We start from the raw sequence: 144,179 nt of genomic DNA, 5'->3' as shown, positions 1-144,179 counted from the left end.
TTGCCGATGTGCTTGTCTCACTTGCTTAAGAGTTTCTCTCTTTACTTGGCGGTTTTACATTTGCAACAGAGTCGCTTTCTTCTTCCGACTTGTTAACTTGGGGCCGCCGTGCCGGCTCTCTGAGCTTCATGCTGTAGTAGCCTCGCACTTCTGGGTCGGACAGACAGACAGACAGACACACTTCCACATGTAGATGTTTTGTTTTCTGTTTCCTCAGAGGTGGAGCCTCTACCTCTGACTGGGCCGGACAGACAGACGCACTTCCATGCATAGACGTTTATATATGAGATGACTTGGGTTACCATGCCATTCATTTTCTGAATCAATGCAGGAAAATGTCCAGGAATACAGGGTCAATGAGATGTGATTTTAACTAAAATAGTTTTAAACCCAAAGACAATTAAATCAAATCCAATGTATATTTATTTAGAAGAAGTATTTATATCCTTATATTATTACACTTTTGTCCGTCCGTGCTCAATATAAACAACAGCTGCCACAACTACTGTATCACTCGACACAACAATAGCGAGGATCACGGCAGAGTTTTGGTATTAGGCTTATCTTCAAGTCTTCAATTCTTCAATGTGGCCAATATTGACTGTGGTATTTGACTGTTTATTTGGTGCATACTTTGTTACTGACTGAAAGTGCATTGCGACACTACTATTTTACACCTCCTCTTTCCTTCACTTCAAGGTAGGCCTCCTGATAAAATGAAAAGGCACATACAGCTTAGCTGTGACCAATAGAAACGATTTCACTAACCAACATACTCACACCAACACACAGAAGCAGAAACATCAACATCACGCCAGACCAACCAGCACAGGCAAGATGCCTTAGAACAACAAAGACACCATATGACAAACCACAGAGCGACATTATCCAAAAATCAGTGGCAGCAAGTCTTGTACCTAGACAGTGAATGAAAAACGAATTACTGTACACACACAACACTTCTGAAGAGCAGCGGCAAACTGCCAGGCAACAAGAAACATTATGACAGAAAAACTACACTGACAACTCAAAACAAGATATTCCCTTTATATTACAGCATAGGCAATTCCACGTTCATTTAGCATATTGTATGACTATCATCAAGTCACAATGACAAACGTTTAATAACATCGGAGTTTATTTGACAGGCCCTGTTTTTACTCACGGCCATTTTCCAGAGTTACATTGAAAACCAGGGTAAATGTGCAAGTACTTGCAGGTTACACAGAGGTGAATATTTTCGCTGAAAATAACATTTATGCAACAAATTGCGTTGTCTGACAATTATTATAAACATTGGTATACATCATTAAATGACGGCCACACTTCACACATACTGACTTATACGTGCCCTGCATTTCCCTTCTTATCCAATATGTTCTGTTAACCTGTCCATGTTACACTTCGTATTGTAAATATTCATGCTGTTGTAAGTGACTATAATAATATCCCATACTAATCATGTGACTATTCTAATATTGAGTCCTCTCACAAGTCACTACGTATTAAAATAATCTCCTTTCTTACTGTAACGTGTGATGTTCTTCTCTTCCTCATCATCATTTCATTAATGTTTTTATTTTTTCAAAATTTTCACAAGCACGGTTTGCTAGTAAATAACTAAGTCCATAGTACAATTCTTTAAATCCATCAATCTATTTAGTTAGCTTGCTTTCCAAATGCTGTGCAGCACGGAGCTGGAGCCTAGCCCAACAGAACTGAGGTTTAAGGTAGCAGTGAGCTCTGAAGGGAGTGCCAGTCCTTTGTTCCATCATTTGCTCACACCAACTTCTATTTAAAATGCCTGTGCACTTTTGAATATATAAGTACCATCTATCCATCTTCAATAACTTGCTAATTCTTGTACAGGGTGGTAGTGAGAAGGCAAAACCTGGCATTGAAGCATGAGCTGAGGTGCAGAAGCGAACACTGGACCAAATGCCGGTTTATGTAAGGACGCAAAGAAATTGAGTCAGTTTAGATTTATCATTGCACCCATGACTTTGCACTCTTTAGTCTCATTTTATCTGTCATGTTTTTCTCTCAGTTTCATATTGCACGCCGATTTATCATCAGCAATTAGCCAACTTGCATTTTGCAAGACCTCTTGTATATAATTATTTTTGACTTTTTTAAAAAAAAAAGTCTTCTTGTGATGCATCATGTGCCTGCAGCCTTGGCACTGCCCGTTTCCTATGGCGAATGAGAATACCGAAACAAAATGTAAAGTGTAGTATAAGTCACAGAGTGTGCAGTCCAATTTAGTGATGTTGTATCCATTCGTCTAAAAGCATCCAAGAAGAAGCTGTTCCTCAACCTGGTAGTGCTAGCCTGTAAGCTGCGCAATCTCCTGCCTGATGGGAGGAAGGCAAACAGACAAGGTGCAGGGTGAGTGACATCTTCCATAAAGAAGGACACTTTACTTTTGCACTTGTTGGTATAAATGTCTTCCATGGTGGGGAGGCTGCTGCCGATGATCTGCTGAGCAGGCTTAACCACCCACTGCAGTGCTCTCCTACTCAACGTGCAGCAAAGCAACTGCTGTACTACACTGTAATAAAGGAGGCAAGGATGCACTCTACCATACACCTGTTAAAGGAGGTCAGAATAGAGGGGCTCCGCTTCGGCCACCTCAAGAAGGAGGGGCATTGGTGGGCTTTCTTTGTCAGACAGGCCATATTGTAGCTCCAAAAGAGGTCATTTGTAATATTCACCCCAAGGTATTTGAAGCAGGTGACAATTTCGACCGCTTCTCAATTGTAAAGGGGGAGAAGAGGGAGAGTACCAGTCCACATTTGAATTTTAAACACCCTGGAACATTAAAACGAATACATTGTTTCAGGGTGTTTAAAATACAAAACCCATTAAATATGTTAAAATCTATGTAAATGGAAAGGTAAAAATTCCAAATGTTCATTCTTATTCTCTCAGTCATCCTCTGGACCCATGGGTGTCCCGTGAGCGCAGTCCGCTACCTAGGCCGGTACCTGCAGAGCGAGAGTTGCTACCTCCATCAGTCACTGCAGCTTCCAGGGCACTATGCCCTCTCCCAGTTGCCACCACATCGGCACCCAACTCCTTCTTCCAGCTCCTGTGGCCTTTGTCTCTCCCTCTTGCTAGATGTGCCTTTCAGCTCATTAGCTGATTAGATCTCTCAGATGGGTTTTCAATTGCTTCTTAAATACATTGAGAGAGTCAGCAGTACATATGGAAGTGAGTAGCTCATTCCACCAACTAGGAACCACACAGGAAAGAGTTTGGATTAAGACTTGATACCACACAGAGGCAGCATCACCGGACACTTCCCTGGCAGACCTGAGTGGGTGAAAAGCAGTGCATACACTCCATATACTCGGCCACTGACCCAATGACTACTCTGTAGGCAAGCATCAGAGATTTGAACTTAATGCATGCTGCTACAGGGAACCAGTATAGCGACCTGATGAGAGGAGTGACATGTACCCTTCTTGGATGGTTAAGTACAAAGTGGACCTCAGCATTCTGGACCATCTGCAGCGGCTTGATAGCACAGAGGTGAGCTGCAGTAGTCCAGGTGCGACAAGATGAAAGTCTGGACCAGATGTTGTGCTGCATACTCTGTCAGATAAGGTCCGACCTTGCAGATGTTGTACAGCGTGAACGATGAAGCAATTGTCTTCTGTTTCGGTTTCCTTTTTCTTCTTGCAGGGACCCTGATCCCTTTTATTCTAACCGAGCCCTCAACAGGTGCCTTCTGATCGCAGAACAGTTTTTGTCAGACAATCATTAATCGGCATTAGCATACACCAGCACATGTGTGACCCGCACCAACACATATACTATATTTATTTACACAGTCTCTTACTCACTTCACAACACTTTTGTTCAGATATGGAACCAGGGAAGCTTGGTGTTTTAATGTTGTAACCTCTTACCTCCAGGGTCTTGAGTTCAAACCCCAGGCTGACCACTGGCTGTATGGTGTTTGCATGTTCTCCCTGAGTTTGTCTGCGTTTCCTCCAGGGACTCTGACTTCCTCCCACATTCTGAACACGTGCAAATTCATGGCGATGCAGATACCTGGAGAGTGTGTGTGTGAGAAAAAGTTTGTCCTCTGTCATGCTCCACCACTCCATTTAGAATTGTTGCCTACCTTGATTTGGGATGCAGTCCAGCTTCTCACAACTGGAAATTAGAGTGGATTATGGATGAACAAACATGAAAGCAGCTTCAGAGTGCTGTGATTGAAAGTATCAGATTGGGTCCTTTCAGATTTCAGTTACAAGACAGCAGTAGTTCCAAAGTATTACAGGCACCTACATACAAATTGATGAGCCATTTTGGGCTCAGTTCTTTTAAACCCTAGAAAACTTGAACTGCTCAAACTGACCTTCCAAACAGACTAGTAGGAGTTTAGCATTTCTATTTGAAGGCCCCTGCTTCGAGTGAAAAGAAAAAAAGCTGAAAAACAATGGTATCTCCATAGCAGTCATCCAATTAACATAGCCCAATTGTGAATCCCCAGACCTACAGCCCATAACTTTAAAACCAAAATACAGTCAGAGTTTATTAAAGTGAAGAACCGAAACTACCAAAAATTATGCAAAACAGTGCATTTTTAAAAATCTGTCAAAAAATAATTTAAATAAAACAATCCATAAAAATCAGTATCTCTGGAGTGTTCAGTAAATAGAAAATTCAAATAAGTGAGCTAACAACAGAAATGTGGAAAAGTAAAACCCTTTGTGTGCTTTCTTTGCTCACTCAATCCACGTCAGGACTCTGTGAGACTTCTCTGTCGCAGTCCTGATCCGTCACCAGCCAATGCGTCTGGCTCCTTCCAAGTCGCAGTCCACCACATCCCCCATGTATATCCAAACCGTAGCTCTTGCAGTTGCTGCAGTTCCCAAGGTGGATTGCCCTTCTATGGATGCCAGTGCACTTCTCCTTACTCTAGTGGTTCCTCTCTAACTCACCTGCTCCATTGTGACTCCAGTGGCTCGTCAGCCACTCCATGGAACCTCTACTCTGCTCTCTGGTGAGTCATCAGTTCAACTGACCCTGTCCTTTTCCATCATCTCCCTGGCTCTCCAACTAGCAATCACTTTCTCCACAGTTACCCTCTCAAAACAAAGCCTTTATCCTGCACTAACTGGTTCATTTTTATATTACTTGATTGTCTCAAGTTATGTCTGCCAATTAGTGTGCCTCAGCTCAACAGCAACCAACTGATTAAACCAACACATGCTTTCATGTGCGCACTACACATCAGAACAAGCCAAAAATGAGCTAGATTGTGTTACAATCATTAAATGTATTAAGCCATTAAACGCCCCCTATTCTTGTCCATATCCTCTGCCTATAGTGTCATTATTTAACCTGAGATAACCTCTTACTGCTTATTTATTTATGAATTTATAATATTGTCTGCTTATCATCAATTGCTATGACCAATGCTGCTGGGATAAATCTACACAAAGCCACACTGGAAAACCAGGTTTAGAAAATGGAAGGATGAATCCATAAATGAGCAAATTGCTTAGAAACAGAAAAATACAGATGTGAGAAACATACAACGACACGAGCACACGACGTACACGAACACACTCGATTCATTTTTTTTTTTTTTAACCACACTCGATTCAAACACTTGGATTCAGTTGGCAATTCGAAATTTTATTCATAAATGGTGATACGCAAGGCTGTCTACAAAAATTTAGCAAGCCACTGTAATTAGATATTCAATATATAAATTGAATTAAGATTTTTTTTCTGCATACAGTTTTTGTTCAATCGGGATTTTCAGAGTCAATGCAGGACTCTGATTTGTCTGTTGAACTCGGGACGTCTGACAACCCTGTTTCAGATTATTCAGGCTTCTGTATCACTCCTGATTAACACTCTTTCATTCATTTACTTTCTTACTGGTATCACATGAACCATTGGCTAACACTCCTTTAGTTCAGACAGGAGAGCCACGTGTCAACAAAGGAGGTCTGAGCATTCAACCATTCAACTGTTGAGAATGGACAGGAGATGTGTTATTGCAACATTTTCAATGGGCTTCTTGGAAACTGAGCTTATTTCATTCAAAGGATATACTTTAATGGTTTACAATTAAAACAAGAGAACCTTCTTATGTTTCGGTTAATAACTTGTTTGATGTATGGCCGGTTGTTCATCCCGGCCAATACCTCCAAGCCGCCAGATTGAGCCCTCCCTGCAGTATGGAGATGCCCCGAAGACCAGCAAGGCATCCTGGACATTGGAGTTTTTATACACGGCCCTGCTGGATACCATGGGGACCACTAGGAGATGCTGCAGGGAGGAACAATGGTTATTTGCCTCATGCCCCGGAAGTACGTCCAAGTCACATGGACAAGGGGAGTGATGTGCTTCCGGGGTGAAGAAAAGGACTTTTTATCTGACCTGGAAGTGATAAAGAATCGCATGGACTGGGAATTAGGAACACTTCCGGGTCAGGGAATATAAAAGGATTGTGGGAGCTCCCAGACGGCGAGCTGAGCTGGGTGGTAGGAGGGCAACGCGTCTGGGAGTGGAGGATTGTTTATTGTGATTATTATTGTGTATTGGATGAGTATAGTGGAGGAGAGTGTGCTTTGTGCACGGTGCTGTGAAAATAAAGTCAACTTTTGGACTTTTATCTGGTGTCAGGTGTATTGGACAGGGGTTCAAGGGAGTGAACTGCCCCCTATCTCTCACACTTGCCATATTTATTGGTCATCTGTGCACTCTGAATGTTTATTTTCTTCCTGTTTCAGAACACATCAGCTTCCTAACAGCTACAGATTTGGTTCTGTGAGGTTCCGCCCCTTTTCACTGATACAGGAAAGAACAAGTCCAGTTGTATGGATACAAAAGGGTCAAGATCATTACTTACTGGTCCATTTTTGCTCACAATACTATCCACAAAAGTCGTTCCTGTTGTGATGAATTGCTAAATCAACAGTTTGTCAATGGTAAGGCATAGAGCACTGGAAGTAGCTGGCTAAGTATCACAGTGGTTGCCTGTGAAAGCTGACTGAAGAAAGTGGCATTAATTATGTATCATGCATTAACATTTAGATTAAAGCTATTGGATTAAGGATGGTGTGATGGTGCCCTGGACAGCACTGTCACCTCATAGATAATACCTTCTTGGGCTTAACTCCAGAGCCCAGCTATTACCTGTGTGGAGTCTGCCTGTTCTCCTCTGGTGTTTTTGCATTTCCCTCTTAGTACTCTGGATTTTCTCACACATCCCCAAAGACTAAATTGGGCTGTGTGTAAGTGTGTGTGTGTTTGTCTCTGCATGAGTGGGCTTGCCCAGGTCTAATGGCTGCCTTGTAACCAGTGCTGTCAGGGTAGATAATGGTGATACTGAACTGGACTAAGCAGGTTTGAGAATGAGAAGATGTGATGATGGAGGTTTACTGATATAAACAAAAAAACATAAAAACTAGCAGGTCGGGTTATTTCAGACTGGCTTACACTCCTACAAATGATCTATGGGACACATGCAATACAATGGCTGCCCTGACCAGGAGTGACACAGCAGATGTTATTTCTAGACAGAACCAAGAGAATGATGAAAAAACAAAAAAAAAAACAAAAAAAACTAAAGCTTTGTGTTTACTTGAATTTAGGGTGAAGTTGCTTGTGTGAGCAGATTAGCTATCTGATTTTACTTTTTGAATGGCTACTAAAGGTTAAACTGTTTAAATACAGTTTTGCCTTATTGCATTCGCATTAGGATATCCACCTTAAAAGCTGTTCATGAGGTTCACTGCTTACTTTGTGTCACACTAAACAAATAAGAAAAGGGAACGCCTGGGTCCTAGCTATAAGTCAGGAGTGGAGCAGAGTTTATTAAAGAGGTAGGTATACTGTAGAAACGAGAAGCAAGGAATTCCAAGAATCATTTAGCGATAACCGTATAAGATTTATCATCCTAATACTGAATGGAAAAATATGCAACAAACACACATAAACATGTCTCAGGGCTGCGGCTGGGAATGCACTGTAAGAATGTGACGTGCGTTCAAAAAGAATAATTCTAAAAAATAAAAAAAAAATCTGGGTAATCCAAGATAATGTTGGCATTGGGCCATAAAATCTTATTGCAGAGCATTAAGGCCACTTAAGAAGTGACAAAAATAAAAAGAAAGACATATGCAAAATAAGTATGAAGGCAAATGCCTGGGTGTCTGTCCATACTCTGTGGTGTACTTATTGTGGAAATCTATGGAAGGTGTTGATGCCTGTGAGGCAGGTTATGGCCCTCCAGCAAGACACGCCGAGGGTATAACAGCCAAAACATAACCGCCCATGTCAGCCTTCATTTAGAAACAAAGAAAAATATTCTAAAGAGCACAGAAGACTTCCACCAACTAAATTTAGCTGAGAAGTGACCTTAGTTTTCTGAACCCTCCTTAAAACCGTCTCTTAATGTCCAGATAACATTTCTCGCGATATTCAGTGCATTGCTTTGTTTGCTATGGTGCTTTAACAGTGCATTGTATAAGTAGAGACTGACTGATGTTGATGATGGTGACACGTGTAGACATACACATACTTGCCATACTGCATACCAGAAGTTGTCCTTAGAAGTAACAAACAGTAGAAACAGCTTTTAAATGGAAGTTAGTTTATTGTCATTGTGCAGTTTTACCTGCCTGTCTTCCACAGACAGGCAGGCGTGGATCTTCTATGAAACTAATGAAGCTGAAATGTCAGGGCCTCAAATCCCAGGGGGGCTGCAGAAACAACTTTAGTGCACATTTTTTAAAGATTTTGGGTTCCTACTGTATGAGAAGGGGTTTGTAAGAAATAATGTTAATAACATAGTTTAATTCAATACAAAATAATAGTTACAATGAAAATTAAAAGGTTATTAAAGTATCATGTAGACTAGCTGTAAACAAAAAAAAATTCAAATTAAGAATATTTCATTCAAAATATGTTTTAATACAAAATAATTATGAAAAATGTAAAACACTATTAACATTTATGACAATTTTTTTTTACTATTTATCTTAGGCTAGCCATAATCAAAAAAATGAAAGCGTATTTTATTGCTTGCGATCACTGTGGTTACATTTGTTTATAAATCTGTGGTGATCTGTCATGGAACAACCCACTTAAAGAAGATAACCGTGGTTACCCAGAATTCATTGCTAGTTTTGAAGGGCCCCAAAAACTGTTCAAGCTTCAGTGCCCCAAATATGCAGATCTGCCACTGGGTAGTAGTACTATACTAACAAAAGACCATGAATGCAACAACTTACACTCTTAAAAATAAAAGTGCCAGAGTGGTTCTTCAGCGTGATGCGCGTGAAGGTTCCAGAAAGAACCTTTTATTTAGAGATGTAGCAGACTCCATACAGTGAATAACCATGAATAGCTGGTAACAGATTTGTGAAACACCAATGAGTTCCTTGATTTCAAAAGGACTCTCTCTGCTTGCAATGCCAAATGTAAAGACCGGGTCTTCTTTCTCTGTTACTGTCCTGCTAGGTAACCTACCATACGTTAAAGATTTCATTTTTTTTTTTTTTTTTTGTGTATTAGGAAGTTTTTTTAAAGCACAAAGACCCAACTTCTTATGGAAAGAACCCTTCCTAGAATGAGGTGCTTTGTCAAGGAATAGTACGACAAGGAGCCATAAAACCCAGTACAGAACCATAAAATGTTTTTTTGTTTTTTTTTGTTTATTTTTAAGAGTGCAAATTAAATACACCATCAGATGATGGATAAATAGTAGCACACATCTGCTGCTTTATCATTGTGAATGGCTGTTGAATATGACCTCAGGTTAAAACAAGTTTGAATCTACTGGTGCAAGGGCTAATGGTCCTGTATGTTTTAACAGAGATGGGAGAAAACTACCAGAGGTCTTTAATGATAAGGTTTACCTTTTGAAGAGACTGTGGTTTACGAGTATACATTATTAGACAGAAAGGAAATGTTTGCCGGTGGTATTCAGTGCTACATTTGCCACTTTTGAGGTCCCTAGTTGATCAAATGCTAAAACAACAACATTTATTTATACAGTATAGGACATTTTCATACAAAGAATGTAGTTCAAAGTGCTTTCCAAGATGTCAAAGAGTATACTGGGATGTAATGCAGCCAGTGAGAATGAAGTCTACTTTGTGCCTGCAGAAATGGATTTGTATTGATTGAGACATCCTGGCTTCTCCCACACGTCTGAGAAAGTAATGGCACTGGTAAGATTTCTTGACATTGACTCATGGTGACTCGAAGAAATGTAAAAATGCTGATCCTGCCCACTGCGTCACTCTCAATGAAGTGTGACCTGCCACCTTCCTGAAGTCTATGACCACCTCTTTCATTGTGCTTGCATTATGGTAAAGATTGCTGTCCTTGCATTGTGTCAGCAGTCCTGCTACTTCTCTTATCATTGTTAGTGATCAGAAGGCCAGATCAGCAAATTTAATTATTATGTTTGTGTTCTGTTTGGGCACAAAGTCATAGTTGGACAAGAAGTACAGCAGCAAGCTAAGCACACTTACCCTGGATTGGAGCCTTTGTTGACGTCAGCATGCAGGAAATGACTCTGTCAATTAGGAAATCCAAAATCTAGTTTCAGAGAGTGACACTAAAACCAAAATCTATGAGCCTTGCGATCAGCTATGATGCTAATAAATGCAGAGGTGCAGTCTATATTGTGAAAGTATAAGCTTTGGACATTAGGCAGCTGGACCTTATGATGCCTGTATACAGGGACGCCTGATGCCTGAAATGTGGCCTCTGTAGCGAGTACTAAGGCATGCCACTAAGTTCATTTTCAAGACTTTAAACATCATTTTTTTCCCCCATAGTTCATATATTTTCTTCAGGCACGTGAGTCAGCGTTCCATACTGTTAGAAATTTGTTTACATTAGAAGTCATGTCTCTTCTCAGCAACACGCCCTTTTGTCCCGATGTTATAAAGAAGGACCACCAACCCACACTCTTAAAAATAAAGGTGGCAGAGTGGTTCTTCAGAGCGATGCCATTGGGGTACCATTTTGGGTTCCCAAAACACTTGTCGACATGAAGATTCCACAAAGGACCTTTATTTATTTAGATCTGGAACAGGCTCCATACACTACGTAACCAGAAATTGATGTTAACAGATTTATGAAATACCAATGGCTCGTGGTTTTTAAAGGACTCTTGCTACATACAATAAAGCAGGCAAAGTCCAGTTTTTCTTACTCAGTAGGCAGCCTACTATACAATAAAGATTTTTTAATATATTAGAAGTTTTTCAGAACACCTTCCCACAATGAAGTAAAGAGAAACCACAAAATCCTAAAAAGAACCATAAAATGCCATTAAAGAACCAGTGTTTTTAAGAGTGCAGCTAATTTGCTTTGAATTTTAGATGTGTGGAAGGATCAGCATATAGTTCATTTAATGCACTTACAATATATTTTAAACTTGTTAATATTAGCATCCATTCTGCCAAAATTAAGTGTGTTATAATTAGATGAGAAATTAAAACACAAGTTATCCCATTTATTTTATTTTTTTGAGTGAGATATATTAATATATTTGTCAACACATGCATATAGAGGATGGAAGCACAAGGCAGGAAGCAATCATGGGAAGGGTGCCAACCCAGGACACACACAAACACACCCACACACCAGGGCCAATTTAGAATCGCCAATCCACCTAACCTGCATGTCTTTGGACTGTGGGAGGAAACCCATGCAGACACGGGGAGAACATGCAAACTCCACGCAGGGAGGACCCAGGAAGCGAACCCAGGTCTCCTAACTGCGAGGCAGCAGCGCTACCACTGCGCCACCGTGCCGCCCCTTTTCTAACCTTTGACTGTGTATTCTTTATCTTACCATTATTACTTTCGGGCGTCATTAAACGTCTAATACAACATCACCGAATATTGTAAACGGTGAAACAATGCTCCAGAACGATATCAAGAAAGTTTTCACGGTTGGGCGACCGAGCTAGACGCAGAATTCCTTACTGAACATGTTTGAAGGAAGCCTCCTCGGGCCACTAACATCACGTGTATAGATAAACGTAGGACCGCGAAGCTGGGGAGGGGCTGCCATGTGTGTCCGCCGATAAGTCTTACGTCACCCGCACTGACACAGCACTTCAGGCCAATGTGACCGTGCATTGCGCCAGATGACTCCTGAAAACGGGACAGTCATTGCATAGATTTTCATGCGCCTCGTCCGAATTGCTCAAATGACGGAATTTTACTGAGTTGTCGATTTGCACGGGACTAGTTTACTAGTTTTTACGGACTTCTATTAGAAAGCCTTATACAGACGGGATTATTTTTTTTACCAAAGGAAGATATATGTGCCCATGGTGTTCGCACATCTTTGTATGTCTTAGCCCAGTGCGACTCGCTCATGTCAGTAACTTTTCACGGACTGCACAATAAGGTCTCAGTAGAAATTACGGAGACGTTTACCTTCTTTAGAAAAAGTTTGTTAAAGTAACCTCAGGTTAAACTATACCGTGCGAATTAACCTGTCGGTAAAATTTCGTCATATAAGCGATTCGAATGGGACGAAAGTTGCAGACGTCCTCTGGTAAAAATTATTTTACTCAGTGCCTGAAGTGGGGGAAGAAAACAATTGTTGGTGTATATATTGTGTACACTGAATAACGGTTGTTGTTGCATCTGTTATATCGCCTTGGGGGTCCGTCGGCGCGCTGATATACACAATTTATACAGAAAACTGAGCGGGTACGGGGTCTGCTCTCGTTGAGGTGCGAACTGACACATTGTTCTTATAAATGATAGTTGCTAATGTGGTTCAAACTTAAGGTACGCAGACATTAGCTAATGGGAATGGGGACATCCTGGTACAGAGTAAAGCACTGCCGGTAAATCACAGACTTAACACCAACGCACTGTAAAAACAAATCCCGTCCGAATAGAGCTGAAGAATACACAACACGTCATTTTCTTAACCCTCTTTATTCAGACCAGGGTCACAGGAGCCTATCCCAGTTGGCAAAGGGCGCCAGTTCACCTACCCTGCATGTCTTTAGGCAGTGAGAGGAAAACGGTGCACCCGGAGGGACCCTATACGCAGACAAGGGGGATACATGCAAACGTCACCCAGGGAGCTGGAACGCGAACGCAGGTTTCCTACTGCTAGGCAGCAGCACTACCACTGTGCCACACACAAAACAAAAAGTGGACTTAGAAATGGACAGACCATATGATGCAGTGGTTACGGCTTTGGACAATCAAACCCTGAGATTGTGGGTTCAGATCTTTACACTGTGTGACCCTGAGCAAGTCACTTCACCCGTCTGTACTCCAGCTGGAAAAAGAAAAGAAATATAACCAATTGTATCTCGGATATTGTCAATCGCATTGTATAAACACGTTGACCAAATACATAGATGTAAATAGGCGACTATTCGAATACTTTTCATAATGTTGGTTATACTGTATACGCACTCTACGAAAGAAAGCAAACGTTAACATGATTTTATTTCAGTTTGGTGCGTTTTTATATAATGCCTTTCCTATATATGTCGTGGTGGCACAGTGTTAAGCTGTGCTCTCCCCCAGAATGCCCTTAACCCCCACACATCCTATCTCCACGTGAGTGCTGGTCGAAGTGCATTTGGAGTCCTACACTCTTAAAAATGATTCTGTAATGGCACTATATGATTCTTTACAGGTTTATGTGGTTCCCTGTTGAATTTTTGCTTGACAGAGCATTATTTTATCAGCAGATGTTAGAGCACGGATCACGCGCGTACGGGCCACTGCTGTTTGCGGGTATAGGCTGCTCAGGCAAGGGCCAGGGGCGCTCTGTAGACGCGAAGACACATTACTGCAGCCCACTGTTGAGATTCCTGTCTTTATTTTGTTTAGACAAATTTGTCCGGAGCTCAATGTTAATGTTGCGCGCCTTGGCAGCGCCTGCGCTGTTTGCACAATGCGCAGCACAATCTTTGTGTTTTTCATACATTAGTACAGACAGCGTGCCAGGCATCACGTGTGACATGCGGCCTCCTCGCTAACTGTGCACCGTGCGCGCCACAGTAAGCCGCTTGAATCTGCAGTTAGCACCAAGAGTCAGATCTCACCCCCTGGTTTTCCCATGTGACGCGCAGCCTTCCAGACGAGCACACAGCTGGGTACCAGTGCCACCCCCTGTCCCCTTCTCCGGTGCCGCAGTGTGAGTGACGGCCGACCCTGGTGCAGTCCAGGCAGCTTCCTCCTGTCATCGTCGGAGCCCGCTTGGCATGTTCCTCATGATGGGAGATGCTAAAGTGAGAGAGTGAGCATGAGGAGAGGTGGTCTTGGAGGCATGAGCGCTGGCACTGCAGCAGGGACACTGTGGCCACTACACCACCGGGGATGTTTAAACAATACATGCATTCCCGGGGGACATTAGGCAGGGACACATTTAGCACTATAAGCTATTTACACGAAAAGTGGTTCTTTTTTGTTATTTTATGGTTCTGTGCAAGTTTTGTATGTTTTGGTACATACACAATTTACATGCAAAAGAGTTCTATTATCATTATTTTATTACTACGTTTACCTTTATTTATTTTTAACAAAATAAGTGATTAACCTCTGGTAGTAGCATATTGTGCGTGTCTGGGTGGTGTGAAGGGTGGTGCACCAAATAGGTTGGAAACAGCATATGAAGTTGGTTCTTTGTGCTTTGAAATCGTTCTTGACATGTGGACAAGTCAGATATCTTTATTGTATGCTGTAGCAGGATACTATTAGATTCATTCATTACACACAGACTGATATATTTCAAAAGTTTATTTCTTTTAATTTTGATGATTATAACTGACAACTAATAAAAGTCCCAAATTCGGTATCTCGGAAAATTAGAATATTGTAAAAAGGTTCAATGTTGAAAACACCTGTGTGCCACACTCTAATCAGCTAATTAACTCAAAATACCTGCAAAAGCCTTTAAGTGGTCTCTCAGTCTAGTTCTGTAGGCTACACAATCATGGGGAAGACTGCTGACTTGACAGTTGTCCAAAAGACGACCATTGACACCTTGCACAAGGAGGGCAAGACACAAAAGGTCATTGCTAAAGAGGCTGGCTGTTCACAGAGCTCTGTGTCCAAGCACATTAATAGAGAGGCGAAGGGAAGGACAAGATGTGGTAGAAAAAAGTGTACAAGCAATAGGGATAACCGCACCCTGGAGAGGATTGTGAAACAAAACCCATTCAAAACTGTGGGGGAGATTCACAAAGAGTGGACTGCAGCTGGAGTCAGTGCTTCAAGAACCACCACACACAGACGTATGCAAGACATGGTTTCAGCTGTCGCATTCCTTGTGTCAAGCCACTCTTGAACAAGCGACAGCATCAGAAGCATCTCGACTGGACTGCTGCTGAGTGGTCCAAAGTTATGTTCTCTGATGAAAGTAAATTTTGCATTTCCTTTGGAAATCAAGGTCCCAGAGTCTGGAGGAAGAGAGGAGAGGCACAGAATCCACGTTGCTTGAGGTCCAGTGTAAAGTTTCCACAGTCAGTGATGGTTTGGGGTGCCATGTCATCTGCTGGTGTTGGTCCATTGTGTTTTCTGAGGTCCAAGGTCAACGCAGCCATCTACCAGGAAGTTTTAGAGCACTTCATGCTTCCTGCTGCTGACAAACTTTATGGAGATGCAGATTTCATTTTCCAACAGGACCTGGCACCTGCGCACAGTGCCAAAGCTACCAGTACCTGGTTTAAGGACCATGGTATCCCTGTTCTTGATTGGCCAGCAAACTCGCCTGAAAATCTATGGGGTATTGTGAAGAGGAAGATGCAATACACCAACAATTCAGAAGAGCTGAAGGCCACTATCAGAGCAACATGGGTTCTCATAACACCTGAGCAGTGCCACAGACTGATCGACTCCATGCCACGCCGCATTGCTGCGGTAATCCAGGCCAAAGGAGCCCCAACTAAATATTGAGTGCTGTACATGCTCATACTTTTCATGTTCATACCTTTCAGTTGGCCAACATTTCTAAAAATGCTTTTTTTGCATTGGTCTTAATTTATATTCTAATTTTCCGAGATACTGAATTTGGGACTTTCATTAGTTGTCAGTTATAATCATCAAAATTAAAAGAAATAAACATTTGAAATACATCAGTCTGTGTGTAATGAATGAATCTAATATACAAGTTTCACTTTTTGAATGGAATTACTGAAATAAATCAACTTTGTCATGATATTCTAATTTTATGACCGGCACCTGTAATGTAATGTAACACATTTGCCTCTGGGATCACCAATGTCTACCTTACCTAATGAAAAACCAAGATGACATAACACAACAAATTAATGTAAGATACCATAACATACTTCTATCTATCTATCTATCTATCTATCTATCTATCTATCTATCTATCTATCTATCTATCTATCTATCTATCTATCTATCTATCTATCTATCTATCTATCTATCTATCTATTTATCATAATGTAACACAAGATAGTCATGAGTCATAACATCACCCATCAAATTTCTACTTCCCCATGATTTCATAACAGCAAAATCTAACTCCTGCCAAATGTAGTTCATCGCTGCATGTTAAAGTCTAATATATCTTTGTAATGTGAGAAGGCGACCGGGCACTTGGGGCTTATGTGAGCTTGGAAACTCAGGTAGACTGTAGAAGTGCCATGAGGATGGGACCTGGCTGGCATTTGAGCTCAACACCTAGAAGGCAGCAGTGATGACCACTTCACTATTGTGGTACTCCCACCTAACACAAATAAAAAAAATGACACCTTCATGTGTTCAAGGCACTGGGAAAAGAGCTTTGCTGCAATTAAAAAGTGAGTCTGAGATACTGGACAGTGCAAAACACAATGCATGAATTTCATAAACTACAAGTCAAACCTAATGTGCTTTTGTAAAACCCAAACTGCTAAACCATATCAGACAGTAGTGACAGGGATGACTGTCTTCATCTAGGTTTTCATGTACAATTTGTTGCTCCAGTAGACTGTTCTTTTTTGATTTCCATTTTTTGTTGATAGGGTAGGAAAAAAGCATTAGAACTTACAGGGATGAAATTATTTTGTCAGGATAGAAGACAAAGGAGAGACGAGAGGTTAGGAACACATGCTGATACAGCGCATTGCAGCACCCACCACATGCCAAACCAACTCATGATCTCCAGATTAGGACCTGAGTGCAGCCATGCAACGGGTGACACCTCAGCACTAAACTAGTTCAGATGGAATGGAACAGTGTGAGTTTTTTTTTTTATGGTTCAGGGGTGCCAATTCTGCCACCAACTCCCAGGTTTTCCCTGCAGAGTGCAGTCAAATGGATAAGCTAGTGCCTCGTGACCCCATACTGGTCCATAGTCTGCAATGTGGACAAAGCAATCTCAGTTTGATTTTTGTTCATGTCTGTTGTGTATGGGGAAACTTGTCAAATGTGATGTTTGTCTTGTGTGAGAACACCTGCGCCAACAATGGCAACGATGGCTGACAATGTAGGATAATAATTATTGTGAAAAAAGTTAAGAGGTATTTTTTAAGATGACATGAAACGCCATGTGTACAACACAAGTGTAGCCTGAAAAATGAGCAGAACAGACATTCCAATAGTCACCCTGTCATTTTAGATGTCGATTTTTTTAAATATTGGAAAATGTGATCCATTCATCTGGGAACTGCCTTAGTACCAAGATGAACAATATGAATTTAGAAAACAAACGTATTGAAAATGAGCTGGTTTTATTAAACGCAAATGCATACCTGCCTGATCACTCATCTACTTCCTGCGCGCCCTACTTTAAGGGCGGCCCTGTGATTTGCGCGGCCCCGACACCAGTTTATTCGCCGTTCAAGCTCACGTGCTCAACGCCGCCTCGGTAAGCGCGCGCGCCTTTAAACGCATGGAAAATGCGTGTGCACGCGCGAACTTCGCAATAGCTGAGAGTGGATCAGATCATAGGCGCGAATCTTTAACGGCATGGACACAATGTTCATGAGAAACGTCTGAGCTCAGGTGCGTTGTTAAACGTCATTGATATCTGAATCTCATCGAAATCCTCACTAGCTGGGAACGGAAAGTCGAATTGATTTATCGTGCATTCCGCCAGCCTGTAATAGGTGAAAACACACGGTTAACGGTTTAGTAGCTGAACTAGAAATGTCACTTTTACAAATTACAGAAACATTCTTACTTGCATATGGTTAAAACAAGTAACTGTGTAAGGATGGTACTACAGATACATGCTCATGACTGCATGAAACAAATGGTGGTAATACCAAAATACTTCATAATATTTCCTGTAGTGCTTAATGAAATAAGTGACATTCTAGAGGAGAGACTGCTTAAGTAAGCTTTCATTCTGTACTTCCTTTAGACTTACAGTATTTATGCACTTCTGACTAAAAAATGATGCAATAGCACCGAAATGTAACATATGATGTCTTAACCAACAACTAGTCAGAAATGCTGACTTACAAATTTCATTCAGTATTCTAAAGGTTTACCCCAGTCCATTCAGACATTCAAGCATTTTCACACCCTCTTAAATGTAGGTCAGGTTTACAGGAAGTCAAAGCCTTTCCAACAACATTGGTTGCCAGACAAGAACCCTGCAGTGCCAGTCTATCCCAGGGAACACACAAATACACATATATAACCTATGCAGGGCCAATTTACCCTGATCTGGATTAATTACATTTGAATGAATGAACGGCAGTTCGTATTGTAATCGTTGTGCCGAGTGACTACCAGAAGCAGCAGACAAACTTGTGCACAGCAGGGGTTGTCAGATTGGATAGAGTGGCACAGATTCTGAGCACTTACCTGTCAGCATTTTGGAGGCACTAAAATTCATTTTCCTCCGTGCACAGCCACCTGCAAGTCTTGTGAAACACCCTGGCATGGTTTGGTTCACAGGTTTAAGGAAGTGAGATAGATAGTTTTGTTTTTAACCTCAAGTGAGTGGTTTGAAACAAAACCACTGGTGTGAATGAGTGGGCAGTAGCAAGGCAGAAGAGAGTGTGTGGATTTACTTGGAAGAAGCTGTGGGAGATATGGACAGCCGCAGTGGAATCAGAAGGCAGCCAGGGAAGGAGACGTAGGTTTAAGCACTATGCGAGTTCTGAATCTATTCCCTCATTTCCCACCACCCCAGATAATTACAGTGCATATAGGAACTGAGCTTCAGGCCAGTGTCTACACTTTAGCAGGCATTCAAAAGTGTTATGTGTTACACAGTTCAAACATTATAGCCTTAAAGCCAATAGCAGCCTTTGTTTAAAAATTATCAGTGTAAAGTATGTCTTGAGGATGTTCTCCATTTACTTCTTGAGGTCATTATGTTCAGCTACTCAGAGTCTATGCAGAATCACAAGGAATGTTTCCTATCCCCCCTCCGATAAGAACTGTATGAGCCAAAAGATCCCAAACTGTCTAATCTGTTGTGGCCCAGTTTTGTTCATCACCATTCCTGGCTGATTTCACTGTGTGCTCCATGCTAAGTAAGACTGGTCATAGGTACTCTTTGTCGAGCACAGTGAACAGATCTTCACCATGACTTTCCACAAACCTTTTCACAGTGTTCTCATGAAGTGCTGGCACAGATTAATTTCTTCAATGATTTTTTCTGGAAAGGACTTGGCAAGAGTCTTCCTCTTTAGCTCCACAATGATTGTTATCCCCATACCCAATGTTTTATTAGCCAGGCAGATGTAACTCTTACACATAATGCATTGTTGACTTTTGTGCCATCAGGATTGGAGGTCCCTCACCTCTACAGTCTGTTACTGTTTTGTGGACACAATTTCTACTGTAGCATTCTGCACCCCTCAGATATTCTCTACATACAAAGGTCACACTCGCCACCTGCACACCCACCTTTACATTTATTATGCATCCAATTCCTACAATCCATACATTGGACCGAGTTTCTCCCACCACCTTTACCAGAATTTCCACATAGCTATGCACCCATCTGTTACACCCCTCTTGTCCCTTCGCTTTCATCAAATTTATCTTTCCTGTTTTTAGCTAGAAGCCTTTCATTTTCAAATTAGCTTTTCATTTTAGTATCTTCTTCAATTCTTCTTCACCTTTTTACCATCAATATGATTTCACTGGTAAACAAGAGCTGCCATGGCAGTCCTTCACACAGTTCTTTCATTATTACGAAAGGCAGTGGACTCAGAATGCACCCCTAGTGTAGCCAACCTTCATTTGAACACTCTCACTGTCCCAATCTGCTGTCCTGGTCAAAGTTCTTGATTCCTCATATATTGATATCAGAGGAGAAACTAACTTTTCATCCACCCAGAGTATTCTCAATCCCCCGACTCATCACCTCCTGGGGCATCTACAATGCCTTCTGCATATCTATAAATGCGGCCTCTTTCTTTTCACATGATGCTTTTTCTACATTTGCCAAAGAAATATCACATCTATTGTTCCCTTCCTAAGCATGAAACCAAATCGTATTTTCACCAAGTGTTACCCATGTCTCTTATCCATGTCCATTCATCCACTTTTTTCTGTTATAGTGCTCTTAGGCGTCTATGACAATTCAAGCTGTGCTACGAATTTGGCAGGAAGAATTGCTGGGTGGCAGTCTAGCCCAAGTCAAGTCAAATTTATTTATACAGCACTTCTACAACAATTAAAAGTTGACAAAAGTGCTTTACAACAATAAAAGTAACAACAGATAAGGGGAAAAAAGCGAGTAAAAACATAATACATTCAAATAAAATGTTAAAAACAACATACCAGCTAAGAGCAATGCCTGACAGTTACCAACCTTAAAAATACATGTATATTCAGAGAATAAAATAAGAGCTAAACTACAAAATTAAACTAAACTGTCAGTGCCACCTAAAATCAAGTTTTTAATTGTGACCTTAAATAATCAGTCTTGGGAGCTGGTCTTATTTCAGGGGACACGCCGTTCTACAGCCAATGACCCACTACAGCGAAAGGCCGCTCATCCCTCAGCTTGAAGCGAGTGTGTGGACAGACAGTAGTAACTGATTAAAGGATCTGAGAGGCCTGCTGGATGAGATGGGGAAGAGGAGATCAGCAGGGTAGGTGGGAACAGACCCATGTAAGGCATTGGACACAAACAATAAAATTTTAAAATCCATCCTGTATTTCACAGGGAGCCAATGAAGAGAAGCTAACGTGGGTCAAGGGTCATACTTTATCTTTCTTTAGTAATGTGTAAGACTCTGGCAGTAGAATTTTAAATTTGTTTTCGTTGGGTGAGTGGCAAGGAACAATGTAAAGGAAATTGTAGTATTACCGAATTACAGTAATTTAAATGGGATGAAACAAAAGAATAAATATGTTTTTGCAGATCATTAAGACAGAAATGGTTTAACTTTAGTGAAGGCCCTAAGCTGGAAAAAAACTGCTTTTGACCACAACATTTATGTTTAAATCAAATTTGAAATCTAAGCCAAAGATGGTGCCAAGGTTTCCATCACAAGGTCTACAACCCCACATACACATGTACTTTGCATTCATCCAGAATGATTGTGTCTGTCTTTTGTAAACTTCAGACAGACATGGAGCAACCATATAAAACCCCACATCTACAGTAATGAACCTGGAAACCCCTGGATCTGTGAAGTAGTGACACGAACTAAGCACTGCACCTCCTTGTCAACAGTCAAGCTACAAAAATCGACAAAAACCTGCAAACCATAAAAGCTGTTTGCAACGCAAGTGTTACTATACTTCTTTTATTTTAATCCATTTATACATTTGAGGCGAGTGGTTGTTGTTGTAGTTGTTTGTTATTTTTTTGGCTTCTGTAAAAATCTAAATTACTACAGTTATCATATGTAGTGAGAAGTCAAGCAAAATGACTCCTTTTATTGGCTAACAAAAAAGATTACAATATGCAAGCTTTCGAGGCAACTCAGGCCCCTTCTTCAGGCAAGATGTAATCATTAATTGATTACAATTACAATTGATTACCTCTTGCCTGAAGAAGGGGCCTGAGTTGCCTTGAAAGCTTGCATATTGTAATCTTTTTAGTTAAAGGGGTCATTTTGCTTGACTTCTCACTACATTCATAATGGCTAACACGGTACAACACCCTAGTACAGTCAGTCATTTTCCAACCTGCTATATCTACAGTTACCATCTAATCATCTATCTGTCTAGCTATCTGTCTATCTCTCTCTAATGTCTGGCTTTACATTATATAGTGCCTTACATTATTTGTCTGTCTGTCTAATGGCAGTCTCTACTTTATATAGTGCCTTAATCTGTCAATCTGTCTGTCTATCAATCTGTCTACCTCTGCACTATGTTGTGACTTGGTTAAAAAGCTTAACTAAGGAGTTCTTGATGTGTTGCAGTACTGTATATTAATTAAAACCAAAATAGCAATATTTTGTATATTACTATTACTTTATTGGAGTGCTAGACATGAGAGAAGTATTTCACTCCATTGAAAACTGCTGTTGACATTATTAATTGCCATTCAGACAATGTGGCTGTTAGTGCTGCCTTAAATTTCCAAAGTCTTTTAGTACAAATTCCCTTTGGCCACTGTGTTTGTGAAGTCAGCATTTTCTCCCTGTTTCCCCTCATATGTTTCCTTTGTGTACTCTGGTTTCCTCCCCACTAAATTGTCTTTATGTGAGTGTGTCCTATGATGCACTGGGGTCTTATCTAAACCTGGGTGTACCCAATGCTGTCAACCTAATGTCTGTCACCACCCTTGTGTTAGCAGGATAGGAGTTCAGAAAGTGAATGGGGTTACTGGCGTTAGTTAAGTAGTTTCTGTCAATGCTGATAACCTCCGGTAATTAATCTGATAATCACCCCCCCAATCGAGAATATCAATTAATTTCACACATTTGTGACATTTCACTATCATCTTGTGCTCACTAATAAAGATCAGTGCAGTGTCCAAGTGATGTTCTGTTAACAATGACTTGTTTTTGCAGTCGGTCCTACCTTGACAATGATTGTGTGCACAGTATGCGATTTTCTGCGGGGTGGCACAGTTCCACACAGTAAAGAAAGATTCAGAGGGCTAAAAGCAAAATGACAACTTTTATTGGCTAACTAAAAAGATTGCAATATGCAATCTTTCGATGTTACATCTTGCCTGAATAAGGGGCCTGAGTTGCCTCGAAAGCTTGCATGTTGTAATCTTTTTGGTGAGCCAATAAAAGGTGTCATTTTGCTTGGCTTTTCTCTTCGTTCATAATGGATAACACGGTACAACACCCTAGTACTACAGAGGGCTAAAAGAAATGGTTACAGTTCTCCATATGCGCAAAGCATACAATTATACAACTCAAAACTATATATCGAGAATATCTGTCTCGTCTAAAACTCTCCAAAATGTTTCCAGGACATGATCCAACCTGCGAACGCTGCAAACTAGTCCCAGCCTCACTGGGTCACATGTTCTGGGCCTGCACCAAATTAACATTATTCTGGACAAAAAATTTTAATTACCTCTCAGACAGCCTTGGACTCACAATCCCTCCTAACCCATTAACAGTTGTGTTTGGGGTTCTTCCAGAGGGGTTTAAAGTGGAGAAAGACAAACAAATTGTGATTGCATTCACTACACTGGAAGAACCCAAACTCTCCTCTTTTAAGTCAGTGGGAAACCGATGTGTTATACTATTTGAAATTGGAAAAAATCAAATACTCAGTTAGAGGATCCGTACAGACTTTTTTCAAAACATGGCAGGATCTAATCAGTAATATTTTAAAATAAGCTCATAAAGCACAGAGAATTTATTAATTTAGGTATTTTTACAAACCTTAAATTTGACGCCGTTTGCCTTGCTCTCTCTCTTGGGGGTGGGGATCGATTTGTCCTTAACTCAATTTTTTCTTTTTGTAAAAACTTGATTGATTTGTATGGAGTGCAATAAAATTATTAAAAATTTAATAAAAAAAAAAAAAGAAATGGTTACAGTGGACAACAATAGCTCCTGCCAAATGTAAGCCTGTGAGCTGCAGGTTACTTAACAACTCTGCCCAACCCCCACCCCCTATTTAACGTTTCACCGAGATGGGCGCATTCTTGCGTGAACTGGTCTTAACCAGTTTTGGTCTGAGGAGAGAATGTCATTTATGAATAATCTGCCTGTTGTGTGTTTACAAGCTACATGTTTGTGTGTATAAAGTCTAACTCAGGAGGATGCTTATCTGAAAATGTGTGTATGTGTATGCACCAGTTGGTCTTATTTATCGGCCTCACAAGAAAACTCAATGTATATAGAAATAAAATATTTCAGAACTGTGTTTTCAAATCCTGCGGCAGGTTATTGCCTGTCCAAAAAATACAAATAGATCATCCCTGATTCGTGCATATTTGGTGAACACATATAAGAAAATGATCTGGAGTAGAAAACAAGTTTTTAATCAGTCTGGCAAGCACCTAATCTCCTTTCTGTATGTCGCCTTTCTTTGTTACTTTATGTAGCAAATTTGGGAAACAGAGTAAGAAACAAAATGAAGCAAAAGTCGCAGACCTAACAGAAATACACAGGAGATTAGACATTCTTGAATGTCATAGTTGGTCTGAGAGGGTTTAATGTTGAACGTTTCAGTTTATACTTGGTTGTTACAAAATGGTTTAAGGAACCCACATACAACATTGTATAGCATAATGCTCTCAGACCTGGGCAGTAGGAGCCTAGTCTTGCATCACTGGGGGCCAGTGGGCCAGCTATCTTAGATTTCTGTGTGGGTGTTGTTTGATTGGATGTTCAGAATGTGTTTAGACTAAATTCCCAGCCACTTTAAATAGGTTTTTATGGATGAATTAATGTTTGATTTCCAGAAATGGTTCCTGCCTTGTGTCGGAATTGCTCAAGATAGGATACATCTGATCCTGCATTATCACAAATTGAATTGATTAATAAATAATGTCTCATAAGGAACTGGTGGTTAAAGCAGAATGATTGCATGGATCCTTCAAAGATGGCCCCACCTGCTTATCTATCCATCAGTTTTTAAAACTGCTTGATAAAATTAAGATCACAGGGAGGACAGAATCTATCTTATCTCGAGTGCAGGCATGGCAGAAAAATAATTCTGGATGGAAACTGTCAGGACTTTGAGTGGCCTGTTTTGTTTATGCAACATTTGATTTACTTTTGAGTGTTGTTGTTTAGGATTACTAATATGTTGCTAGCTAAAATGTCTGTATGGCAGGTGTCTTGAAACATTATCCCTGTTTATGATGGAGTCACCAGAAAGAAAAAAAAACTAATTGTTGTAGCCTAAACATACAATAACAATCAGGGTTGCTGTCTTTTTTTTGGGTGGTCTCTGCTTATAATATTTCATATCTCTTGTGTAGAACATTTCAACGTGTCACTTCTGAGGTATGTGTCCACTCTTCACTCACCATATTCTGGGTCACATCTGTTAAGTACTGCAGTGAGCAGAACCTTAAGAAGAATGTATAATATTTACTAACATGTTTGTCTTCACAGTGTGTGGTTAGGAGAATAATTCACTGTATTTTTTAAATTAGGCACAAATGATGCTGCCCTGTAACTTAACTGTCGCACATGATGATGCTGCACACCCCTGACCATGTCTGATAATTCTGACATGTGTTCCACTTGATAATTTCTTGTATTGGCTTACTCCACCATAGTGGTCCACTGCAGATCACATATTGAAGAAGGCCTAAAGATTACAAAGACTAATTGGCATACCTTCAATAACTTTCAAGAAGTTAATATTTTTATTTGACATTTTATATGAACAACAAACTATATAGCATTATGATTTATAACAAAAAAATAAAGAGTTTATTAAGAATTCCTCAGACAATGTGTTCAGCACAAACACTTTCTGAAGGATATTATTATCAAAGAATAGGGGAGGACTGCTTAATAGGGTAGCAGTCTCTATTGACCCTCTACAGTGACCGAGGATTGCCAGCCACATCAGCCGCTTTTCTGGTGCTTTTGTACAAAGGTGAGATATTCCTCCACATCGTCTTTGGAGCCCAATATTAGTGGAACTCTCTGGTGGATCGACTGAGGTTTCACATCCAGCACACACTCTGTCCCCGTTGTTGCCATTCCTCCAGCTTGCTCCACAAGAAATGCAATAGGGTTGCATTCATACAGGAGCCTAAGCTGCAAAGCAAAAACAGAAAGAAAGAAAATCAGTCCCAGTCAACCTTTGGTTTGTAAATGCCATTAATTGCTCACACCATCACAAAAGATGTTTATGGAACAAACAAGTTTACAGTATGGTACAAATTAATCAGTCAACAAATTATAAGATTAATCATTACATGAAAAATCAACACCTCTAAATAGAAAAACAACACAAATTCAGATTCAGATATTCAAGGTATTGTTTGAAAGTGTATTTCACTAACAATTATCATCAAGCGAAGCTTTACATGTCAAGTTCAGCTAGCTACTGTAGATAGATAAGTAAGTAAGTAAGTAAGTAAGTAAATAACACTCACACACTTTGAACAAAAAAGAAAATTAAAAAGAAAGAAGACTTCTGTTTTGGCTGTCACAGTCACAGTGAGGGATTATGCTGGTGTATTGCTGTTAGTATAAAGGAGCGCCCATAGTGTTTCCTGAAACACCTCTGCTGAATAACTTGTTAACTGACAGTCCTCAGTGTTAGTGTATCAGAGAGAGGATGTGCAGAATTGTTCATAATGGCACTCAGTTTTGTTTTACTTGTCTGCTTTTCTACTACCTCCAGGGGGTCCGTCCAGGGTGCATCCTATAACTGAACCTACCCATTTAATTAGCTTGCTGGCTCAGTGACCTCTCTTGAAGTGATGTTACCAGCCTAGCCAAGCACATCACAGTGCAAAAAAATGCACTGGCCATCAAAGAGTTATAGAAGATGTGAGTGCAGTCACTTCCCACATTGAAGGAATGCAGTCTCCTAAGGAAAAAGAGCCTGTTCTACCCTTTCTTATATAGTTCCTCTGGGATGCAAAACCAGTCTGACCTGTCAATAATGTCGACCCCAAGTACTTGTAGGAATGGACCACCTCTACATCTACACCTTGAATAGTGACTGCACAGACAGGATCTTTGGCTTGGTGAAAGTCAATAACCAGTTCCTTGGTTTTGTCAGTTAAAATGCAGACAATTCTGTTTGCACCAAGAAATAAACAAATCCACCTTACTCTGTCTCATCTCCTTTATCAATACACCCCATAAGTGTAGAATCATCTGAGAATTTCTGCAAGTGACATGACCCGGTAAAATAATGAAAGTTAGAGGTGTACAGAGTGAAGAGAAAATCAAACAGGGCTGTTCCGTGTGGAGCTCCAGTTTTGCTCATGTCAGTATCAGAAACACGGTTCTTCAGTCTCACAAACTGTGGTCTGCCCGGCAGATACTGTAGTACCTTATCCAGAACACCATAAGCTACATATCCATCCATCTATCCATTATCCAACCCACTATATCCTTACTACAGGGTCACGGGGGTCTGCTGGAGCCAATCCCAGCCAGCACAGGGCGCAATTCAGGGAACAAACCCCGGGCAGCCCACCACAGGGCACGCACACACACACCAAGCACACACTAGGGATAATTTAGGATCGCCAATGCACATAACCTGCATGTCTTTGGACTGTGGGAGGAAACCCACGCAGACACGGAAAGAACATGCAAACTCCACGCAAGGAGGACCCGGGAAGCTACAGTATATAAATATAAGAAAGGTGTCTGTCAATATCAGTCCTTCAATGTCTTTTATCATGTTATGTTCATCAGGAGCTAATTATATGATAAAACTAGGAGCTTTGATCTAATATTGCACATCCTTTCTTTGTGAAAGCCTCTTGTCTTGTGTCTTTCCTGCTATTTTGTATTTTGACTTTTTCACTGTTTCCCAGATTGCTGTTTTAAATTTCACCTTTCAAAAACAGATCATGGACTTTAATCTGCTTATTACAAAATCTGAAATATTCTGCTCCTCCCCGTTGGCACTCAAATGTTGTTTTGTCCTGCCAGTCATACTTCCTAGCGCAGCACGCCCCATTGCTGTCCTGTAGTTTGCTTTTTTGGGCAGAGAAATCGCCACCATGAGTCTGTGCTGGGTGTACTTTTGATTCTGTGGGTTCATGTAGTCTGCGTGTACCTCATAAATGATACAAAGTAATACAACAGGATAATAAATTATGTCTCAAGCTCTCAAAACAAGCAGCCATATTAAATATACTGTGCAGTGTGGTAGTGTGAAGAAGATGAACAGCAGGGACTGTTGAGACTCTTAAATGAAGAAACATTAGTTAAAATGACAGGGAGAAGGAAGTTTTCCAACATGTTCAGATCCTGAAAGAGTTAGGACATTAGAACAACTGTGTCACGAACATCCAACTCAGCCCCACCAGCTCGTCCATCCTAATAACATAGATTGTCCAAAAAAACATCATGTCGAGATTTGAAGTTCTCTAAAGTCTTACTCTCCACTACATAACTTGGTAAATTATACCATGTCTATGGTTCTTTGTCTGAAAACATTTCCGCAAAATTTCTCTTGGCAAGTTTCCAATTGTGTCCCCATATTTTTGTTGCTAGTTTATTTTAAAGTAACAACTGGGTTCTACTGTACTAATTCCTTTCATAATTTTAAACACGTCAGTTATGTTTCCCTTTAATCTCTTGTTTTCTTACACAAAAAGTTTAACACGTTCAATGTCTCCTTATAGCTCATACCGCATAGTAACGGAATCAGCCTGATTGCTCTTTTCTGGATTTTCTCTGGTGCTGCTATGTTTGTATTTTAATATGGAGTCCAAAACTAAACACAGTACTACAGGTGAGGTCTCTTAAGTGCATTATAAAACTTAAGCATAACCTCTCTTGACTTATACACATCACAATATATAACCTAACATCCTATTAGCTTTCATAATCACTTCAGATTTCCCTTTGTGTATTCAGATCTAACGTTCTTACATCCTACATGAAATGCTTTACATTTACTTACATTAAATTTCATCTTCCACAAATCTGCCCTAGTCCCTCTGTACCAATTTATTTCATTCTTCAGTATCTTGTCTTCTGCCTAGTTTATTTTTATCTGCAAAATTAGCCAGCTTACTGATAATATTCTTGTCCAGGTCATTTATGAATATTAAGAAGATGAGTAGCTTCAGCAGTGATAGCATGTTTATGAACAGCTAATTCTAAAATATTCTCCTTACCATTACACATTGCTTCCTGTCTTTGAGCCAATTTTGTACCCATGTGCAGACCAAGCCATAAATTCCCACTTTTTTAGTTTGCTCATTAACCTTTTAGGTGGTTTCCTTATCAAAATCCTTCTGAAAATTAAATAATATCATATGCAACTCTTGTATCATATGCTTTTGTTGCTTCCTCCTAGAATTTCAGCGTATTAGTGAAACATGAACTTCCTTGTCTGAACCCTGAGTATTTTGTAATAGTCCTGTTCTAGACATGTGCTACTTGATCTTCTCCATAAAAATTGTTTCCATTAATTTACCTGTGGCACTCATTACGTTTACTGGCCTGTAGTTACTTTGATCAGTCCAATCACACTTTTTATATAATGGAAGAATATTGCTAGAATACTCCAATCTTTAGGAATTCTGCTAGTGTGCAGAGAATTTCAAAAAATATGTGCCAAAGACTTAAATATGTACATACTAATACTGTATATTCCAGTTCCAGAGAATAGGATCATACAAATTTAGGTGATGACAGACCATTCAGCTCAACCTAGCACACCAATTTCTATTCAAATAACTCTTTCAAAAAAAAAAAAAAATGGAATAACCCCAAAATACTATTTCTTACACTGCTTGATAATTTCACGTATCTGCTCTTCACATAATGAACAATACTAGGTGATGGAAAGCTCATGTGACATCAATTAACATACCATGTCTTTGTTACATGGAGAAGCCCACACAGACAAGGGTTAGGTTTGCTTTGCACAGACAGTGGCCAGGCTGAGAGTCAAACATAGGTCCACATGATCGAGCCTTACAGAAAGGACTGAAGCATACACCATCTCCTCAATTGGTTGTACAGGCCATGAGGCATATGCCAGATTATGTAAACTTTGCTTGGTTGGGTACTTTGTAGATCTTCTTCTAATGTGAGATTTTTTTCACTTTTAGATGAGTAATTTGTATTACCTAAGCAGATTTGTATATGATAATGTGTAGTTTGTGTTAAATAATGTAGTTAAGAGTGTTAAAAATAATGAATGTCTTACAACCTTAACCATTGTTTACTTTGGGCATTGCCATTTTTGTTTACAGATATGACTGGAAGTAAATTATTTGTAAAGATGTTATGTTTTAACCAGGATTTGGTCTCTGGCTTATGTTTGTTTTTCTCTTTTTAATTACTTTTGTTGTTTTTTAATTCATTATTTTGTTGTTTTTATGTACTTTTTGTTAATTTTGTTATGTTTATTTGTTGTTTAATATTTATGTATTGTGTAGTTATATGGTCCACTTATATTCCTTGTGTTCTATGAAAGGAACCCCAAGAAGCAAGGCCACTGTTACATCTCTGCCGATTGACCACTCACTGCCTTTATATTTCGGATCGTAGAGTAGATGTACCTCACGTTCACTGAGAGTTGTTGTGATCTTCTCTGGGAGTATTATATTAGAGTTATTGTGGACTTTTAGTTGTTTTTGGATTTTGATTTTCTGGATTGCTGATTGAATTTATTTGCCTTGACATGCATTTTTAGTTATACTCCTTTTGCCAATCTTTTTGCCCTTTTTTCCTTTTGTTAATTGTTAATTTCTAAAGATTCTTTGTTTGTTTTGTCTTCTCAAGCTAGAGGTTTTACAGTTTATCCTGCACTTTGAGTATTTTTCATGTCTGGAAATTTAGGATATTTTTTTCATATTCAAAGCCAATGCCCCATTTTGGGTCTGTGTAGCTCTGAAAGCCTGCCATGTGTGTTTGGGACATGGCTAATGAAGAGGAATTTGATGTTGCTCTGTAACCGGGGTCTGCAAAATTGGTCCTGTAGCGCTATAGTCGCTGCAGTTTTCTGTTCCAACCCAAATTCTTAATATGGATAGATAGATACTTTATTAATCCCCAAGGGGAAATTCGCATACTCCAGCAGCAGCATACTGATAACAATAATATTAATTAAAGAGTGATAAAAATGCAGTGCAAGTTAAAAAATGCAAGGTGGAGAGAGCAAGACAGGTATAACAGTCAATAACCTTGTAATGTGTTAATGTTTACCCCCCAGGTGGAATTGAAGAGTCACATAGTGTGGGGGAGGAACGATCTCCTCAGTCTGTCGCTAAAGCTGCTCCTCTGTCTGGAGATGATACTGTTCTGTGGAAAAATTGGATTCTCCATGATTGACAGAAGCCTGCTCAGTGCCCGTCGCTCTGCCATGGATGTCAAACTGTCCAGCTCCATGCCTACAATAGAGCCTGCCTTTCTCACCAGTGTGTCCAGGCGTGAGGTGTCCCTCTTCTTTATGCTGCCTCCCCAGCACACGACCGCGTAGAAGAGGGCGCTCGCCACAACCGTCTGATAGAACATTTGCATCTTATTGTAGATGTTGAAGGACGCCAGCCTTCTAAGGAAGTATAGTCGGTTCTGTCCTCTCTTACACAGAGCATCAGTATTGGCAGTCCAGTCTAATTTATTATCCAGCTGCACTCCCAGGTATTTATAGGACTGCACTGTTTACACACAGTCACCTCTGATAATCACGGGGTCTGGGAGAGGCCTTGGCCTCCAAAAATTCACCACCAGCTCCTTGGTTTTGCTGGTGTTCAGTTGTAGGTTGTTTGAGTCGCACCATTTAACAATTCCTTGATTAGGTTCCTATACTCCTCCTCCTGCCCACTCCTGATGCAGCCTACGATAGCAGTGTCGTCAGCGAACACTTGCACGTGGCAGGACTCAGAGTTGTATTGGAAGTCCGATGTATATAGGCTGAACAGGACCAGAGAAAGCACAGTCCCCTGCGGTGCTCCTGTGCTGCTGTCCACAATGTCAGACCTGCAGTTCCCGAGACGCACATACTGAGGTCTGTCTATAAGATAGTCCACGATCCATGCTACCAGGTGTGAATCTACTCCCATCTCTGTCAGCTTGTTTCTAAAGAGCAGAGGTTGGATGGTTTAAAGGCACTAGAGAAGTCCAGAAACATAATTCTTACTGCACCACTGCCTCTGTCCAAGTGGGAAAGGGATCGGTGTAGCATGTAGATGATAGCATCCTCCGCTCCCACCTTTTCCTGGTATGTGAACTGCAGAGGGTCGAGGGCATGGTGGACCTGTGGCCTCAGGTGGTGAAGCAGCAGCCGCTCCATGGTCTTCATCACATGTGACATCAGAGCGACAGGCTGGAAGTCATTCAGCTCACTAGGACATGATACCTTTGGGATTGGGGTGATGCAAGATTTTCTCCAAAGCCTCGGGACTCTCCCCTGTTCCAGGCTCAGGTTGAAGATGCGCTGTAGAGGACACCCCAGCTCCAACACACAGGCCTTCAACATTTGTGGTGATACTCCATTTGGACCCACTGCTTTGATGGCACAAAGTCTCCTCAGCTCTCTGCTTAACTGGGCTGCTGTAATTGTGGGAGGGGGGAAACTCTCTCCTATGCTGGTATCGGCAGAAGGATGGGTGGAGGATGCAGTACTCAGAGGTGAGAGTGGGTTAGGGTGGTCAAACCAGCTAAAAATGTTGTTCATCAGGTTTGCTTTCTCCCTGTCTCTCTCGATGGAGGCACCCCGCTTCAAGCTGCAGCCAGTGATGATCCTTATCCCATCCCACACTTCCTACTTCATGCATGAAGAGACAACTATTGGTACTGAAGCACTCATTGCTCAACCAATATTTTTATGCTTCAGCTTAGTTGTCTTGTTTATTAAAATTCCCCACCCTTAATTGCTTATTTTAATCTTAGAAAGCTGCTTTCATTGTTTGATTGCCCCTTATTAGCAATACGATGCAAATAACTTGTTTCTTGTTTCTACTTGCACCTGTCTGTATTCATCATGATCTATATGATTTAGTAAAATATCCATCCATCCATTTGTCTTCATAGCCCACTTATCCTTGGCAAGGTGGTACCGCAGCTGGACCTTATCTGAGCAATCATAGGACACAAGGCTAAAACAACACATGGATAAGACACCAATCCATCACAGAGTGGACACACACTAGAGCCAGTTTAACAATGCCAATCCATCTACCTCTACATGTGTTTCACCTTTGGGATGAAACCAGAACATCCAGCAGAAACCCATGGATCTACAGGGAGAATAGGCAGACTCCACACAGGAAACACCCAGTAGGTGAACTCCGGCCTCCTTGCTATGTGGCAGCAGCACCACCACTGTGCCACACATTTATTTACAATATTTCTAAAGTAAACGACAGAGAGTTACTAATAGACTTCAGGCTACAAATTATTTGGATAATTTTTTCCTTGGAAAAAAGATCTATAATATAAGAATGCCCTGATGTGGCAGAATGAAAACACTAACAAGCTATATAATAAATTGGCACAGATTGGTTTCAAATTAAGCAATCAGGATCAACAAAAATCTGCAACGACTATGAACCTCCAGGACTAACTTTGCAGACCCCTGCTCTATGAAACCAATGCATATCAGTGATTAATTCGGCAAGATTATAGAGCTTTTAAATTTTAAAAGGCTTGTGCTATTGTTGCTGCACGTGTTTCCATGAACTAACTGCATCTGGCAAAACTTTTCTAGTACTGGATATAAGAAATAAAGCATCATGGATTAGTTTATGTTGCCATCTCCCCCATGTAATCTTGCTTTTGCTTCATTTCTGGCTTTACCTTCTTTGCTTTTTTTGTTATTTCACTGTCCATTATTCCTTGTATTGGCCTTCTATTGGTTTATGGCTCTTAGGTGCTGAGGTTAATCAAGCTGCAGTCACCAGAGCAGAAAATAAGAGTCAGAGCGACTGCAGCTTATTGTTATGGCACTGGTTTGCTGTCTTTTGTAACGTTATTTGATTAGACTTCTATGGATATGTAACTTGTATTAGACTTTTGTGAGATTTTTGGACACTTCACTGGGCTCTCAAATAATTCAGTCTCTTGATTAATTAAAGTAATTGTGCTACGTTATTTTTGATTTAGGTGTCTTCTTCAGTACTGTATTTTGATTACTGTATTTGGATTTTTATTTAGGCTTGTTAATTTATCATTTTTGTGTATGGTTAATTAGTTCACAGCCTTGTTTTAGTTTTGAATTCATTATTGTTGCTTTTTTTCATTTTATCAGCCCAGTTCTTAGTTATTTTTGCTAATTTAATTCTTTAGCCTTTATTAGGGATGTCTACATTGTTCTTGCCTTGTTTAATTCAAGTATTCTTTCAGTAAAAGAAGCACGTTTATAATTGTTGAAATTTATAGGGAGGGTTTTATTAGATTTTGTCCTTCCTGTTTAAGACAAACAAAACACCCCAAGGGTATTCAGCAACAATTAACATTTTACAGTTGCTCACAACTATTTATGAACATAGCCTACAGCAAAATCTCATATTGGCTGTTGAGTATATTAAAAGGTTTCACCAATAATGTAAAATTCAGAAAGAAATATAACTGTAGATGTAAAAGCAAATTTAATGATCTATGTTGGTTTATCTACAGAAGGACACACAAAAGAGATGAGTAACTCCGGAGCTGTGGCACTCCATATGAATGCCCTGACTGTTTAAGTCTAACCACATCAGCTTATTTCTACATGACACAAAAACGCAAAGTTTCTTTAAGTGGTAGTTCAGTAATAATCATAAGGTGTATGCGCAAGGATTTACAAAATGAGGCCTGGGTGAGTCATTAAAGCTTACACCTAACTTAGGCAAATTCATCCATATTCTTACATAAACTTATATCAAGTCAATTATCCTAACACACACAAACTGCATACAGTTAAGTACGTAATCTGTGAATTAAACCTGGGTCTCTTGAACCATTTTATACCAGCACTAACTCCTTCACAACCTTGTCACATCCAGCTTGATTCATCTGTGTATTAATGTCAAACAGTTTTTAGACCAACTCTCTCCAGTTGAGGGTTTCAAGGTGCAGAACAAGGCACAAACTTAGCTTGGGTAGGGTGCAGCTCAATTGCAGGGCACACACACATGCATCTAAATTTATCAATCGACTTATCTTGCATGTCTTTTGGGTGGGGAGCACACAGAGAAAGTCCCAACCAGATATCTGAATAGAGCATGCAGACTCAATACAGACGGTGGGCAGGCCACAATTTAAATACAGACTTGTAGAGCTGAGAGATGGAAGTGTTAACTACTGTGCTGCTATGTCACAATAGGTCAGAATATTTAAGTTGAAATACTTCTCAGACCTTTTATTTATATGGTCAGCAGAGTGACAAACACACAGTAAAATTTCAACATACCTTTCCTTTTGGACTTTTTGAATTAGCTGGGTACAAAAAGATCCCACCATAGGCCAGAGTCCGATGCACATCAGCTACCATGGACCCAACATATCTTGAACTGTATGGAGCACTTCCATCCTAAAAACAAAAGATTTACAGTTAGCAGCTCATTATACATTATACAAGTCATTTTGTATTTGATTCTACATGAAACAAACATTTGTTAAGCATAGTATTAGTCAAAACCTATAAACCGAATAACCTTAATTTATGAAGAAATCTTTCAAATGAGTGAAAATCTGATAATAATGAAAATCGGATGAAATTTAGTGACCATAATGTAATAACTAGGAGAGACCTAAAAATCCTGAAATTATTAACAAAAAACAAAAAAACTTTGTTATACAACTCACAGTGATTAAGTTTTCTTTCTTTGAGTTACAAATGCACAATATTCCAGTGCTTCTTCCATTCCTAGAAACATGTCTTGTACTCATCTTTTATTACTGTGCCTAGTGCCTCCTGTGATTTTTTTTTTTCCTGGATTTCTCTTATGGTAACAAATAGTCTTCCCTTTAGTCTTAATTTTAATTTTGGGAATATAAAAGTCACAGAGAGTGAGATGTTGTCAATTTTGGGGATGCAAAACAACAACTACATTGTTTTTGGCTAAAAACTCTTTGGCTGACAATGTGGTGAGTGCAGGTGCTCAGTCGTGATGCAAAATGCAGTTTTCTGTGCACCACGGCTCCGGACATTTTTTTCCTGATGCTTTCCCGTAGATGCTTCAGCATTTCAGTCTAATGCTGTTGATTAGCAGTCTTTCCACGGGGAACCCGTTTACTAACAAATCCATCAATTTGCAAAATCGCAGTCATTATTGTTTTGATTTTTGATATGACCAGGCACGATATCGCAAGACTGTAGGCATAGAAGTCCTAGTCAGTAACTACACCCTTACTTCAGTGCTATTGACTGATTCTGGGAATTCTTGGGTCCCCCCCTTGTATATTTAAGAAATAAGTCCCTGTATACACCATAGTGTAAGGGTGTTGAAACCCACATTAACACCTTTCTCAATAAATTACAACTGCTGCAGCCTGACATGTACCTCTATAGACGACCTGAAAAAAAAACTGAGGCTCATCGAAAATTCAAGATATTATCACTACTTTACAAAGTGGAAAAGCTGTGGGTCTAGATGATTGTCAATAGTGCATCTTTTAGGCCAATTTCATACTGAATAATAATGTCAAGATATTAGCAAAAGATTAAGCAATTGCAACTTAGAAAACGCTTCATTTAAAAATATCATGAGATCAAACAAGGTTCATTAAAAGTAGAAAACTATTATCATATGTTCACCAATTGTTTCATGTGTTATACACCCTACTGAGCAACTAAGGTTCTGGAAGTCTTATTATTTCTGGACGTACAGAAAGTATTCAGCAGAGCAGAATGGAAATATCTCTTTACAACAATGTGCATATCTAGTTTGGACCAATTATTTTAGATTGAATCAAATTATTTTACTCCAGTCCAGAAGCATCTGTATGGATGAACAATATAAATTCAGAATCTTCATATCAGAATAATGAATCCAACAAAGCTGTCCACTATCACCAAAGCTCTTTGCTATTGTTATTAAACCACTGGTCATTTGTCTCCAGAAACACATGGAACTTATAAGACAAGTACCAGAACAAAAATATCCCTTTTCATTACTGACCCAAATTTATCTTATTAAACATACTGGGTGAATTTTACAAGATATTTGGGTTTAAACGTAATTTTGCTTTTTTTTTTTTTTTTTAAATCTAAAATTTTCAGTTAATTCACTAATGTGCCATACCATATTAGTGTTGTACCATCAAAAACTAGCTGAAAGAAAGAAAATAAGACCGTCAAGAAACAAAGCTAGGGTCATAACTGTAAGAACCAAAAGAATGAAAAAGTAAAAAAAAAAATTAAAGTTAAAAATACAAAGTGAGGGATCAAAACCAGGGAGATTTTTTAAGGCAATTTGTAAACAAAGGCTAATGTTAATAACATTCTTGAATGAGTGAAGGAGGTTAAATTGTCAGTCAGTCATTTTCCAACCCATTATATCAGAGGTGCCCACACTTTTTTGGCTTGCGAGCTACTTTTAAAATGACCAGGTCGAAATTACATTAAAAATGCTATACGTGACACGTGTTTCGCCCTAATTCTGGGCTCATCAGGCGTACACATTCACTGCACCCCTTCTTGTTGATCGTACCTCGGACGTCAGCATCAGAGGCAAAGCCTCTTTACGTTGCGCCACGGCGTGTGGTTCGTTTATTTGACAGCACGTAGATCGGGGTAATCACATTCATGGCATTCGTAGTCTGAATCACAAACTGATTGTATGGGTGCATGTGGGATGACCAGTGTGTTAGAAGAAAAGAGATCTCAGAATGGCTGCCCTGTATGTCAATCAAGTGGCAAATGCCATAGGGAGGATATATGGTAGACTAACATTTAAAAAAAAAAAAAATTGAATGTAACACGATCTACCTGCACTGCTTTTCCGATCTATCGGTCTATCGCGATCGACGTATTGGGCACCCCTGCGCTATATCCTAACACAGGGTCACGGGGGTCTGCTGAAGCCAATCCCAGCCAACACTGGATGCAAGGCAGGAACAAATCCCGGGAAGGGTGCCGCAGCTGTGTTATAACATAAAGGGCCATGCCAAACCAAAACAAAATGGCATAAGCAACGGTACAAAGTAAAATTACAAAACTCTTGATTTCTGGAGAGGGTAACAGCCAGAGAGCTGAGAGTACATCAACTAACTAATGCATAGCTTCTATTTAATTTCTAAAGTTTTTTTCCAGGCAGAGTATTATTGTGGGTTGTATGCTAAATGATACTTTACATTTGTGAAGCAATTTTTTTTTTTTTTTTGTTGATGTGGTTTCTTTGTTGCCATTTTGGATTTCAGGTGATATTGTAAGGAGAACTACTTTTCCACAGTGTAGTTCCCAGCATTAACTCTGGTCCATTCATAGATCTAGTGCTCCCTGCTAGACACAGGCAGATTTTTTTTCTATAATACTTAATTGTGCAACAACAAAATGAATCCAAGAAGTCCTACCTAAACATTATAATGTACAGAAGAACCAGACAACTAGATCTGGGCCAAAGGCAAAGAACTCCAGCATAAGGATATCTTTTAATTTCCCTCAGGTGAGTGCAGGTCTATCAGATGCTTGTCATGTGTGGCCAGATGAGATTCTCAGAACGAGACATCTCTGGGGACAACTCATAAAATTCTTGGTTATGCCCACATGGGTTCTTTCTAAAATGTTACCCCCATCCTCCAATCCATGCATTGTAAATGTTCATGGTACAAGCAAGTGAAACAAACTGTGGATGGTTGGCAAACTTAAATTAATTTGTTAAGGTAATACTAGTATAAAAATATAAAAATGGATATCTTAAGAATAACATTCAATTCAGTATTGTGGCCTGCATACATTCTGGTGTGGCATGTTTGGCATTTACAATTTGATGGTAATGTTAACTTACTTTAATTATTTGTTTAGAAGTGCAATCAGAACTTGGATGCTGTGAAGCCTCATCCACAGTTCTTCTGCTATCAGTGTCATCGGGTAAATTAACTGTTATGGGTGTACTGACTACAAAAATCTGAATCATTTGTGGCTTTTTGTTATCAACAGCATAAAGGCCTTGATTAATGAAAGTTCTCTTCACCTCCTTTTAAGTGGGTGTGATGGCACATCATTTAGCTTGAAAGTACATTCAAGAGTTTATCTTTTCATAGATGTAGCAGCTAATTCAATTTCACACTGACTCTATTGTGTACACTATAAGCAAAAAGACCACAAACAGCCAGCGGCAATGAAATGTTCATTTTAACAATTAGCTCAGTGATGTCTTAGAATGATGAAGTGTAATCTGGTTTTATAGAATAGTGTGCCCTTGCAACAAGTAAGGTTTATTTTTAACGTTTATAATGTGTTTTCCACATACATTTATATATTTGACAGGGATGTTTTTGGGAGACTCTGCCATAGAGCGTTATCCATTGTAACAACAGGCTTGCTATTGATAAGATGGTGTTGACGAGAGCACCATTGCTCTTTGCTGTTTAAATCACCTCACACACCTTGAGGTGTTCCTTTATAAGATTTAGAAATGCTAATCTCAGTGAACCATCTACTGTAATTGTTTCCTACAATATTTAATCCAAATTCATTCACAGTTGTCTCCACCTGCTCTGCGAAACCCTGAGGGTCATGTACCAGGTGAAGCCCCACCACATTTTCTGAACTAAAGTGAAAATAATTAACAAAATGGCTAAAGGGAACAGGAATGCAACAAAGAAGGTAAAAAAGACCAAACCAATGATGGGATCACAAAGAGCATATGACAATAGGCAGTGCTTGGACTAGGATTTGACCTTACAACTTTGAAGCTCTAGAGTTGCATCAGAGCGCTCCACCAGGTATGAATGTATGGGGAATTTCAATTGACTTAAACTTGCTGGACAATTATATCCATTTTGACAAACCTGGAATGACGCATTTTATAATTTTATACTAAGGCGTGGGCATTAAATTTTTTTTTTATATCGAAGGACCAGTGCGTTTCCCTTTAGAGGCGGGTTTCTGTCATTAAGGAAATGCATTATTAAAAGTAATATATAATGTATCTGTTGATTATTTCTGACAAAACTTACTTATTATCTACACCTTATACCACACCCTCTGGAATACCTGTGCATTAAAAAGGACCTCATTCTAACTCTTAAGCCAGATGGAAGAAACTTCCCATTATTCTCTGTAAAACAGTCATTACCAGTAGTGTTCGCATACTCACTAACTTTTTTTTAATCAATGCTACATTAAATGGGGATATCATCAGTTGCTTTCTCTCCCATCACTTTACTTTATTATGTTCTTAGTGCTTTGGTGACACAAGACTGAAACTAGGCCAAGACTCTAAACTGATAGCAGCAGTGGCCTAAAAAAGAATTTGCATGGAACGTTCTGTTTGTCTTCCCATACTGGCATAAGAAGGCAAACAGAATGTAAGGTTATATAGGACGATGTGTAAAATACAAGTCCAAAGAGGTTATGTGCAAGCTTTATAACGTACTGGTGAGGCCTCATCTGGAGTACTGTGTGCAGTTTTGTTCTCCAGGATACAAAATGGACATAGCAGGGCTAGAAAAGGTTCAGAGAAGAGCGACTAGGCTGATTCCAGGGCTACAGGGGTTGAATTATGAAGAAAGACTAGAAGAGCTAAGCCTTTACAGTTTAAACAGAACAAGATTAAGAGGAGACATTTATGAAGGGAATTAGTACAGTGGATCAGTTAGAAACTTAAGGGTAAATTTTGCACAAACATTAGGAATTTTTCTTTAGACACAGAACCATAGGCACTTGGAATAAGCTACCAAGTAGTGGGGTAGACAGTGGGACTTTAGGGATTCACTATATATAGACTTAATGGGTTTTTTTTTGTTTTTTTTTTTGGAAGAATAAAGTGGATAGGACTGGTGACCTTTGTTGGGCGGAACGGCCTGTTCTCATATATAAAGTCTTTTAATGTTCTAATTACTTTATTTTGCAGACCAAGTAACAAATCAATAGTGACCTTTCGTCTCTTTGGCTAGTCTGACCAGGAGCCCACGTGAATGCATTGACATTGGAAGGTACAATGCCACAACTTGGAGCTCTGAATAGTCCAAGAGCATGCGAATAAAGCATTGTACACAGGACAGCTTTACCAGAAACTTTTCTTGACTAAATAACTTCCCAAAAAATGCCACTGGGATCCAAGGAAAACTTCAAACATGAGAAATTAATTTTTAAAGCTTTTTGAGTTGTAACAGTTGTTTACACCTCATCCAGAGTTGGTTCTTACCTCATTCCTACACGTTCTGGCCTAAAAATGGGATTAGACGTTTTCAACAGATGAATGGACACTAACATTAGACATGCTAACAGCCTGGCTTACGGACATCAGCGCTTGGTGTTCTCCTTATGCTGATAAATCAAAGTTACTCCTTGTTGGATTTCTCAACAAAATGGGCTCTTGTGCTGTAGATCCTGCTAGCAAGTCTCCTCATCCTGTAATATTGGGCTTAGAGTCATATTTGACAGGACCTTGTGGAATTAAGCTTCACAACTCATCCTTTCATCCATGCGACATCACCATGCCTATCTTGAAAATACTCTACTATGGCTGGTTCAGTTTTTTTGTCTGGTTCCTAGCCATTTTAATGTTTCATCTGCACAAACCAGTGTTGACTTATATCAAACTTAAAACCCACATCTTAACTAAATGCCAAGATAGCTCAACTATATGTCCAATGATTGTGTGAAGCCACAAAATAAATTGTTTTATCTCTGCATACTTCAAAATTAAACACACATGACATTGCACACGACGAAGAGAGCAACTTCACACTTTAATAACAATTGTGCAGCGTATTTGATGCTTATTGTGGTAGATAGTGATGTTGTCTCAATAATATTGAATCCTAATTGGTAGTTTTCAATGGGTCCTCAATAATAAATCTACGTCAACAGTGCACATCTTTTTAAATTGTTTACACTCGTTTTTCACGCACTGAAGCATATTTCTGAAGAATAAGAGTTGACACGCCAGGCACCTAATTAAAAGTTAAACAAAGTAAGGTACAGTACAGGCCAAAAGTTTGGACACACCTCCTCATTCAATGTGTTTTCTTTATTTTCATGACCATTTACATTGGTAGATTCTCACTGAAGGCATCAAAACTATGAATGAACACATGTGGAGTTATGTACTGAACAAAAAAAGGTGAAATAACTGAAAACATGTTTTATATTCTAGTTTCTTCAAAATAGCCACCCTTTGCTCTGATTACTGCTTTGCACACTCTTGACATTCTCTCGATGAGCTTCAACAGGTAGTCATTTAGTGGAATTTCTTGCTTTATCAATGGGGTTGGGACCAGCAGTTGTGTTGTGCAGAAGTCAGGTTAGTTGGACAATCATTTATTTTTCAACAGGACAATGACCCCAAACACACCTCCAGGCTGTGTAAGGGCTATTTGACCAAGAAGGAGAGTGATGGAGTGCTGTAAATGGTCATGAAAATAAAGAAAACACATTGAATGAGGAGGTGTGTCCAAACTTTTGGCCTGTACTGTATGTACTCCTTTGTGTTCTTATGCCAGTACGCAGTGACAGCAAGTCAAAATCTATTTGAAAGCAGAAATCAACATTACTGTTAGTGTATCACTGGGCACAATCTCTGACATCCTCACTTTCACTCAACCCAGCAGCACAGATGTCACCCATCACCAAGGCTATGCAGGTACATTTTAGTTAACTATTTTGGCGGAGACACAGTGTATATGTAGGCAGCCTAGAAAGCTACCTGAAGTGTGCACCCATCTGACAGGTCCAGACTCAACTGATTTTAAAAATCTGTCCTAATATGTTGGCGGCATGGTGGCATAATAGGTAGCATTGCCTCAGTGTTGACCCAGCATCCTTGGTTTGATAGCCCTGCCTGAACATTAACTTTGTGAGGTTCGCATGTCCTCCCTGTGTCATTATGGGTTTGATTCTGAGATCTGCAGAGACATGCTCATTAGCTTTAACTGAAATACCAAATTGTCCTTGTATGGTTGTGTGTATAAATGAACCCTGTGATGAACTGGCACCCTGTCCAGGTTTATTTCCAGCCTTGTGCCCAGTGCTACCATGATTAGTGATGACTGCCTACAACCCAGCACTGTATTCAGCAGGTTTGCAAATGCTTTTGTCACTTTTTAAAACTGTCTCCTAGGATATCGAGCAGCCTCTGCTGTTAACAATATGAGAAGAATTTTGTATGTACAGATAGTGGACCCTGAGTGCCCTCTAGTGACAGAAATGGATTCCCTTCAAGAAGCCAAGCAGGATGAACCCTCTGTAACCTTTTAGCTCTGATTAAAGTGAATTGCTGGAATGTGACAAGAGCAATTTACACAGCAAGCAAATGTTAAATCAACAAGGTATTTAATGGAATGTTCAAAATATGGGCGAGAAAAAAAAAGAATGAGTTTGTAAAAATAAAAATGTTGTGATAGACAGACAAGCACCATTTCTGATTTAGGAATGCATAAAGACAAGCTTCATGATGAAGCAGGGTGACTGGAGAGAAGTAGAAAACAGCCAGCTGGGCCAGGGTGCTCCTACTGTACCAGTTACTGAAACAGGCATTTATAGGAGATAATCAAGTCATTAGTGACCTGTCCGAACGTGATTATCTTAGCAATTCAGAGCGCCTTTCACAAGCCAAAGCAGTGGCCTTTGTATGTCATTTAGAGAAGATCTTATTTTTATTAGGCTTTCCTCATTTCACTAAACATCCACTTTCTAAGCCTGCTCATTCCATTAGAGGGTGGCAGGGAGCCAACAGTAGTTATTGCAGTTAATTACGAGAAACCAAATAAGTGAAAAATATTTATTATTACAGTTTTCCTTAGCTAATGATTTTAACAGGGTTTTAACAAATGAGAGGAATCAATTTAGTCCTTCAAAACTATTTGGTTAGCTAGCTAGTCTATCTCAATATCTCATCTGGAAACCTTTGAAAAGGTGTCAAAGGTTTCACTTCCTTTGGATGATTCAGAAGTTTACATATTCCCATTAAGTTTTGAGCAAAAAATTGCTTTATGGATTTGATCTTAAATGTGCTTCCATCCTAACTGAGAAAACAATTCATGTTGTAATGCGCTGGAGACCTTCATTTAGAAGGCGGTCCACTGCCTTTACTTCATTAGATGCCTAAGAAACTGCTGGGTGTCTCCATCAATGCCCACCTCCCTCTACAACAGGGGTGGGCAAAGTTAGTCCTGGAGGGCCACAGTGGTTGCAGGTTTTTGTTCCAACCCAGTTGCTTAATTATTAATTTAATTAAACCAAAAAGTACATGATAAATACACACAGGTGTAAAAATGAAACAAGCTAAATGGAGGACTGCTGGTTTCTTTTATCAATTGAATCTTATTGCTAATAAGGAGCAATTAAAATCAAGAATATAGCTATTTAAGCTTAAAATAAGCAATAAAGGTTCAAAATCCTAATGAGCGACACAATAAAAATGAAGCAGAAGTGTTACTTGAGCAATAAGGGATTTTTATTAAGCAACTGGGCTAGAACAAAAACCTGCAGCCACTGCGGCCCTCCAGGAACGACTTTGCCCACCCCTGTTCTACAAGCACGAAGTCCATCCTCCCTGGCTCAGCTCACGAATGCAAGGCATCCTAGCAGCTGGTGAAGGCAGCACAGAATATTACTGGCACACATAACACACATTGCATTAGAAACTCAAAGAGTACCATTAAAGATCTCAGCTATCCTGGAGAGTCACAGGATAATTTAAAGGGCAAGCTCAGTTATAGAATGCACTCTGGACCTGGAGGTCACAGCGAAGGAGAGAATTGAAGAAAAAAAAAACCAAAACTGAGTGCCATTATAAACAATGCTGCACATCCTCTCTCTGACACATTAACATTGTGTGCTTTCAGCCAACGAATTATTCAGTAGAATTCTGTCAAGAAACACTACTGGGCTTCTTTATACCAGATCAATATATTCAGATCAAAGTTTGTGTGTATACTTATTTATTTATTTATCTATTTAAAGAGCTTGTGTAAAAAGCCAGATTTCCATCTGGAGAAAAATAAATATTTATCTATCTATTGCTGCTATATTTAATGTATGGTATTGCATTCAGTGTCTACGTTTATCTTGTTCTTTGTTCTGTGCTTGCACCCATTTTTGTTTGTTGGTGTTATGCTACAATCACTAGGCTTTGAGAGACATTCAATTAACATTGTATTGTGTACACATGACAGGAAACCTGAACTTTACCTGCAAATTCTTGCTCCTGGTATACCACAAAAGGAGTTGAGCCAGTAATTCACACAGGAGTGAGACATGGGGAGAGCATTGTGCTCCTGTTCCTCGGAGTTGCATAGCTGCAGTGCATTACAAAGGACCCTAAGCTTTAAGATTGAAATTGATAATCCAAATGGCAAGCAAAGAGTACACAAGTACATTTACTGTTGTCATATGTCATTTCCAAGGTCACCAAGCAATTCAATCTGGCGGTCATTTTGTTAAATTAATTTCTGTTACCTGTTGCATTCTAGTTTGGCTGGCATTTATATTCAGTTTAAGGAAGAGCATAATGAAATGCTGTCAGAAAAAATGTACATATAGAAAACGGCTTAGCTAATCTGTCCCTGCTGTTGCCCATGATCCTTGAGAATAGACAAAGACAGTGCCTTAGTGACCTGTCAATGAATACTGTATCTTCCAGGCTTCAACAAAAAACTTGCAGATTATAAGACTGTTTCAATATTTCAGTAAAAGAAGCACAAGCAGGTTAAGTGTGTCAGAGTGAGCCAGTGCTGATGTTCTGATTTGAATTCTACACTCTTACTTCATGAATAACTAAGTGCAGCGATTTGGTATAATGCCAAGTTTTGACCTTGAGATTGTTTTGATTATTTTTATTCTCAGGTATTCATTTTTCCTTTTTTTTTCCTATGTGGCTGTCAGATTGTATTTGAAATGCATAAGGCTGAACACAAGCATGAATTTCAAGCACAGGCAGGCATGAGTTTTCTGATATAAACGGCTACCCAAATAAATAATTTATAGCCTACAGGAATGTTTGTGCATTGCTTCTTCAAAAGAGGAAAAGAAAAAAAAAAAGAGTACAAGGATAGTAAGAATCAAAAACAAAGATTAGATTGGTTTTGGGTCAAATAAAAAAAAAATAAACTGTATAAGATAGAGTTTCAAAAGCAGTGCACAAATTTAGAAAGGACTGACATGTACTTTCTACCAAATATCAAGCTTGCTTAGTCCTGCTGAGAGCTATGGAGGTCCAGAATCAGACTCGGGTTACATTCAATGGCCATTTTATGGCTGCTAATTACCCTAAAGGTCATGTCACATTAGACGACTTTTCCAGCAATTTTGAATCATAACCTTCATTTACATAATCTTAGAGAGTCAGAGTCAGTCGGTGGCATGCAGTTGTGTAATGTGACATAACCAGCGACTCCCTCCAACTAGTCCACAACTTGCTCTGACAAGATCAAGCAGGTTTGGGTTTGTCCTCAGTTGCAGGGCTTGGCTCCGTGTGCTTAGGAGCTGATAACCAATGAATGCTCATCAGGAAGTACAATACATATCATGCAGTGATAAGGAATACGGAACATGAAAGCTTTGGATTTCACAAACAGAAGAGAAGCTTGTCTGTCCAATGTCTTGTGTTTTACGTACCATAACAAGATGAGGAAAAAAAGGGCAGAGACTGCAGGTGATGTCAAAATACCTGTTAACCCTTTGTGCAGCATCTTCTGTGTCAGACAGCAATTTATTGGCTGTCACAAAAAAAGGGTGAGTGTAACTGAGCTGAAAGTCACTAAATTGACATGGCCTTTCAACGAGATCAGCAGTCAGTCTGTAAGTCTGACGTCTTCAATGACTGAAAAGTGCATAATTCAACATCAGCTTTAGGGTCAGCTTTTTAACCCCAGAGTTAGTAACATCACTCAAACCCCACCATAATTTAATAATTTACCATTTTCAAACTCCATCCAATTAATTTGCAGTCTCCCAGGGTTTTAACATGTGCTGGAAACATCACACACAATACAGAAACCAAAGTTAAACAGGATGCCAGTTCATTGACAGGGTATTATTATTATAATAATAACTAGTTGAAATACCCAGCGTTGCTTGGGATGAAAACAAAGTGTTTTTTTTTTAATTTTTGAGAAAAATGTAATAAAAAAACACAACTTTAAAAATAAAAATAAATTAAAAAACAATGAAGGCTCACTAATGTGCTTGTCTTGTGGTCTTGTATGTATGTTATCATCCACTTGACGCTCTGAACCGGCCAACTCTATTTCATTTCAAGAGCAACAGGGGCGCGGTGCTGTTCAAACATAAAGAATGCTGGCAGTCACCTCCAGTTTGCCCTCTGGTGGTCGTTCCGAGTGTCACCTGGATGATAACGTGCATACAAGACCGCAAGATCACCCCCCACCCTACCCAGAAGGGGGTGGGTTAGGTTTTTTTTCACCGTACAGTATTTTAAGTCGACCAATGAGGAATATGTGTACCAAGTTTCATGAAATCGCTCCAGCCATTTGGAAGTGATGCTGGAACATACATACACACACACATTGACTTTTATATATAGATTATTATTATTAATAATAATAATAATAATAATAATAACATTTATATAGAACTTTTATTCCTACTCAAAGCACTTTACATAGACAGACTAGAACTATTTCAATAATCAATGACCATCAACAAAACAACCTGGAGTATGCAACAGCAGCCATTATTGTACCAGTTCGCTCCTCACACATTACTTATTAGGTGGTGAAGAGATGAGAGAGGGAGAGCCAGTTAGATGATCAGGGATCTTTAATGACCACGGAGAGTCAGGACCTTGGTTATACATCTCATCCAAAGGAGCGGCACCATATTTACAGCACAGTGTCACCGTCACTGAGGCAGTGGGATTCACAAACACACCATAGGGTATGCAGTCCCTGCAGGTGTCACCAACAACTTTTCCAGTAGCAACCCAAGCTTTTCCTAGATGGTGTCCAATCCAATTAATGGTTGGGCCAAAACATGCTATGTGTTAGGTGGATGACCTGTTCTAAAGAACAGGTGTTATGGCTGCTTGAGTGATCATCTACGTAGTTACAATGAGAATGTGAAAACTGTAGACTGTGACCAGGCCATGATTCAAACCCAATCTCATGTGGATGTGAGGCAGCTATACTAACTATTGGGCTACCATATTGCATTTGTATTTTATGTGTTACTTATTCTAGTATGATGGTATACAAGTAGCATATACATCTTATTATCATGCATAGATCAGCTATTTCAAATACTTAGGAGTTTCGTTTCCATGATTTGAGACTTACGTTTTCAACACCTATTAAGCCTATATTTTATGATTGCAGGAAGCTAGACCCTATGCTGTCATCTCCAGACACAAAGCAGGAACTATCCCTGCCAGTCCATCACAAGATCCACTCATTCACATTACTCGCTCATAGATGACCCCATTTAGGGTCATGAATGAACCCAACATGCACTTCTTTGGGATTTTGAAAAAAATCCACGCAAACACAGTTGAGCAATGCAATTTCAAACAGACAGTGTATGGACTGGCATGCTGCATGTATGCAATATACAGTCTCTACAAAAAGCATTCACCACTTACGGAGTTTTCACATTTTATTGTTATATAACACTGAATCCCACCCAGTGGTTTTAATTTGTTTTTTGTTTTTTTTTTTGCCAACAGAAAAAGACTCTTTAATGTCAAAGTGAAGACAGATCTCTAAAGTGGTTTATATTAATTACAAAAATAAAACACAAAAGAATTGATTACATCAGGATTCACCTAAATCATCACAGGTGCAGCCAATTGGTTTTAGAAGTAAAAAAATGAGTTTGGTGGCGATCACCTTTCTGGATTTTTCAATTGATTTAAGTGTAAATGCACCTTATCTGGAAGGTCCAACTTGTTATGAGTCAATATGGTGCCTTAACCTACAAAATGAAGACAAAAAATACTCCAAGAAAGTTGGTGAAGAAGTGATTTAAAACCTCAAGTCAAAGGATGGTGATAGGATAATATCCAAGTCACTGAGTATCCCTCAGAGTCCAGTTAAATCAATCCCAAAGAATTGAAGAGTATGGCGCAGCTGAAAATCTGCCTACAGCAGACCATCTGCAAAAACTAAATTTTCGAGCAATAATCATTTTATGGCTTTCTCTTTTTGTTACTTATGTGATGTTTAAATCACACACTACCACAACTACTACTTTTTAGTTGAAATGGATTTTGGCTAAGCCCCTGAAAGGAATTCTTACCAGATTAAGGTACCACGTTGATGCTTGCTAGAGTCTGATTCAGTTTTATCCTGCTATTAGTCTTTGATTATCAGTCTGTTATACTTGAAGCTGAAAGGTTTTAGTAATCTGACACTGGTGAAATTAAATGGACGCCAGTCCTCACTTCTGAAGGATAAGGTTGAAAAGTGGATTGTTTCTATTGATAAACAATTATATGTAATAAATACGTTGATTAACAGGTTTCCGTTGGTCTGACTCATCCCGACATTAAAGCAACCTTCCATCCATTTAGTGAACCACTTAATTCAATTCTTGGGCTTTAGTGTATCTCAGTGGATTAAGTGTTATTCAGGAATCATTCCTGGATCAAGAACTAGTCAATAACAGGATGTATTTGTGGACATCAGGCTGATTTATAGCTGACAATTAACTGGACACAGATGACTTTGTGCTATGGGATGAAACCAGAGTGCCTGAAGGCAAACCCTTGTACTGTATATACAAAGAGAGTGTGGGAATTTCACAGTGACTGGGCTGGAGCCAAGAGGCAGCAGTGTTAATTATTGTATCGCTACATCACAATCACCAATGCAGTCAGTGCAAAAGCAAGAAGATATGAGAAGATCCTGGCACAGTCCATTATGTATATATAAACTAGCCATCCTGTGTAGTAGTGAAACAGGACAGCGAGGAGGGCACTGCCCAAAAACTGTCAAAAATCTAGTAACCTTGCCTGAACAAAGGGAAACCTGCTCACTGCCTTGGAGCCAGAGCTCATCAGCAAGCACACGGTGGTCAGGCCATTACCTATAGGGCCCAAAGGAGTAACATGGATCTGTCCTCCAGTAGGCCCACCACCTGCATGAGGAGCCATAAGGTGCGTTGTGCTCTGGGAGAAAGTCGAAGGCAGGACTGACCCCTGGCTATCGAAACGGACTTCAGGGACATGGAATATACTTGTACATAATCTGTAAATCAAAGTGATGCGCACTCAGTTCTGAAAATCATAACAGATAGATGGATAAACAGAAACAAGTCATATTTGAAGGAGTGTCATATACTGAAACTTGAAATCCCCTGCCCTCAGACTCAAATTTGAAAAGCAATAGCACACATTGCAGACCGTCACTTTTGTTTACGCCATTCATTAAAGCACAGCCAACGAAAGCAGCAGATGACAGTAAACTTTCAGTACCTCTGGGAATTTCTTCTTCTGCAAGTATTCTGTTACTGCAGGATCAAAATACTTGGCATAGCCTTCATTGGTACTGTAGATCTTTCCCTTCTTCTTAAGTTTCATGTCTTTTTCGACTAAGATGAACTCACCCACAGCCTAAACATAAACAAAAGAATAAAAGTGTTTAATGTGAAAGAGAAACAAAGCTTGTGCAAATAAATGAAATTCAAAAAAGGCTACACACTAGACAAGGAGGCATTGGATAGCATAACCTTTTTAAGAGAGGCTAGGCATGGCTGAAGTGGTCCTTTTACTGACTCTAGGCTTGCCTATCATTTATGAATAAGCAGATTGGCAATGTGGGGACCAGTGTCACCTGCCATTGTCATTTTGCAAGTTGGTAGTTATTTTCCCTCCCCTGCAAGCACACAGTGAATATTACATAATAAATCTAAGCGATATAATGTAATCAGACTTTTCTCTGTGTCTGACAGGAAACTTAATCTTGTACTTGCATCATTATTAGATAACGGCCTTCCTTCTTACATAAATCTTAATCTCTTGGTACATATTGTCTCTCATTTCTCTTATACTAAAACTACATTCCAAAATCCATAATTTAAGGCCAATGTATTGAACACATTGTTTAGTTGTGTTCTTCACACAGCAGATTAGGTAACTTTAACCCATTCCATAGTTATGTATTTTTATGATGTAGCTGGTGCATATCTTGAGGAATGTATATTGAAACGTTCAAATAAGCTGTTTGTCAGTGTATAGATTGAATAAACAGAATCTGTGGAGTGCTAAACTTGTTTAATCTGCATTTCATAATATTTTTAATTTACTTTTTATTACTTTTATCATCTCCCATTGCATTAGCAAACACTGCCCAGACATAATTGACACATTTACAAATGTCAGTTTTTCCATTCACTTATTCATTTTCCATGTGTGCCCTACCAACTACAGAAAAGTGAAATACCAGAGCCTGCCCTGGCAGCATTGAAAAAAGGCAGAACCAGCCCAGAACGAGAAGCCAATCGATGAAATGGCACAATCGTGCACTCTCACATATGTTAAAGGCCAAGTGAAGGTATTATTGTTATATTGTTATTTTTCAGCACTGCTGATGTTACTGCTGCATGTATGAGACTGCTAATATACAGGGAGATTCTAATGTGCGGGGCCCAATTTATGATGTGCTACTCATGTAATAATGAAGCGATAGAAACTAAATAAATAAAGTGCATACCTTCATAGATGTATAAACAATCCAAACACATTCAGTTTTGGAAAGAAAGAGAAGAGAGAAGTTGACGTTCGGCAGAAGAGTGCCATGCCTCACTTGTTTGTACATTTAACCTGGAATACTGTGATCTTTATTTCATTTGGATTGCTTCATTATTAAGATAGTAATATATCATAACTTGGGGTTCTGTCCATTAGAAGCACCCTGTATAATATTGGTTATGCCTGCCAGCAGAGGTGGACAAGCTGCTGTTTACTGCAGAGCTGCTCAGTTAGGGGAGAGTAGCAGAGGCTGAACTTTTCCATTAAAACAGTCCTGTAAATGCACAATGTATACATAACAAGTCCTGCAAAGGGCTTATTTATTACTAACAGATTCATCTACATTTCTAAACTGTTAGACAACTGAGCCTACTGTATCAAAGTTATTCACAGCTCCAATGGACTTCAAATAGTATATTGCAGTGGCATCATTAATAGAAAGAATCGTAACCAAATTTTACTGCATGATACAGAGTTTTAGAAGCAGTGCACTAATGTAGTGCACTATTTGCTTTCTACCAAATACCAAGCCTACTTAGTCCAGTTGAGAGGTATGGGGGACCAGAATTAGCCAAGGGGCACATTCACCCGGCCATTTTAGAGTTGCTATTTACCCTGAAGGTCAAATCACATTTGACATCTTTTCCAGTGATTTCCAGCCACAGCCTTCATTCACAAATTCGTAGTGCGTCGGAGGCTTGTGAAATTCAGTCGTATAAAAGTGACGTGCCCAGAAACTCACTCCAGTTATTCCACAGATCTCGGCGACAAAATCAAGCAGGTTGAAACAAGTTTGGTTTTGTCTTTAGTCAAGTTGAGCTCTTTGTGTCTGAGATTTGACAACCAGTGAACATTCATCTAGAATTCATTGATTGCAATAATGAGGAATAAGGAATGATGGGGTTTTGGATTTCACAAATAGAAGAAGATCTTGTCTGTCTGATGTCTCCTTTTATACAGCACAAATGAATAGAAAAAAAAAATCTAAAGGGGCAAGATTGAAGCTGAACTTGCCATACCTGTTAACCCTCCGTCCAGGGCTAACTCTGTCAGGCAGCACATTATTGGCTGTCACAAAAAGAAGCGAGCAAGCTCCATATGCGCAAAGCATACAATTATACAACTCAAAATTATATATCGAGCACATCTGTCTCGACTAAAACTCTCCAAAATGTTTCCAGGGCATGATCCAACCTGCGAACGTTGCAACCAAGCCCCAGCCTCACTGGGTCACATGTTCTGGGCCTGCACCAAATTAACATTATTCTGGACAAAAATTTTAATTACCTCTCAGACAGTCTTGGACTCACAATCCCTCCTAACCCATTAACAGCTGTGTTTGGGGTTCTTCCAGAGGGTCTTAAGGTGGAGAAAGACAAACAAATTGTGATTGCATTCACTACACTGTTGGCACGCAGACTTATTCTGATAAACTGGAAGAACCCAAACTCTCCTCTTTTAAGTCTGTGGGAAACCGATGTGTTATACTATTTGAAATTGGAAAAAATCAAATACTCAGTTAGAGGATCTGTGCAGACTTTTTTCAAAACATGGCAGGATCTAATCAGTAATATTTTGAAATGAGTTTATAAAGCACAGAGAATTTGTTGATTTAGGTATTTTTTACAAGCCTTAAATTTTACACCATTTGGCTTGCTCTCTCTCTCAAGGGTGGGGATCGATCTGTGCTTAGCATAATTCTTTTTTTTTTGTAAAAACTTGATTACTATGTATTGATTATAATAAAATTAATAAATAAAAAAAAAAAAAAAAAAAAAAAGAAGCGAGCATGATTGTGCTGGAAGATTGGCACTCCGTCGCTAAATGTGTGACATGGCCAGTGATGGTCAGTCATGTAAACTGACATGGTCCAGTGATGACTTTGGTCGGCAAGTCTGACACACCCAACAACTAGAAGACACATGTGATGTCAGCCTCACAGATATCTTTGGGTTGTGGCAAGAAAAATGATACCCAGTGAAAACACAACACAGACACTAGGAGAACTTGCAAACGCCACATATGGTGCCCTCTACCTGGAGTTAAAAACTAGTAATCCAGAGTTATGAGGCATCCAGTTGCTGTAAAGAAGGTGCTGCCAGCATTAGCTTTTTTAAGATGCCATTTTGTGTTGAGTGAAATAAAATCAGAAACCTACCAAACACCCAGTAAAATATTTAAAAGCTGCTTCAAAACAAAAAGAGAATACGATTCAAGATCTACAGAGACACATTTGATAAAACTAAACAAAAGAAAAAGATAAACAATGAAACCTACAGGGGATAAAAAGAAACAACATTGTGTCTGTATATATAACTATAATACTATCTGACACTGTATTTTTCTTTCTTTTTTTTTTTTTTTTACAAATTTTGAAATTTTCTAATATAACTAAAATATTTTTGGTGAAAAATAAGTTCATGCCAGTATTAAGATACATTCTTTTGTAAACCGTTTGAGATTTGCAGAAGTCTTCTGTTTGTTCAGTCATTTCTTGATTGCCATTGCCTGTCAAGCTAAGAAATTTTAAACATCCAACTCTATTACAATCAGTTCAATAAAGTTTACTATTAAATGTAGACATATGAATGAGTCAGTTCTTAAATGGCAACTCATAAAAGCTTCTAACTCGATAGCTTGTGTGTTTTCTATGGATTACGAACTACTGTTTTAACAACAAAAAAACTCAACAAGAGCCTTTGGCTAAAACTGACAGCTGACAGTGAAACCTCACACTATCATACTGGATGTCTGAAAAGCACAAATTGGCTGAAGTTATTAACTGCATGTTGCACTAAAAAGACAGCAAAGTTTATTGCATTCTGAAATGAAAGCTTACATCCTAATGTGTCATGTTTTACTTTACGGCATGAGATTATTGATCAATGATCTTTCTACACCAATGGATCTTAAAATGAATTTATCCCATTTTGAGATAAAACTCTTCAAATGATTGTTTTTATTCTTTCTAGCCAGTCTTCATCCTTTGACAGTCCTCAACAAGGTGATTCTCTTAAGAAGTACATTTAGTGGCCAATAACTAGGTACACCTGCCTGCTGCCAATTAGGAAGCCATTTTGCCTCGAAGAACGGCATGAATTCTTAGAGACATGGATTCAGGTGTTGGAAGCGTCATCCAAAGCATTATGCAGTTCCAGCAGATTTATTGTCCACAGTCGTACTACAAACTTTGCTTTCCACCTCATTCCAAAGGTGCCCGATTAAATTAAGATCTGGGGAATATGCAAACCATTGGAATGAACTGACATCAATGTCATGTTCGCTGGACTAGCTTGATGTGATATTTGCTTTGTGACATGATAAATGATCCCACTGGAAGTATTCATGCCATGAAAGAGTGGGGTAATGCCATTAAGGGAAACACCTGCTCAGCAAAAAATGGTTAGGCAGGTGGTGTTTTTCAGATCACTCCAATTTGGTATTAAGAGACCTAATGAATGCCAAGACAGCATTACACTACCACCACCACCCTATACTTTCAGCGCTAAGCAGAATGGATAAATTCTGTTTGCACCAAATTCTGATCCTGTCATCCCAATAGAAATTCAAATGTTAATCCGCCATATTCTAGTCTTCATTTGACCAGTTTTGGTGATCATATGTTCACTGTGGCCTCATCTTCCTCTTCATAACTGACAGAAGCGTAACCATGAAAGTGTTCTGTTGTTGTAGAATTTCATTTCACAGACTAACATGTTAAGTGTTTGGCAGTAAACTACCGTGATTTGAGCATTTGAAGCCTTCTGGTTACATTGAACAGGTCTGGTCATTTTGCTCTGACTTCTCTTACAATATGGTTTTGCCCATAGACGGACACCAAAGTGCATCAAAATCCCAGGAAAGGGCAGCATTTTCTGAGATGCTAGAATAGCCGCGTCAGGTACCAAGCATACAAGACTATGCATTTTGTTCATTCTGATTTCTGTTAAAACTACAGTTAAAACTCTTGACCATGTCTGCATGCTATGTATATATTTTGAGCTGCAGTCGCAGGATTACAATAACAAGAGGGATTATCTAATAAACTGACCAGTAAGTGTATGTTATTTCACTAAAGAAATATCAATATATGAATAGGAAACATTTTAATTTTATGGACTGATCCTAACCTAGACCTAAATTAATGAAAATACAACATATTTTTTGCAGGTTGTGGTGGACCACCGGGGCCCTTGCCCAGCCAGGATGCCTGTAAACCAGAAGGACCAGTGGAGAGCGCAAACACAGGGCAGTACCTTCCTCAGGCCACTAGATGGCAGTCCCCCTGGATGGCTGTGGCACCACGGATTTCCTCAGGGCATGCTGGGAGTTGGAGGTGACTGCAGCCCTGTTGAGTTCAGTGGGGGCCACCAGGAGGAGCTGTGGAGACTGAAGAGCCCTATTACTTCAGGCTTTTGCCACCCCTGGGAGTACTTCCGGAACATGCTAATGGGCCAACTGGAGCGCTCCTGGGTGTGGCTTATAAGGAGCCAGAGTCGTAAGGAAGTGCGACGAAGATTGCCTGGAGGAGTGGAGGCGGACTGAGAGAGAAAGAGAGAGGGAAAGAAAGGAGAAGAGAAGAGGACAGAAGAAAGCGTACTTTTGTGTTCTTGCGTTTGAACTGTGTTGTGCAGGAGGGAAACGGGGGGAAAGTGTTTCCCACAAGAAAAAATAAAAAGCATGTCTGCTGAATTTGTGTCCTGCCTCTGTCTGTGTCAAATTCGGCCAGTAGGAGTGAATGACCTCTGCAGGCCACAGGTAAATAGAAATGCGACAGTTGTATTTGCTTGCTTTTTATATGAGAATTATGTAAGTAAGTTTGTACCAGGTCACAATAGGCGGATCAGTTGGTGGAAAATGTATGGAACAATAAATGAGTGTAAGTTGAAATTACTCACTGGATCCAACATAAAGCAGTTGACTCCTTGTCCAGTGCTCAGCGCAACTAATGTGGCACTGCCATACAGGGCATAGCCAGCAGCCACAATGTTTCTTCCAGGCTGTAGGGCGTCTTTCTCTGAGGGCTCATCTTCTGTCACCTGAGGAGAGATCAGGCTCTTTAGTCACAAGTCTAAAACTACAATCTGAGCAGGTCTGAGCTTAACTTACTGACAACTGAAACCTTGTTATTGACAGCAGCAGCTCTCTGTTATCCAAACTAGTAGATCTTATGGGGGATTAATATTGATTGATACATTTTTTTTATGATTCTGTAAAATTTTATTTCTCCTTGGGGACAAATAAAGTATATTCTTATCTAAAGTAACCTTATTTAGCCATTTGTTGAACCTGTCGGATCATCAAACATTTCAGTTAGTCTGTCTATATACGAAATCAAAGAATCAATCGATCAATCAGCAGAGACAATGCCATAACCAGGTCTTCTTCTCCTTCACATTTCACATACTTTTGTGTAAGCTGTTCATAAAGTGCTCAGTTTATGCACACAAATGAAGAATTTACATATGAAGTACAAGAAAAATAAAAGAATTTACCCTGGTTAAGAAAGTGTTATTGGATGAGGAATTTGAACTGGAAAATGTAACTTAACATATGTTGGATTTTTTCTGCTTATTGGTAAATCTGTAGGGGTTGTGTACTATAAACTGTATATATATATATATATATATATATATATATATATATATATATGTTTTAGGCAAGCAGAAAATGTCTCACTTAAGTTGGCCCAGGCATTTTGAGACAAACTAACAGTTTTATTTTTTCAAATAGGCTAGACTCTTTGTAATTATTTAAGCTTAATGAACAGCTTTGTATCCTCAGTCAGTGTATAAGCAAGGATAAGACAGCTTCCAGTTAATGCAAATTAGAAATCAGGCTACAATATGCAAGTACAGTATGTCTGGTACCCCTTCCAGGGTTGCTGCTTACTTTGCTGTGGAGATAATGTCATTCACACTGTAAGCTTTATTTGTTATGAGCAGGTTCAAAACATAGAGGGCTCAACTTCCTCAGCTTTAAAAAATATATATATTTTTAATCTCCCTCCAAACCGATTTGTCATTTTCCAGAAAATTGGCTTTGGTGAGGCGGAGTACTGCTTTTCAATGGCAACAACGGGTAGATGGCAGAAACCATCTCTGGATGTGGAGCTGGTGCATCAAAGGGCACACTTAGCCTGTTCACTGGGTGCTCACTCATATCAGTTGGTCTATGCACATTGGGGTAACATACAAACTCCATACAGACCCTGAACCCCAACGAGCTGTGAGGAAGGAATGCAAACTGTGCCACCTACACTCTTAAAGGGGTCTGAATGTTCTTCAGGTGCCATAGGGGAACCATGTTTGGTTCTCAAAAGACCCATCCACATGAAGGTTCCAAAAAGAACATTTTATTTATATAAACCTATAATGGGCACCATACAGTATATAACCATTAATAGCTGATAAGAGATTTGTGAAATGCCAATGGCTGATGATTTTAAAATTGGCTATTGTTGCATACAATAACACAGGCTAAGTTCAATTTTCTTAACTTGTTAGTGTCCTGCTAGGTAGTCTACCAAACATTAAACATTTCAGGTTTTTTTTTCTTTTTGTACATTTTAGGAAACATTTCAAAGCACAGAGAATCAACTTCATATGCATAGAACTGTGCTCAGAATGAGATGAGAACTCTACAGGGAACCACACAACCCAACAAACAACTGTAAAACGGCATTAAGTATCTTTAAGAGTGCATGGAGGAATATTATGGACAAAATAAGTTAAATAAATAATTGTGCAAGGTGGCGAAAATAAATAAGAACCCATTGATAGGTGAGCATTAATAATTGCTGTTAATGTGACATAATTTTTTTTTTTTTTGCTTATTTATTAATGTATTTAATTGTTTCTTCATTTATTTATTTCAGTGGCACCACACACAGCATGAAATGTGCCTTGAAGTGAAAACTGTGATTTTTCATGAGTCAAAGTTGAAAGGGTGGGCTGTGGTGAGTACCTTTTCGAGTACTGGTAAATCGTCGGTACCGTAAATGTAAATCTTTGCCCTTCAAGTGCCACATTCATGGGCATACAATTTAGATGCGGACTCCAAGAGAGGATTATAAATTCATGACTTCTTGAATTAAAGTAGAATTACACCAGAAAATGGTGTACTTATAAAGTGACATAATATCCTACTCGCCATCAGAGGTATAGTGCCATTTCTTAATTCTTAACACACACACAGTTGTTGACAATGAAAATGAGGCTCAGAGGTTGGCCTCAGTCAGTGTATGAGATACCAGAATACCAAGGGAGAGGAGTTAAAAGGACTCAAGCACTGAACCTTCTCTTCTTGCCTCTTCAGTATCTTCATCATGCACCGACGCTGCTATACGTCTCTTTAAGCTGTCGATTACTTGAAGCTATCCTAAGGATTTTCTTTTTCTTTTTATGTATGCGTTGTTTCTAATGAATTGTTGAAAAGCGGCCAATAGAAAGATGAATGCACTTGAGGACAATACAAGTCCATTGTTGTTCTGCCCTGCACATCGTTAACCTCACACGCTTCAGGAGAACTGGTTGGGGATTTCCGATTATTCAGAATTTATGCTTTTTAAATTAATCTAAGTGTCTGGGAAGTACGGACCAAAGGCCCGTCCAACCTAGTTAATGTGCTGCGAACACCTGATTCATTGTGACCAAAGTACGTGCAGTTGTCTGTTTTGAGTCTTATATAATAACGGCCAGCATTGTCAGTCTAGAGGTGGGCGTGTTCAGGACTGGTGATTGACAGCAGGGTATTCACTAGTGTGCAGAGCCCTTGGACTTTCTCGTTACAGCTTTCAAGTCCGAGGAGGCCAGTGGAGACTCCCTTTGCATCATAAATACAGACTTGTAGATGATAACCGGGTAACTGTGAAAAGGGACACGACAGGAGACGATGGACTACGACCAGGAACACCGTGAGATGTCTACTAAAGTGGCTTATTTTTACAGGGCGTTTGTAAGTTTGATTCTGCAAGACGACTGTTGTAAATTATTTGTTGTGAAATAAACGTGCCTGTTATTGGGCTTAACTTCCATTCCATGGGCGTCTCGGTCTTTCCATCTCAGTTTTCGTTACAATATGCAGAAGATATGCATTCTTGAACCCGCGTCGGCTGTATTATATTTCACCCTATTCATGTGAAATGTAAGCTTGTTTAAGCAAGGCTAAGCAAAATCAACCGACTCCCTGAAGTGAAAAGACTCTGATCATGGAATTCAATCCACAAACCTGCCGAAACAAAGCCACGCACTACACAAGTATTTGACAGTTATATTATTAGTCGTAGTGAAATAAAAACAATACAGTAGATGTTATTTGATCCGCATCTCAAGAAACTCTAGACAGGCTAAGTTATGCCCCAGAGTCATTACTAATTAACGTGGCCATCCTCAGACGAAGCGCTTACCTTCCTGTAAATGGCGAAGATCGTCCCAATTGGGGCCAGGCAGTCGATATTAGAGGAGCCGTCCAGAGGGTCGAAGCAGACAATGTATTTACCCTGCAGGAGAGAAGGAAAGGAACTCATTAGCGGTTAACCTGGTGCAGAGCAAGCTTTTAAAAAGTGGGGCTTAACGTGTTACATAATTATGTTCAAACCAATTAGTAATCGATTAAAATGTGAAAACGTGTTTAAGAGTTAAATATTTAATGCAGCTTTCAATCAGCCCGTCTTATATTGCTATTTTTTGCACCGCGCTTTGCAAAGCCCAACAGAAATAAAGGAACACGCCACAATAGGGGTCACCCCTGACAGTTCGACTTAGTATGTGTCAGAAGTGAAGGTAGGTGGTCTTGTCCCATCTTAAGAGTACCCGAGAGACTTAGCAAGGCGCCCGACGTGTGTGTGCTTGTGAACGTGCTGAGCGTCTTGGAAAGCAACTTGGCAACAAAAGATACTGTGTCGATGGATCTAAGAACACATAACTTACTGTATAAAGAACATAGGGCTAATGGAGCAAGTTACAATTATAGTAAAAGCTTGACGATGTAAGTTTTGCTGTTTTCTTTTTTGATATTATATAGCCAGTAGACCGAAAAACAAAATTCATTCTTTAAAAACTGACATAAAATCGCAATAACTGCACACCTATTGTTGAGTTTACTTCTTAAATCCAAAGTTACATACCCTGTAAACGTCTGAGTATAATGATAAATAAATAAATAAATCTATTATTTGCTTAGAATGTAACTTGTCATCTTTTCCCTTTCTTTATTGTTCAAGTGATCCACCCGCCACAGGTAAAGCACAGAGCGCGCTGCTACATTATTTAGTCACTTGTGTGGGAGTTATATATCAAGCAGTTTTTTTTAATTATATTCAGAACCGACTGCGCATGCGTCAAAGCGGCTCTTCAGCCCCCTCGCTCATCCTATGTTCTGAGTTTGAACCCCGCACCCAGCCGTGTTGTCCCTGTGGTGGCTGCACGTACTCCTCGTGTTTATCAGTGTTTACCTCCTACACCTCCAAAAACCTGCAGGTGAAATAACTGCCTTGTGTATAGTTTTGATTTTGAACGTCTGAGGTTCATTCCTGTCATTTGTATTGTCAGGAATGGGCTTCGGCCACCGGTTTCTCAGCATTGGATTTACAAGGTTTCGCAACTTTTCTAATTTCTTTTTCTACTTTTTTAATTTTGTCCAGTCTGGTTTTATATGAGAGACTTTTAAAGCGTAATGGACACCAATGGCAATAACGTTCGTTGTATGATATTACAGCACCACCTGCTGGCCAATTCTTCCAATTGTCTTACTCTTTTCTCTTTGGGAGTGATGATCGCCTCTTCATTCTCCTCCGTGACAAGAACACAAGTGCTGTAAGATGACTGGAGCATATTAATGACCATTTCATTGGATAGGACATCCAGTTTTTTCACCTGATCCCCTGTAACATTTACAGTCCCAGCAATCCCATACCTAAAGGAGGCAAAAAAAAAAATAATAATTCAAACAAACCAAGCTTTCTGGTTAATTTGTTTGCATTTGTCATTATTATGAATGTAGAGAAAAGTCAAGCAAAATGACACCTTTTATTGGCTAACTAAAAAGATTACAATATGCAAGGTTTTGAGGAAACTCAGACCCCTTCTTCAGGCAAGATGTAATCTTTATTATTTTCTTTATTATGATAAAGAAAAATCCCCACGTTTTTCTTGACTTGACTTCTATTTCTTTTATTCTTAGTGCTTCAGTGGATTAGTGTTAGTAAATATTTCTCTTAAATATTTTACTCAAACTTGTTGTTCTGGGTGGTGCGAGGCCAATCAGTTTATTGAGGAAAAAGTGTTAAACATTATTTCTTTTATGTGTGTATATATATATATATATATATATATATATATATATATATATATATATATATATATATATATATATATACACATGTACATATATACTGTACATATGTGTGTGTGTATATGCATGAACTTGTGAATTGCTAAAGAATTTAAACTGGTGATTTTATTTATTGAAAGACGCCCTTCCAGCAACCTTCATTACATTTTCTACTCAGATCAGTTCCAGTATTGCATTAGACTGGAGCTTGTGAGGAGCTGCAAAGACATTGATGCAGATTGTTGTTAATTACACTGCAGAGTCCATTATTATTTTTCAAAAATTAAAATATGGATATAGAAAGTGCATGAAATCACTAATGCAACATTTATCACAGACAAGATTAGACAGATCTCTGCCTCCCAATCTGTTATTACCCACGTTGATGGTGAATGGAGGCAAAATGCACCTAACAAGAGGTACGAACAGGGTATGCGCAATCACAAGTGCCAAGCCTGTTCACTGTGAGACGTTATACAGATCATGTACTGAGGGAGATCCACACAAGATGAGTTATCATTGTCACCTCTTAATGTTTTGCTGTGTATCTGTGATTTTGTATTGAAAATTTCATGTTGACAAGAGCCCATCCACAGATATGCAAAAATTTCATTTTAAGTACTGTGTGCAGTTTTGGTCTCCAGGCTAAAAAAAGGAGATAGCAGCGCTAGAAAAGGTCCGGAGAAGAGCGACTAGGCTGATTCCAGGGCTACAGGGGATGAGTTATGAGGAAAGATTAAAAGAGCTGAGCCTATATACAGTAGTTTAAGCAAAAGAAGATTAAGAGGTGACATGATTGAAGTATTTAAAATTATGAAGGGAATTAATACAGTGGATCGAGACTGTTATTTTAAAATGAGTTCATCAAGAACACGGGGACACAGTTGGAAACTTGTTAAGGGTAAATTTTGCACAAACATTAGGAAGTTTTTCTTTACACAAAGAATGATAGACACTTGGAATAAGCTACCAAGTAATGTGGTAGACAGTAAAACATTAGAGACTTTCAAAACTGAACTCGATGTTTTTTGAAAGAAATAAGTGGATAGGACTGGCGAGCTTTGTTGGGCTGAATGGCCTGTTCTTGTCTAGAATGTTCTAATGTTCTAGTTTTATCAAAACATACCCAAGATTGAGCATAAATCAAGCAAAACGACAGCAAGGACCAAAAAGCAAGCAGCATTCGATAGGGCAAAAGAAGGGAAAGGCACCACAAGGTGCCTTAAAACACAGCAGCTTCCTCTTAATCAGCTACAGCCAAACATAATCAATCCTATCTGATGACCCTGGTTTTTGAAACAACAGCAAATAAAACAAATAACAGAACTAATTAAAAATGCAGTGCTTAACATAGACTTAGATAAAAATAGCGATCCACTGGCATGAACTTTGTATTGTGTTTTTCTGCTCTCTTTTGTTATGATCACCCAGAGAATGGCAGAGGGTCATGAGCATTAGTTTGAGCAGTAGAAAAAGAAGAAGAAAAAAAAGAAAAAGAAAAACCAGGAGATGGAAAAATCAAGGGGAACTAAAGTCTAAAACCAAACAATTGTCAACTGAACATGATTACACTGCTCACTCCTTGTAATTTGGTTTCATTTGGTGTGACATTTTTATATTATATTTTCAGGTTTCTTCAATGTTCTGATTTTATATTTAGATTTTGCTTGCTTATTTAATTAAAACTTTGTTTTCTTTTTGAATTTGAAATGTTATATTTGTTTTTGATTTTTTTTTTTTTTGCATATTTGAATTTCCATCTGCTTAACCTTCTTTCTTGTCATTTGTAGATTTTGTTTTGTTTTGCTTTTTAGTTCTTTCTTTTGTGTCCTTCAGTAGTTTTTTTTTTTATTCCACACTATTACATTTACATATTATTTAATTTAAGTAATATATTCAATAATAGTTTTGGTGTGACTAGAGGTTTTTGATGGTTTTGTCTCTCCATGTGTGACAAGTCATGACAGAGTTAATATATCTTTATATATAATAAGCTACCGTGGCTGTCCGTTTGTCTGTCCAGGATTTTAAATCACCTGTAGCTCTCAAACCGTTTGACCTGAAATTTGGTACTCATATACTACATGACATCTACTATCCACTTTCAGTGTGATGATTGACCTCCAAGGTTATTCCTCTTTTTATTTTTATTTTATTTTATTGTAGAATCAACTCTCGGCAGTGGCCAGCAGGGTGGCCGTGCAGCACATGCGTACGGGCACCGTTCTCATTGCCTACCATCTTCGCTGTTCTTCTCCTACCTCTTCATATCTTTAATCATTCTTGAGGCAGATTGAAGACTTAAGTGCCAGCTTAAGTGAAAAATTAAAGAAAACGTAATAAGTAATTGCAACAAAAAAACACTGGCTTAATCAGTTTTAGCGCGAAAAGATGCCGATGAAAGAAGAAAAGAAGTGGGCCACTTGGCTGGAGAAAAAAAGAGCTGCTCACGAAGTAGCAAGCGCATCAACCTCTGAGCAAATGAATGCTAAATGTACTGAGAAAGAGGATGAAAACTATGAATGTTCAAGTCAACTGTATTCACACTGCATGTTATCATGCAGTGTGCCGTTATTTGTTTGAATATAATTGTTCTGCAATGGAGACAGAAATATGGAGAAGAGGAGTGTGATTCCCTTAGAATAAGCCACACGCCAGGCCAGGACCATTACTGTCCAGCCCAGAGCCCATGCCAGTCAGTCCTTCAACCGCTACCTGCAGGCTATGGCCTACACAGGCCCAAAAATAGAGACCTGGCCTTAGATGTTAAGAATTTGCACTACAGTTCTAAAGTTAACAAAAATGTTTTGCCAAGAGAGAAAAACCATAAAAGCCCTGCCTTGTAATGTATAGACAAGTGTTTCTTAACCATTGAGTTAGTTAACAAGTCGCTCTCTTTGGATCGCCAGACCAAGTGTTAAAAAAAAGGCATTTCAGCAGCTAAGTAAAGTAGATCGGTTATGCTGGCCTCCTCAACCATCCATTTGCTACGCACAAACCATACTATATGTTATTATCACGCTCATTACACCATTGTGTACCGCGTTGCTGTATTTTAATTTTTTTAATTGAAAAATGATTCTTGGGGCTGTCGTTGGCCAAAGGCAGATAAAACTGGGTTCCAAACTGAAATCTTTATACAAATGAAGATTTTGTAACCAAACAAAAAATATCATAAAATACTCAATAGGGCAAAACTAGTAGAAATACATAAAAAAACTTAAAATATAAAAGTATTAATTCATAAAAGAGAAAATAAATTAAGTATAAGATTGAGGGGAAAAAACCCTGGCTGTAATATAACAGTAATATTTTATATTAATATTGTTTTTATAATTAAATGTTTACATTGTGCAAATTTTGACATACTTTAATACTTCAGATGTTCTTTAATTGTATGATGTCCAGTCAAATTTGCCTGCTAGTTTCAAATGTGCTTCAGGTTTTTGGGATGCAATCAAATTAACCATCTAACAAAACAAGGAATTAAAAAGTCTATTAACAAGTTGCAGAGGAAGCAGCAGAATGTATGTTGCTATCTTACAAATGTAAGTTATTTGAACAAAGTGGGAGTCCTTGGCTAATGAGATAAACATGTTGTGTTTGCACTGAACTGTTACTTAGCGCAAAATATAACTCTGATCAAGATTGTACCGCTAATTACAGTGTTCTCACACAATAACCAGGGGCCTCATGTATAACGCCGTGCGTAGAATTCGCACTATAACATGGCGTAAGCAGAAAAGCCGAAATGTGCTTACGCACAGAAAAACCAGATGCAAGAATCTGTGCGTACTCCAACTTCCACGTTCTTCCTCTACATAAATCCCGATCAGCGTGAAAAGTAACGCTCGTGCACACGCTTTATGTAACGCCCCAACTCCTCCCAGAATTACGCCTCTTTGAATATGCAAATCAATATAAATCGTCCTTAAGCTCAGCCTTCTGTAAAAAGACAATGGGAAAAGCACGGGGGAAAATATAAGAATTTCAGCGAATACCAAGTGGAGGCAAAGGAAAAACATACTATTTGTTTAATTAAACCGTGGTATAATCAAAAAAAGGAAGTTGATCGAGTGACATAGCGTGTTAGAGAAACTTGAAAGCTCACGTTCACAAAGTCGCACAGTGCCAGAAATAAAAAAGAAGTCACATATCAAAGTCGCCGTGAAAAGCCGAGTTGTAAGCCCACTGTCTGAGTGTCATATGAAAGCTTATTAGGGTACAGAGAAAAAAAGGCACACAGTGGGGAAAAAGCATGAAATGTCAACTTCAATCTCGAAATTTCCACTTTATTCATGTAGTTTATTTTGTCATTAAAGTAGAACATCATCAACTTCATCTTAAAATCGTTTAATTAACCAATTTCTCAAATCACATCGTAATTAAAGTAGCACGTTAAATGCTTTGTTTTGTATTTGATCTTCTATGTGCTCTGTGTGTGTGAATCACTACTTGCTTCTTAAACCGGCTCTCTTCCTCCAACTGGACACAGAATCCATTACATTCGTGATATTACAGCTCTCTGAATAACTAAAATACTGAGATGTATATGTGATATCATTTTCATGATGATAGGAGTTAAAGCACGTTATTAAACATGGGTTTCACGGCGCAGTGATTGTGTGGGACCTTCGATGAAATAATTTATTGCAGCAATACTCAGGGTCGGCTCTAGGCTTGTGGCGGCCCTGGGCAGAGGAAGAATTGGTGGCCCCTTCACCTGCCAATGTCAATATAGTATCTTATGCACGGTGGATGGCCACGTCCGTTGCGGACACTGCATAGCCGCCTCGTGCTCATGACACAAGCATTTAACTTTTGCTGAAATTTGTTGCTGCGTTTTTAGCTGTGTTGTTATTTTCTCTTTCTGTTTTATATTCAATATGTATTGGCGTAGCCACCCCTGCAGTCCTTGCTTTTCTTTCTCCAAGTAACCGATCACCATACAATCAGCTCTGTAATAGACGTTAAGCTATCTGTAAGCTTATAACAACGGTTCTTCAGAACTTTTAAGGAACATTGAAATATCTTCGTAGTACATGTTTAATTATTCTATCCTTCACGACAGTCCCAGTGAAGAATATAGATTATTTAAATTAAGTTAAAGTTTTATCTGTATAATATAATAAACATATTTTGCTGCATTTCATCTTAAAAATTATATTGTCATCATATGTAAATACGCGCTTTATAAAGTGGCTCAGGTTGTGCAATATTATAACTGTAGTGCAAGTTTACAGTGGGGTGATTTTACTTATAAATACAAACAGTTCTACAAGGATCAATTGATTGAGCGCATTTAAAATTCTTGGGATAAAACTGTTTCTGAACCGCGAGGTCCATACAGGAAAGGCTTTGAAACATTTTGCAGTGGCTGAGACAACATGTGCTTGAAGCTGTATACCGATAATTCTCTTTCCGATCAACTGCTGCTGTGATTCACACTCAGATACAGTGATATAAATACTCCGAGTGGTGCAGTGAGAGTAATATGGTAAAAGATGATCCACTGTGGCAACTCCTAACGGGAGGAGCTGAAAGAAGAAGAAGAAGGAGAAGTGAGAGTAACAACGCTAAAGCAGTTATGGTATTTGGAATACTATGGCTGTTCCCTGGACCATTATATTGTTACGAGTTAATTACAATCAGATGCATTACACTAATAAACAATATGCGGTTAGTTTCGGTGTATTTATAAAGCCATGTCATGAAAATAATGAGTAATCACACAGGAACAGTACCATTGCTTTGACGCTGGGTGCCGCCAGTCTGCAAAACCGAGCGGAGAACTTGCGTACAACAAGGTATGAGGTACCGTGGAAATGTGCTTGGCTTTACGCCAAGTGTAGGTTTTATACATCGCGATTTGAACGTGGAAAATTTCTTGCGCAACATTTCTGTGCATACGCACCGTTTATGCATGAGGCCCCAGATGAACCCTGTATGAGGTGAGACACAAAACTGGGCTTGGGGCTTTCCTAGAAAACCGTCTGGAGGTCAGCTGGACGTGAATCATAAAACTATATCCCCTACTACACGTCCTCTCAAACCGCCGACCGGTTAGGTATATCCTGTGAATAGGCTAGTCAGTATGTGCACAACAATCGCTACATTAATTGCCATGATAATGTTGGGTGAAAAAATCAGACAGCGAATCAACATCAAATTTCTCACGAATTTTCTCTTTTTCCATAAAGCGGTTTTTGACTGACAAAAACATTCCTGTCCTCGATCATCCTCCCTATTCGCCCGATTTAGCTCCCTGTGATTTGTACTTGTTCCTGAAAATCCAAAGTGACCTGAAGGGAACATGTTTTTCATGAAGTGAAGAGCCTCAAGCAAGAAGACTTCCAGCACTCTTTCAATCAATGGAAGACACGTATGGAGCAGTGTAGAGATCGGGATGGGGAGTATATACTGTAGAAGGTGACAATGTTTAGAATGCTGTAATTCATCAATAAATATATATTTTTTTACCAATCCGGTTATTTTTGTGTCTCACCTCTTATTAAAATGTGCTTGATGTGCCAACAAAGTAACATCATTAGTTCATTGCCATTCTGCAATGTTCATGTTCATTCAATTGCTTATGTCACGTAGTGTGGCTTCGTCCAATTTGAATCCAACATGGCCTCGGAGACATATCTATTTTTTCAAAACTGAGAGCTTGATTTATTTACTGAATAATAATAGCAAGGGAATAACATTACTGTAATAGTAAACAAACCAATATGCAGCGTAATAGATTACAAAAACACGCCTATTAACATTAAGTGGTCCTAACTTTCACAGGTATCCTGACTATCTGGCAAAATACAGTACCTGACCTGCCTTATTTTCTTGTTCTCTCCTCTTCTCACATGTAGGTTGCATTACTTCCATGGTTGTTCCTTGTTGGTCTGTCCTGGCCACTTGTCACTAGGTTATCAGCATCTTCCGTCTGGTAGTCACTGGTGCCACTTTGTTGTTTAGCCTCCAATATGTGCTCAGATCCCCAAATAATAGTTTGTTTCTATCAGAGCTGTGTGGTACACCGATAGTAAAAAAGTACCAAACTACTACATTTTTAAAATGGTACTCTACTAGCATTTTGAATAAACTCGATAATTTTACTACATTAAAAATATGACTACATTTCCTTTCTAAAAAGACATGGAGAGCATAAGCATGGCAGTCAAAATGGGATATGGCAATACTTTGCAGCTAAAGCAAATGGAAAAGCTGAACCAGAATGTACTACAGCCCTAGTGTTACAAAGCTTGTCTCACCAAAGGCGGCAAAACATCAGATCTTACCAAGCATTTCTCTTTTGCTTAACCCAGTGTCTTACTGAGGCTCAGAACTTGACATGTGTGAAATGGTATTTACAGTAAAAATAAGGAAAGTTCACATTTATCTGTTTCAGTGGGTTAACAAATGTAGCATTTTCATCGAGTGCAAGTTCACAAAGACCGCTTTCCCAAGCTTGTTGGATGAACAGACGAACACACACAGAACAAGTTCAATCCTAATTATTGTAATTCTGCAGAGTGTGGGGCAAAGTGTCATATTACACTAAAATAGCGTTAATCCGCAGTAGAGTCCATACACTGCACACACTCTTTTAATTAATGCATATTTCACTAATTTATTTTTAACCCTCAAGGATACTTTGAAGTTGTTTTTCTTCCAGGTTAAAGTTTCAAGTGTCAGGAAATACTTTTTATTTGAATCTTTCATATGTTTTAATATTTCAGACACTTGAACATATTACAGTGCCGGGCTGGCAATCCAGAGGGCCGTGTAGCTGCACAGCTGCTTTCTAAAAGAGAGGTGGGTTATGCAAAGGAAGCATCGCTGTTCACTCTGGGGGGCACAGAGGAGAAAAAAAAACGGAAGGCGCACAAGAGTCCGTGGACTATTGGTGGAAGGTGCACAGCAGGGCAAGGACCTGTCTTGGCAGAGTCAGAAAACGTTTGATGGAGAGAATAAGATTTTGCTAAAATGCAAAACCGGCACAGCAAGAGTGGAAGAGTGTGGTGTGCAATAACAACACGAGCAAGTACAAATGAAGAGAAAATGAGAAGGAGCGACATTCTTCAGGGCCTTGCCACAATGAAGTGGGAGACGAACTTACAGGGGAGTCAGTCAGATTGGGAAGCAATTAAAAAGAAAAAAGATCTTCTTAAGGTCTTAACACAGGGGGTTTTAGGGGATAGGGGAGTTATCTGTTATCTGCTACAGTGTCGTTTTGGTATTGGTACTGAAGTCAACATTTTATATCAGCCCAACACCGGTGCCTATTCAGCTCCCAGTTCTTGAGCTCTGAGTTTAAATTCTGGAGCCACCGTCCCTGAGTACCAGCTCATTCACGCCAACTACTGGGGATCTTCCTAAAAAATTCCAATACAGCAACCTTTATTGCATTAACTAAGTTGTGGTAAAGTGGCTGTTCATGCCAAGGGTCTACTAACTCAGGGGTCCGCAGTCACACTTCTGGAGGGCCGCAGTGGCCACAGGTTTTCATTCCAGCCCGTGTCCTAATAAGAAGTCAGTCCTTGCTGATAATGAAAGTTGGTTTTTAACTCTATGCCTTGTTAGTGCCTTTATTCATCAAAGACACATTTTAGTTTCTTTGTAGATCAGAGGTCCTCAATTACAGTCCTGGAGGTTGGCTATGGCTGCAGGTTTTCACTTTAATCAATTTCTTAATTAGAACCATGTTATTTACTATTAAAGCAATATGTTTTTTTGGGCTTAATTTTAGTTCTCTTGCTTGTTACCATTCAGAACCCTTAAATGCCTATTTTAGATTTTAGCAGCTGCATTTAAGTTTTAATTGTTGCCTGTTTTCTTAATCAGACATTAGTTAATAATGAGATGCAGATAACCAATAAACCAGCAGCTCTCCAGCTCACATGCTTTCCATGAAGTATCTGTGATGAAAAATGTTTAGAAATGAATGAGAGGGGAAATGGAAGGACCATTATGTTTAAAGTTGTTCTGGTCCACAAAACCCATGGATAATGTTCTCACAGAAGGAAACTCTACAGTGCAATTAAAATTGCTCTTGGATGAATGCCAGCACTAACAAGCTAAACAGTTCAATACCAAGTTTCATTCTCAGCATGGACTGCCTTTTAATTGGGAAACTAGTTGGAATAAAAACCTGCAGCCACTGCGGCCATCCAACTAACTGTCCATCCATCCATCCATTATCCAACCCGCTATATCCTAACTACAGGGTCACGGGGGTCTGCCGGAGCCAATCCCAGCCAACACAGGGAGCAATGCAGGAAACAAACCCTGGGAAGGGTGCCATCCCCCTGCAGGGCACACACACACACTCACCCACACACCAAGCACACACCAGGGACAATTTAGGATCGCCAGTGCACCTAACCTGCATGTCTTTGGACTGTGGGAGGAAACCGGAGTACCCAGAGGAAAACCACGCATACAGAGGGAGAACATGCAAACTCCACGCAGGGAAGACTGGGGAAGCGAACTCGGGTCTCCTAAATGCGAGGCAGCAGCGCTACCCACTGCCACCGTGCCGCCCTGTACTAACTAGTGCAAACCAAAGCCAAATGTGTCACCTTGCCGTGTGTCACCATATCAGCCAGTTCCCAGTGATCTTTCTTCAACTGCAGCATTCCAATATTCAAGTCCATGATCTAAGGCCTACCCCAAGTAAATTGTGCCTCTCTGCTGATCAAGCTGATAACTGAAAGGCTCCATGCTTTTAATGAAAATACACTGAAGTAAATGGTGCAGCAGCCAGCCGTAGGAGTCTCCTATCCATTTACTGGGCCTCTGCAAAGTGACTTTGTGGCACTGTGCCATTCAGGGCAGTTATAAGTAGTGTCCTAAACAAGGCAAAGTTCACACTTTTGTGGTATGCCTTCATTCGGGTCAGTGACCAGAGACCACCGTTTCCTAGCTTGATATCTCAATTTTTATTTCCTTCTGGTATGGCACCATCCCTGGTCTGCTGTACATTTTCTTGTTCTTGCACTGCATTGTCACAACATACTTACACTTAAAATGACTTGATAACTATTCTATGGGTACAACATAAAACACTTTAAGGAAAGTGTTACAAAAGATACGCATGATTCTTCATGACATTTTTTCTTTTAGTTGTAAAATATTATAAAAACATTGCATAATAAATCCAAAGGCTTCTGTAAACATTGATTTAAGTCAAGCAAATATAAAAACAGACAGCAAGCTATGCAGCTTTAGGGACACCTGTCTCTGCTATTACAATCTGAGATAACCTGCATAGCTCTACTGTTGCAGCATTTTTAAATAACTTATCAAAATTAGAAATTAACAATTTATTTTCTGTATGGCTTAGCTCTTCATCTTGAACTTGCACTTGAACTTAGGATGGAAACGTAGGCGAGGATCTATCCTGGAAATCAAACTGCGGAAATGCGCAATGCATCCCACATTTTAAATTCACTCTTCTAATTGAACATCACAGTAATCACTGTGGGCCTCCAGTGGAATCTGTGAGGGGACAGCTACCTCATTGTTCAAGGAAATTGCCAGAGTTGTTATAATTTGTGGGCGAGATGAATAACAGCAATGTGCCAGATGCATCACATTTCACTGTACGGCAAATAAATGTCAGCAAGCAAATTGCAGTTGGAATACTTATAAAGATCTCTCCAAATATGACACTCAGTCTCTAGGAATTATTATTACGCTAGGTAAAGTAGAAATGCAAAATAGTTTAACATAACATTCTCTAAGCTGCTCAGTTCAATTCAGCGTGATGGGGGCCTGGCAGCGAAGAGCAGCCCCAGAAGGAGAGCTGGTCCATTATAGTGCCTTTCTCCTCCAGAGCCTCTTTAGCATCTCCAGTTTAACCAGCATGCATGTCTTTGGGGAGAGAAAGTCAGAACACCCAAAGACAAAACCGATGCAGCTACAAAGAGAACTTGCAAACTGGGGTTCAAGCCCTGGACACTTTGTCCATGAGACAGCAGCACAAACCACTGCACCATCATGCAGCCTAATGCAAAACTATTTTCAGAGAAACCTCTATATATTTCCAATTATTCAATCACTCACTGCTTGTGTGATAAGCCAACAACTTACAAGTGTGCCAGGCCGGCTTTCCTGACTGCTGAAGAAATGGCCTTGATTGCTGTCAGCATGGAGTTGATCAGCTGTGTTAGCTCCCCTGTTCCCTTTGCTTTCCTCCCCTGTTCCATGACAAAGCGGGTCAGGGTGATCACATCTGTGTCAAATGGTGACTGATCAGACATTTTGAAGGTACGCTTATTTCCTCTTTCAGCAGGGAGAAGTCGTACTGCAAGCAGCGAGGATGGCAGCTCTGGTTCAATGGCACTACAGCTTCACTTAACTAAGTACTACTGGGGCACTAGGCCAAGATATTTTTAAAACCCGAAAGCTGCTTGAGTTAAGTCACTGAAATGCTTTTGCTGTCAGTAACCTGACACCTGTTAAGTCTGTGTAGCTTATCTTTCTTAGATGGTTGCCAGCAATGAACATATAATCCACATTCATTGATGAGTATTGAATTATTCATTATTATTTACCAAAATCTGTAGACTTTCGCAAATCCTAATGTTCTCCCTGAGAACATGGCACAGCTGAGAGGAGTAAGTTATTATTTTGATCAGATATCCTATTTCCTCTTTTAAATTTGGCTTTCTCTTGTGCCCATGACCTTCATACATATGACTTGCATGAAATCGAGGCTCATCTAATGGGAAAGGTCAGGAAGAACATGAGCTGACTGAAAGGTTACGCTATTTATACCTGGATAACCAAACCACTGAATAAAAGGAATAACTACTGTGTTTACATAAACATGTCTACTTTGTAATGAAATATCTATTACTTGGTTAAGAAAAAAAAAATGAATAGAAAAGGATTTGCAAGTCAGACAGAATAAACGAATACACAATATTCCTGATTCGGGTGTTTTTTCATTAGACAAGGAATATGCTGTACGTCCAGAACTGACAAAAGGCTTAGACACCTAAAGCATTATTTCTAAAGCAAATTTTTTGGGCAGTAAGTGTTTAATTGCATGTAAAACAGTAAATACCTTTAAATAAATACAAATAAACACTAATACAATAATAAAGAACAAGGATTTTATGTGTTTTTCAAAAAACATACATCATCAGTATCCAAGGAGATGATTAGTACAATACAAGTCTATGATTTTTATAGATCAATAGTCTGTCAAAGTGTATCAACTTAGCCATTCATAAACCTCTCCCCAGAGGTATTCACCCGTCATTCCACTTATTTGTTAAATTCCACCAACAACACCCCTGATTCAAATTATGAAGTGTTGATTAGCTGAACCAGGTGGGCTAGTGGGGCCATCTAACAATTGTGTGGATTGAATGGAACCATAAATACCGGGTTGCCTTGAGAAGATGTTTGGAAATGGCTTGGGTAAAACGTTGACAAGGTTATAATCGGCCAGCAGTAGCACACCAAAGTGGACTTTCAAGATATGGTGTTCAAAGTGTTGTCAAGTATGTTAGCATTTCACAGGGCTTTGGGTCCAAACTGGGTGTGACATAGTCTTTAACACAATTTCGATTTACCCTAGAATGGAGGAGACTTCTCCAGAAGACTACTGAGACGTCACTTTCTGTCTTCACTCATCAGCCCAACTTCTTCTGCTTCCTTCAGTACAAATTCCACCACCACAGGAGGTCCAATGTCACATTAGACCAGACCTTTGACCACAAAGGATCTTCTCCCAGAAGGAAGGCTTGTTACTCTTTACTGTCACTAGCAACACTTATGTGCATTGTTTGCTACATTATGAGTTCATTTCAGTCTTGGACATTAAACAGGGTAACCTTTGGTGCCCCAACCCTTTATATGTTTGTGTTCTTCATTTCACACTGCCTTAAAGAAAACTGAAGAAACTGGGAAAGAAGAAGACAGGAAACACACTAGAAGACACAAAACATTGTTTGCATCTGATTAACTGGGCTGAAAAGTCACTTAAGAGACTGCAGAAAGCCCAGTGAAGTGCTTGCTCCACAAAGACCACTTGCTCCGCACAGACCACTAAAGCCCTGTGATTCAATCGTCTCAAATTGCATGCTTATGTCACATTATTTACACATCAGAAACTCTGAGAATTGGCTGGATGTGACCAGCAGCACTACACAACAGAGTCATAGTCCAAGAGACAGTCCTACTATGTGGCATGCCCACTTGTGATGCCCTGGTTGCCCACAGCTGGCAATACCCAATTGATTCTGGGACATCGATAGTTATGTACCGAGAATTTACTGAGCAATGGGAACACATAGCGACAAGCAGTTGGTGCATCAAAGTGCTTAGTTCTTTTATTTTCAAATAAAGTGCTGTGCAGTCTTCAATAAATAAATACTCCTCAATAAAAACAAGTGCTTTGTGGAGGTTAAAATGCAAATAAATATTTTTAAGAATAGGTTAAAATCAGGTTAAAAGCAGTCAGTATCTGTCCTTGTAAAGAATCACGAGCCTCAGTGCATCCATCTAAAAACTGTCTCCTCTGCCCACCGTCTAAGGTCACCTCAGCAAGATGTCAATTGATAGGCATATTCAACCCTTTAACTCGCTGCCATCCCTCAGCATCTGTGAAGACCCCACAAATGCTGCTTCTTTCTCCCACCACCATCATTTAGCCTTCAATTGAAGCCCACTCAGAGCTGTTGGTGGCACCTGCTAAGGTGGATGATTAGTAGGAGCAACCTTACCCCAAAGAGCCACTACTCTGCTCAATCTGCCTCCTACATATAGCAGCAATGGTTCAAACACAATCCCCCTGACTTCGGTCTCTTTTCCTTTTTCTCAGTCTCATTCTTGACCATGGGGCTCCTTTATTCTCTTGTGGATGCTGTGTGCTGATTGCAGTCCCATGAGTGCCATGGTGGAACAGCAGACCTAGTTAAACAATTTGCTTGCCTCCACACTGAACACTCCCATGGCTACACCCACGATACACAAGATGCACTAAAGATGAAGTAGAAAACCTGCACATGGCCATGGGTCCTTAACACACATGATCACACCACTAAAACTACATGCCTTCTTGATAGTCATCATTACTCAGGAGTAATATAATCCCTCCCACATCCCTAATCTTAACCATTGTTTAAGTATTTTTTATAAGAATGAAACATAAGGTACACCTTCTGTGATGCAAATGATGAACACCACTGACATGTAATAGAAAGATCGGTAAACATCATCAGATGTGAGCAATTTGGTTGGCTCCTCAATGGAGTGCTGTACTGGAGGTCTGCAGCCAGACTCAATTGCATCTGACACAAAATCACTTGGTTTGAATGAGCAATGAAGTCTTCAAAAATGGTGTTGTAGTGCATGTTGCAGTTAATAAATCATTCTTAAAGAAAGATAACAAGACAACATAATGCAAAGCACCGTTAAGCATGGAGAAATAACCAGTGGCAGAAAGTCTTATGGGGTTATGAGTCCACGGTTTTGGTTCACAAAGATGCCAGTATGTCTGAAAAAGAATTGGGAAGAAGTACACTGTGTGGTCAAAGTACCTGGACACCCCTCCAAATTACTGAGTTCAAGTGTTTCATTGTTAACAGATGCATACAATTAAGCAGACAGCCATGCGACTCCATTGACAAACACTGGAAGAAGAACGGGTCATGCTGAAGAGCTCAGTGATGTTAAATATGGCACTGTCATATGATGCCACCTTTGCCACAAGTCAGTATGTGAAATATCTGCTCTACTAAATCTTCTTTGGTTGGCTGTAAACGTGATTATTGTGAAGTAGGAGCATCTAGGAGCAACAACAGCTCAGTCACGAAGTGGTGGACCAACCCAAAATCTTGTGGAAAGCCTCCTGAGAATAGTGGAGGTGTTTACAGGGCAGGGCAGGGCAGGGCATGGTAAGCACCTCCATATTAATGCCCATGGTTTTGGAATGGGATGTCCCAAAAACTCATATACTGTAGGTGTGATGGTCAGGTGTCCATACAGCATCTATGAACTGTTTAAGGAATGTGGAAGGAAGTCAAAGATTCAGCCATAATAATTGTCTTAGCAGAGATTATTAATAAAATAATGAAATTGAATTTAGGCAACTAATGTGACTGGCTGAAATTAAACCAGAAGGCAAGGCAGCAATGTCGTATGTTGGCTGTAACATTTATAAATATTAGTTTCAATGAATTCTACCACATCATATGTAAAAGCAAATACAAGTGTTCTTTGATATTCTGAATTTTGGTGATTAGGTTCTGACAATTTAATCTACTACTAATCTGACAATCTTCATTCCACTATTGTGTCACAAAAAAGATTGCTTTAGTTATATGTTCTGTTCTTTAGAAAAAAATTAAATGGCTTGTATAACATTTCAGTTTCCCTTAATGAACAAGTTGTCAAAATGGACCTGTTGCCTGCACATTCTCTTACTCTTACTGATCTGGGAACATCTCAGTGAGGCTGTAGTGACATCATGGTCATCGATTAAAGGACCAAAACAATAGCTGAAGTAATATTGCCCTGTATACTAAGTTTGAACACTTATTCTAGATGTTTAATTTGTTGTTACGAATAATTATTTTTGTTCAAAATAGAGACTCAGGTATGCTGGACAGCTGAGGAGAGAGGTAGAAGTGTGAACAAACTTGCCAGTTATGTTGCTGAAGAAGACACGGTGTTGTTTTGGAAGACCCAACTGTTTATCCAGTATATAGCTCATTCATCAATTAGCTTTCCAGAAGAAGTGGATGCACAGAATGACCTCATTTTGTGTCAAAGTTTTGCTACATTTTTAAACTGTACTTAAGTGGGCATGATTGTTTGATAATATGCACTCATTAAGCATCAATCAATTATTTGATTTGAAGGGTCCACTAATTCATATATGATCTATCTGGACATATCTTTTCTTTGACAGACCTGAATGGTTAGCGAAGTCACGTCAATTGATTTCATTTTTATTTTGCTTATCCTGATGAAAGACAATGTGGCAAACGTAACGTGGAACAGTGCGTGGCTTTACACCAAGTGTAGGTTTTATACATCGCGATTTGAACGTGGAAACGTTCTTCCGCAACATTTCTGTGCATACGCACCGTTTATGCATGAGGCCCCTGGAGAGCTACTGTGGCTGTAAGTTTTCAAGTCTTTTCTTAATTAGTGACCAATTTTTGCTGCTAATTAGCTATTTCCCTTTATTTTAATTGACTCTTCTTGAGACTCTGACTGCTGAATTGATTCTTTTTTTCCTTAAACAGCACCTAAACATAAATTTGATGTTAAGTGAGCCAACAGACGACCAACTACGTTGGGTCCTCAAACTCCAACCAACTTCACTTCATTCAGTTTCTTAATTGAAGCCAATTCTCATTGGTAATTAAACCTGTTACTTAATTCCATGGCGCTCATCCTGCCATGGCAGACATTTTCTTTTTTAAAAGCACTGTCAAAATGTTTTGTTGACCTGAGCAGATCAACATTACTGAGGTCTTCACCTTTCTGTATTTTCAGTTATTGTGTGATGGACGCAGGTTGTTGTTTACATGTTGGTACATTTTGTGTCCTAGTATTCTTTGGTTGCTAATTAAGTAAAAAAGAAATTATTAAGGGGCCTGAGTCTGAAGTTGTGCATCAATTAAAATTAAGGCAAAGAGTTAATTAGCAGCACAATCTGCACACTAATTAAGAAAAGGGTTAGAATGAAAACCTGCAGCCACAGTAGCTCTCCAGGACTGGAGTTCTAGACCCCTGGTCTAGGCCAGCCTATCCTCAGAATCTTCTTACAGCCTACCTTGGAGAATTCCCTGATGCTCCTAGGTAAGTCAAGCCATATAATCATTTCTGCGTTTTATGATTCTGCCCTTCTTTTTCCTCCCAGTGGGCTGTGCCTTGGACACATCCTTCTGACCAAACCATCTCGACCATTTCCACTTGATAAAGAGAAACAGCAGTCCTACTTGGTAGTAATCACCCCTAAGGACTGTGACCTTGACATGGGGAGGTAAGCCTAAATGCCTTTTTGAGCCTAATAGTTATGATGTTTGGAAATATGTGCTCCTGATAGGGTTACCCATGACATGGAGCCACCATGCAGACTCACCATTGACGAGGATCAGGTCAAATACCAGTCAGTCAGCCAAGAGTGAGACTGAGCCTACTTGATTTTTAAACAGTTATTTTCCCGATTTTTATTTCCTGTCTACTAATTTTATGATCAAAAGAATCTGGAAGACTAAACAGAGTAGCCTTTTTACTAAGTACCATTTTTCTAAAACTCAAAGATTATCTCTTCATCAAGTTGAAAAGCTTGGTAGCCTGGAAGCGTAAAGCAGCTGTTTCTCTGGATCCAGAAAACCGAATTCAGTTGTTTGAGGCTTCAGTAGCAGATCAGTGGGGAGATTTACGTCCTGTAGACCCTTTGAAAGTAGCCGTGGTGAAGGATTAAGTATCTTGGCTGGCCCAGCATCCATTCCTGGAGATGTGAATATGAACCTCTTTCTTGATTATTGATTACATTCTCTATTATTACTGAGCATCCTTCAAATTTTCCATTCATTACGTTTTCTAAAGTACTTGCCTTTGAGTGTCACTGTGAAATTTACTCCACGTATCTCTTTGCAGTTTGTCTTGGGTGCTTTTCATAAACAAAAATTGTTTTGTTGTATTCTAAGGAAAAAAATACACATTTTATTTAAACAGACCCTAGCAAAAAATTGATCTTAAAATATTTTGGATTTGAAGAGAGCAAAGTGATTAACTTCAAAAATACAGCACATCTCTCAGTGCTAGTAAAAAAGGCATTGCACCAAATATTCATTGACCAACAAAGTCTTCTTAATAGAATGGAATTTGTAAAGTCTGTCTTTACAATTGTACAGCATATCAAGAAGTGAAATACAGTAGATGTGATTTTAGTGGACCATTACAATTTATGCAAAATTTCAAACCTAACGTTTAATGCAGTGCTGAAATTTAAGATTTAATGCAGTAATGCGGGTCTACTACAGCCAGTTTGGGATATAAAAATTAACTTTTTATTAAAGTAATGTTTGTTCACAAATTGGATAAAGAGTTAAGAGTTGTTCATGTTTGGTCAGCCCTCCAAAGTCTCCCATCCGTTTCTTTGGTGTGTTTAAGGCAGGCCTCCATCTCCACAGCCCATCTTTCCAGTCCTCATTTGTTTGTCTGCAATTGCTGGTTTATTTGCTTACATGCTTTTTGAATATGCTGATGTATTCCTGCACATCGTCGGGTGACCCCAGAACCACAGGCACTCGCTGGTGAATTGATTCTGGTTGGATATCAAGCACGTTTTCACTTCCTGTTGTGGCCATTCCTCCAGCTTGTTCCAGAATATAGGCCATGGGATTACACTCATACAGGAGTCTCAACTTTGAGAGAAAACAGATAAATATACACAATTATGTGGCAGGTTTTTTTTCATTACACTTTAGATGAGTCATTTATATACCACCATCAAGAAAATGTCTGAAGCATGCCACAAAATATAATATTTAAGCAGACGCAAGCTGTTTGACCCATGGTATTTTATAATTTGGTACAAATGTCAACAAGCTATACTACAGCTCCATGTCAGGTTCCATTCTTCACACTAACAGATAACAAAAATAACAAATGATTTTGGATTATGCTTTACTGCATTCTTCATTAGCAGCCGTCAGTCACTGAGCGCTATCTATACGTTTATTGAGAAATGCTGAATGTTCATGTTCTCACAGCACCACTACCTGGTAATGTTTGGGATTCTGAGCACAACATACTGCAATATCACAGAAAAAGGGTCAAATGGAAAGTGTAGAAAGTGGTGGTCTTCCGCAGTTTGGGTCTTCACTAACCACCGTGGCCTAAGGAGAGCTAGCCTGCTTCCCCGGATTTGTTCCTGCTCACAATTCTATGAATGGATACTCTGCCTCCTGCTCTAGCTCCAAGGTGTCTGGCAGAAAATGGCTGTTTATAATCATTCCTCGCATTTTCAGGGTCAAAGATCATGTTGGATGACTAAAATTGATATAATACAAGCGCCTTCTCATCGGTCTATGGTGGGTTGACTGCTTTTAAATGGTACATTCGATTAAATGCAAGTTTAAAACATATTTTCACTGTTGCCTCACAAATATAAATTCAGTTTTTATTTTTTTTTCTTCTAAAGTTGCCCCCTTAAGTCTATAGCTGGTTGTTTCAACCATTTTTTTTTTTCTTTTCAAAAGGACAGTGGGAAATATTTAGGATCAATATAAGGTCTCATGCAAGTAGAGTTTATGGAAAATACACTCATTCAGAGCTTTCACTTATGCAAGGAGTGTGAAATATAATTACAGTTTGTTTTAGTCACACTGAACAAGACTTTGGGAATGAAGAGATTATAAAAGTGTTCATTATACAGTATTGTCATTTTTCTCCATTATTGTTGGCCATTTGTCTAATGACATGTGTAGCATACATTTAGTTTTAATAAAGCATTCTCCTACATAATAGACATATGCTGGAGAATTCTTTGTTCCACAAAAAATCACGACTAAAGGGTGCTTATTCACATGAACCCACTCAGACTAAGGAAAAAGTTGAATCCGGGGAACTTGCATGCCTAATTGTTTTTTCCTACACTCTTAAGATTGACGACTCTGAGGAAGAACTCTGAGTCCAAGTTCTTTCTGCAACCCTTGCAATGCAGAGAAATTACTCACAAATAAATTGTTAAATACCTCATGGGTTTATTCGCTTTGTCTTTGAAAACAATAAAATCCGATTAATATTAACTGGTTGGGATTTTAAAAAAAAAAAAATACTGTTTTGACAGTTAAGAGGATTTGAATAAAAACCTCAAAATGTTAAACTGCTACCTCAACAGCTACGTCACTGAGCAAATCCTCCCACCCATGAAATAATGAAAAGAGAATCACCATTTCCCAAAACAGTCTGTAAAACACTTTAACGTTAATGTATGAAATTAACCAAATGCCAAAAAGGAACACTAATGCAGTTCTTTATTGCAACAGTTATTAAAAATGAAAAGGAATCCCACAGTAAATTCAGACTTTTAGAGAACTGGAGTTCAATGAAGAGGTTTCATTTGAAAGAAAGCATTATAACATGAAAAATATTTACGATTGCCCTACAAATTCTTTTCCAGAATAATTTATTCAGTTAAGAGATTCAAGAAGCTGGATCCTGCTCAAAACCAGTAGGCAAGGCAAGAGTCAACCCTGGCTGGAATGTTAGTTCATTACAGGGGCACAAACAAGCATATCAGGCCAGTTTAGAGAGGTAAACCAGTCCGACTGCCATGGTTTTGTATTGTGTGGGCCAAAGCAAAAACTTTAGAAGTGAACTGTGCAAGAACTCCAAGTGGACCCCAACCTAAAACTGAATTTAAAACCCAAAGTGCTGTTAAGTAGCGAAGAATCAAAAAAAAAAAAAATTAAATGAAAACCCTCACCTTTCCTTTAGGACTTTTTGCATTGGCAGGGTATAAAAAGATACCTCCATAGACTAATGTTCGATGGACGTCAGCAACCATGGATCCTACATACCTTCCACCATAGGGTGAAGAGCCATCCTGATAAAATAATGGAAGAGAATTATAAAAGTATATTCATTGTTATGTACCATGTATAATCTACCTATAGGTTCTGAAAATGTATAAAATTATGAAGACACTTAATCAAGTTCTGGGTGCTAGAGTCAACAACAAAAGCAATGGATGTAAGACAGGAAGGAAATCTCATATACTTCTTGCAGGCCAGCACTTTATCAAACACGTGTTTCTCTGAAGTGAAAGAAAACCAGAGAAGCTATTTAGACAGAACATCCATGATAATGAGTGAAAACTAAACCACAATCAGTGGAGCTGTAAGGTGGAGCTACAAATACACCGTGTCATGCTTCATATAATCCCATCCTTTCATTCACCCACTCATTTACTGAACCTGACTACACCAATTTTACGGTTTTGTGGCGCCAGAGAGAATTCTTAAAGCATCAGGCATAATATAGGAATCACTGCAGAAAAACACACATGTTCAAAGGTCACTCATATCTGTATATAAGGGCTCTACTTTTCTACTATTTATCTGTTTTATGTAAGTGCGTATGGATATATTTTTGTATGTTATTTATTCATTATTATTCTTGTTTTTCATTTCTTCTAACTATTTCGTTGTCATCTTGCAAAGCACTTCAACATTTAGCCTGTCTTTCTGAACCAAGATCCTGGATGGCTAACAATTTTCTTGATCTGAATCAAAATAAAACAGAGGTGCTTATAGTGGGTCCATCAGCTAAAGCCCAAATTGGTCTTGGACTTCTCGGCTCTTTCTCTGTCTTTTGCAAACCTCAAGTCTGCAATCTTTTTATTATCTTTGACAGTAACCTCTCTTTTGAGAAACAAGTAAATTCTGTAGTCAAGAGTTGCTTTTTCCAGCTTCGACTATTAGTTAAGATCAAGCTTTTTTTATCTTCTAGGGATCTTGAGAAAGCTACTCATGCTTTTATCGCCTCGATTACTGCAACTCGCTGTATCCTAGGATTAGCAATTCTGTGATACACAAGTTACAGTTGGTCCAGAATCCTGCCGCTCGCTTTCTGGTTGGGTCAAGAAAGTATGACTCTGTTTCTCCTATTTTAGCTTCTTTACACTGTTTACACTGGCTGCCTGACAGTTTTCAAATTTATTTTAAAATCTTGTTGCTTGTTTTTAAATCTTTACATGGGCTTGCTCCTGCCTATTTATCCAAATTGTGTGTTTTACACCAGCTATCCAGAGTGCTTAGATCTTCTGGTCAGTTGTCTATGGTTGTCCTTCGTACCAAGTGTAAAACTAAGGGGGACAGGGCTTTTGCAGCTTCTGCCCCTCGCCTGTGGAAGTCTTTACCTCATCATATAAAGGAGTTGTCTACAATTGAACTGTTCAAAACGAGATTAAAGACTCATTTCTATTCACTTGCATTTCTGTGACCTTCAGTAATACTGATGGTTTCCTCCTTATGATTATATAACATTATTTCTATTTATTATGTATTTTATTTATGTTCTTATTTCTATTTATGTTATTTGTTTGTTTTCTTTTATTCTATTATTGTAAAGCACTTTGACCACAGCATTCCTATGTTGTTTTAAATGTGCTATATAAATAAATTGACATTGACATTTAAATAAATGTTGCTATTGTTAAATGCTAATTAATTAACACATCCTGGATGCCTTTTAGTATTGGAGGTATTCTCTGCAAAAAAAAAAAAATATATAAAATTAAAATTTCATCTCTCTTGCAATTTCATTTTCAAAGTCTATATGTGAGAATGCTGCAAGAAGTTAAAAATGAAATAACAGCTTTTACAATTTCGTTTTCAGTTTGAACAGCAATGAAGCTGCAAGAATGAAAAGTAAAACACAAATAAGCACTGGTGTCACCTGCCGCTCATTGAATGCTCATTTTACAGTTATCAACATGCAAATAGCATGGGCGGGGCTTTGCACCTTAATTTCCCACAATTCTTTCTCCTACGGACAGTTTGACTGATAAAACACTCTCATTTTGACTGTGTTTAACTTGCGTTATTTTGACCCTGTCACCTGCGTACTGAGAGCTACACAGCAAAACCATCAATCCATCCATTATCCAACCTGCTATATCCTAACTAGAGGGCCACGGGGGTCTGCTGGAGCCAATCACAGCAAAACCATCACACAAAATCCAAAGACCATGCATAATTGTAGTTCTGAAGTAATTAAATGTTCTATTTAATTACAATACTTAATATGACAGAAATTAGCCTCAATTATGTCATAATTTACATTTATTTACACTGTAGTGAAAACGGGATACTTTGTATTTTTGTAGTATTATAATTTACCCCTCTACAGCAATGTTCCCCAACCCTTTTTCCGTGGTGCCACACTTTCTAGAACCCAAAACATCCCAAGGCACACCACTAATTTACTCACCACAAACTCTTTATATCTCATATATGTACTCAACTGTCCAAAGGGGCAGAACTACTGGAGAAGCCAGTTTAAAAAAAAAAAGCAGCTCAAAGATCAGCATTCACAGACACAGCCAGCACTCTCCCAGCTGCTTCATTCCTCTGCCAAACGCTGTCTGCTTCAGAGGAAACTTGTCCATTATGCCCACTATTCACTGGCCCTGTGAGACTTGCTGGAAGCCACACACTCAAGCAAATGGATTCTGGCAGCCAGGAGACACATCCAATGCATTCTAAGTGCTGCGTCTGCAACATAGCGATTGCGGAGCTGCTTTTATGCCAGCTTCTCCAGGTAGTCCTTTCCCCCTCAGAAAGGCCTCGACCTCCTGTGGAACGTGTCCCTCTCAGGTTCAGAGCAAGCACGCTACACTGTTATTTCCATGGTGCACCACTGTACTGTGGCTCACTGGTTGAAAAACACTGCTGTACAGTTTTCACCTCCTCCATCCCACTCCTCTGTAGCTGATCGATAACTTGATTGGAAACTTTATTGTTACAACTTTTTAAAATAAGGTGATACGATAGGGATTATTTTATTCACTATGAAGACCTTCCATAATCTGTATTTTTTGTTTAATTCATGCTTCTTTTTCCATCATCATCATTAAGAAATATGAGCAACGAATATGAACTGTATTATCTATCAATTAATTGCATGTTTATAAACAAAAAGAATTAAATTTTAAAAAATTGGAATACATTTTCTGACCATTCTAGAAAGTATTGAACATATCATTCAAAAAATATAATTCCAAAATATGCTTGAATGGGTGCAAAAATATTTTTGAATTGCACTATTTTTATATTGCTGTTTCACATTATATTTGCATGTGTATGTGATCAGATAATTGTTTCTATGAAATGCACGGTTATTATATTAGTAAAACAGAACATCTTCACTCTGTTAATCTGAGACTGGATCTGACAATTGTGTCACATAATAGGGATTATTTCATTAAGAGGCTTACCACTCTGGTAACTGAGATTATGTGAAAACATTCAAATAATTTAAAAATTATGGATCTGAAAAGATTAATTAAATACAAGTTACTAATTTTGTATTTAATTAAAAAAATGTTACTAATTTTGTAATAAAAACTTTAACAGAAAAACAACACAAAACAGTTTTGTCTCATTTCCTTATTAGTTACAGTACCTCAGGAAACTTCTTCTTTTGCAAATACTCAGTTACGGCTGGATCAAAGTATTTGGCATAACCTTCATTAAGACTGTAAATATTTCCTTTCTTCTTTATTCTCACATTTCTGTCCACAAGAATGAACTCTCCAATAGCCTAAAGAAAAAAAATTCTAATTCATTTATAGAACATGATATATTCATTACAGTGTCAGAGAGACAGAGGCCTCCTGCCAGAGCTTGGCCCATTACCAAAATCGGCTCAGGAAGACATGCCAGTCCATTACAGGGCATGTTTGTGCACACATTATACCAAGTCAACAACTAAATGTTACGTGCACGTCTGGTGGAAGACACAGAACCCGGCAGAAAACTCAAAAGAAAAAATGAGGAGAAAGTTCATACTTGACACGATGACTGGGACAGAAATTAGAGTTTCAGGAATTCAGTCCAGGATGCAAGGGTTGGGACAGTTGCAAAGTCATTGTACCATCCCTAACTAACTCATCTTTACATAATTAATACAGAGTAAACAAATCAATACATATAGTATATACACAATTATTGAAAAAGGAAATTCTAAACTGAACTGTACATCATTATTCATAAAAAGAAATACATTTACTTCTAATTTTCTTAATCTTACCGTTAGCAAAACATTATTCTAACCGAGTGAACACTTACACAGCAATGACCATAGTTTGTTTTAAATGCTGAATTCACTGCGTTATCTTTTACATACTAGATATTTACGAATATGCATGCATATTTTAATCTATACTAATGGCGGTACATTAGGTTCTTTTTAATCTAACATAGCATAAACAAACATTTGGCTGCATCTCACCAATAATTTTGATAAAGTCATTACAGATAATGACTTATACACACACACATACACACTTCCATGCAAACATTTGGACCCCCACTTGGCCAAATTACTCATTTTACTGACATTTGATTTGAAGTAAAAAAAAAAAAAAACAGTAAACACCACTTTGACAGCAAAGATATTAAAACAATGATATTTTTAAGAAAATATTAATGTATAGTTACAATTTATTTCATGAATTTAAAAAAAATTAAAAAAGGAAGCGTAAATGTAGAATTTGCAAACAGTTGGTCACCCTTTGAGTTATATGGTCTTTTTAGGTCATTAGTCAAATACAGTATTTATGAGTTTTCAGCTGATGACAATTCCAGAGCCTAATAAATTTTTTGACTCTTCAAACATTATGCAACACTCAGCAACCATGGGATCTTCTAAGCCGGGAATCTTAAAATTAAACTAATTGATGCCTAATAAGCAGGAAAAGGACATCAAAAGATAAAGGCACTACTAGCTACCAATTTCCACAGTTTGAAATACCATTAAAAAAATGACGGTTTAGGGAAACTGTGGAGGTCAAGAGAAGATGTGCAAGAACAAGAAAACGGATAGAGCAGCTGGAAGGCAAAATATACCCCCCCTTAGGACTGTAAGGGACATGCTCAGAAAGGAGAGGTGGTGCACTGCTCTACTGTACAGCATTACTGTCATGGACAATACCTTCATGGAGGAGCCATCAGATAGAAACATTAAAGTTGATCACATCATCACAAAACACAACGTCTGTGTAAGATAGAGGCATTTCAGAACCAAGTGCTGTGCACAGATGAAGTGAAAGTCTTTGGCCACAACCACAAAAGGTTTGTCTGAAGAAAAAAAAAGGAATTGCACTTGAAGAAAAGAACACCTTGGCAACTGATAAGTACAAGGTGGATTTACTACACTTCAGGATTTTGTGGCAGCTATTGGCAAAGGAAACATTGGGCAAATACAACGAAGAATGGATTTCACTAAATATCAACAAACCCTTGAGGAGAATGTCAGACAGTCACAAAACTGAAACTAAAAAAATCATGGGCTCTAATACAAGACAAGAATCAAAACCATATTTCAAAATCTGCTACAAAGTACATCAACATACACTGTGAAAACTTATTATTACATAATAAACTTTATTATTATTATTATTGAAAATCTGTGGGTAGACCTTAAATATCGGGAGTATGTAAGACAGTCCATTAAGATCTCATAACTAGAAAGTCATCTGCAAGGAAGGATGGGAAACAATTTCCAAAGCAAGAATATTAAGACTCATAGCTGGCCATAAAAATGTTTCCAAGCTGCAATTTTTGCCATAGGTGCTGTACTAACTATTGACATAGTAAGGTAGGGTTGCCAAACTTTTGCAAATGCCACATTTACTCTTTAGTTTTTTTTTTTTTTTTTGGTTTTAATATTTTTTGGTTAATGAAACAAACTAAAACAATGATATCTTTACAAAAAATTTAATGAAGAGTTAAGATTAAATACCATAGTTGTATCCACCCATCCATTCATTATCTAACCTGCTATATCCTAACTACAGGGTCATGTGGGTCTGCTGGAGCCAATCCCAGCCAACAGAGGGCGCAAGGCAAGAAACAAACCCCGAGCCACCACAGATAGTTGCACTGATTAAAATGTCAACAAAATGTGTAATTTGACGAGGGCTGTTCAAACATCTGGATGAACTGTGTATATATATATATATATATATATATATATATATATATATATATATATACACACACACACACACACAGTATATATATATTGTATTATATATATATGAGTGAGAGAGAGTGTGTGTGTGTAATGCGTGATATTCTTCTTTTAATAATGCAACATCTCATTTTCTCTTCATGCTGTACTTCATTCTTCTCTTGCAAAATTTATAATTTTATAGCGTGCTAGGCTCAGAAGTAGAAGGTTGCTTAATAAGAATGAGTTGTATTTAATTGAATTCATTATACAGTACAACAGATCAATACAATATATAACAGAGTGGAAAAAGAACAAAATGAGCAAACAGTTCTATGCTCCACTGTAAGACCAACTCACACATACTCAACTTACCGGGTCCAGCATGAAGCAGTTGACTCCATTGCCTGTGGCTAACACCAACATTGTAGCACTGCCATACAGAGTATAGCCTGCAGCTACAATGTGACGACCAGGCTGTAAAGCATCTTTCTCACTTGGCTCTGAATCACTGGTCTGCAATCATACAGAATAAGATGCTTTGGATTAAGGTGCAGCAAAGATATTTACAGACTTCATTAAACTTGGAGGACAAGTAGCCTTATCAAGTGAACCTTTTCCAGACATTACTGTAGAGTTACCCAGTATGCTTCAGTGCACTGGCTTAACTTGCTTTTTAAAAAACACATCAATAATAAAATAAATGTACACTGCGTCCACTGCATTCACTCCTTTTCCTCACATATATTAAGATGATGGCATTTTTTCTGGTATTTGTATTCTTACGGCATAAGGTATATAATACGTTTCCCATTTCATACTAATTTTTAAAAGATGGCTATCCTTTTATAGCATATAAATGATAAAAGATTTTTTAATACAAATAAATAAATCAATGACGTTTTTAGGGAAACACTCTTAATAGTCTTAGGAAAAATTCTATCAGTTCAGTATGGTATATTGTGTGGATGACCTAATGAATTACTGTAGAGTTTCCAAATAGGTCAGTAAGAAGATAGAGATTAACCTTGCGGACTATGTGATCCACAGGGAGAACTCTTCAACAATCCTCTGTTCAGCAACAGAACAGCAACTTGGTAAGCTCAGAGTCCAACTGAGGTAAAAAGCTTCAATAGGGCAATTTCAGGTACGCACAGGATGACACAATGGAAGGTGGGGAACACAAGTGTGCTACTTGTTGACCTAATTATACAGTGGTATCTTCACTGACACTCATTTTACACTTTACCTGTCCTCAAGAGTAAGCTTCTTGTTCTACCCCATTAACGTCTAACCTACTTTCCTTCTCTTTAGCCTCCTCTCCCTCTTTACCATGCAAGTTCTTGCCTCTGTTCCATTCCTGAATTCATGTTCTACATGAATCAGTGTTGGAGGTTCCTTTAAGGCATGACCTGGGAGTACTTATTGTTGTTTGGGAACACTCCCTAGTCAGGAAAATCCTCATAAAAGTATTCCAGCTGAATCCTGGAAGCTGCAGTCAGAAGCTCCAGAAACCTCTACTGACAAAGGTACCTGATCGGACTGTAACTCTCAGGTAAGCCTTCAGAAGTGTGAACGAGAGCAGCCTTTAAAAAAAGCTGCTACCATCTGTTAAGCTGGGGACTGCAATAACCTTAGTTGTAGCCTTCAGCTGACCTTCCTTTTCTCTGGCATCCTGTACTGGGCTTGAATCAATCGATGCATACTAATTTAAGTATCTGTGCACAATAGTTTAGCTTGAAAGCTTCAGCAACAACACCAAACGTCACACAGGGGAGTCCTCCCTACCATTATGATGTTAAAAGCAAGTTTGCATTATTTACCGTCTCCCCCTTTGTGTTTTATTATAAACATTCATGGCCAAGGTATTCTACTTATGTATTCTCACCTTTCTGTAGATGGCAAAAATGCTACCAATGGACGCAAGGCAATCAATGTTTGAAGAGCCGTCCAGGGGATCAAAGCAGACAACATATTTGCCCTGAGAAAAAGAAAATATGAAGCAGGCTTTAAATAAATAATTATATTATATATATGAATGAATGAAGTACTTGGGGTTGCTGACCGAAATTCTGAGCTAAATGATTTCCCCACAGCTTTATTTTATTTAGCGCCTTTCGTGGCAATCTCTACTACAAAGCATTTTAGAAACCAATTAACATTATGCTACAAGGAACAATGCATTACATCTGTAGTGTAAGAACAGTCATCTAAACTGAACAGTGTGTCAGAGACCAAGCATAGACAAAGGAAAGAGGGATTAAAAGTGACATACAGTGTGGAAGAGAAGAATGTCGGCTTCAGGAGGTGCTGGAGAAGAGAAGAGTCTTTAGCCTGTATTTAAATGTGGAAATTAGGGGGGTTGGAAAGAAAGACAGACAGAAAGTCAGATGAGAGAAAAAAGTCCGCTTAGGCCTAGATGTTTAAAAATAGATAATTATGAAATATACTCAAGTATGAATTTATGAGTGTCTGACTAAATAAATAGGACAGATGCACTTCTTTTGGTATTTTTCCTTCATGTGCAGCAGTGGATATCTATATATACATATATAATTGACTTATGTTATTTTGTCTCTTGACAAAAAACACAAGATGAAAGCATACATGTTTAAAGAGGAGCCTCCCAAACTATCGGGAGTAGTTGTGAGATTTCAATTTCTGAAATCTACAGTGTGATGAGTAAGCCATACATAGATATAAATATAAATACAGCGGATTCCCCTTATTACTTTTAAATGCTTTCATAAAAAATTAGTGAATACACTCCTGTGCATTGTAATCTACATAAGTCAACAGTACACACCTTTCCTAAATTTGTATCAACTTAAAATATGTGTCTTCTGGTTGTTTAGTCATTATAAGACAGGAGCAAACACACACAGAACAATTAAAGCAGAGGTTTACCTAAATGCACAACAGGCTTGTGACAAAGAAATTGCTTGAAAAGGAAAACCAGAACAATGATTCCCTGGAACCTAATTTGGGAGCTTCTCGTACAGTAGGCTGATTCAGTGGATTTCACTTGACAAGTGTAGTGCAATTACAGGTCAAAAGATAACAGAGGTACTGGTACTTCAGATTTACAAAGAGGCTCTTGCTATATTAAAAAACAAGCAGCATATTCATGGAGAGCACAGAGCACAAAAGACACTGGAAACACCAACCCTCTTTTCAGCCTCTACAATAATGGCATCTTTGTTTTCTTCAGAGACTAGAACACAGGTGGTGAAAGACGACTTCAGCATGTTAATGACTAAGTCATTTGACAGGACGTCAAGCTTCTTCACCTGATCTCCAGTCACATTGGTGCTGCCTGCAATGCCATATCTGCACATTGTAAAGAAGAAAACCATGATATGCTTATATGTAGTTATAGACACTTTATCAATTAATTAATTTATACTAAGACTTACAATCATTTTAAGTATACTAAGAAGGTACAAATACATAGAACAAGAATTACCTGAGCAAATTAACAAATACTAGATTTTCACTAAGTGTAAACTGATTAGAATGGCACTTACTTATCAGTTACAATTACAAAGTACAGGATGTCGGCCATTGGCAGAGTATAATGGCACAGTATATTGCACATGGCATCAACATCTATTAGGAAGTCTACTAGACCAGCCCAGTACTGCTGAGCACACAGAACATTATGGCTTCGGCCGAGGGGGACTCAATATAGAGCCCGATGGCTGAGAGTAAAAACGACCTTCCACAATTACAAAAAGTATTATAAGATACTTGGGGCAACTCACAAGAACAACATAAAAGACAGTAAAAGAGCAAAAGTGTACCGCACTTCCAAACCCAAGAAATATCTCCTACACCAACTCAGCATAAAATATGAGTTTTATCAACATTTCAACCTGCCAATAAAAATGCAATCTGCCAATTCATAGTTTTTAAAATTCAAACAAATTACTTACTCAGGCTAAGGGTGAACCAACCTCAGTGAACAGTGTTGGTACCTACCAAAAGATGGTAGATGGACACTCCACTCACCCTTGCCAGTTCCATTTGATCTTTTTTGCTCCTCAACAAATATACTGTACTTTCAAAGCAGAGAACATGTTCTTAAATCAATTTTATACCACTTGTTAATAGTTTTACATTACTCAGGGCTTATTTATATTCCCCTTAATTACTTCGAATCATTGGGAGCTTCATATACCAGGAGTTAAAATAGCATTACAGTAATCCCTCCTAGATCGTGGGGGTTGCATTCCAGACCCCCGATAGGTGAAAATCCGTGAAGTAGAAACCATATGTTTGTATGGTTATTTTTATATATTTTAAGCCCTTATAAACTCTCCCACACTGTTAACATTATTAGAGCCCTCTAGACATGAAATAACACCCTTTAGTCAAAAGTTTAAACTGTGCTCCATGACAAGACAGAGATGACAGTTCTTTCTCACAATTAAAAGAATGCAAAAATATCTTATCTTCAAAGGAGCGCCATCAGGAGCAGAGAATGTCAGAGAGAGAGAGAGAGAGCGTGACAGAAAAGCAAACAATCAAAAAATCAATACGTGCTTTTAAGTATACAGAAGCACTGCAATAAAGCGGCATTTTGTAGAGGAGCGTCCGTGTCCTCTGTGCAAACAGCCCCTCTGCTCACACCCCATCCGTCAGGCAGAGAGAGCGAGAAAGATAGAGAGAAGCAAACAATCTCAAGCACCGCGCGGGAAGCACATCGCATATCATTGAGGAGTTTTATTTAATACGTAACATGTGCTCTGATTGGGTAGCTTCTAAGCCATCTGCCAATAGCGTCCCTTGTATGAAATCAACTGGGCAAACAAACTGAGGAAGCACGTACCATAAATTAAAAGACCCATTGTCTGCAGAAAGCGGCGAACCAGCGAAAAATCCGTGATATATATTTAGACGTGCTTACATTTAAAATCCGCGATAGAGTGAAACTCGAAAGTCGAAGCGAGATATAGCGAGGGTTTACTGTATAGTTCTTTTTTTTCCTTAAAAACATTATGTGTACATTTTTGTTTTGCTGACGCAAAACAAAATGGGGTGGGTAGGAATCCAGATATCTCTTCTTAGCTGTAAGCCCTAACCTGGTTTCATAGTGAAGGGAATAATCCACCCAAAAATAATTTTTTGTATATATTACTTACCCCATGTAGTTTATACTGTAGTGATGATTGAGAAAAATTTTTTTATCTCATGTTTTCATGCAAAACAAGAGAAAATGAGTCTTTCCTGTTTATCTTATATGCAAAGTTTTCCAGAAGTCAGTATTAATAATATTTTATCAAAAAATGCAGACATTTTGAGTATACAGATGTATAAGAAACAGCTGGATCATGAAACACAAGTTTTGTCTAATGGATGTTTTTCCTCATTGTTTGCCAATGGACAGAATGGATCACCATTACATTCCAATTATAGTACAACTGCTTTCTTTTGTTCTGCATGAAAATATGAGTGAAACCTTTTTTCTCATCCATCACTACAAAATACATGAGGTAAGTGAAATATAAAAAAAATTCATTTTTGGGTGAAATATTCCTTTAGAGAGATTTGTCTACTGAGATTGCATTTGTTTCCCCAACTCCAAAGTCATTTTGTTAATGTGAAAGGCAAATATAAACTCACTCCATGTGAATGTGTACATCATGACTGCCCTGTTTTGGATCGTAGTTTCAACCTTGACTGGTTTGTGCTATGGCTATTTGTGACTTATAACCTGTAAAAGTCCATTTCACAAAGTGAATTTGAAAAGAATACACTACTTAGGGCAGCACGGTGGTGCAGTGGTAGCACTGCTGCCTCGCAGTTAGGAGACCCGGGTTCGCTTCCCGGGTCCTCCCTGCGTGGAGTTTGCATGTTCTCCCGTGTCTGCGTGGGTTTCCTCCGGGCGCTCCGGTTTCCTCCCACAATCCAAAGACATGCAGGTTAGGTGGATTGGCGATTCTAAATTGGCCCTAGTGTGTGCTTGGTGTGTGGGTGTGTTTGTGTGTGTCCTGCGGTGGGTTGGCACCCTGCCCAGGATTGGTTCCTGCCTTGTGCCCTGTGTTGGCTGGGATTGGCTCCAGCAGACCCCCGTGACCCTGTATTTGGATTCAGCGGGTTAGAAAATGGATGGATGGATGGATACACTACTTATTACCAGAAACAGTGCAGCCGATTTTAGCTCTAGACAGACTCCTGCTGAATGCCTTGTCACACACGGCTAAGGGTTTAATCGAGTGCGGAAAACAAGGAGCGGGGTTGACAAAGTCCATTAACCCATCTTCTTCCTCTTCTACAGATCACCTGAACACAAACCTGCCTAAAACCCCTCCAATTTCCAGCACTCCCTCCTAGCCACGCCTCCTACTGACCTCACTTCCACCTTGAGCACCCCCGGACCCGCCTCTTCCTCCCCGTGACTATAAAAGCCTAGCAACTTCCCTTTTTTGTCCCTATTTGGACGTTGAACCAGACAGTTGTCTGGTGTTGTTATTTTGTTTGCCTGCCAGTGTGTATAATATACAGGGTGGATTCCAACCCTTTTTCTGCCGCCTTTTGACTTTTACAGGCTATATGTAAAAGTTATAGTTACGGAGGAATATTTCAGACAAAATGAAATAGATAAATATATACACAAATAAAAGTACTGTGAAATGTGACAATACATAAACAACAACATGAAATGAGAATATAAAGCATCAAAAGTGTCACTATATATATTTTTTGTTTCTTAATTCTTCAATTACTGATTTCAGTGATACTACGCAAAACAGGAAATAAGTCCAGATATGAAAGCTGTCAATGTCACTTGTCAAAGTTGAGAGGTAGGACTCTAGCGTGTACCATTTTTTGTTTGGTGAATCATTTTACTGTGTGGATGTCTGCACTTTCCTTGACTTGATAATCTTGTGGCTCATGCAAATGTTCAAAGTTGTGACTGTGCATGTCAGGCAAGAGTGCAAGAAAGAGATACCCAGAATTACCATACAATGCGGCTACTTTAATTAAGGAAATCCACCCTCATAATTAGAAGTTTGCATCTGAAGCATCTGCTGTAAATGTGGTACTTGGTGGTGTTAAGATTTACGTCTGCTCTACTCACAATTCCCCCCCATCAAAAAACAAGACTTGCTAGAGCCCACCTTCTCAGCTTTCACGAGTGAAAGTAACTTCTCATTTCAGGGTTTATTTCATGTTGCGTAAGGTCGGGTATATACTTTACATAGCGTGACGCATGCTGCAGCAGACGCTCCTGCTACACAAACATTTAACTGTTTATACTTGCACGCGTACTTTACAGAAATCTGGAGGAATCCACCAGGTGGCAGTGTGAGATATCATCACGGTGAGAACAGGTTTGGCTTCGCTGTGTTGTGAATTGCCTGGAACACCCATTAAATTCCGATGACACCTTACCGCAATATTTCTGTAAAGGATGTTTAATGATTAAATCCATCAATCCAGGGATTTGACCATTCCAGCAAGCACTGGGCACGAGGCTGAAATAATCCTTGGACAGGCATCAGCTTATCTCAAGGTAAATACAAGCACTCACATACACTTGCGTCATCCTAGTGTCACCAAATCTGCATATCTTTGGAAAGAAACTGGAGTACACTGTGGAAACCCAAAAGGAAAACATGCAAACTCCAGGCAGGGAATACCAGCGACGTGACTCCCTGAGGGACAGCAGGGCTAACGCTCTGCCACCTTGTCACCCCTATGTGTGTAATTATTAACAGTATTCATTATTTAAACAAAATTAACAATTTATCTGTAAAATGCAACATACATAATTTAATGCATTTCATCATGAAAGTGGTATCAAGTATAAATCTTAGGATTCTAAAATGTGCAGAGAGCTGGAATATCATACATTTAATGTGTTCTGTGTGGTGATCTATTGCTGCTTGTTGCTGCTGTCACGTCTGGAGGAAGCCCTAGAAAAAAAGACAGCACAGAAGACGGTATGTGAGACTTAAAATGTATCGTGTCATTACGATCAGGAATATGTGATGCTTGACTATAAAAGCACCACGAATACATCTCTATGACACGATACATTTTAAAAGTTTCACATACCATCTTTTGTGCCGTCTTTTTTTTTTTTTTTGCAACTTAACAACAGCAACATAATGTATAGCTCTGTATTTGAGCCACTGAGAAAAAAATGAAGGATTGTGTATTTTGTGATTAAAGTGGAAATTTCGGCTTTAATCTCGAAATGTCCACTTTAACCTCGTAGTTTACTTTATCATTAATGCAGACCATCGTAAACATCATCCCAGTTTTTAATCGCTATGAGCTTTTTGGACCGGACAGCAACGGCAATCAGCAATAGATCACCACACAGAATAAATTAAAAGTATGAACTCTCTGCACATTTAGAATCTTTAGATTTGTACTTGATACCACTTTCATGATGAAATGCATTAAAGTGTGTATGTTACATTTTACATATAATTTCGTTTAAATAATGAATACGGTTAATAATTACACACATGAGGGTGTCACGGTGGTGGAGCGATAGCACTGCTGTCTTGCAGGGAGTTATGTTGCTGGTATTTCCTGCTTGTATTCCACACTGTGCTCCGGTTTCCTTCCAAAGATATGCAGATTTGGTGCCGCTAAAATGACGCCAGTGTATGCGAGTGCTTGTATTCACCTTGCAATGAGCGGAGGCCTCGTCCAGGGATTGTTTCTCACTCATGCCCAATGCTAGCTGGAATGGACACATCCCTGGATTGATGGATTTAATCAATAAACATAATTTTCAGAGATACTGCGGTAAAGTGTCATCAGAGTTTAATGAGTGTTCTAGGCAATTCACAACAGAGAAGCCGAACATGTTCTCACCGTGATAATATCTCGCACTGCCACCTGGTGGATTCCTCCAGATTTACGTAAAGTATGCACGCACGTATGAACACCACAACGCTTGCGTAGCAGGAGCGTTCGCTGCAGCATGCGTCGCATCGCGTGAAGTATAACTCCGGCCTTATGCGTCGCTGAAACAAACAAATGACAAAATAATTAAATAGATACAGAAATGAGCAACAAAATATTTTTTGTGAGATAATTATTTATACTCGCATCTTATGTTATCTATTATAACATTTTACAATATTTATTAATTTTGTCCTAAATATTCCTCCACTGGTGGTGAGAAAACATGCAGTGTGACATAGACACTAAGGATTTAACTAACATGTACTTCGCAGCTTGGCGAAACTGTTAAATCTTTAGTAATATAATAAATTGTTTGTACAGCTGAAATAAATGTACCGCACAATCTTTTTTATTTTCCTCTTCAACTTTATTCACCTCCTTCTCCTCCTCCAGTGCCCTATGCCTCCTGTCCAATTACATCAATATCCCACAATATTGCAAAAATAAATAAAGAGTTTTGAAAAAACAAGAATATCAGTTTTAAATATATAACTTTCCCTCACTGGAATATTAAGTGCGTAGTAAAAGCAAACTCGCATTCACGCATTTTAGGTAAGCACCCCTCAGAAGACTCCTGACCCTCAACATAAACGATTCAACCCCCGTTAACAATGCAAATAAAACATATTTAGGTCGATTTTGTGCAGCGTATTGTTGGCTGAGTAACGTTCACTGCCCAACTCTATAAATGTAAAAGTGCGAAACTTTCTAATTTCAACAAACCAGGCAAGGAAAAGCCAGTCCAGCCAGTCCCAGCTGAAGCATGCAATTACCCAGTACGCCTGCACTTGAAGTAGGTGGTTATGTGGGGGCGTGACCGCAATCCTAAATTTGCATTAGGTGCTTCTTGCTCCGATTCCCCGCCCCCTTTCTCGGCCACAGAGAACAAAAGTAGGATACGGAGAGAGGGGGCGTCTATTGATCTAAGCAACATGTAACTAAGCCAATTATTAATACAGAAGGCTGGACACTGGAAGTGCGGGACAGATTGCTTCGCAAAGATAACCGATACCTATTCAGCATTGGGTGGACATTTTTATTGTTTTATAGTATGAGGAATGCTGTATATTCCCTTCTAGAAACTGTGCGCAGATGCACAGGACTCGTACAAAACAGTGCAATGCACATGTGAAATTTAAAAAATATATATTTTCACAAATTAAGCAGTTATTGTAATACTCTTGACAGTTGCATGGTTTTAAACCAAAATGCAGACGTGATATCAGTTGCGTCTCACCAGCACGCGTTAATTTTTAACTCGAGGCAAATAGTTAAAACAAGAATTGCAGGAGCCGCGCTACTCTAAGCAAACATCTGGAAAGCCAAGTTTGATCTGCTTCATTACCGCTGCACTTTGCACTCGTCAAAGGTGGTCATTAACACTGTCGCCAAGGTAAATATTTTTTGCTAAATCGTGCGGCCGGCGCGGATGTATACGTAACTCGCTTACTTCCTGCAAGGGTGGTGGTCGAATCAAACTGCTGAATAAGAACAAAGAGTTCGATATGTATTTGGAAATGTGTCTTCAGATTATACATTAAGCACCCCCTTTACCTTTTGTCGCTAACCCTTCAATGACAGTAATGGTCCAATAAACCTACTGATGTTGAAACCTAGAACTGTGTCGTGAATTCTGTTTTAAGCTTAAATATGAAAAGTGCATATGGAACTTAGTCTTCACTTTTTAATAAAAGCATGCTGCTGGATTGCTTATTATTTAGTATAAATCCCCAAACCACGTGGTGTGCAGTAAACTCAAATCCCGACGACAGTTAGGAGTATTTCCCTGTTTTCAATGACGATGCATTGTATAGACACACAGAAACCGCCCCCCTGTTACGAAGCCAGAAGAAATGTGCCACGCAAGCCCCAGATATGCAGCACCTTAGTGACCCTTCAACCTCTCCAACATTAATACCTACAGGTTGGCAATGCCAGCTTTCCGGACGGCTGACGAAATGGCTTTGATGGCTGTGCAGAGCGAATTGAGAAGCGTTGTTAGCTCCCCCGTGCCTTTGGCTTTCCTGCCCTCCTCCAGCACAAATCTGGTCAGGGTAATGACGTTGGTGTCAAACGCTGCTTTGTCCGACATTCTGGTGGTGACGACTGCAGCAACCTGCGACCCCCGATCTGCCTGTCTCTACCGGATGAAACAAAGAGAGCAGTCCAAGCAAGACAGACGCTCAATTTAAAAACGAGAAGAATCTTTCAGCAGTTAAGTGAAGGGGGTGTGTTAGCATATGCAACCAATCTGCAGCCAAAGGGTGCACAAATGGGAGGGGACGACGTTTCGCAAAAGCTACTGGGGCAAAGTTCAAAGTTGGAGAAAACACCATCGAGCTCGTCGTGTCAGCTAGCATGCAGAAAAACTAAAGTGCAAATACCGATAGATGATCACTATTCGACAAAGCCCAAACATAGAGGAAAGGGGGCGCAAAACATGCTGTCAGAACCACCCGGACGGAAAATGAGACCTGCTTTATGTTTTTAGCTTCAGATATTGAGTAATCATCATTAAAGGGGGGCACACTCGTTAATACGCCTGCCCTGCAGCACCAGAACACGTAGAATCCAGGATTCGCGGTGTGTGGTGTGCCAGTTTTCCCAGGGTTAAAGTTTTTATTTCCTGGCAGTACAGGTCTTCTTTCAGTTTTTCAAAGACGTACAACTTGCTGCCAAAAAACTGCACAAAACAGGTTTAGTAATGAATGTGTGGATTGGAACAAACGGATACTCTACAAAAACAAACTGAAGACACACAGATTAATTGCAACAGAAAGTAAAAGACGAGATGAGTGATAGCTATCTTTGAATAAAGAAAAAAAAAAAACAGATGTTATTCATTAGTGGGAATGATTCTGGTAACAACAAGGTTCTGTTACTTTTTAACCCAGTAGACCCTAATGATTATAGTTTTACTGAATCAGCATATAATTTAGGCATTAACTTTGACATGAGTCAATTTTATAGGACACATTGCCGCACAATCCAAAATCTTGTTTTTTCCAGCTAAAACACAGGCTAAAATGAAATACAAAGAAGAAAATTGATGCAAATATTTCTGATGGTATTGACTATTATATTATATGCATGTTGCTCAAATACACTCACTGAGCAAATTATCAGGAACACCTGTACATCTACTGATCCATTCTTCTTCATCTGCTTCCCACCCATGCTAAACAGCATATTGGGTGACCTATTAATTCTTGCAGTTATTTAATCAGCCAGTCATGTGGCAGCAGTTTGGTGCATAAAATCATGCAGATTCAGGTCAGGGGCTTCAGTTAATGTTCACATCAAACACCTGAATGGGGGAAAATATGCAATCTCAGTGATTATGACTTTGACATGATTTTATTCTGCCATAAGGGCTGGTTTGACTTTTTCAATAACTTCTGATCTTCTGGGATTCTCATGAACATCAGTCTCTGCTGTAGAGTTTGTGCAGAATGGTGCAAAAAGCATAAAATAAGCAGCAGCTCTGTGGATGGAAACACCTTGTTGATGAGAGAGGTCAGAAGAGAATGCCAGACTGGCTCAAGCTGACAGAACGGCTATGGTTACTCAGATAATCATTCTGTACAACTGTGGTGAACAGAAGAACATCTCTCAGAATACACGAGAAGTCAAAGCTTGAGAAGAATGAGCTACAACAGCAGCAGAAGACCATGTTGGGTTCCATTCTTGTCAGCTAAGAACAGAAATCTGAGGCTGCAGTGGACATAGGCTCACCACAACTGAACTGTTGAAGACTGAAAAACATAGCTTGGTTTGAAGAACCTTGATCTCTGCTGACGCACACATGTGGTAGGGTCAGAAGTTGGTGCCCACAGCATGAATCCATGCACCCATCCTGCCTTGTGTCAACAGTCTAGGCCAAAGGTAGTGGTGTAATGGTGTGGAGTACGTTTTCTTGGCACACTTTGGCCTCGTTAATACCACTCAATCATCTCTTGAATAATACCCCCACCCAGTATTAGTATAGTGGTCCTAATAATCTGCCCAGTGATTGAATGTTCTGTTTGTATTTTTCTGTTAATTCAAAATTACGACCACATAACTACTATCCTTATGCCTTTATGCAATGTCACAACATAGTAGGGCGGAAGCACTTCCGGGTCATGGCAAAGCTCCCTTTTCCCAGCAGCGCTCTCTGGCAGCACCCAGGGATGCCCTTCCGAATTACATGTCTCATGGAACCCTGCAGGAATTCAAACTGGGACCATGCCAGATTAGAACTGGCACCTTTTGCCCTAGGAGATATAAACTGTCTCTGAAAACCAGTCTCCCTCAGTCCCATGCATTATCTAACCATCCCACCTGGAATTGGAACCTAGCGCCATTTCCGCCAGGTTGCACCTCCACTTATGCAGTCCATCCACTATGGCATCCCAGCCAGGTAAGGCGCCATTCCTCAACCCAGACAAGATGCCTTTCCATGGATTATGGTATGTGTGTATACAGTTAAGTCCATAAGTGTTTGGACAGGGATACAATTTTCATAATTTTGGCTCTGTGCACCAACACAATGGATTTGAAATGAAGCAATCAAGATGTGATCTATGAACCATTTAGAAAAGACAGCCGTTTTTATATATGACCACTCCTTTGCTTTGTTTTCTCTGCCTAATGATGGACTGTTTTTACTTAGATGCACAGCTCTTGAGAGTTCACAGCAACAGTTTCCAAATGCTAATTTAACACTTGGAATCAACTCCTGATCTTCTACCTGCTTAATAGTTAATGAAATAATGAGGGGCCTGCTCAGACCTGGCAATGAAACAGCTTGTCAGTCAAATGTCCAAATGCTTTGGGGGAGGGGGGATAGGCATGTATAAAAATGTTTCTCATTTCTAAATGGCTCAAACCATATTTGTGTTGAACGTTTTTAATTAATGCTGAAAGCCTACACTTCAATCATGTAAGTATTTCTTCATTTCAAATCCAATGTGGTGGCATGTAGAGCCGAAAATCTGAAAATCGTGTCACTGTCCAAACCCTTATGGGCCTAACAGTAATATATAGAGTGGTCCAGATCTAATTATGCAATTTTCATTATGCTATACCTTATTGTTTATTACATAAAAAATCACCCGGAAAATCCAAAACCATCAAAAAGTGTGCGAACCGACGACATGAAGAATCGTCTTTGCGCCGAACTGGAATTGTCCCCGCATAAATCAAAGTCATCCAGACGATCTGGATCTGCATAATTAGATCTGGGCCACCCTGTATATATAAATATATATTGTGGACTATTGCCGGCCAGTTATCCCAGCCAATACCCCCAGGCCGCCAGGTGGAGCTCACCCTGCAGCATGGAGGTGCCCCGAATGCCAGCAGGAAATTATGGACATTGGAATTTTCATCCACATCCCTGCTGGATACCACAGTGGCCGCTAGAAGGCGCTGCAGGGAGGAGCAATGAGTGTTTTGCCTAAAACCCGGAAGTGCATCCTATTCACATGGACAGAGGAAATGGCGTGCTTCCAGGTTGAAGAAAAGGAGTTTTTATCTGACCCAGAAGTGTTGCCACTCACATGGACAGAGAGAGCAAAACAGTTCCGGGTCATGGACCATAAAAGACTCTGGGAAATCCCAGACAAATGAGGAGGAAGGGTGGCAATGCGTCTGGGAGAGGAGGATTGTTTATTGATTAGAGATTTATGAGTATTGTGGAGTGGACGGTGCTTTGTGCATGGTATTGTCTAAATAAATTCAATATTTATCTGGTGTCTGGCGTCTGATCTGAGGGTTCAAGGGGACGACAGTGCCCCCTATCTGTCACAATATACTGTATAGTGAAGATTCAGCTCGGACAGTAACAGACCACGAGGCAACTGTTCCAAAAACTCATATGTTTATTGCTATCTCCTGCACACAGCACCACACAATGTATTAACCAGCACAAATGGCTCACAGTCCTTTCTTTCCTTTTCCTTTCTTCTGTCCTTCAGCCACCTACACTCCTCTCCCACAAGCTCTGTCTTCTACCTCCCAGCTCTGGCTCCCCTAATGGAGTGAGGTAGCCCCTTTTATAATAGACCCGGATGTGATCCAGGTGCTCTCTGACACTCTTCTGGCAGCACTTCCTGGTGTGGCGGAAGTGCTGCAGTCCAAGGCTCCGGTATTGTCCAAGCGCCCCCTGGCGGTGGTCAGGGTCCCCAACAGGATTGAGCTTCGAAGCTCCAGTCCCATGGTCCGATGTAAACCAGGGGCGCTGCCCTCTCATGTCCTGGGGAAGATATTCCCTCTCTCTCTGTCCTTCCACTCTCCAGGTGTCCCGGGTTGGGGATTAAGGTCCCCACAATATATATATATATATATATATATATATATATATATATATATATATACAGTCTAAATGCCAACACAAAATTGAAGTTGAAAGCATTAATTTTAATATTTTCTTGTTTATTATGACATTAGAGAGTGGCGCCATATTGCAAGTTGGCTGACATAAAGGTAAGAATTCCATTGTAGTTTGTACACATCACTGCTCCTGCTAGTACTACCATTGCGGTGTGCTTCATATTGATAGGCACTGAAGTATTTTTGTGTCAACCTCTGTGATTCATCTGACACCCTTAAATTTGACATCCTGTCTGACTAGAACTTGTGTCCAGTCCGGTTCCATTGATAGAAAATATTACTGTGGGAGGTCAAGTCTTCAGTCACAGAGCTCCAAACCTGTAGAATGATCGGCTTATGAAAGGAAGGCCTCATTGTAGACGGGTTTTATAACCAGGCTCAACACTCATTACTTCAGCTACAGATCTGCTTTTCTTACTACGAATTAGTTAGTAGTTATTTGCTTAAAAAATGAAATCTTAGCTACCATGCAACTGTCACAAACTCTACTCTACTTCTTTTCTCATCTCTGTTTCCTGCTATGTGATGCTACTATATTACCAAATCATTCCTGTCCATGGAAAGTGACAAAAGAAACAAAGGACTTGGTCTTCTCCTTATGTGATTATTCAACCTGTGCTTATGAAGCTGCAGATGGCTGATTAGCCTCCTGTAGGTTTTCAGAATTATAGTCTACTCTCTATAAATAAAATCCTAAGACTAAAAGTGCAACAATTTTGTGCAACGATTTTATGTGATGTTTTTATATCACTTTTTGTCACGCTTTAAATCAGGCTTATTTTAAAACCTATATACAGCATGTTTGGTATCATTCTTTTCAGAATTTATTGAACTTGTGATGTTGTTAGATTTTCAGATTCTTATTCTTTTTAGAAGTTATAAACAAAAAAATATCAAGAACTCAAATCCCGTGAGATTTAACTACGCCTGGGGCTGGAAATAAAAGACAAAGAGTAGGACAGCTGCTGTACAGGCTTTTAAATGTTTGAAGCACAGTGCGAGATGCAGATCACATAGCATGGCAGCATCAGCAAGCCAGCAGCTGATCGAGCAAAGAGGAGGTAAAAAAACTGTTTTTGCTTCCCATTGTATCACTGTTTAAGAGGGGGTTTCGAAGGAGCGATTGCGTCTCCTTGAGGTGCGTTCATCCCCCCTCTTCACAACGCGAGTAACTGAGATGTGAAGTGGCTGGCGCATAGTGCAGGCCTGGGAGGTTAGTGAGCAAAGCAAGCAGGGGGGAACTCCCTAGTATGATATAATTTGTTAAGACAGTCCATGGACCCCTGAGAAATGTATTTTTTCGCAGGAATGCTATTGACTGGAGTTTTCATTTTCTTCTCCTCTGTTGTCTTCTGACCATATCTCAGTTTTAATAGTTATGAAATGTACAGTATATTGTCATGATTTCAGGTAATCATTGAAATTTTAGTGTTTTACTATGCACTTTACTGCAAATTGTATCTTTATATGTATGTGTAAATGTTGTATGTGTAAATAATGTGTTATGCATTTACATTATAGTTGTAAATACTGTATGTGCAAGCCCTCTAAGCAGCATAACTGGGCATATTCAGATAAAGACAGAAATGAGAACTGATCTGGCTTTATCAGATCCGGTCAAAAAGATTTTGATTCATCAGATGAAAAATAAGTCATATTCTTAGTCCAGTGGTCCAGATTAATTATGGATCTTACAGCAAGGCACATACACAGGGAGTTGTACAAAGCTTTGGATCAATTCCTTGGATCGATGTTTAATACTTAATGTTATTCCAAATGCCTGTTTTGAAAGACATAAGTTAAAGTTGGAATGAAAATAAGAACATCTCCCCTTTTTCAGCTCTGATGTAGTACAGTAAACCTCATGTTTCAAATTCTTGTCAGCAATGCAGAAATTTTGCATATACAGTATACTCTATTTCATACTGTAGATACATGAAACATTAAAATAATCTTCCAGCACTAATCTAAAGCAGTATTAACAAAGATCAAAGTACTCTGCACTGCTAGTGTGCCCTACTGATAACTTATCTATTCTTATTTAATCTTTTATAGATTTTTTCTTTAGAAAAGTAAACCACAAGATTTTCAATAATTCTATTTTTCTTAGTTTATACTTCCACCTACTTGAACACATAGGAAAATGCAAAAATTAGAAAATCAGAAAACATTCAAGATGAGCAAGTAAAAAATGTCAAAAGTGATGGTGAGAGGTACAGAGAGTGTGAATGATGATAAAAGTTACAAGAAAGGTAAGGGTTTCACTATTTAGTTAATTTAAGGATAGCAAGACAAAGAAAACAACTTAGATGAGAGCTGAGTAATTCAAACTTTGCAGAACAGCAGTTATCTAACAAACAGCTTGCTCAATTTCATGCGTTTGTTTAGCTCATCCTAAATACTGGATTTCAAAGAAAACCAGGACCCTTTTTATAACTCCTTTCATTCTGTTTGTATTTTGTAAATTTATTGTAACATTTTAGTCAGTACCGCTTACACATTACTGCTATCTGTCTGTGCATTAACTCAAATGTACCTGAGTGCTCATGGTAATCTAGCAGCACAATAGTTCAGTAGCTGCCTTGCTGCTCCATAGTTGATGGGTGCACATCCCACCCAGGAAGTCTGTAATGAATTTTTATGTTGTGTGTTTCTAACCGGTTACTTTGATTTTCCTCCCACATCCCAAGGAAATGCATGTTAGGTTAATTTGTAATCTAAATTTGCCTGGAAAGCAATATGTGAATTAATCATAAGGACAAAGAAATGCAGAAATAAAATCCATCAGTGCTGCATTGCTAATTGAAACTGTTGACTGGACAGCAATTAATAGGTACATCCTGCACCTTAATGTGGTCTCTTTGTTTTGAGGAATGACCCTTGGACTCTATATGGTGTCAGACCAGTGGCCTGACTGCTGTCAGCATAAGGATTGTTTGAATAGAAAATCTGACCCTGTTTTCTTAAAAAGAGGAATCAAAATCAAAAGGCAGGCCTTGGTTTAAGATTTACAGATTAGCCTATTTATGGGTTTGCCATCAATAATTAAATGGAGATTATTTTGTGAGTTTTGCAACTTACTGCAGAAAACAGCAGATAGCACATGTAGGTTAGAAAATGTAAGGAAAGCTAAAAAGGTCTAGTAAGTCATAAATACATAAAATATATGTAATATTAATAATCTTTATCATTAACTACCATAACTATACTCACAAATTTATGTGTAGGTTCAATTTCGTAAAAAGTTACCATTCACTAAACAACTGCACAACTATGCTCTTTGTCTGGAGGACGCTTCACATCTGCAGCCAGTTTCTGTCCTCACTCACATGATCAGCTTGTGTACTGATCGTTATATCACACATCTTGCAACTTTTTAAATCTTATTCAGTGTGTAGCATGCGGCCGGGATGCCTCCATGCTGGGAGGACCGGTGGAGCAAATGTGGCAAGAGCGTTACCTCCCCTGGGACGCTAAATGGCAACACCCCTGGGTTGCAGTGGTGCCTCGGTCTCCCACAGGGCTTCATGGGAGTTGGAGTTTGGTGCAGCCATATTGAGATCTGTAGGAGCTGCTGAGCACTTATGGGCAATTCTTCCACCACACCCGGAAGTGCTGCCAGAAACGAGTAATCAAGCACCAGGAGCACTTCTGGGTGCCTTATAAAAGGAGCCAGCAGCCTCTGCTCGGGGAGCCAGAGTTGGGAAGAGGAAGACGAAGCTTGGCCAGAGGAGTGGAGGAGAAGGAAAGGAGTGGAGGAAGAGTATTGTTTGTGTGCTGTGCTTTGGACAGTGTTGTGCCTGTGGGAAACGGGGAAGGCATTTCCCACGAGAAAAAGAAGAAATTTGAACTTGTGTCCCACGCAGTTCTGTGTCAGGGTCGGCCACAAGTGCAATAAGCTTAGAATATAATCATGTGTCTAAAATGTAGCATCTTAGTGGTTCTGAAAGTGTGCCAAATAGACAAAAGAAAGTGATGACCCAACAAGAAAAAGTTGCATTACTGAATACTTTTCATTTGGTGAAGTCAACTGCTGTAGTTGCTCGCCATTAATGAGACAACATAATGAGGCATTAACTGTATGTTAGCCTACGCTGTTGAACGTATTTTCAGATTTTCACATTTGCAGGTGTCCTGCTCCCCTAACCTCTTGAGAATCGCAAGGGCCTTCTGTACTTCTTTATATCCCCTGCCCAGTCACGTGTGGCATAATACTGTATACAGTAGGGACATCACTAGAAATGAAGCAAACAGAAGTAAAGGCATGATGATCAGATTAAAGGTATACATTTTATCCAATGCACTGGGAAGAAATCTGAATATGAAGCATAGATAAGTGCATTTCTAAACAATGTCAGAGTACTGCATATGACACCATTGTGAATCTACATAGAATAGGACAGCCTTCAGAAGTAAAGTGTCTGGGCCAGCAGGGCACCAGTCAGGGAAGTCACAAAGTGCCACGTCATGCCTCTAAATAATTTGCAGCCTTCCACAGCTACAAGTGCGTGTAACAAAGAATTCCTGAGAGTTTAACAAATATGGCCTTTAAGAGAGAGTAGCAAAATGAAAGCCATTGTTTTCAAAAGTTCACAGCAAATATCAAAGTTTTCCAGAAGGCAAGTGGGAGGGAAGAGGGCTATGAGATGATGTGGAAGTTGAATAGTTAGCTTGATAAGACAAAACTCTAATATTTAGACCTCTATTCTAAGCACTATATCTGGGTCAGCATAACATCACACATTGCTGTGAGTTTGCCACGCCTAATGTAAAGCATGGTGGTGGTAGCGTTATTCTGTAAGATACCATTTTCTAAGCCTGCCTAATCCTGGCAAGGGTAATGGGGATGCAGGATGCTGTAAGGTATTTTACTTTATTAAGTACTTTTAAACAGTATAGTATAGTAAAAAATGTTCAATAATTGTGAATTCATTTTAGAATCACTGTGTTAACACACTGAGTGTCATCACATGTCTCACAGTCCTCATGACAATACTACTACTAATAGAGCTATTATGAGGTATGTTTCTAGGGCTTGCTGTTTGGGCTCATTGTATTGATAGATCATAAATAAAAAAAAAATAATACAAAGCACTGAAATGTTCTTCTTCAGGCCCTTCCAAATAACAATAAGGAAGTATAAAACTGCACTGTGAAAATGTGCAACATCTGCATCCACCATAATACAGTCTGATACAACTGTCTCTATTTTTTATTATACATATCTGCATTATGGGAACACCTGCAAAATCGGAGATTAATATATGATATCAAATCAAAATCATATCAAAAAATCAAAATTTTTCAATTAGCAGGGTTTCAAAACAAGTGGGCATTATGGGTGTCTTTTGAGGACTGATTTAACTGAACTCTGGGGGAATTAAAGAGAGGTTTATACTGGATATAATAAAAGTTTCCATACCTGTTCCCAGGACAGAGGAAGTTTTATCCAACATATTTCACATCGTGTTTTCTCTGTCCGGACTCTGCCACTTCTGCTCCAAGTCATCATACTGTAAAAGAGATCTTCGACTTCAGCTGTTGTCACCTGGCTAAGAGAACATATCTCTGTTGTCACTCGTATGCTGTACTGCTGAGACGACGTCTCATCTCTATTCTACTTGCTTGCCTTCAAATTCCTGCTATTAAACATGTTTTTCCTTGCTGGGACCTCAACTCTCATTGAACTTTTGTCTCCCTCCTTACAGTGGTGTATTCATCAGGATTTTTGAGGAAATGACTGACTAAACTAACTTGCAATAGCTGTAGATTCTATCCATACATTGTCAGAGCAGGTACATACGTTTCTTATGATTCCTTCCCGGGTCCATGTTTTTCTTATTTTTTCCCTGTGTTTATTTATTTGTTTGCTTATGTGCATTATTTATTTTTGAAATGATTCTTCATTCATTTTGTTTACTTCTGCTCACTGCTAGTTAGAGATGTTGAAGCTGTCTCATGTCTGTGATTGTCACAGAGAGCAAACCCCGACGTTTGGTAAATTACGTGATCAGCGCAATGGTTTAATGATCAGTACAACAAAACCATAATTATAAGTGTATGATCATTTCCAAATAAACCTTTACACGTTTTCTTTCTTTGGGTTTGACGATCTTTCTAATAGTCTTCTGGTTATGATTCCTTGCTTGATGTGTGACTCTTCTCCTGGTAACCTCATTAATTTTGGTTGCATTTCAGTTTCAACTTTAGCACAAGTCCAGGTTGTGAATCATCGGAACATGTTCATTGAGTGGAAGTCCACCACACAGACAAAGAAGCCAGCAGCGATGGCGGGAAAGCATCAAGGCATGACTTACATTAAGGCCTGCCCCAGGTACTGAAGAATGACATTGAAACCTATTTACTGTTTTTTTTTTTTTAATTTTATTAATTTTATTGCAATCATTCCATACAAATCACTCAATTTTTACAAAAAGTAGGATTAAGAACAAGTCGACCCCCACCCCTGAGAGAGAGAGCAAGGCCAATGGAGTAAAACTTAAGGCTTGTAAACATACCTAAATTGATGAGTTTGATAAGCCAATAGAGATGAATGGAGAAGAAAAAGAAATGCAGAAATAATTGCTTCCTCTGTGCTTTAAGAGCTTATTCTAAAATATTACTGATTAGATCCTGCCAGGTTCTGAAAAAAATTTGCACAGATCCTCTAACTGAGTATTTGATTTTTTCCAATTTCAGATAGTATAGAACATCGGTTTCCCACTGACTTAAAAGAGGAGAGTTAGGATTCTTCCAGTTTAGCAAAATAAGTCTGTGTGCCAAAAGTGTAGTGAATGCAATCACAGTTTGTTTGTCCTTCTCCACTTTAAACTCATCTGGAAGAACCCCAAACACAGCTGTTAATGGGTTAGGAGGGATTGTGAGTCCAAGGCTGTCTGAGAGGTAATTAAAAATTTTGGTCCAGAATGATTTTAATTTGGTGCAGGACCAGAACATGTGACCCAGTGAGGCTGGGACTTGTTTGCAGCGTTCACAGGTTGGATCATGCCCTGGAAACATTTTGGAGAGTTTTAGACGAGACAGATGTGCTCGATATATAAGTTTGAGTTAAATAATTGTATGCTTTGCGCATATGGAGCTTGAGTGAATTCTCTGCATTGCTACTTTCCACCCCTTTTCTAAAATATTGATTGAGAGATCTTTTTCCCAGTGTCCTCTTGGATCTTTGAAAGTGAGGGACTTTAAAATAATTTTATATATTGCAGAGATGGTGTCTGAGTCCTTGAGATTGAACAATATTTTTTCCAGCATGAACGAGGGTGCAAGATGAGGAAAATCAGGCAGGTTCTGTTTAACAAAGGTCCTAATTTGAAGATAGTGAAAGAAATGTGTAGCTGGAATGTTAAATTTGGAATGTAATTTTTCATAGGATGCAAAGACGTTGTCTATATTTACTGTTTTTTTAGCAGACAGATACATGTTACAGCTGACCATGATGTAAATGGACCAATATGTTAGGCATTTTCTTAACAAGGACAATATTAAAGGCTGTTTATGAACTTATTGAACATGTCACAGCAGAGTACAACGTGGCCCAGAATTGCAAACAAAGAATTGCCGGATTGGAGTTTAGACCTGGTATGGTCTGCCCAGGCTCAGATGGCCAGGTGGTGCAAGCCTATTGAAAACTTCAGTGACTGTGTAGTTAAAATTTTAACTGCTGACAATGTTGGTCATAGTTTGCTGAAATGTCTTAACAGGTTGGAGGAGAGGCTGCCATGGCATTGCTACCAACAAGGTGATTCGTGAGAGGTTATAATGCTATGATCATTGATTTATATAGGTAAAATAAGAAAGGAAGGAATTGAAAATGACAGATTTTGCAGAAATAGAAAGAAATACAGGGTGTCCATAAAGTCCGTGTGCAATTTAAAATAGTTGTAACTTTGTAAGTATATGTGATAGAAAGAATCTGTGAAAAGGATTAGAAAGAAGAAACACATTTTTTATTGTTCTTGTTAATTTTCAACATGTCCACCATCATTACTAATACAAAGGGTAATACGATTCTGTAATTCTCAGAAAACATTTTCAAGCTGATTTTCAGTAATACCAGCAATCACATCAGTTTTCCTAGTTTGCAAGTCTTCTAAAGATCGAGGTTTGATTGAATAAACATTAGTTTTCACATGTTCCCATAAAAAGAAATCCAATGGAGTCAAATCTGGCGAACATGGAGGCCAACAAAATGGTCCACCTCTTCCAATCCATCTGTTATGGAATTTCTCATATAAAAACTGTATAACATGCAAAGCAAAGCGACAAGGAGCACCATCTTGTTGAAACACTGTATTCTCGATTAGTCCTAATTGTTCATGTTGAGGAATAAAGTAATTTTGCAGCATTTCTAAATAGCTATTACCATTAACAACACGCCCTTCAAAAAAGAATGGCAATAAGACTCGATTTTTTCCTAAAACACACCACACATTAACTTTGGGAGAATCTCTTTCATGTTCAACAGATTCATGTGGATTTTCAGTTACCCAAGTAAGGCAACTTCTAAAGACAAAAAAATAAAAAAAACTAGATACATCAAGCTTTCTAATCCTTTTTACGAATTCTTTCTATCACATATACTTACAAAGTATACAACTATTTTAAATAGCACACAGACTTTATGGACACCCTGTATAATGATATTTACGTTCATCTGTGTTACAGAATAAGATACAATGATATCATCACAAAGAGATATTGAAGAGGAATTCATTTTCTTAATAAGCATGACTTTAGTTTTGTTGCAGTTTAATTTTAAAGAGTTAAGCTCCATCCAGGTTTTAATTTCACTTAAGCAATTTGTAAGCTGAAAAAACTCTGATGAACATACAATTTTAACAATGAACCAGATCTGGGTGACAGTCGAATAAAAATGATAACCCAGACCAAAGCTACAAATAATATGGCCAAGGGGATGCATGTAAATAGCAGAGGGCAGAGCCATGAGGAACTCTGGGTATGTTTGGCACCAAGCTGGACTTGCTATAGCCAAGACTGACAAACTCTTGCTTCTCAGTCAGGTAGGACCTAAACCACTGGCGGACCGTGCCAGAGAAACCTGGAATGTTCTCCATTCTGGACAGTAGAACATCATGCTTGATTGTATCAAATGCTGCATTAAGATCTAACAGAATTAATATACCGATTTGCCCAGAGTCTGCTGCCATAGGCAGATCATTTGTTAGCCAAATGTTTTTACTAAAATAATTGGTGATTTCAATTTGTCCCAGTAAAAGCAAGTATGAGTGTGTGCTCTGGATAGACTGGTTCCTACCTAGTGCCCAAAGTTGCACAGACAGGCTCTGGTTCCCCTACTATAACTCCACTTGAATAGGATAAAGAGGATAATTGGATGGATGTTTTTGTCAGAAAAAGAAAGTAAACTTCTAGAAATTTGTCAGACTTGTATAAATAATTACAGTGAAAGTTGAAAGGTAGATGCACATTAGAAGAGGCTGATCAGTGCTAAAGTCTACATTTACCATTTACTTACTAGTTGGGGAAAATGTATTAACAGAATCAGGGTTTAACAAAGTTCACTAGATGATGGATTAGGATTTCAAAACACCATATTTAAAGGTGGGGATTCAAACTGCTGAAAAAAGGGTTTCCTAATCAGCAGCCATCTGTACTTTGACTGCATGTACTCCATGTTATCTTCAAGAGTGAAACAAGAGGCAGCAATGCCAATAAGCTAACAGCCTGTCATAAAAATCAATCAAATGTTTTCTTAATGAAGAGCATACTCACACATACTGCATATTCTGTGGAAATACAGTATCGCTAGATACATTTGCTGAGAATTATAGAAAGTTTTCAAAGCAAATACATAATAGATCAGAGGTGTTTCATATGTAAAATTTTCATTTAGTAATGGCATTCAACATAGTCCACATTCTGAATTTCTGTCCAAATCCCACACACAGGAGTTATCGATGTGGAGTTTGCACATTCTTCCTGTATCTGTATAGGTTTTTCTCAACTGTAGACACAATATGGTGTGGACAAACCCAGAATGAACACAAGGATATACTTTGTATCAAATTAAACAAATCAAACAAAAACTTGGCTGCCCCAGGGGGCCTAACTAGTACAGGCTTTACACCCATGTCTGTGTGGTGAGGTGTCTTACACACGTGGCTACCTAATCGCAGAATTGAAGCCACCTTTACTACACCTCTCGTACACTTCTTTTTGTCAGACTGTCATCTATACCTTTTACCAATTGAACCCTTGTCCTAATCATCACCCAACTCTAAGTTCACCTCTGGAGTGAATGAAAGGAGCTTTTAACCTCCAACTGCGATCTCCTCCCAGAAATAACATATAATGTCAGGACTAGCCTCTGCAAATCCTGCTGCCATCCTTCTTGCACTGCCTCTAGGTCTTCTGGGTTTTTCTTGCAATCCTGAACCCCCAAGTCTCCCCCTTCCAATCTAAGTGAATGTGTCACTCATAGCATACTGAGGCATCCTGCTGCCACCTGTCATTCTGGGAGAACTTGTACTTTAGATGTTAACGTCTCCCAGTATCCTACAGTTCCTATTACCCTGGAAGTGCCTACACCCATATTTCAACAAGCCCTTGGTGGACAGTATGTTCTTGGCATGGCTACTACTGCTGACCCTGCTAGGACTATTTTTTTATCACTGCCAGGGCCTTGTAGGACAATAACTCTGTAATATTGTGCCCCTTTCAGTCTGTGGTACTTTTCTTGACCTGGCACCCTTCTGCAATGCTTAGCAAACAACACAAAATAAAAAATGATATTCTTGATATCATGACTGGTCCAACATGTTAAACTGTTTCCAACCTTGACATCTATATCATCTTACAAACAGGAGAAAATAAGTATAATGCCCATTTAAGATGATGGGAACCCCTTAGCACTGTAAGGTGAGAGCTTAATGTGCTCCAGTTCCTGCATTTCCCATGTTCCTGAAGTTCATCTATCCTAGTTCCACACACCTCTCTACTTTGGACAAATACTGGCCTCTGGTGGCCATTATACTGATTATTATAACTGCAGGTTTCTTCTCCAGCTTGTGTCCTTTGGAAATAATAAGGCCAAAGATCAGCTAATAAACCGAGCCATCAGCTTGTGACAATGATATGCCATCCCTTCATGGTGACATTATGTTCCTAAACATGAAAGTATAGCTTGTGACACTAAAACTGATACACAATAAGACACTTGTTTGTAGTGTAGGGTATAAGATAAATATAAATTCCATCTTGCTAACTCTTATTGGTGCACCATACTAGTAATTATAAAACGCAGCCCAATAAATGAAAACAATGAGCAAAAGGCACCAATAATTCATAACAAGCTTGACTCCTCTAGTCACCATAACAAGGAAAGCAGGGCACTTTGTACTGTAGCCTCTGGTGTCTTTTACTGTGACATAAGATAAATCTAGGTTTATTAATTCTTAAGTCAGATTTGCTAGTCCTTTAAAATATGTAATTTTATTGTGGTTAATGACAACTTTTCTGTTAATGGTTTGGTGACCCAATGGTTAGCTCTTGAACCTTACAGGTACAGGCGCCAGGACCCAAATTCCTTGCAAAATGATTGTGGAGTCTGCATGTTCTCTCTATGTTAGCTTACATTTTTCTTCAATTAAAAGGGCTTCTTTCCACATCCCCAAAGCATGGTGTTAATTGTGATAATGAACAAGTGTGCCTTGCAAAGGTCAGGCCATGTTTGAGTAAAGTCTTGAATCCTAAAATTGGAGAAGACCTATTAGAAAATGGATGAACGTGAATGTCATGCTTCACCTGATACAATCAAAGGGAAATGTTTCATTTTTTAGTGGCCACAAGATGTCTCTCATACTGTACTTTTTGCTTCAGATTTTTTGTTTTTTCATACTGTAATATATTGTAACATTTTGTTTATAATTTAGTTAAAGTCTTACTTTCTGTAAAGAAAAAAAAATATGTTCTTGAATTGCGCTACAGACATGAGTGTTGATTTGGTTAAACTGTTATGTATCAATCATCAAATGTAAATCATAACTACCAATGCAGCTGCCAAGTATACTTTGATTGGGGAGGTAAATTTAATGGGAGAGTACAAGAACACACAAAGGGAAATGGGGCAAGGGAGTAGGTTAGCACAGGTTAAAGAGCTACTCAAAGAGTCCAAAAACCTCCGTGCTCACCCCACACTTCAGCTAAACTCTGTTGGGGATGGATTCATTAAGTCCCCCTTCTTGTTTAAAGTAAAGGCAAGAAATGAACCAGGTAAAAAATAGAGTATTTGTTGAAGTTTTAACATTAGCGTTTATCACATGCTGCTTTATCTTACACACATGATTTAGGTGCAGTGCTGCTCTCTTCTAAACTTTCTGACATACAGTCCCTATTATTTGTAATTTGGAGGGTGAGGGTCTATTGCCAGCTATCTGTCATGGACTGGGAGTTCCAAACATGTCCACTAGAGGGAGAAATCCCATCAAAAACCCTGGCTTGATACACAAAGGGTCAAGTAGAATCTTTACAAAATAAAAAAGCTTTATTTCCACAAAGAGCCTGAAGGCACAAAAGAAAGCTCTGTGAAACACAAAAGGCAAAATGGAATTGCCTATAACACAAAGACAAATCAATGCAAATACATTCCAATGCAGATATCTAGAAGCAAAGTAAAAACAATAGAGTAAAATGGTCAAAATCCAGAAAATTCCCAAAAGGCACAAGAACTCACCAACTCCAGAATGTGGTCACAATGAACCACCAGGAACTGTGGAGGACTATCTGGATTTAGAGGGCGAAGGGCAGTTACTGGTGGTGACTGCCAGATGTGTGACAGTGCAAGTCAGTTCCACACACCCTGTTGCTTTAGGTGGCCTCTTGAACCTGCTACTGCCAATAACGTACCTGAGGGATGAGCCAGCGGATGAGGACACAACACACAAACATAGCTAGGGGTAGGTGTGAAGTGTTTATGCTTTATTAAAACAATCAATTATTGTGTATACAACAGTGCAATGCTCCAACAATCAATAAATGAATAATTCATAAAAACTGTTAAGGTGAATGTTAAAAATGGCTCCAATAAATAATCTAATCTGGGGTCTCCTCCCCTTATCCTATCTGGACCTCGCAGAAGGAAGAGACACCTGCTGACGGGTGCAGTCAACCTTCAAATGCCAGCTCAGGTCCCCATTGCCTGGTCTTTGGCAATCCACACTGAGCCGCACATGTTTGCTGCCACTAGTCCCTCGGCATCCGCAGGAACACTGCATTTCGGGTCACTCCTATTCCTAGGTAAGCACTCAGTAGGAGTGCCCCTTACGCAGCCTCCTACAGCCCCCAGACTCACACCTGACCACCTGCCATACTCAGTTCAGCACGGGCGCTCGCTCTCTCTCTGTCTCTGCCTCCTTTTTTATCCTCCTCCTCCTCTTTTAACCTCCTTCGTGTTTCCCTTTTCCCTTTTCTTTTGCTGGCCAGTCTATTGTCTCTCCCTTTTCTTTATGCCAGCTCCCCCTTAAATGGGCATGTGCAGCGTCAAAATTGTGTATCACAGAAACCCGGTGAGGGGACAGACTGCTCCCTTATGTGCAGGTGCGTTGTGCCCCAGTTACCTCACCAACCTCCTTAAACTGCGCAAGCACACGCACCCACAGAGATCGAGCTGGCTATTCAATGATATATTTAAAGATGTTCAATTTAAAGGTTAAGCTGCAGACTCGCTATATCACATACCCCAACCCTTTAAGCTTCTAGTTGCACAAGAAGGCTCCATGCCTCAACCAACCCAGTAAATGCAACTGGTGGCCTGGGTCTGCAGCTTGGTCCTGTCAGTGCACTAAAACAATAAAAGCGGTAAAATAAACCCCATTCATAAAGCAAAATCCAAGCCCCCTTGTAAAACAGGACATTAAAAGAGTAAGAACTTTTAAAACAGACAATAAAACCATTATTAAATATATGGCCATTAAAAAGTTCAGTTCTTAAAAGTCCTCTTCCAGCTTGGGTCCATGAGTTCTTTTGAGAGTCATTATGTTCAGCTACAAGTTCACAATGCAAAAAAGATTCCCACCACTTGGTAAATACTTCTCAGCTTACTTGGAAATATGTTAGGATATTCATTAGGCATGCCAAATGACATCAAAAGACATAGACAAGCCTTAGCCGAACACTTTAAGAAATGCAGGAACAGTAGGCAGTAAGAGTGCAGATGAATGGGATTGGCATCCTCCAGATTTCAATCCCAACATAGCAAACAAATTTCATATGATTTGCCATGGCAGGATACAGTGTCAAAGTCAGAACTTCTTGTGACAGCAGTGACCTCCCACAAAGCAGTTGATGGCCTGTACACCATGGCAGAGCTTTGGTAAACTCAAACTTCAGTTGAGAAGAGTCCCCATCCACATTAGTACTGCAGCCAAAGCAAACAGCAGGCTACCTTCAAGTGTCATCTTATTCTAATTAAACCATTTCAGATTATTTTCTTTCAAAGTAATATGGTGAAAGGTCATTCACCATAGCATAAATAATACCAGACATGTTGTTACTGTATATTTGTATCTAAAGAGCCAGTTTTTAACAGTATGAATGTTACAAAATACTTTTTTTAAGCCCACTCAGAATGCAGTTCCAAATTAATATATGAAAATATAAATAACATTACCATTTTTTAGAACATTAGCTACCCTGACAATCTGCCATGTGTGAGTTCTCCTGATGATTTTAAAGGCTCCTTTCATAATAATACAATTGCTCGGTCTGCTATTCTGTACCGTCAGCTCCAAGATCTGGTGTTAGTAGATCAAACTATGTCACTCCAACAACACACCGCTTTAGTGAGAGTTTGTTAATGACAAAGCAGGTAATTCTACTGCAGTGATAAAAGAACTTGTTCCTTAGATCCTGTTCAAACTAGATTAAAAAAAAAACAAAAAAAAAAACTCAATTGCCTTGCTAACAATATGCATACAATTTGACCTCCAAAGCCATGCTCAGAAGTCAACCATTTGTCCTTGGAATAGTTATAGCTTACTGTTTTGTGTAGGATTTCTACTGTTTTTACATGGCATGTTGTCCACATCAGTGGCTCATTTTACTTCTGGGGCTGTTTAGACAAAACTTTTCTATTAACTATGTGCTTGTGGTATATATTTTGTAAGCTAGTATTAGGGTATTTATTGCTCTTGTACTTACAGGCATTCATTTTATTATTGTCAATTATTTCATGTAAAGATTATGCCAGTGATTTGATGATATGGCAGTTTGGAAGCTGACTCGGACACAGTCAGGCAGACACGTTCATGTCACCCACAAACATGTTTATTTGCAATATTTACAAAATATATGGTCACTAAGACCCACAGTCCACAAGTGCACAAACCCCAAAATCACAGTCCTGGCCACAATGCCTTTCTTCGGGCCGCCTCCACTCTCGTCTCTTGCCTCGTCCTCCTTCCACCCGACTCTAGTGTTGAATGAATGGAGACGGACCCTTTTATATGGTTCCCGGATGAGCACCAGGTGTTCCTGGCATTCCTCCTCTGGCCACGCCCCAGCGTGGTGGAAGTGCTGGCTGTCCTCCCGGCTGCTCTCCGGGCACCGTCCTAAATCTTCCCCCCAGCACTTCCTGGTGTGGCGGAAGTGCTGGGTTAACAGGTCCCCAAGGCATTGGGGCGACTCCTGGCGGTGACCACGGGCCCCTACAGGGTGGAGCTTCCATGCCCTGTACCCGTGGCCCCCAGAGCAACCCGGAAGGCAACCCCCACGTGATCCAGGGTGGGCACAGACCCACATCCGGTCCCTCATGACGTCCCGCCCGGTCATGGCCCCTGGCATCCCTGACACAGTTTATAATATGGTTAACATAGAGAAATATATTGGACTGTCAATTGCTGTTCCTTGGTGGTTTATTTCCTGTTTATTAGGCCATTTATATATGGACAGAAGTCTGACAACAGTACTCTGTTACTCTTGTTTGAAATTAGATATGGTGTCCTTCAAGGTTTAGTAATGGGGCCACCGTTATTGTCTCCTTCAGTGTTACAATTAGGACATACTCTCCAGAAACAATTTATTTCTTTCTCAGTTAATAAAAGTTAGTTGTATTATCAGAAAACCAAGTATATCTCTACTACCATAATATTATGTAAGTGTTCCAATAAGGTATTCAAGTGAAAGACTGATTACCTTTAAAGTCTTATTTTGGTGAAAACTGCAAACACTAACACAGTCTTGTGAAAGTTAAACTCAGGGTTAAAACTCTAATTTTACTTAATCAGCTTCAAATTTACATTTTATCTTCGGCATCTACCTATCCATTAATCTAAACATTACTGCAATACTTAAGATCTTATATTTATGTCTTCAAAATTGTGACAGTTTCTCACAATACAAGATACAACAATTTAATGCATGCATTCCACGTGAAAATGACTACTGAATGCTTTAATTGTTGGCTGTTCAAATGCATGCATACTGAATATACAGAATATGGAAGTACAATATTATAATTCCCTTTCTTATGAATTTATATTTGCACAAGTTATGGGAGCTTCTATTAGCTAGATGTTTTTGAGTGGTTGTTCAACAGCACAGTTGTTGCTCTTGATAGTTATGTCAGCATAGCTGTGGCCCACTACTATGCAGTGCTGAAAGCTTTTTAAAACATCGGTTGTGAGTGTTCTCCGTCTGACTGCTACACGACAAACAGTCTGTCTGCCAGCTTTAAATTGCATTCCAAGCACTTGTGATGCTATCACGGACACCACTATCAGTTATTTAGACTATGTACTCAGAATGTACTTAGAGTGTTTATATACAGTCAATGCTTTATTTTTATGTGACAATAACATTCTTCTGATACTGTGATTGTGTTCTTAATCTGTCTTCTGAGATGATGATATTTAAGGATAAAATGAATAAAATACACAAACTATGGTGGTGTATAATTCGATAAATATTGATTTATTGATTCGTTCTTTCATTTTCTGTACCATGGTGAGAACCTCAGAGACAAGCTGAGGAGGACAAACCAGATTTCTATCTCCTGGAAACATTCACCAGGTCAAGCTGGTGGATTCCCACTAACAAGGAAGCAGAAAGTTCTGGGATGTCTGTGTCCTGGATCTGCTGTGAGTCTTTTTTAGTAGTGACTAATTAAAAATCGTAAACAAAACTCTTGACATTTGAGAGAAGATAATTAGTATATAATAGACACCTATAAATAAATAGGCATGACTGGTATAGCTACTTTAGGTATAAAATAAATAAGATGAGCAGGGATGGTTCCAGTTTTGCTAACACTTTCAGCATAAATGTGAACAGGTAAATCAGGTGGAGCAATCTGAAATTGGGTGTAGTCAAAGTTTATACAAGTGAGACACACTAAATGCATTGAAAGAGCACATGGGGAGAGGTTTAAATTAACTAAACATGCTAGTGAACTGGGCCTGTGGTGTATTTGTGAGGTCTTTGCTGTATATGTTGTTTCCTGTAGGCTCTCAGTGATAGTATTAGGGTAAAATAGACTAAAACGTGGTAGAACAAGCAGTTCCTATAAATCATTTTAGGATTGAGGAGCTGCAAGAACAGCAATAATTCACTGCCTTCCATCTTTATTGTGTAACTGACTTTACTGTACATTCAGAAGTAATCATTAGTGCAACTAGTGATGTGAAAAATATTAGGGGATTAAAACAAGCAACACTTCAAGCCTATAGTAATTTTTCAGTCAAAAGGTGAATAAAGGAAAGCCTCAGTGCAGGATCAAGACAATAAAGGAGTTAGTACACTTTGCTAATTAGACATTATTAACTTGTGTATTGAGATTGTTAATGTATTAGACTATTTATTTCTTCTTGATGTATGCATGTTATTATGACTTCTAATTTGTGTTTTGCAGCATTCTGGGGTAGGGATTAGTCTCATTCACTCTCAGTTCCAAGGACCTTATTTAATTTCCCAGCATGACCATTACCTGTGTGGAGTTTGCACATTCTTTTTATGTCCAAATACGTTTTTCAAGGAAATTCTAGGTTTCTTCTAAAGACATGAATATTAGATCAATTGGTAAAATCCTGCAGTGGGCTGGCACCCTGCACGGGGTTTGTTTCCTGCTGTCCACCCTGTGTTGGCTGGGATTGGCTCCAGCAGACCCCCATGACCCTGTAGTTAGGATATAGCAGGTTGGATAATGGATGGATGGATAGTTTACTGTCAAATAATGCAAAGAGTACGTGACACGTGTTTTGTCCTTATTTGGGCTCATCAGGTGTACATACTCTACTGCTCCCATTGTGGGGATCGAACCTTGGATGTCAGAGACAAAGTCCCTTTATGCTGCGCCACCGGGTAGGTAACCACCCATACAATCAGGTTGGGACTCAGACTACGAATGCTATAAATATATATATATATATATATATATATATATATATATATATATATATATATATATATATATATATATATATAAATACACACGCACACATACTTATTGTGAACAAAATTCCACAAACATGTATTAAGGATTATCCCAAGGATTAATAACCAGATTGGAAAGTTCAAAAAACAGAAACAATCAATTTTCTGACATGTTCTAGCAAATGTTATGTTAGTAATGCCCTAAGGTAAAATCTCCTTGGTAGAAAGTCCTCCAATGTACTTTAAGTGCTGTCATTGGCAGAAGGGGCGGGGCTAGTGACATCAGGTCTGAAGTGATAGCAGGCATTTTCCAGTTGCTTGTCCTCTACTCTAAGAGCAGAAACTGAACAGTTTAACAATTATGCTGCCCCCTCAGTCTTCTCCACTTATTTCTCCAAACACAATCCCATGAGACACTTGAGATGCTTGTGTGTATGACAATATATACAGTTACCTATATCAAACCTTTTCACTTTCCAAATACTACTTTTATCTTACATATTTAACCATGAATCTTAAATAATATTTAAAAAAAGCCATAGGCTAAATGAGTCATGCTATAAAAATAACTTAATCATTCCATTCAAATGTTTTCTTTTTTTTTCAGAATTATAGACTGCTATTTAATAGTTTTATTTGCAATGAGAAGTGAAGCAAAATAACACCTTTTATTGGCTAACAATATGCAATAAAATAAATTAATATTAATAATAATAATAATAATATTATGCAATAACAATATACAAGCTTTCAAGGCAGCTCAGGCCCCTTCTGTGCTATAACTCCATACACACATAGACACACACACATATATATATATATATATATGTGTGTGTGTGTGTGTATGTGTGTATGGAATTACTGAGCATAGAAAACTACGGATATTGCTGATATTTTTATATTCAATGTTATTTGTGTTTTACTCTAGTCAAGTTAACTGGTGGCTCCATGCAGATATCTGCATTAGGTTTCCTATGATGGACTGGGGCACATTATCCATCCATCCATTTTCTAACCCGCTGAATCCGAATACAGGGTCACGGGGGTCTGCTGGAGCCAATCCCAGCCAACACAGGGCACAAGGCAGGAACCAATCCTGGGCAGGGTGCCAACCCACCGCAGGACACACACAAACACACCCACACACCAAGCACACACTAGGGCCAATTTAGAATCGCCAATCCACCTAACCTGCATGTCTTTGGATTGTGGGAGGAAACCGGAGCGCCCGGAGGAAACCCACGCAGACACAGGGAGAACATGCAAACTCCACGCAGGGAGGACCCTGGAAGCGAACCCGGGTCTCCTAACTGCGAGGCAGCAGCGCTACCACTGCGCCACCGTGGGGCACATTATTGGAGGTTAATTTCCATAGTGCATAAAGGTACTGCCAGGGAAGGCTTTCACTCCTTGAAACCCTAAAATTGCACGAAGCTGGTTTAGTATATTGATAGAGGAATATATCTGTGGTGGGCTGGCTCACTGCCCAGGGTTTGTTTCCTGCTGTCCGCCCTGTGTTGGCTGGGATTGGCTCCTGCAGACCCCCGTGACCCTGTAGTTAGGATATAGTGGGTTGGATATTGGATGGATAGATGAATATATTATATAAATATATGTGTACAGTGCTCTATAATATATTCAGTTGAATTGAACTGAAAAGAAGTGTAGGCTGTTAAATAGCTAAAAAAATAAATAAATAAACATGGAAAACTTTTCTCCATTTGTCTGCATTTAATGAAATTGTGCAATGCAAATAATTACTTCTCTGAAGACCTTCTCAATTAAAATAATGCAATGTATATTTCATATAGTATGTTAGATTTGGTTTACTCAGAAATGCCTGAATAAGTTATTTGCTGCCCCCACATTATATAGTCATTTTGCACCTAAAAAATGTTAAAAAAGTTCAGTAACCAATCTGAATCACCAATGTGCTTTAGATTCTCTTTAATAAGAGAATCTATGACTACATTAATGGAATGTGGCATCATCAAGCCTTATATAGAATTAAACTGGTAGAAGCATTAACATTTTCAGAATAGTTATTTAATTTTTGAGATATGCTTGGAAGGTTTGACATCTGAAAAACTTCCCTGTGTGACATTGTAGTGTCGTTGACTTTGATATAGCTCAGACTACCAAAAGAAATCTCCTACAAAAATGTTCTTATCACTTGTAGCAAGATATAAGAAGACCTCTAGACTCTCTCAAATAGCTCTTTCACCAGCAGGTCCCTGGGGTCCAACAAAAGGCCATGTAACCCACTGCTAGATCTTTTAAACCTCATGACTGAAGTGCAGGCTAAATTGTCTCACTAAGCTTTTCTAAGAATACCACTACTTGGTTTAATAATAAACCTCTGTAGCTTTTAACAGGAACAAAACCTTTAGATCTGTCACCTTACCAAGTACCAGTTTTAAGCTTGTCCATTTCTGGTAGTCTCCTGATTACTGCTAAGTTTAGAAAAAGTGCATAAGTATGGAAATGTTTAGATATGGTTATGATGGCAGTATACCATTGTCAGCTATAGAGGTTATACATTCTCAAACCATTAACTTTGGGTTGTCTCCAGATACTCTAATTTTCTTTACAAATCACAAAGATTTGCAGGTTAATTTAACTTTCAACATTAAATTGGTTCTCTATTAGTGAGTATGGACGTGTACTCGTGCAATGGACTGACTCCCCATTGAGGCCTGGTTGCTGATCCACGCTCGTTGATGCTCTGGCTGCCTGTGAACATTTAATGGAATAAGCTGGTTCAGAAAATGCATGGTTGACCAAATGCTGGAGCAGAAGATTAGAGATTAAACAGGGGGGTAGGAATGGTAAATTGGAAAATAACAAAATAAACTCAATTTGTCTCCATTTTATTAAGCCTAATGAAAGAAAATGACCTTTTCCTCCCTAGTTATAGTACTTGTCTTAGTGATAAGTCTCTTTAAAGCTGTTCCCCATCCCCCCAGGTTAAGCCAGTCTCTGATTGTGTTAGAGATCAATTCTTAACAGGATGCACTATTCAAGACAGAAGACAAAAATCATGGGATTCAAAGATTACACAGTTCAATGGCAGAAACAAATCCTATTAGACTTAATTTACCTTATTTTGTTGTAGGCTAGGATTTTAGAAGACACAAGGGTACAAAGAAGCAGGTGTGAGTGCATTGTTTTGTTTGAAAAATAAATACCAAAAAAAAAAAACTTACACTTTGCACCAAACTCAAAGAAAACTGTTTCCAATATATTTACCAGCATTAAACACACTTCCCCTTTCCAGAAACTTGTTATTTAGCATAGCTCTTTAATGGTAGACTGGAAGTACTCTAAGTGCAACTTTTTCCTCTCCATGTCTCTAATTTACTTATATGTTATAAGCCAAAACAGCTGTCTCTCTGTCCACACATTCACTATATGGACTACCAGCATGGAATGGACTCATTCCCCAAGCAAAGTGGACAGTCTCTGACTATACATTTTACATGGATTCTCTCCGTTTTTGATCTGTGCATCATTCACACTATCTATGTGGATTCCTTTCAGTTGTGCCTCACTCGTACAGAGAGCTGCACTTGCTGGAACCGTCTCTGCCTAACACTGACTTTTCCGTACCAATTCTGTAACAGGAATAGCCTATACCAAATCAGATCATGCATTTGAAGCATAAGTATTATCCTCTGTGGTCATGGAGGTGCAACTACAAAATGACAGTAAACATGATAAATAAAATAAAATAATAAAATAAAAGACGCTGCCTGTGCTTGGGAAAGCAGATCATAACCTGGTTCTGCTTCAGCTTCAGTACAAACCAAGAGTGAGGGAGCTACCTACAGTGCATCCGGAAAGTATTCACAGCGCATCACTTTTTCCACATTTTGTTATGTTATAGCCTTATTCCAAAATGGATTCAATTCATTTTTTCCTCAGAATTCTACACACAAAACACCCCATAATGACAACGTGAAAAAAGTTTACTTGAGATTTTTGCAAATTTATTAAAAATAAAAAAAACTGAGAAATCACATGTACATAAGTATTCACAGCCTTTGCCATGAAGCTCAAAATTGAGCTCAGGTGCATCCTGTTTCCCCTGATCATCCTTGAGATGTTTCTGCAGCTTAACTAGAGTCCACCTGTGGTAAATTCAGTTGATTGGACATGATTTGTAAAGTCACACACCTGTCTATAGAAGGTCCCACAGTTGACAGTTCATGTCAGAGCACAAACCAAGCATGAAGTCAAAGGAATTGTCTGTAGACCTCAAAGACAGGATTGTCTCGAGGCACAAATCTGGGGAAGGTTACAGAAAAATTTCTGCTGCTTTGAAGGTCCCAATGAGCACAGTGGCCTCCATCATCCATAAGTGGAAGAAGTTCAAAACCACCAGGACTCTTCCTAGAGCTGGCCGGTGTCACACACGTGCGCATGGGAGGCAGCTAAAGGGCTTGAGTGAAGGCAGTTCGGAGGCATGCCGGGGTGTGGCAGAGTGCACTGACTCTTTTCTCCTTGCCTGTAGACCATCCCGGGGATTTCACCTGGATCTCCTGACATCACTTCGGGACTGAGCCAATGAAACCCGGCCACACCAGCTCCAGCCCCTCTGATGTCACCTCCGGCTACTGAGCCAATGGTGGAAGACCACGTGCCAGATCCATACGACCTCACTTCCTGTCTCCCCCTTTAAAACCTGCCCCCTTTCCTTTGTTTCCTCAGTCTTGTTTTGGACTCGGTTGTATGCACTTCAGTGCTCTGTATTTCTACAAGAAAAACGACTTTGCAGCCAGGATACCACAATATACGGGTGGCTGCCCCAACTCTTTATCTGTCCATGTCTCGTTCTTGTGACAGTGGCGTAGTCGGCAGGATGGAGAAGTCCCAGAAGAGAAGGGGACAGGACCTGCAATATACCCAGGTGGGAGCGTGCGGGCCGAGTCTTCAGGCGGGAGGGTGCCCGTGGTCGGCGTGACCGGTGCGGGCTCCGCTCCCAGCACTCATAACTAGGCCATCTGGAGGCCAGGAGTGTGCGGGTGGGGCTCACAGAATGGGCTGCCCTGGAGGGAGGCAAAGGGACTCAGTATGCTCTCTTGGGGAGAGTGCCTGCCTCCCTCGAAACCAAAGCCCCATTTACCACCTAGGGGTGCCCCAGACTGGCAGGTGAATAAAATAAAAATGGAGGTTGGACCCTGAGCGGCCGACCAACAACAAGCCTGGTCCTTATGGGCAATGGTAGGGCATTGGCTACGGCCATTTGAAAACACGCCCTACCAAATAATAGAGCAGGTAGCTTGCTATCTGCTCCTGGAAGCGCTTCCCCGTGGCTTCACCCAGCCGGTTTGGGGCGGCGGTTTAAGAACATGTCTGAGCTCATAGAGCTTATGGAGACGCAGAGGCGGCCTCACACTCTGGGGAGCAGAACCGTCCTCATGTCAAACCCAGCCGGTGCGTTCCAAGACCTAGCCCCTCCCTGTACAATCCGGAGCTCATGAGGCGCAGCGGTGCCGCTGGCGCAAACCGCTTGGGGCAAGGAGGAATGCAGGTGGAGGCGAGGAGGGGTTGGTGTGCTCTGCTAATCCGTTGGCGGTCCCACATACTGGCGTGGTGATCGTCAGCGGACACAAGACTCACAGGATTGTTCGACTCCGGCAGCAACATTTCCATTGTTGCCCGCCGCTTTGTGCAACCGCAACAGTGGCTAAAATTTAAGACCGGTATAACCTGTGTCCACGGAGACATCCGCTGGTACAGGTCCGCCGCTGTGTCATCAGTTACGGAGGGTCAGTTCAGTAAACTCACCGTAGCGGTCCTACCTGATCCTCCACACCCGGTGATACTAGGGCGGACTGGTCTAAAATCAAAAGCGGTGAGACACATACCACTCCGGGGTTAATTTGGGCCTCGTTATGGGCGGAGATAACCCGTCTCAAGCTGCCTCCACGCCGTGTAATCAGCCGGCAGAGAGAGCGGCGTCGCCCTGACTGGCGTGGCAACTCCGGGCGTCGCGGGCTAACACGTCATCCACCACGCGGCGGGCGGGAAGAAACCACGCCCATTGAGGTCGACGCTGACCCTCTCTCCGTGTTGCGGTTCCAATTTAAAGAGCGCCGGCTTTTAGAAGGGAGCAATGGAATGATGACTCCCTGAAGTTTGTAAAAATGCAGTGGTCCTTGTCAATGGCCAGCGCACTAATCAGTCGATGCCACAGGGCCCCTACTTTGTGCTAGATAATGACCTCCTTTACCGTGTAGCAATGCATGGCGGGCAGGAGGCGAGGCTGCTGCTGTGCAGCGTACCTTCCGGCGGCAGGTCTGCGAGCTAGCACACGCCCACCTCCTAGGTGGCCACCTGGGCACCGAAAAAACTCTGGAGCGGATCAAGCTCCGTTTCTACTGGCCAGGAATTAACGAGGAGGTTAGTGCTTTTGCGCTTCCTGCCGGAGTGTCAACTGCGACAAATTCCTAGGAGGGACCGTGCTCCTCTGTTCCTATTCCACTGATTGGCGTTCCCTTCCACAGAATCGGGTCGACCTGGTGGGACCCTGGAGCCCTCAGCCCGAGGACACAAGTACATTTTAGTCCTCGTGGATTACGCTACACGATACCCGAAGCTGTTCCGTTGCGCTCAGCTACCTCTAAAGCCATCGCACGGGAATTACTAGGGGTATTCGCGCGGGTGGGGATCCCCAAAGAAGTCTTGACAGACCAGGGGACCCCCTTCACCTCGGAAACGTTCAAGGAGACTGCCAGATTACTGAAAATAAAGCATTTAAAGACCTCGGTGTATCATCCTCAAACCGACGGATTAGTAGAGAGGTTTAATCAAACTCTCAAGCAAATGCTGCGTAAGGTGGTCAGCGAGGATGGAAGGAACTGGGATCAGCTCCTCCCCTCGTCCTTTTGCCTATCGGAAGTCCCACAAGCCTCCACGGGGTTCTCCCCTTTGAACTACTATGCGGTGACAACCTCGGGGCATATTAGATATTTTGAAAGAAGGCTGGGAAGAAGAGGCTCTTCCCTCCACAAACATACTGGAGTATATCGCGCAGTTCTGCGATAGATTTGGAAAGATTCGGCCTGTCCTTAAAAGTCACATGGAGGAGCTCAAGCAGCACAGGCCGGTACTACAACGCGCACGTCTCTTGGGAGTTCCGCCCGGAGATCGGGTCATGGTCCTAGTGCCTACCTCCCACTCTAAATTGCTTGCCCACTGGCAGGGCCCCTCTGAAGTTAAGGAGAGGAAGGGACTGGTCGACTATTTGGTGAGTCAACCCAATGCGTCGGCCAAAGGAGCGGTTTATCATGTGAACCTGCTGAAACCGTGGAAGGACAGGGACCCGATCCCTCCTCCGGCCAGCCCGCTCACTCTTCGCTCACACACACGACCTTAACCGGCGCGGACTTAAGTCCCAGACAGCGGCAGGAGCTGGAAACAGTTATCCGGACCGTCGGGAGGTAGTCAGTGAGAACCCGGAAGGACCTCTCTGATTGAGCACAACATCGTGACAGAGCCGGGGTTGTTGTCCGAGAACGCCCGTATCGTCTTCCCGAGGCAAAAAAGGCTCAAGTGGAGCTTGAGATCAAGCGCATGCTGGAGCTAGGTGTGATTGAGGAAAGTTATAGTCCCTGGTCCAGCCCCATTGTGCTCGTCGGTAAGCCTGGCGGAAGTTGGAGGTTCTGCAATGACTTCCGTCGGCAATCAAGTCTCCCAATTTGATGCTTATCCAATGCCACGCGTGGGCGACCTCCTCGAGAGGCTTGGACAGGCTCAATACCTGACCACACTTGACATGACGAAAGGGTACTGGCAGGTTCCTTTAACGGACTCCGAAGGTAAAAACGCGTTTAGTACCCCTAGCGGACACTGGCAGTATCGTGTCCTTCCATTTGGGTTACGGGGCTCCAGCAACCTTTCAGCGTCTGGTGGACAAAGTGCTTGCCTCATAACTCATACAGTGCTGCCTACCTGGATGGCGTGGTCATCTATTCCAGCACATGGAAGGAACACCTACAGCATGTCCAAGCGGTATTACGGACACTTGGTGAGGCGGGCTCGGATTAATCCCAGAAATGCTTCTTGGATTAAGCGAGGCCAAATATTTAGGCTACCTGGTGGGTCGGGTACCGTAAGGCCACAGTGCTCCAAAATTGATGCCATTCTGAAATGGCCCGTCCATGAACCAAGCGGCAGGTCCAAGCCTTTCGGCTTAGCGGGTACTACCGCCGGTTTGTACCCGGTTTTGGAGAAGCGGCGCCTTGACTGATTTAACAAAGAAGAGGGCCCGAACATTGTGGCATGGACTGAAAAACAGCGCTGCATTTGGTGACTTAAAGCAGGCCCTTACGTCCACACCTGTTTTGATGGCACCTAACTTTTCTTTGCCTTTCATCCTCCAGGCGGACGCCGGACACAGGCCTGGGCGCCGTGCTGAGCCAAAGCGTCGATGGTGTGGAGCACCCCATCATGTTCCTGAGCGGAAACTGTTGGACCGGAGACCAGGTATGCTGCGGTGGAGAGGGAGGCTCTGGCGATTAAATGGGCGATTACTCAGCTGAGGTACTACCTGTTGGGCCGGGAATTCACCCTTGTCACGGACCATGCACCCCTACAGTGGATGGCCCTCCACAAGGAGTCGAATCCGCGGGTCACCCGGTGGTTTCTTGACCTGCAGCCGTACAAGTTTTCGCTCGTTCATCGTCGGGCGCTCTCCGCCAACGCTGATGCCTTTCTCGGGTTCACGACCTCTCGGTTAGGTCGCCCGACCCGTCGGGTCTGGGCTAAGGGGGCCTTGTCACACTGCGTGCGCATGGGAGGCAGCTAAAGGGCTTGAGTGAAGGCAGTTCGAGGCATGCGGGGTGTGGCAGAGTGCACTGACTCTTTTCTCCTTGCCTGTAGACCATCCCCGGGGGATTTCACCTGGATCTCCTGACATCACTTCCGGGACTGAGCCAATGGAACTCGGCCACACCAGCTCCAGTCCCTCTGATGTCACCTCCGGCTACGAGCCAATGGTGGAAGACCACGTGCCAGATCCATCGACCTCACTTCCTGTCTCCCCTTTAAAACCTGCCCCCTTTCCTTTGTTTCCTCAGTCTTGTTTTGGACTCGGTTGTATGCACTTCAGTGCTCTGTATTTCTACAAGAAAAACGACTTTGCAGCCAGGATACCAAAATATACGGGTGGCTGCCCCAACTCTTTATCTGTCCATGTCTCGTTCTTGTGACACCGGCCATCTAAATTGAGCGATCGGGGGAGAAGGGCCTTAGTCAGGGAGGTGACCAAGAACCCGATGGTCACTCTGTCAGAGCTCCTGAGGTCCTCTGTGGAGAGAGGAGAACATTCCTGAAGGACAACCATCTCTGCAGCAATCCACCAATCAGGCCTGTATGGTAGAGTGGCCAGACGGAAGCCACTCCTTAGTAAAAGGCACATGGCAGCCTGCCTGGAGTTTGCCAAAAGGCACCTGAAGGACTCTCAGACCATGAGAAACAAAATTCTCTGGTCTGATGAGACCAAGATTGAACTCTTTGGTGTGAATGCCAGGCGTCACGTTTGGAGGAAACCAGGCACCGCTCATCACCAGGCCAATACCATCCCTACAGTGAAGCATGGTGGTGGCAGCATCATGCTGTGGGGATGTTTTTCAGCGGCAGGAACTGGGAGACTAGTAAGGATTAAGGGAAAGATGACTGCAGCAATGTACAGAGACATCCTGAATGAATACCTGCTCCAGAGCGCTCTTGACCTCAGACTGGGGCGACGGTTTATCTTTCAGCAGGACAACAACCCTAAGCACACAGCCAAGATATCAAAGGAGTGGCTTCAGGACAACTCTGTGAATGTCCTTGAGTGGCCCAGCCAGAGCCCAGACTTGAATCCGATTGAACATCTCTGGAGAGATCTTAAAATGGCTGTGCACCGACACTTCTCATCCAACCTGATGGAGCTTGAGAGGTGCTGCAAAGAGGAATGGGCGAAACTGGCCAAGGATAGATGTGCCAAGCTTGTGGCATCATATTCAAAAAGACTTGAGGCTGTAATTCCTGCCAAAGGTGCATCAACAAAGTATTGATCAAAGTCTGTGAATACTTATGTACATGCGATTTCTCAGTTTTTTATTGTTAATAAATTTGCAAAAACCTCAAGTAAACTTTTTTCACGTTGTCATTATGGGGTGTGTGTAGAATTCTGAGGAAAAAAATGAATTTAATCCATTTTGTAATAAGGCTATAACATAACAAAATGTGGAAAAAGTGATGCGCTGTGAATACTTTCCGGATGCACTGTATAACCACACACTCATTCAGGAAGTGGTCCTCTGAAGCAGAGCAGGCTCTGAGAGACTGCTTTGGAATTACGGACTGGGATATCTTGCAGGGGTCACATAGTGAGAACATTGAGGAGGTTGTTGACTGCACTACTGACTACATCAACTTCTGTATGGACATTGTAGTTCCAGTAAGAACAGTACGCTGCTATGCTAACAACAAGCCATGGATTACAAATGACATTAAGGGACTTTTGAACCAGAAGAAAAGGGCTTTTAAACACGGTGATCAGCATGAGCTCAAGCGCGTGCAGAAGGAACTCTGAGTCCAGTTCAGGGTGGCGAAGGAGCAGTACAGGAGAAAGCTGGAGCAGAAGTTGCAGAATAACAGCATGAAGGAAGTGTGGAATGGGATGAAGATCATCACTGGCTGCAGCTCGAAGCAGGGTGCCACCATTGAGAGAGACGTAGAGAGAAAAAACCAAACAAACAACTTCTTTAACAGGTTTGACCACTCTAACCCACTCTCACCTTGGAGTACTGCACCCTCCACCCATCCTTCTGCTGATACCAGCATAGGAGAGACATACCCACCCACAATTACAGCAGCCCAGGTGAGCAGAGAGCTGAGGAGACTTTGTGCCAGCAAAGCAGTGGGTCCAGATGGAGTATCGCCACGACTGCTGAAGGCCTGTGCGCTGGAGCTGGGGAGTCCTATACAGCGCATCTTCAACCTAAGCATGGAACAGGGGAGAGTCCCGAGGCTTTAGAAAACATCTTGAATCACCCCAGTCTTAAAGGTATCACGTCCTAGTGAGTTGAATGACTTCTGGCCTGTCGCTCTGATGTCACATGTGATGAAGACCATGGAGCAGCTCCTGCTTCACCACCTGAGGCCACAGGTCCGCCACGGCCTCAACCCTCTGCAGTTTGCATACTAGGAGAAGGTGGGAGCAGAGGATGCCATCATCTATATGCTACACCCATCCCTCTCCCACATGGACAGAGGCAGTGGTGCAGTAAGAATTATGTTTCTGAAATATGTTCCTGCTCCTTAGGGACAAGCTGACAGAGATGGGAGTAGATACATACCTGGTGGCATTGATCATGGACTATCTTACAGACAGACCTCAGTATGTGTGTCTCGGGAACTGCAGGTCTGACATTGTAGTCAGCAACACAGGAGCGCCGCAGGAAACTGTGCTTTCTCCGGTCCTGTTCAGCCTATATACATCGGACTTCCAATACAACTCAGAGTCCTGCCATGTGCAAAAGTTCGCTGACGACACTGCTATCATGGGCTGCATCAGGAGTGGGCAGGAGGAAGAGTATAGGAACCTAATCAAGGACTTTGTTAAATGGTTCGACTCAAACTACTTACACCTGAACACCAGCAAAACCAAGGAGCTGGTGGTGGATTTTAGGAGACCCAGGTCCCTCCTGGAACCCGTGATTATCAGAGGTGGCTGTGTGCAGAGGGTACAGACCTATAAATACCTGGGAGTGCAGCTGGATGATAAATTGGACTGGACTGTCAATACTGATGTTCTGTACAAGAGAGGACAGAGCCGACTAGAAGACTGGTGTCCTTCAACATCTGCAATAAAATGCTGCAGATGTTCTATCAGACGGTTGTGGCGAGTGCCCTCTTCTACGCGGTGGTATGCTGGGGAGGCAGCATAAAGAAGAAGGACGCCTGACGCCTGGACAAACTGGTGAGGAAGGCAGGCTCTATTGTAGGCATGGAGCTGGACAGTTTGACATCCATGGCAGAGCGACGGGCACTGAGCAGGCTCCTGTCAATCATGGAGAATCCACTGCATCCACTGAGCAGTATCATCTCCAGACAGAGGAGCAGCATTAGCGAAAGACTGCTGTCACTGTCCTGCTCCACTGACAGACTGAGGAGGTCGTTCCTCCCCCACACTATGCGACTCTTCAGTTCCACCCGGGGCGGGGGTTAATGTTAACATTATACAAAGTTATTGTCTGTTTTACCTGCATTTTTATAACTCTTTAATTTAATATTGTTTTTTATCAGTATGCTGCTGCTCACAAGAATTGTAACGTGTTTATCAAATCAAACCAAATTAAACCAGATTTATTTAACTTAATTTACACATTCACCCAACACTAAATGGCCAACTAACATTCTTTCTGTGGCTGTGTTTCTCAAACCTTACCATTCTCTTTTATTGATGTCTTCTCTGCTTGCCTTACTTTACCAACAAACATGACATGGCCTGAAACAAATTTCTTTTTCAATGTAAAATTAACTTGTATTTGCAATTTTGGGTTATACATTAACAATGCTTAATTGTTCCAACTAATGCTTCAAGGTCAGTGGTTCTCAAGCTCAGTCCTAGGAACTCCATGCACATTATTGGACATCTGGACTCCTAGCTTAGTTAAGCAAGCAGTTAAATGACAGTTTTCTGTTTTGGAGTAAATGTTAAAATTAAAAAAATAAGTTTGGCGGTTTTTTGTTTTATTAGAATGTTGTCAAGCATCTATGAAAATTACATGGGGGTAAATTAAGAGTTTGAGTTTTGTATGCTTGGTTTACGATTTTCATTTTCATTTCCCAGGTGTTCTGGTTATTTAATCCATGATACAGGTATAACCTAAAAATAAACTGGATTATCTCAAGTGGTTTTTATATTTTCAGATACTGACTTCAAAAATGAAACCCATTTTACTCCACCGTATAGCATTTTTTCACAAAACACAGTATTTAGCTGCCAATTACAGGTTTTTTGTTGTTTTTGCACTGCAATTATATATCAATAGTTTATTTTAACAATTTAATGTACTATTTTCTAATATTAAGATCTAGCAAAAGTTATTTTATTTAATATTAAGGTCAGAATATAGCTAAAAGTTTTGTGTATCTTACTGAGTCAGCAGTAAGTAATACAAAATTCCCATGTTTTCCTTGAGAGTGGCACCACAAAGCCAAGAATTGATCTTGGATTTAGAAGGAATAGCCAGCTAGAAAAAAAAAGCTGCAACTTGCTGCCGAAAACATCATCAGCCCTAGCTTGGTGGATACAAACAAAGTGCAGCTACAACCATTTCACATTAAACTTGCTTTAAGCAGATTTCAAAATAAAAAAATGGAGCCTGTTTTATGTATTTGTGTTGAAAGTTTCAAGGTTTGTCTGAGGCTAAATTGAAAGACATATTAAAAAAAATATTTCTGATGCAGAATATGATGGAGAGATGAATGACCTGTAACAGGGTGCTTGGATATAATTCAAGGAACTAATTTCTAGGTTTTTAGGTACCAAAACAGATCCAAATTTTAATAAAATTGTAAAAAATATATTAGTTAAGTCTAAGAAATAGGGTTACAACATGAATTTTAAACTTCACTTTTTGGGTTTTGCATTTGGAATATTTCCCTGAAAACCTTGGAGTAGTGAGTGAACAAGTGAAAAGAGTGAAAAAGATTCCATCAGGACATCAAGAACATGGAAAGAAGGTAGCAGGGATGTTGGGATTAGGGAAACCATTCCTGGATTCCCAGACATTTTTCACTCCCGGGAATGAAACTGCTGTATTTCCTGGGAAACCGGGAACGGCCAAGCTCACATATACTGTATAGTGTGTAAAAGTGAAAAAATCTATCAAGAAATAACAGTTATAGTTGAAAATAATTAAGTGGCATGGTTTTTTGGCCCATGGTGTAGTGTGTTGCCGATTAATTCAGTCAACAACAGACCAGCAGCAGTCAGTCTCCCGGCTCCGACTAAGACTGAGCACAGTGGACTGGGAGGAGTCTGCACTCTGAAGCTCATGAATGCCGGGACAAGGCAGACTTCATTGACGTCTGTCAGACAACAGCTTTGAACAGAAACTTGAAATTGGAATGCGTCAGTCTGTTGCATCCGGATTATCTGTGCCAAGAAACTTGCTATCACAGAATGATGACAAGAAAATGGATGCATCAGTAAAAGCTGAAATGGTGGTGTTTCAGAGCAACGGCAAGCGCGGGCATTGTTTAGAACAAGTGTATCAGTATCTGATGACTGTGCTGCCTCCTTCAGCTCTCGCCTGGACGACCACACGCTGGATACATTGTGCTTTCTACGCTCTTATTACCGCAACTAACCACAGTAGATACATGTACTTATATGACAGCATGAACTGCTTGTAGATAAGGTTAGTCTTTTATTGGTGTCAACATATTGCAGTAGTTTTATTAAAAATAAGTGTTGGTCATTCTAAAACCGTTCACATGTGAAATGCCTGTGCACTGTGTCATCCCCATGAGCCTGGGATTCCCGGGAATGACATGCAGGATTCCCAAATTCCCGGGAACGGATAAACCCATTCGGGAATGGATTCCCTAGTTAGGATGTCATTCTGATGGTATACTACTGTCTGACAATTCATTTGGACGCACCTGAAAAACTGTAAAAATGACAGGACACCAAATGGAGTTCTGGATCAAAAAAAAAAAAAAAAAAGGGAAGTGACAATAACTAGAAAAGTTTTAGGTACGTTAATCAATATGTATTGTTTTCTTTAAGTATGCTTAAAAATATTAGATACTGTTTAATACTAAATATTTTCATGTGAAATTGGTTTAGTCAGGTTCACTTTGGGGAGCATGCGCTCGTATAGTGTGTTGCTGTACCCACCACACAACAAAACACCTCAGAATCCCAGTTGTCATCCTCCCAGGCAGACATGCAGTCCAGTCCCACCCACTGGAAATGAGTGTCTATCTGCTTCAGCCTGGTCCAGCCGCTCGAGTCCTTAGTATTTAGGATCTTGCACCCTCAGGAAATAATGTTACATGGCCGTAGTGCCGTAAGTGACACTCCCCCACAATACAAGTAATGCACCTTATTCAGGACTCCTTGAGTAACCACTTGTACAGCACAAAGTCAAACCAGTGGTACCTAAGGATTTTCCAAAGAGACACAATACTGAAGTAGTCCAGTCTCTTCATAGGAAATGTCACTGCCGATATAAGTAAACCTCTTGACAAGGTTAACATTCTCTCCACAGATAGACACACTGGTGATGTCTATGCCCAAGAGGTCATTAAAGGTTTGGATCTTGGTTTTTATCCATAACACTTGCAAGCCCAGACACTCTGACTCCCCACTCAGTCTCTCGAGAGCACTTATCAGAGACTTCATTGACTCTCTGAAGATTACTGTATCATTGGCAAAGTCAAGATCAGTGAATCTCTCTTCACTAACAGATGCCCCACAGCTGCTGGACCCCATGATCCTGCCCAACACCCAGATCATGCAATCAATGAACAGAGTAGGAACATGTGATAGTGTGGGTCAATGCCATGCTACCAGATGCATCCCAGGAGCCTCTTGAACCCGATACCTCCGAAGACGTACCTGAGAGATGAGCCAGCAGATAAGGACACAACTCAAAGCAAGGGGTGGGTGCAAAAGTGCTCCAGAACTTTTATTAAAACAAGTCACAAACAATCACATTCAGTGCAAAAATTCAATAAACAATCCATAAATCAAAGTGATGGTGGAAATTAAAATCAAACAAAGGCAGAAAACTGTCTTTTAAACTCTGGTCCCTGGTGCGTCCCTTTGATACTGAAATCTCCTCTGCTCAGGGCCTCACAGCAGAGGAAATGCCCTCCCAACAGACAGAGCCAACCTTCCATGGGTCCAGGTCCCTGCTGTTCCATGGCTGCAACAGGGATCCCCATCCGAATCCAAGGTTTGGGTACCCAAAGGCCATGGTGCTCACTATAGGGCTCCAAGTCCGAACCCCGCTGCCTTTCAGCACCACATCACTCTGGCTCTCTAAACCACTCAGTCGGAGCAATCACATCCTCAGCCCCAGAGCATTGGCTGCATGCTCCCCTGAAGGGGCTCTCCTTCCTGATTGCGTGCCTCCTCTCACTCTCCCTTATTCACACTGGCACTCTCCTGTCTTCCTGCCTGCTTCTCTCTCTCCTCTTTAACTGCAGTTCTTCCAATCGGTCTTCCTTTTTTTCTTCTCTCGACCGGTTTTCCTTTCCTCATGCTGGGTCATCCTTATATTCCACCATGGGCGCAGCATCCCATTCGCACACTACATGAAGCCGATAAAGCAATTGAGACAGATTTCTCCCTCACGTGCAGGTGTGTCTTGCTCCAATTACTCCACCACCCCCTGTAATTGCATGAGCATGCACACCCATAGAGATTGAGCCGGCCAATTAATAATTTTTTAAATATCGGCCACTTTTTTCTAAGCCTGGCCAAGCCCAGAATCAACTGGGAAAAACACAGAGGTTCTGCCTTCACTGTTCACAGCATTCTCAGTACCAGTGTACAGGCCTGCCATTATATCCAGCAACTTCGGGGGGATCCCACAAAGTCTGAGCATGTCCCACATGGCAAAACACTTTAAGAAAATCAACTAAGGTTGCAAAAAAAAAAACTTGCCGATATTCATGCTTGCACTCGATGAGAACCCTCAGAACCAGGATACGATCGATGATAGACTTATTAGGTGTAAAAACCAGACTGCTCCAGTCACTGGTAGGTGAACAAGTAATCACAGATTCAATTGAGGATGACCCCAGCAAGGATCTTACCTGGCACCGAGAGCAGTGTTATCCCATGTAGGTGTTGCAAGACAGGCAATCACCTCTCCCTTTCCAGATAAAGATGACAACTCCCATTTTCCAGTCAGTTGGGATGATGCTCGTCTCCCAAATGGAAGCAAAAATTGCTTGCAATGCCAGGACGACAGCCTTTTCACCAGGCTGGAGAGGTTCACCCCAGATACCACAGATCCCTGCAGACTTCCCTACCCTCAGCTGGTTCACCACCTGTGCAACTTCAGTAAGACTGGGTAGTTCAAAGCGAATTGGAACTTCAGCCTCATAACCGTGGACCAAGAGGTGCCCAATGTCCTAGCAGGAGGATCAGCTTTAAACAGCTGCTCAAAGTAGCCAACCCAGTGGGTTACAACTGCAGTGTCATCTGTAAGGTCCATTCCATCACCTGCCATTACTGTGATTCTCCTAGGAATAGCTTTGGATGTGTGTAATGCTTTGATTCCTCTGTAAGGAGGATGTGGCTCACTAGACCATACATGGTGTGTCACATGCTCACAGATTCCTCTAACAAATGCCTCCTTAATATACCCTCAGAGCCCTGGCAGCTGTTCTTCTCAGTGCATGGTAGAGACCAGAGTTACCATCAAACCATGCACTGCGACTCTTCTTGATGATAATCCAGGGTGCCCTGCCAGATGAAATTCTTCCTTCTGGGAACACTGGCAACACCAGCACAACACTCAGCAACATTCAGGGTCTTGTGACTGAAGGTCTCCCACCTCAGGTTAGGATCAGTAGTCGCACACAAGACTGCAAGATCCTCACAAAAACTTTGTGCAAACTCATTAGAAACAACCTGATCTGGTACCATGATCCAGCGATCTGCAGCACCATCAGAAAGAACTGATCTGACACGACAACAGCTACATCCGGAGTATAAAAGACATCAGAGCAACCACAGCAATAAACTCTGTACCCACCTACAGAGATCTGGCCATTCCCAAGTCTGCACACCTCACAGAGTGCCACCACTGAAATGTGGATTTTATGAAGCTCCTCTGAGTGCGGAGGAAGATTATCATACTAGAGTGAGACAAGATGTTCCTTCTGCCTACCCAGATGGGCCAACTAAAACTGGGACCAGAGTTGATCCTCAACAGGATTGACTCAATTGGCTCTCCTGCAGTTTCAACTCTTCTGGGAACGACGCTCCCAAGGGCTTTTTACCCACCCCCTACATAATGCGAGCAGCCTTCCTGTGGGCGGCTGTGGCAGAGCTACTGCTGCAGAGAGCAGAAAGGGGAATGATTTTGAACATTTTATACATGAACAAATTGTGTAATTTGCTAAATTCTTTTCAATTTTGTAAAATATAGTATGATGGAAAAATTCTATTTATATTTTATTGAATTGAAAATAAATTCAAAATTATAAAAATTAGTTAATTTTACAGACCTCTGATATTTATTAAAGAGGAATTGTTGCATGCCAGAGTGTCTGCTCCACACAATGTCTTCATTATTGGGGTACAACTAAGGCAACAAGCAGCCATACCACCTGCACTTCAAAACACGTAATCAACTTGAAAAAAGCATGCTTGGGCACAGTCAGTACTTGATGGAAGACCATTAACGAAAAGCTTGCATAGTTGCTGGAATAGGGTCTGGTGATGCCATTAGGGGGACTTACCCTATGGTCTGTTTGTGGACCCAAATGCCCCAGTGCAGTGATGGGGACACTGTGCTGAACGAATTGCAGCTGTCCTTCAGATCAGACGTATAACTGAGGTTCTGACTCTCTGTGGTCATTAAAGATTTCTGAGCATCATTCAAATACAAAAAGGATGTGTCCCAATATCCTAGCAGTACTGTCCACCATAGCCTTGTTCATTCTGACCCTTAATCATTCCCTGTCCCTACTTAGAGAACCCTCTCTCTCACTTAACACCTAAGAGCTAATGTGTGGTGAGCATACTGTTGTTGCAAGAATGGCTGCCCTGACATCATTCAAGTCAATGCTACACACTGGTGGTGGATGAAGTCATTCCCCACTATGTAAAGCACTTTACTAAAGCATTATATACATGTAATTAATTCTTATTATTAATTATAGAAAAATGGGAAATTGCTAGGAAAATAACAAAAAACACAGCTTAACTTTTTAAGATGCAGCAAAAATAAGAAATATAATGATTTATTTCATGAGGCAGAAATAAATTTTAAACAAGAGAAGTTGTGTTGGATATCTGAAATACTAAAATGTGTACTTCAATTTAAATATGTAAAGTCCAAATATTGATTGTAATAAAAATGTGTACTTTTTTCCTGCTCTGCCGGAGGTCCATTGTGGGCTAGGACTCAAAAATAATATTTGTAATCAATGGCCTTAAAATAGTCTAAAGGGATACCCCATATGCATATATTTGAAATTTGTCACCTTTAATCCTTCTGGGAGTTACTCTTAGGGGTATATGACCATCTGGTAAGAATCAAACATTAAAAATATTATCTTATTCGTGACCCGCGAACTCGACAAAGCATTGGAGGGACTGACATCCATACTCACTAACAGAGATCCGAGTTTTATGAAACGGGGTAACTTTGACCCGCTAGTATCCCAATTGGGGCTTGGGGCTAAACCCCTGGGTATGGTTGATGTGGCATGCACAACTTCCTATCCTTGTGATCATGTATGCCAAAGACGTCTATTGTTTTACTCTTTATCATAACGGCGTACATTTCTGCACAAAATTAGGTCCAAAAGTAGCCTAACAAAAGAAGATTTTAGCTTAACAAATTTGAGCCAAAAATAGGGGGAGGGTCCCATAAAATCGATGTCTTGCATAACTAGACATAAAGGCGACTTGAACGGTAATGTGTGAGGGTGTTTTCTCGTACCGGTGAGTCAATCGGCGCCCGACAAAAAAAAGTGATTTAAAAGCTCTCAGAAGTAATTCTTTAGAAAACAAAAAACGACTACTTCCTAGAACACCCACAATAACAATTACAAGTGAATATCATATCGTAAAATTATTACCGCAGCATTATTAAATAAGCTTTATCAAAGTACGGGTTGCGAAGGGGTTCGAGCCTCTCTTGGTAGCCCTGGATACGAGACACGAAACAGCCCTGAATTGGAAACCATTCCGTCACAGGCACCACTAATACTCCTAAAGATAAAGTTTTTAACAATAAACATATTATACAAGTGTGTCATATAAAGATTATTGCGTAAGAAAGCATTTAATATACGTAATCAAGATGATCACGATATATTCCTTTCCGTTTCATAGACCGCTTGCAATTAAAAAAGTCCACTTCACGCTCCATAATGTGGTGGTCGTGAGTACAACACGTCTCAATAATATTCACTATTCGCTCACGTATTTAGTATCTCAGTCTTGCCCAAATATACAATGACTGGCAGCCCTATACCTCTTTAATTTCAAAAACTTACTCTTTTAAAGCTAGCGTATTATTTTCAAATACAGATACTCGGTTAAACACCGTAGATGTACTGGTTGACTTCTATAAACTCGTCGACATTATAAAATGTCCATTGTTTCAAAGACATTCTTTGTTCCTTGCGCCATTAGCAGGTCCTTCGCAGTCTACAATCCATGAAAAGCTTTTCTTGCTGTTGTATGTGATTGACCGCCCTGTCCTTTTGTTGTCCGGAAGCATCGACGTTTGGGGCCTCGGACAAGGACACCTGTACGAGGCACTGGGCGGGAGCAGCGTCACGCGCACACACCCCTCATATGTTACCATTTGCGCATGCGTTCAGCTGACTGCACAGTGCAGAGCGCACTTAAAGGGAGACGTGCGAGTAAACGAAGTTTTCTCTTGTTTGTCATTTCTTTTACTTTTTGGACTGTGTTCGACGTGAAAAGTCGAGTATCCCTGTACCCTGCATTTTCGTTATCTCATTCCTTTGCTTCTTATTTGGGATTGGGAACGGCATTCAACAACATTGTTCTTCTTTTTGGGAAACTTCACTATATTGATACGGGGACTTGCTGGAAAAACGTGAGTACACTGTTGTTTATTCGGCAAACAAAGTGCAAATGTTAGAAATACAGATAGTGTAAGCATTCTGTTCAGGGTGGATTCGGTTCAGTGGACAGGAAAGTCTTTATATCGAGAAGTATGAACAATATAACTGACCGGGATCCAAGAACTTATGTAAAATGTGTGCGTTTTGTGTCTGAAGCGGCAGATTGGAAGCGCTGGGCAAGTGCCATCTGATATGGGGATGGGATGTAAGGGGATCTGGGTTATTTTGTGACTGGTATCGTGCTGCCCTCTCCACACCTGTTTGCTCACTTGTACATGAATTAGCGATCATGTGCCCTTTATTCTTATATTTTAAAGGAAAGTTTTGCTTATTAACACTGTAACAGGAGTAACCTCAGTACCCACCAACCAATACCCAAACCCCCCACCGAGGTCTTATTTAGTGTTTTTTTCCCACTGTGAGATCCAGGCGGTTGAAATGGTGAAAAAAGAAGGAGACGAAAGACGGAATGTTGCAGACAGTTGGTGATCTTTAGGCTCTTTGGAGGCAAAGTTTACACTGACTTCGGATGTGTTTGTGGTTTGCACATGTGGCCTTAATCTGTCACCTTACTGCAATTTGGAGACATCAAACAGGAGGTTACGGAAGGCGACTCCCTTTTGAGCAACGGAGCCAATTGATTTTTGCAACTGTGATTTTTTTTAAAATCTACAAGGCCGTTTAAGTTCATTTACACTTGGGCTTATGCACATTATGTCAACTTGACGTTAATTTTCCACGTCAGT

At 40.0% G+C, this 144,179-nt stretch overlaps 3 protein-coding genes across 6 annotated transcripts in view; 1 reads left to right on the top strand and 2 right to left on the bottom strand.

Moving 5' to 3' along the window:
* Window positions 1–25,717: 25,717 nt before the first annotated feature.
* LOC120532527 (fructose-1,6-bisphosphatase isozyme 2) lies at window positions 25,718–73,498 on the bottom strand. The gene is made up of 7 exons (XM_039758597.1): window positions 73,225–73,498; window positions 61,551–61,713; window positions 60,206–60,298; window positions 56,697–56,837; window positions 50,524–50,661; window positions 35,394–35,513; window positions 25,718–26,107 (listed from the first exon to the last, which is right to left on the bottom strand). The coding sequence occupies exons 1-7, from the start codon at window positions 73,392–73,394 to the stop codon at window positions 25,913–25,915; spliced, it is 1,020 nt and encodes a 339-aa protein (XP_039614531.1). The 5' UTR covers window positions 73,395–73,498; the 3' UTR covers window positions 25,718–25,912.
* A 6,653-nt stretch (window positions 73,499–80,151) lies between these two features.
* On the bottom strand, window positions 80,152–99,987 carry LOC120532526 (fructose-1,6-bisphosphatase 1-like). Its single transcript, XM_039758596.1, has 7 exons — window positions 99,702–99,987; window positions 92,016–92,178; window positions 90,737–90,829; window positions 89,224–89,364; window positions 86,299–86,436; window positions 82,598–82,717; window positions 80,152–80,531 (listed from the first exon to the last, which is right to left on the bottom strand). The coding sequence occupies exons 1-7, from the start codon at window positions 99,869–99,871 to the stop codon at window positions 80,340–80,342; spliced, it is 1,017 nt and encodes a 338-aa protein (XP_039614530.1). The 5' UTR covers window positions 99,872–99,987; the 3' UTR covers window positions 80,152–80,339.
* A 43,188-nt stretch (window positions 99,988–143,175) lies between these two features.
* The window catches only part of kank1a (KN motif and ankyrin repeat domains 1a), a 202,941-nt gene continuing 201,937 nt past the window's right edge, over window positions 143,176–144,179 (top strand). For all 4 annotated transcript variants that reach the window (XM_039758591.1, XM_039758590.1, XM_039758588.1 and 1 more), the window contains exon 1: window positions 143,176–143,405. The gene's annotated coding sequence lies outside the window, so the exon portion shown is untranslated. The remainder of the gene's footprint in view (window positions 143,406–144,179) is intronic.

The sequence above is a fragment of the Polypterus senegalus genome, chromosome 7, assembly GCF_016835505.1.
Source record: "Polypterus senegalus isolate Bchr_013 chromosome 7, ASM1683550v1, whole genome shotgun sequence".
NCBI lineage: Eukaryota > Metazoa > Chordata > Cladistia > Polypteriformes > Polypteridae > Polypterus > Polypterus senegalus.
This window is presented reverse-complemented; position numbering and strand designations above follow the sequence as displayed.

Excerpts from the sequence above, each read along its gene's own strand:
- LOC120532527 (XM_039758597.1), bottom strand. The coding sequence starts at position 73,394 with ATGTCTGATCAGTCACCATTTGACACAGATGTGATCACCCTGACCCGC. Across the intron at positions 61,714-73,224 it reads AAAGCCGGCCTGGCACACTT|GTATGGGATTGCTGGGACTG; the intron begins GTAAGTTGTTGG and ends TGCCTCCTTTAG. Across the intron at positions 26,108-35,393 it reads CAAAAAGTCCAAAAGGAAAG|CTTAGGCTCCTGTATGAATG; the intron begins GTATGTTGAAAT and ends TTTGCTTTGCAG.
- LOC120532526 (XM_039758596.1), bottom strand. The coding sequence starts at position 99,871 with ATGTCGGACAAAGCAGCGTTTGACACCAACGTCATTACCCTGACCAGA. Across the intron at positions 90,830-92,015 it reads TTGTAGAGGCTGAAAAGAGG|GGCAAATATGTTGTCTGCTT; the intron begins GTTGGTGTTTCC and ends TCTTTTTCTCAG. Across the intron at positions 82,718-86,298 it reads AAAAGAAGAAGTTTCCTGAG|GATGGCTCTTCACCCTATGG; the intron begins GTACTGTAACTA and ends TTATTTTATCAG.